This window comes from Lytechinus pictus, chromosome 3 (assembly GCF_037042905.1).
Source record: "Lytechinus pictus isolate F3 Inbred chromosome 3, Lp3.0, whole genome shotgun sequence".
NCBI classification, from domain to species: domain Eukaryota; kingdom Metazoa; phylum Echinodermata; class Echinoidea; order Temnopleuroida; family Toxopneustidae; genus Lytechinus; species Lytechinus pictus.
The window spans coordinates 63,105,032-63,249,210 of record NC_087247.1 but is presented as its reverse complement, the minus strand read 5'-3'; the positions used below and the strand labels follow the sequence as shown (position 1 = coordinate 63,249,210).

At 34.9% G+C, this 144,179-nt stretch overlaps 5 protein-coding genes across 9 annotated transcripts; 1 reads left to right on the top strand and 4 right to left on the bottom strand.

Annotated features, from left to right (window-relative positions):
• Window positions 1–79: 79 nt before the first annotated feature.
• LOC135153657 (putative nuclease HARBI1) lies at window positions 80–8,093 on the bottom strand. Of its 3 annotated transcripts, XM_064097547.1 has the most exons (6): window positions 7,995–8,093; window positions 4,926–5,003; window positions 4,442–4,658; window positions 2,151–2,437; window positions 1,414–1,568; window positions 80–936 (listed from the first exon to the last, which is right to left on the bottom strand). In XM_064097547.1, the coding sequence occupies exons 2-5, from the start codon at window positions 4,968–4,970 to the stop codon at window positions 1,461–1,463; spliced, it is 657 nt and encodes a 218-aa protein (XP_063953617.1). In that variant the 5' UTR covers window positions 4,971–5,003; window positions 7,995–8,093; the 3' UTR covers window positions 80–936; window positions 1,414–1,460. The 3 variants fall into 3 exon arrangements, with proteins under 3 accessions (XP_063953617.1, XP_063953615.1, XP_063953616.1); XM_064097545.1 differs by having other exon boundaries at window positions 80–1,568; window positions 7,995–8,092; XM_064097546.1 differs by lacking the exon at window positions 7,995–8,093 and adding an exon at window positions 5,895–6,048 and having other exon boundaries at window positions 80–1,568.
• Window positions 8,094–9,177: 1,084 nt separating this feature from the next.
• On the top strand, window positions 9,178–12,907 carry LOC135153453 (C-type mannose receptor 2-like). The gene is made up of 5 exons (XM_064096046.1): window positions 9,178–9,237; window positions 9,619–9,733; window positions 10,083–10,265; window positions 10,693–10,728; window positions 11,198–12,907. Exons 1-5 carry the CDS (start codon window positions 9,178–9,180, stop codon window positions 11,428–11,430), a joined length of 627 nt encoding a protein of 208 aa, XP_063952116.1. The 3' UTR covers window positions 11,431–12,907.
• Window positions 12,107–47,353, bottom strand: LOC129255421 (histidine decarboxylase-like). Its single transcript, XM_064096045.1, has 13 exons — window positions 47,189–47,353; window positions 45,072–45,185; window positions 43,417–43,468; window positions 26,490–26,560; window positions 21,300–21,440; window positions 20,243–20,386; window positions 19,523–19,589; window positions 19,174–19,336; window positions 18,920–19,010; window positions 18,442–18,540; window positions 16,749–16,850; window positions 15,796–16,207; window positions 12,107–14,890 (listed from the first exon to the last, which is right to left on the bottom strand). Exons 1-13 carry the CDS (start codon window positions 47,351–47,353, stop codon window positions 14,244–14,246), a joined length of 2,268 nt encoding a protein of 755 aa, XP_063952115.1. The 3' UTR covers window positions 12,107–14,243.
• Window positions 47,354–80,213: 32,860 nt separating this feature from the next.
• On the bottom strand, window positions 80,214–108,013 carry LOC129256833 (protein mono-ADP-ribosyltransferase PARP4-like). Of its 3 annotated transcripts, XM_054895024.2 has the most exons (27): window positions 107,933–108,013; window positions 106,697–106,855; window positions 105,917–106,078; window positions 105,471–105,608; window positions 104,979–105,161; window positions 104,187–104,350; window positions 101,674–101,811; window positions 101,188–101,286; window positions 100,258–100,441; window positions 99,601–99,784; window positions 99,156–99,286; window positions 98,335–98,553; window positions 95,736–95,947; window positions 94,633–94,714; window positions 94,174–94,314; window positions 93,785–93,971; window positions 93,001–93,268; window positions 92,460–92,559; window positions 91,450–91,638; window positions 90,938–91,018; window positions 90,149–90,331; window positions 88,791–88,913; window positions 88,346–88,495; window positions 87,065–87,207; window positions 84,412–86,320; window positions 82,261–82,393; window positions 80,214–81,713 (listed from the first exon to the last, which is right to left on the bottom strand). In XM_054895024.2, exons 1-27 carry the CDS (start codon window positions 108,005–108,007, stop codon window positions 81,406–81,408), a joined length of 6,045 nt encoding a protein of 2,014 aa, XP_054750999.2. In that variant the 5' UTR covers window positions 108,008–108,013; the 3' UTR covers window positions 80,214–81,405. The 3 variants fall into 3 exon arrangements, with proteins under 3 accessions (XP_054750999.2, XP_063953614.1, XP_063953613.1); XM_064097544.1 differs by lacking the exon at window positions 94,174–94,314; XM_064097543.1 differs by lacking the exon at window positions 101,674–101,811.
• A 20,036-nt stretch (window positions 108,014–128,049) lies between these two features.
• LOC129256834 (COMM domain-containing protein 4-like) lies at window positions 128,050–142,674 on the bottom strand. The gene is made up of 7 exons (XM_054895025.2): window positions 142,524–142,674; window positions 141,582–141,647; window positions 140,817–140,856; window positions 135,247–135,366; window positions 133,178–133,258; window positions 132,481–132,657; window positions 128,050–132,010 (listed from the first exon to the last, which is right to left on the bottom strand). The coding sequence occupies exons 2-7, from the start codon at window positions 141,633–141,635 to the stop codon at window positions 131,970–131,972; spliced, it is 513 nt and encodes a 170-aa protein (XP_054751000.1). The 5' UTR covers window positions 141,636–141,647; window positions 142,524–142,674; the 3' UTR covers window positions 128,050–131,969.
• Window positions 142,675–144,179: the final 1,505 nt, after the last annotated feature.

Sequence of the window (144,179 nt, the reverse complement as noted above, 5' to 3'; positions counted from 1 at the left end):
TATACAAAGAGAAATTAATAAACACATTTACATATTAAATTCTGAATTACATTACTTTGGGAAAAAACGATAATCTAATATGCTGCAATAATACATATTTTGGCAATTTTTATGACTTCAATTCAAATATTAAGTTTACGACTAGATATCAGTGAATAATTGCTCATATGAAAGAAAAATATTTTGATTAACAAAGTAAAATGAAATGAAATGAAACTTGAGTTCGCCAACATAAAGAGAACTCAACATTAGAATTAGTATGTAATCTGCATTTTATAAAAAACAATCTCTTAATGATATCACATTTTAAGAGTCCAATGAATGATGAGTTCTTTAATTCTCAGCCATTCGTAGTTTGATATTGTTATACATGTAACGATAGGGGAAGATATATAAAAAAAAAACTACTCCTTGTAATCAATTCTTTTAGAGTTAAAGGTAAATGCTAGTTTTGGTAACGATATCAAAATGAGTTCGTACAGAATCCAATGAAATGACCACCAAAGTGTCTGTTTGTATAAATAAAACATATGTGCCAAAGGATTCTGGAAGAAATTGTGTAATTGCTGAGAAATCAGCAAATAAGCACAGGATTCGGGTAGAGCGTCGGGCCCGATATTCGAAGCAATAATTATACACTGTCCCACGTGTGCTTATCTGTGTTGGGGATCTTCAGCCTGAACATTTTTCAGCGTAGATTTCAAGATTTCACAAAGTTCAGTTTATGTAACTGTACCAGATCTAGATCCTCGATGATATACTGACAATTAAGCCTTGTTTTACAGACTTTCTCATGAAATCAGTGTTTACTGCAACTACTGGAATTTCTCTTTAAGGTGCCGAATCAACGAGGGCAAGGGGCTATTTCTATATCGTGAAGTTCGACATCGCATCTCTACTGTTCCGGCCAAGCTTCTAGTCTGATATTGACAAGTCCTATTTTGAGGTAGAAGGTGATACAGTTTAGACGTGGGGATTTGCATAGACTTCGCAAACGCAAGACAAAGAGTTTGATCCATCTTTCTTCAAGAGACATCAGTTCTGACTGGAGTAAAGCATGCTCATATGAAGAATATGCTGCTCCAAAAATGATTCTAAGGGCACGTTTCTGAATACGTTCGATGACTTGTACTTGTTGTTTTGTTAGTGCTCCTGACCATACAGGTACAGCATATTCAACAACTGGTCTCACGAAACTAGTATATACAACTATAAGGTCCTGAAATTACAGACTATGATATTTCAAAGTGCGAAGAACATATAAACAACTATTTGCGCTCTTGACCATATATTCAACATGTGTAGACCATTTCAAATCCGACTGGATTGCTACGATGCAGTGACACATCATGGAGTGAGAGCACCGTCGGGTTTGGTACATTTCTACAAAAACTTTGAACACTTTGACCTTACCATGTGACCTCCGACTGCAGCATAATATGCAGGTCGCCTAAGTACATCTACCATCCAAGTTTGGTTGAAAAGTGACTTACGGTTGCGGAGTTAGGTGTGCTGCCAGGCCATCTGGCAACGATGCTTGTTATTTTCCCAGCCTGATCACAAACAACCTAGCAGAAGACAAAAGAGGAATATCAAATCTTACATTCATAACTGTCTCTATATTGTTCTGGGCACTTAATTTTCAATTTTCTTTGGGACATCCAATGGGAGCACACAACAATTGAGTTTTGCAAGTTTATCACATATTTGGAATGCAATTTTAACATGCATGCACATAAAAATTATTGGTGTGCTTTCCATGTTAGGTTGATTTATCCAACAATCACCCCACCCTTCCACTGCTTCAATTGCTCAGTACTTGCACAAAAAAAATATATATATGCTACAGAATTAACTACTCATTTTAAAAATTGCCCAATCAAATACGAATCGAATAATTACTATAAATGAAACTGAAGTGATAGGAAATCCTAGGAAAGAAAATTAATGTCACATTCTTTTTTTTTGCCAAACTTTATACAAAATAGTACATTGTTCTAGTTATAGTAATTTAAGTGGCTTTCACATTTGCTTGTATTAGCAATTGCAATCATTTGATCACAATATATGTCGCACACAATCACAAAGGTTGCAAGCAGTCTCAGCACTAATTGTGAAAAGGGCCTAAGAAAGGGTATAATTAATCTAACCTGAACATTGATCGAGTATCTATTCTTCCTGTTGAGGAAGTATATTGCCTGATCCCCACCAGGGCTCCTGATGTAGACATGTGTCCCATCAATTGCACCTATCACTCCTGGAAATCTGCAGTACTGGAAGAACTGTCGCTGAGTTGCTTCAACTTCTTCTCTTGTCGAAGGAAACTTCATGTATTGCCTTTTCCTTCTTGCTATAGCTTCTGACACATCTTTGATGATTCGACACATTGATGACTGTGATATTGCTGCCTCATCACCATGCATCTTTTGAAATGATCCTGTAAAATCAAACAAACCATATGGTTGATAGGTCATTGTTTCGAGGTAATTTTAAAACATTTCATTACACATACAGATGATACTTCTGATGATAAAAAAAATTAAGCACATATTTCATAAGAATATTCATCTTTTACAAATATCAGACAATTTTCTGCAATTCATTTTAACAAGTGGAAGGCCTCTTGCAGTGTCTCCATCATACGCGATTCGATATAGCAGCAGTACTGACTTCAAAAACAGCTATTGAATAATGTTTATTTTCTGCCCCGTGCTTTTGACTTTTTACCTTGATGTTTTTGCAGATCTATTGATAAAAGTTCAAAAAAATTGGTCAGTACCCCCAAAGTGTACCACTATATAACATGGCGCGCAACATACATGGTATTTCCCATACATAGTAGATGTCTATGTGTGATCATTCACATGATTATAATTCAAATAAAAAAACATTTCTAAATATTCATTTGGAACTTATGATAATCATGTGGAAACCAACTCGCATATCTAATGAGCTGTGACCTTTGACCTGCGGACTCCGAATTCGAACTGAGCCTGTATTTTGGTGTCCTATACCTACACACCAAATTTTTTTTATCCATTACATATTTTTTTACTTATTGCGCGGAAACCAAGTGGGGGGGGGGGGGCGGACGGACAGGGGCAATGCATGACCATCCAGGCGCCATTTTGTAAATTTCTAGTCCATTTGCATACTATTCCTAATCCCATCCTTACTCTCTTATCCTGCATGCTACACACTTCTAACAAATTGCTGTAGATTGTTTAAGAGTTGCTCTTCATATGAAAATATGACTTGCCCTTGAAAATGCCGTCTTCATGCCCTTAATTCAAATCCGAAATAGTCTACATTAAAAAAATTAATATTTATTGAAATGTAAAGTAGGAAAATCATAAAATGGCCGTAACTTCCTTGTTTTTATTCATTTTGGTCTGATTTGGGAACATGCTTCCTTATTCATCTGTTTTTACGCATCAGTGACCATTACCTTTAGAAATAGCGCCCTCTATTGCAAAGTGGAAAAATAGTAAAATGGCCATCACTTACTTGTTTTCATTTATTTCAGTTTCATATTTTCAGGGTTGACTTATGATAGTCCAAATTCAATTGTTTTTTTTTTCATTTCACACATCAATGACCATTATCTTCAAAAATAAAGAAATATTATAATGGCCATGACGATAAGTTCCTAGTTTTCATTTATTTCGGTCTCATATTTTCAGGGTATGCTTATGGCATCATCCCTCATAATCCATGTTTTTTTACGCACATCAGTGACCATTACCTTTAAGAAATAGCGCTCTCTATTAAAAAGTTGGAAAACAGTAAAATGGCCATCACTTCCTTGTTTCCATTTATCTTGGTATCACTTTTTTAGGGTTTGCTAATGGCATCATCCCTCATATGCAAAATGTTTTTTTTACGCATCAGTGACCATTGCCTATAAAAATAGCGCCCTCTTAATATTTTGAAAATGTATATCCTCAGGAGTTTTCTCTTTATCTCCTTCTGTTTCTTGCCCTCCATAAAATCACAGGCGTCAATGCATGCACATTGTTCTGATACGATTGCAGCTCTAGTTTTTTGTGTGTATGTTCATCTCGAGTTGTTATCTATGTGCCAAATTTCATAGCTTTTCATCGCAACACAGCCAAGTTTCGGGGGGGGGGGGTGGGGGTGATCTGCCAATTTAGGGTTAATGACGAATTTATAACTCTAACCTGACATAACAGTTCTAACAGCAGAAACAGCAGAGCTTCACTCCTGCTGTGGTAGTTTTGGAATTTTTAAGCATGCAATTCATAGGTACTTGACTGTTTGCTTAAATGATACTCTTACTTATGTGATCCCTCTCTGATTTCTAGATATTGTCATCATCATCAACTTTGTCTGGAGTCCTAAAATTAATAGAAACAACCTCAGTCAAATAGATTTAACAGTGCCCAGAAACATTCAATAATCATTTAATTCAATTACTCACCCACTGCATGAAAACGGAGAGCCGTCAACACCTGCAAATAAACGGGAAGTGGATCATTCCTCTGTGTGTCCCTCTTCAATTCGGCTTCCAGCATGTTGATGATGTAAATGACGGTTTCTTTTGACAGTCGATACCGATCTTGAAATGGCCCATCCTCGTACGATTCCGATGGATTTCTAGCATCCCGTAGCCCACGACGTGGTCTTGGCAAAGGTAGCTGTACATGTATGCAGAAGAGTTGAATATTATTTTTAATTCTTTTATTTTGTGATCTTTATAAACGTTCCAAACAGTGAACATGTGCATGTAGATTTGATTACACATCTACCAACATAATAACTGCAATCTTAATTGTCTTCCCAAGATTAACAAAAATTACATTCAAAATGTTATTTCAAGTTTTCATTTTTGTTATCTCATCAAATCATTTCAATAATACTTTTAAACAAATTAAAACAATGTAAACCAAATTTATCAATCATACCTCTCTTAGCAATTCAAGGTTGTGAAGGTGATGGAGATAATCCATGGGTATAGGTAGATGTCAACCGACGACGTAATTCTGTGAAACAATTGTCAAATAACAACACAAACATTATTTTTTAATAAATACCGGTAGGCAAATAATTGGAAACATATACATATAAAAATAATTCATTGGTTTATCACTTTATACAGATCTCATAGTGAATGATAAATAAAACAAAAACATTGTAATCATTTGTGCGAGATGCCTTTAAAAATTAAAGTTTTTTTTTGGGGGGGCGCTATATTTTCTCTATTTGCAAGTGATATGAAAAAGATTTTAGAACGAAATTTAAGTAATCAACTCTTTAATATTTCAGCCTCTAAAAATTGGCCTGTGCCGAAAGCAAAAGAAAGGTATATTTTTAAATGCAATTTAGGCAAATTGAAAAAAAAAAGCATTTCTTTCTCCTCTTTAAATGCACCAAATAGTACAAAATTATATGGGGTCTTCGGAAATTTTATTTGATCTATGAGAAGCAAGTTCCCATAGAAGAATAATTACAGCTGAGAACAAATTTTGCTTTCTACTATATGGTCAACATATAGTCAATAGACCAGCATGTTTCCACTTATATTGCACTTTCATTTGACCGGCATGTTTCCATTTTCATTACAGTGGACATTGTATAATAATTTAATGAAACACAAGTGAAGACTCTCTTTAATTGATATGTAATGGGAGAAATAGACTGAGGACAAAATAAAAGACCTGTTCTAAAACAAACAATTTAATCAAATAATTGGAATGTAGCAATCATCATTATAAAAATTTAAGCTTGAAAAGAGAATCATTTAATTATAGATAAACCCACAGAGCTGTAAGAAACTTCAACCCGGGCTTCAACCCTTCACAATCACATGCACACTGTCACTAAACCCATGCCCACACGTCCAGAGGACACATGTACAGCACGCTTCGCATTACCTAAAGCGATGTTCGTGCAGGCTCCACTCCACTTCACTACCGCTACACTGTACGCTCCAACAAGGTCGTCTACATCGCTTGAGCTGAGGTAGCTTCGCATCACACATACACACATGGAACACACTGTCTTAACTGAATTATCAGTGAATGGCTGAGAATGGAAACCTGTCGGTCGCTAGCCAGCACTAAGTCATTACTAGATCTACCTCGAGCGAAGTTCGTGCAGGCTCCACTCCACTTCACTACCGCTAGTGACAAAGGTGGGATGGAAATGTTATTTATTGTAAAAAATATAGAAAAAAATAAAATGAGGAAAAAAAACATTTTCCTATACTCGTAGAATATTTTTGGTATTTTCTGAACCATCCAATAATAATATAAATATTTATGCTGTTTGACCTGCGACCGATCGCATGCGATGTTTTTAAATCGGCCATGAATAGTGACGTGTGAGGAAATAGATACTGGCTCAAAATCAACAATTTAGAGGATAACCAGAGGATGGACACGGAGTGAAATACGGGTGAAGAGTAAGAAATTAAGCCATTTTTCTTTCTCTTTATATTTTTTGTTATGATTTTTACAATAAATAACATTTCCATCGGCCACCCCACCTTTGTCACTCGGAATATCCGATCGAGATCACCGTCCCGAAGTTTGGGTAGGTGGAGTGTAGTGTAGCGGTAGTGAAGTGAAGTGGAGCCTGCACGAACTTCGCTCGAGGTATACTAGATCTAACTAACTGTAGTTGACATTGGGTGATTTCAAGTTCGGTGTTGGTGTTGAGAGCGTAAAAAGGCCGCTGAACCGAGCTCCAACACCGAGCTGGGACTGGGTTCAGAGGAATGATACCAATTGCGTTATCGATAGCACATGACATCACGCCTCTGCGCTGCGCTGCTAAATCATCTCAACTTCACGCGAGAAGTCTCGACGACGAAAATGAAATCGGAAAGAAATGCATTAAATTCTCATCGTACAGAATACATGTATACCCAGTGGTTGTGTGTCCGGACGGGTTGGGTGTCCGGACACATGACTTTTACTCTCAATTTTGAAAAGTTTACAAGCAATGTCTTTAATTCTTTTTAGCACAGAATATAAGAAAATATTATAAAGAACAAATATTGATGGTGAAAAAAAACTATTCAACCTATATTTTTGGTTTATTCCTGAGATAAAAACAAGGCTTCATTTCTATTACGTGTCCGGACACCCAACCCCCCCATTCTACCAATGTTTTAATTAATTCAAGAATTCGAAAGAGTGAACATTATTCTTTATCAAAATATATAGCCAGGCCCCTACAGCTCAAATGATTTGTTCTACTACTAGTACTAGCTCATCTTAACTGTAAAAGCTAATTTTACGGGGATGTTTCATCGTGTTTGCCGCCTGTTCACGAGCTTGAGATTGCCAACACCAACACCGAACTTGAAACCATGATTTTCCCAATCCCTGGGGGTTGGTGTTGGTGAATGGGGAAATTGCACGTAGATCGTCAACACCAGCCGCAGTGCTGGGTTCAGCAGACGACATTCAACACGAACTGCCGGAAATACGTCGTATTTTCCGAGGTCAATCCCAACACCAGCCTGATTTCAAGTACGGTGTTGTCACAACACCAACACCAGATTTCAACACCGTACTTGAAATCACCCATTGACATTGTCATTGATTTGATTTAGATCTAATCTAATCCACCCCTTTAAATAAGTTTAATTGCACAAATTTAATATTTTGAGGTTTATATTTTCATCTTGACATTTACAAATGAAGATACAAATGAATATATAAATGGCATCATAATATAAATATCCTTGTGAAGCTCATAAAACAAGCTTGGCCCACGGCTTCGCACCTTCGATTCAATTCGTTCAACCACAGTGTCAAAATATCCAACACTCAAATGCACCAATGGGACTGTAGCAGCGCGTACGCGACGATACATTGCATCGTCTGGACTTGTCAATGCCAAAACCTTGTTCGTAATCATGAAAACCAACACTATTAATTTCATATAACTGTATAAAACGTATCAATATATTCCAGAGAAGCACAGCAGAAATTTCTTTTACGAATTCAAAGCAAAATACTTACGAATTTCTGATCAAGAAGATCACTTGACACATCCAAGACATCAAGGAAAATTCTCTTTGCTTCGCGGGCTTTTCACAAACTTCTCAAGTGCGCATGCTCGAAAAAGAAAACTTATCATTAACTTGATTTTTCTGTAAATTTTACAAAGTTTCCGTAGAAATTGCGCACTTTGCACATATTACGAATTAATCTGTTAAATCGTGTCTGTAAACTTACATCTACTTTACAGTAAATTTACAAAGATGTATCGTAAACGTCTCCTTACGTCAGTAAATTTACCATTATAACCTGATTTTTCTGTAAATTTTACAAATTTTCCGAAGAAATTGCACTTTACACATATTACAAATTAATCTGTTAAATCTTGTCCATAAACTTACATCTACTTTACAGTAAATTTACAAGATGTATCGTAAACGTCTCCTTTCAATAATGATCTTCACTACAATTACGGACAACGTCAGTAAATTTATCATTAACCTGATTTTTCTGTAAATTCTACAAAGTTTCCGTAGAAATTGCACTTTATCTGTTAAATCTTGTCCGTAAATTTACAGCTACTTTCTAGTAAATTTACAAAGATTTGTACAGTAAACCACTAAATATCTCCTTTCAAGTTTACGGATAAGATAAACAGATTTATTTGTAATATGTGTAAAGTGGAATTTCTACGGAAATTTGTAAAATTTACAGAAAAATCAGGTTTATGATAAATTTTCTGACGTTGTCCGTAAACTTACATCTACTTTACAGTAAATTTACAAGATGTACTGTAAACGTTTCCTTTCAATAATGATCTTCTGTACAATTATACGGATCAAAACGTTTGTAAAATTGATCATTTACCTGATTTTTATGTAATTTTTACAAATTTTCCGTAGAAATTGCACTTTACACGTATTACAAATTAATCTGTTCAATCTTGTCCGTAAACTTACAGCTACTTTCTAGTAAATTTACAAAGATTTGTACCGTAAACCACTAAACGTCTCCTTTCAAGAATGATCTTCACTACAATTACGGACAACGTCAGAAAATGTATCATTAACCTGATTTTTCAGTAAATTTTACAAATTTTTCCGTAGAAATTGCACTTTACACGTAATACAAATTAATCTGTTAAATCTTATCCGTAAACTTACATCTACTTTACAGTAAATTTACAAGATGTATCGTAAATATAATGATCTTCTGTACAATTACAGAAAACGTCTGTAAATTTGATCATTTACCTGATTATTATGTAATTTTTACGGATTTTCTGTAGAAATCCGTAAATTTACAATTTTATTCCGTATTTTATCGTTTACGGACGATTTCTGTTAAATTTTGTCCGTAAAATTACGGCAATTTTTAACAGTGAAGCGTTTGTATCAACATCGCAGACCAGGCGCATCGGGATACAATTCTGCCGTATACTCCCACCTGAACACGTCTAAACACAACTTCAAAGATAAAGACGTGCTCATCCTAGACAAAGAACCTAGGTGGTTTGAGAGGGGGGTCCGTGAGGCGGTCTACGTCAACGCAGAGAACCCATCTCTCAACAAAGGAGGAGGATTACGACATAACCTCTCTCGGATTTACAGTCCTGTAATCCGAACAATTCCTCGACGTCTCCAAGACAATAACATCGACGGTGCTTCGGCGCCAATCGGCAACGACGATTTCCCGCCAATTCAGAAGAGCTGAAGAAGCGTCCCGGATCGGACGTGAAACTGTCCTCTGTTTCAATCAAAGTTGTTTTTCCATCGTAAAACTTATAATATCAAATTTTAAATATTTTTATAACACAATTCTTTTTCTTCCCAGTAAAGATACCTGATTCACACATAGTGCATTTAAAGAAAGACGATTTATGTATAATGATAGCCAGTTATTTCATACATATCCCCTTAAACTTGTTAAACAAATTTTCACAAACTCTACTCTAATTGTGCACCATAGCATTAATTAAAAAAAACAAAAAACCTTGGGTTATTGGATTAGGTTGTTTCTCTTCCCTTACGTATGAAAGCAATTGTAATGAAAAACTAATTTGATATAAATGTAATTACGTTTGTGATCTTATTTCTTGGTGATGCACAGGTGGATTTACACAGTGGAATGACGGTAGCCCTGTTGATTATGTTCAATGGGATAACGGAGAGCCTACTAATGATTGGAGAGGAACACAGGAGAATTGTGTGGAAATTTATACCAATGAATATGGAACATGGAAGGATGAAGTCTGCAACACTGGATCATCCTTCATTTGCAAATTCCCTAAATGTATGTTTTCTTATCAAGGGTTTTAAAAGTGCGATAAAATTTATAATTATTATTTGAAAAATTTTCACATCATTCATTCGTTTTTCTCGCTTAGCTTATGGAATACTAATGCAAAGTTGATAAGATTCATTTTTGTCAAAATTATTAGGTATTATCATGGTTGAATTGAATTAAGTGGTTGATTGCGTACCTATGTCATTCATGCATACACTGATATGTCATTCATGCATACACATATATTGGTATGTGCACATCGAAAATCGAAAATCACTGAATATATTAGAAATACCTTACAAATTAGTAAATAACGATGTTGTGTGCACTTGTTTGTGGTCCAAATTATTGATACATTATAAATTATACTGAATATCAATTCTTTTTGTGCAATATTTACACTTTTCCTCATGTTATCATTGATCTTTTACAGATGACAACAGCACAAGTCAAGAGCCTGTGGGCCAAGGTAATTATCCCGACAACTTCAATTAGTTTTATAAAGTAAATACTATAAATCCATGCCATTTAAAGAATATTACATTCATTGCCACCTCCTGAATTGAAAAGGTAAACAAAAATCATTTGAAAATAAAAAAAATCAAGGTAAATAAAATATTGTTGTCAAATTATGGACAATAGTCCTCCTAAAAAGTTGTTTTTATTGTCCAATTACTCAGGTCAATCAATCTCACATGACAAGGCTGTCACCCTCTCCAGTTAAAAACAAGTTTCCTAATGATGGACAGCAGCATGAATGATAAGATTCCGGTTACGCTTTCATGACTAAAGATACCTAAATGATAATAGCTGGTGTAATATGATCATATAGCAGGGTGTTTGACATCTAAGTTTTAACTTGATATTCTGAAATTCATGAATAAGTCTTACAGACTGTGATGATTAAATACACTTATCGATTGGTATATGTCTCCAAGGTCTTTCTGGTGGAGCGATAGCTGGTATCGTCATCTCTTGTGTGCTAGTTGTCACTGTCATCCTCCTCGTTGTCGGCTACATGATGGGCATGCGCAGTGTCCCAAAACTTGGGACCTCATCAACATCGGCAACGTCGTCAGGGAAAAAAGACACGATCCCGACACCAGCGTCTGGTTTTGATAATGTAGTGTATTCTCCTGATTCGAATCAGAAGACAATCCAATTGGATTAACACGGAAGTATCGCCTAATCACTTCTGTATTCATGTAGTTAACATAATATCCTTTTGGAAATGCTGATGATTGTAATCTAAGTATTTTGTGTAATGTGCTGCTTAGTGGTGTGCACTGTTAGAAAAAAAGATTTTACAGAAAAAATACAGTATCATTCTGTTAATTGTTATCACAGGAAAGTTTCCCAATTTAACATAACTAGTCTATTTAAAAAGAAAGTTTTATTACATGAAATTTGTAAGGTTTCATACTCCATTTACTAATTTTCTGTATTTGTTTTTAAACACTGTATGATTACAGGTATTCTTGAGACTCTGCTGCAGTAACTTTTCTATTTTAAAGGGGAAATTTTCTAACAGCGGTAGGCTTGACATGACTCCTACTTAATTGAGGGATGGGGGGGGGGGTAATAGAATAATGGAACTTCCTTACTCATAGCATCTATTTTACATGAAATATTCTTTTTCATTGTCAATACAGTTATTATTGCACTTAACATTTTTCTCCACCTACAAGCAAGCAGTTTCCGTACATGAGTGTAACAAGAAATGGTTGCGTTACTACCTTGTAATTGTGGCTGTTTCCAATTGCACAATTCATCATGTTTAATTATCAAAACTAATTGATGACTCATTAATTAATACATAATAAAATCCATCTGAGACTGATTCTTTTGGGATTTGAATTATATTTTAATTGCATTTACTAAATACCTATAGAATTAAAGTGTATATATAGAGAGATTTAAATGAAATCATGACAGAACATCCTTAACTGAAATATCATTAACCACTTTTCATTTGGTATATACTGTGCTTATAACGGACTGTACCATTTTTTTAAAAGTCATTATACCTTTAATACACGCTTATGTTGCCCAACTATTAAGTAGTAGCGAGCAAGCTATATGTAGGCCTATGTATCATCAATCTGTTTGGATCTTTCGTTTGTAAATGTAAATCAGAAACATTCTTGAACCATACATGCAAAAATTAAGTGCACATGTAATTTTACATTGTATATTATCATCAAAATGACGTCAGCCGTAAACGCGTTGAATTGCGGCTTCTTATCTCAAGTATTCCATCATGCTTACATTTTATTTTTGTCATATATATTAACTAGCAAAACAGATTTTTAAATACGATATGTGAATAAAGAATCATACATATATGATTGGCCTTAATTCTGCTTTGTATGTGTTGTTTATCATTGATTGATATACCAACTATGAAGGTCACAATACGATAAATGAAATATAGAGAATAATCAATTACTCATAACACTGGGAATATTAAAATACGATGTGAAAAAAGAAAGTAATACAATTTAAAATTTAGCTTGAAAGCAGTTACATGCACGGCATGGGTGACGATAGACTAAATGATGTCATGAGAAAGCATGGCGCATCCTCCTGTTTTGATGTTTACCATTGACATTTTTGTCTAGAAATAAATAAATTCAATGAGTAATCAACGTCTGAAGTAAATATGTTTTTTATTATATGTTCCATACGTTTCTTAGAGACGAAATATAATCTACATTTAGACACTAAAATTTCGGCTAAAGAACAACCTCCTTTAATTGAATATGATCTACACACAATGCTTTAATTCACAATTCAAACATTATTAAATTAAATTCAAATCTTTACATCTTCCTCGTACATGTACAGCTTGAGTAGGGTGTAAGACAAATAAATACTAAGTAAAAACTATATAAATTACTCTTATATTGGAGGGGAAAATATTTTTTTTACACTTAATTTCATTATTGGTTACAATGAAGATTCAAAACGAACTCATAAGTCCTCGATCGATACAAATATCAACTTGTCAATTACATTTTCAATTACTGTCATGATTTAGTGATCTCTCATCTAAAGCAATCAAATATTATTTATACAAACTCAATGCGATATTCATGTTATACTATTTCTTGATAATGACAAGATGTCGATTTTTTTTTGGACAAACTTTGTTGAAATACAAACGCGAATAACAGTAGACTTATAAATAAATGGGCTTTATCTCACATATCCATTTTAGCGTTGCACAATGCGATGGATCCATACTTACTTCCCCCTCAGGGTATTCACTATTATAATATCCGATTGGACTTGCTTCAATATTATGGGTTACAAAACTATATATACAGCAGTTCAATGGTTTTAAATGAACAAATCTATCAATGATTGTAATGTATATGTACTTGACTTTATGAACGAAGAGGTTCATTGGTTTATGGAAGGAAGAGTATTGTTCGTTTATCCTAAATAAAAATTCCCATTATCATGACTAATACTAATGTGGGATAACGTTGTACTTGATTTAGAATGGTGTCGTTCCTTTTATTTTGTTTTGTCATAAGTAACGAAATAATACAAACATTTTATCATTGCTGTATATACACCAGAGGACCTATGTCATGAACCAATTATAGAGCATGCTACAGGGACAAAACACATCCACATTACTAGCAGAAAATTATTCGCTATGATAAAGGACGTCTGGAAGGCCTACAATGATATGAATCGTAAATATCTTTCTAAAAGACGGTTTTCTATTTGATTCAAAAATTGATTTCATAATCTGGAAGTGTGAATGATCGTGATGGGCACAGAGGGAATAAAAATAAATGCCCTCTTAGCAACGATCCCTTGCATTTACAATCAGAACGCCTACATTTATTCATGATATAGACAGAAAAGTTAATATACATTTTAATTTCTTGTTCAAACAGTAATTACGATAGTTATTGAACACACATGACACTTGATTCTAGTACTATATGAATTTATATCGGCAAGGAATTATTCTTGGTCGCACAACTCGGTATTCTGCTCCTCCTCGTTTCTTTCGGTGGAGCCGTTTGAGGAGCCTTTGGTGGAGCGATAGTGGCAAATATTCACCACTCCATTGTAGGTGCTTTCTTTAGTCTGGCTGAGAGCACCAAACCTACCCTTGCTGGCGACCCCAACATCAGCAGGTTTCTCTGTGCCCATGATGATTGGTTGTGCTTGCCCATTGGCCGTGAAATCCAGTTTGGTGATGTTGGTACTTGGTGTGGTATTGAGTTGAGTAATGCCATCGTCAGATGCGACCTCGTGCTTCGGTGTCGGCGGGAAGCTCGCGTTATCATCGTCTGCCTTGGGACTGTCCATAGGTGTGGCTGTTTCGTTGTCATCATCATCATCATCGCCACCTAGCTGCTCAAGCACGTCAGCGTTGGAGTGCCCATTCTCGATATGACCATTGCTCCCAAACACTTCATCCTCTCCAACAAACTCCTGGTCATCAAGGTCTTCGCATGGCGAGGGTAGACCGCTGGAAGTATCCTCGAAGCTGTAGAATGCATTGAAAGGATAGCCGTAGCCCTCAGCTTCTTCTGACATCGCACGACGACCCATCTTTTTACGGTAGTTCATCAGCTTTTTAAGACATGTCTTTCTTTCTCGTCCTGTATACGTTGATTAAAAAGAATCAACAAAATAATGAATTACCTATTATGATAACTTAAAAAAATGTTTCCCAAGATCTGTATTTTGCCAGTGCATACTTATTTAAGCATTTTTGATGTAATTATGATTTAGAAGTGATTGAATGGTGGAGGATTAAATCAACTTTACACGGTGTCTTCAAACAATGTTGAAAGCCAAATATATTTCGAAGGACGTTTAGGGTACAATGTGGTAGATGAGGGCTCTTAAAGACAAAGAGACTCTGAATTAGAAATGAACATTTGGATTACTATTCAAATGTTTGTGATTATAGTAGTATATGTAATGTACCTTGGTGCCGTAAGTATTAAAATAAAAAGAAAGGTGTCATAATAATAAACACAACAGCAATAACAGTATCAAAGTAAACGCAATTTAATTAAGAATTAATTGTTAGCATAAAAGCTATACTCCCTTAAATATCCAACATTTGTTTTTATGTATAAATCATAAGTGAAATCTATACAAATACTTTAACTTAAAACATACCATAATAAGACTAATGTCCAAAAATGGCAAGTCATATGTAAGCAAATGGCAATTTGGGAGAGGAATACATTCATGATTAGGATATTTTTTTCATTATTACTATAGGCTAATACAGCACGCTAAAGTATGACTATAATCAGATGGAAATACGCAGAGATAAAGCGAGGGGAAACTAAAGGGTAGAAAGTAAGAGTATTAGCTATTCTTTACCACGGTACATTAATTTTGAGATGGTAAAACTTGACTGAACATAAATTATAAGCTAGAATATAAAAAAAAATTGAACGGTTCTATGGCAAACTAAATAAGGAAAATGCCATGCGGGCGGGATCTCACGTGTACAGCAACTATCATGCAAGCACAGCTCCAAGCTTGCCTGGTTTGTAGATGAGTGGCACATTCTCCCTTTCTTCCCCATTCATTTCTTCTATTTTCTTTGCAAGGCTTTCATTCTCATCTTCTCTCTTATCTTCGTTGTTGTTTTCACCATAGTTTTCTTTCCGGTTCTTAAGGACGTGGATGGCACTTGGTGCACCGGTAAGATTGAGGGCACCAGGCCATGATGCCATCCTTGTGGGGACGTTGGCCACGATGTCTGTCGAGACGAAAATTTCACGTGCAAGTGACTGGATGAGACGCCAATCCTCCAAAATGTCATCTTCAGTGGTCTCTGTTGACGTCACAGTGAATCGGATGACGTAAAGACCCTTAATGGAGGCAGGTACAACATAGATCTTGCCGGAGTAATTGAGGCGTCTCAAAAGCTCTTGAGTGAGTTCATTTGGTCCCTGTTTAAGAGTCATAAGGATCAAATAATTTAATGAACACTTATAATTTTTTCACTAGCAGGTTTGTATTGTGGTCTAAGTATGAAAGAAGAATTCATTCTTGGGATAATTAATTATTCAATTTGAACTAAACGTTGGGTGTATATTGTTATGCATATTACATCAACTTCCATGCAGTCCTTCAAACTTGTAAATTTCTGGACTCATGTTGCAGCAATATTATTTAGTGCCAGTTGTTTATAACTGGCCTGTATTTTTTTCTTATTATTACATGGCACTGGGAAGTGGGGTGCTGAAGAGTCCCAAATATTTACCCTGGTGGTGCTGCCTGTGTTGTTCTCCATGGTCAGCATTCCCCTGAAATCTGGCAGGTATGATTTATAGCCAAAATGTAACCAAAATGATCTTCATTTTGTAGTAAAAACACTTTATTTTTATATTTCATTTTCATGTTTTTGCTTGTCAAATTTAAACCAAGCCCCCCCCCCCCCCATTAAAAAATCATTCCCAGGGCCCTGTATTAGCATATAAACAAAGTTACCTTCAGTCTAAAGACAATCAAACCAAGTTTTCTCTCGGCTGGAATTTCGAATGCAGCATCGTTTGAAACTAGTTCCTCAAAGTAGCGACCTAGTCGAACACCCTGTATAATTATGACAAAATATAGTCGTAGAAATATTAACACTGCAGACATGGATTCCTTCCAAACATGAGTGTTCCCATGATATTCTCTTTACGAATTGAATGTTCATTATAACTATATGTATCTTTTAAAAATGCGGATTGTAATGTAATTTTTATGTAGTTACCTTCTTGATTAGAACCAATCAGGCTCACATCAATTATTGTTTAACACGGTAATCATTGTGTTCATGGTAAATAAAATGGTTTGAATGTCCAGTTTTCAGGTTGGAATATCACAAATTTTTGGCTCGCGTTTTGCGCTCGCATCTATTATTTTTTAGTAAAGTACTCATTCTGTTCTTGGTTACAAAAATACTTAGGATGTCCAGTTTTCACATTAGAATATCACAAAGTTTTGGCTCGCATTTTGCGCTCGTATCAATTATTGTTCAGTAAGGTATCCTGTTGTTGGTTACAAAAAATAAATAGAATGTTCAGTTTTCAGGTTGGAATATCAAAAACTTTCATCTCGCGCTTCGCGCTGGCATTATGCGATTAGTGCGTTATGTATCCTATTCATGAGTCACTAACTGCACTCCTTAAAAGGTTCCTTTTCTGGTCAGTATATTAAAAAATTCAGTTCACACTTCGCACTCGCATGAATGTTAGATACACATCTCCTTCATGATAACAAAAACTGCTCGGAATGTTTAATTTTCATGTCGTATTGCATGAAATGTCAAAAGTATGAGCTCACGATTCGCGCTCGCAACATCTCGCAACTCGCAAGGATACCTTTTTAACAGTAAACAGCGCCATAATTGACCAAAATCGAGTTTCACAACTTTAGATTTGCAATAAAGCCTGAATATTATCTTACAATCAGAAATTACTTCAAAAAGGCCCCGCTCAACTTAATCACTAAAAACAAACAACTACTTCTGATGATAATCTCATGGTGAGAATATCAATCAGTTTGCACCAGAATGCTAATTTTGACATTAAGTGCCCTTTTGGGCTTTGCCCCCCAACGAAAATACGTTCCGCCGCCTCTAATTGGGGTGAAGATAATCTAAGTAGTTTACAGGTATTAAGGTCGAAGGTCCTATATTAAAGACCACAGGGGTCATTTTATAAAATATTGGAAGAGTTATTTTCACGGTATTACACCGTTTGAGGAAACGACTTTAAAACTAGTTTTGTCCATAAAGTATTTGCATATTGCTGGAAAGACAGTGATATGAATAGATTTTGAGATCACAAGGTCATATGCCATCACATACCTGTACATATCTCATTCTAAAGAACTGTTTAATGACCCGAATTCAAACTTGGTTCATGTATACATACGGGAATGTCAATGATCTGATTATAGGGAACACGAAGTCAAGGCTTACAGGTGACACGGGGAATCATTTGAAAATTTTTAAAGTAGGCTGTATACGCTTGTATATTTCTGATCTGTCAATGGCAGAGGCATGCATTTCGAATGCAAGCAGTCGAGAATCCATTTAGTTTGAGCTGATCAAACTGCCATTACCTTACTCAATAACCTTACTTTTATTTTTAATGAATTTATAAGAAAAAGTCGATGTATATGATTTACTTACCCTACGGACATGCTCCTGAAGTTTCTTTACACCAAACGAGCGTAGAACAAACCAGAGCTTCAGGGAGCGGAAGCGTCGACTCAGTGGGATTTGCCAATGCTGCACATTGCGAATATGGACAAAGATACAGTTATCTAAACTTAAAGTTTATTTCCTACCTACAAATCGATAACGTTTTATTGTCTTTCATATTAAAAAAAAGTCATGACGCGTCATTTTTTCGGGTATTATTTCCTCAAAAGGCAAGCAATAGAATGCAAAGATTAAAAGACAACACTCTCATTGCTGATACTGATATGTAAGTTAAGAATCAATTGAAAGAATGCTTATAATCGTCCATGTGGAAATTAAAAGTATTTCGTATAAAGTTAATTGCATAACTACTGTATCACTTAATAAACATTGTAACATATAAGAAATAGTGCAAATTTATAATTATAGAACGTCAAACTACAAGCCTACACTACACATTAATTACCATAAAATCGACGGCCGATCCCTGCTTATCATGGCGGAGGTATAGTGGCTTTACGCAGAATGCCTTCTCCAGTGTTTTACTGTCTCGTATCCTGCAGTAAAAAAAAAAAATAATGTACACATTACGATACGTTACGCTTGCAACTTGTGGAAAGAGCGAATGACAATCATGGTACATGATAATTATACAGGAATGCGTGCATGAACAATGAAGAGGATTAAGAATGAAAGGGAGATATGGTGTCAGAAACTCACCACATAGCAGTGCAGTCAAAATGAACCATCAGCCATTTACTCGGGTTGAAAGCAAATGACTGAACCTTTTCTACCCCGTGGAGATGGCCCCGGAATTCCGGACACAAGAATGCTGTACCGGCGTAGGCCGCGTCTACATGCAACCATAAGTTGTCCCTTTCACCTGGTAAGGTTTCATGTGGGGAAAAGGAGATGGTGATGTGAGAAAGTGAAATTTTCACATATATGGTTTACATCTTTGAACATAAATTATATTGGTATTGTACATCTATTTTTTTATTTTTATGCTATAAATGTTATAAAAAATAGAAACAGAAGTAGTTTATAATAATAATAATCGTATACTCACATATTTCACCCAATTCAGCAAGATTGTCGAATGCACAAGCCCCAGTAGTTCCTAAGGTGGCGCATACCTATGAAGGAAACAATTCATGTACAGTTATATGGAAACATGTGAATTTTCCCCCCTCTTTTCTTAATAAAATTTATTTTTAATCTTCGTCTTCTTCCTTTTCTCCTCCTTTTTCTTCTTCTACTACTTATTCTTCTTTTTTTCTGTTTCTATTCTCTTTCTTCTGCTTCCCAAATCTGCCCCTTTCAATCCTCGAATATTCTTACAGGTGAAAGAGGGGAGCCAGAAAGAATATTAGGACTGAGTGTTCAAAGTATAATCACTTTAATTGTACTTTTGTTCATAGGACTCCATGTAATAGCATAAACTTGGGATTCAATTAACAATTCATTAAAAAACTTTGACGGGGAATTTAAAAATTCCCCGTCAGTTCAATGGGGAATCCCATTTGTTTAAAGAGTGATAAACGTTCAAAAATATATCTTAATTGTGATTTACGAGGAATATACCTTTATTGAATAAATTTCAAATATTTACCATTTGCATGTATAACTACATCAATACACATCGCACACACACCCTCACATACACATGCTTACACACATCCACACCCACAGACAAATACCTTTGCTCATATGGGTCGATGGGTACGTGCGTATATTACTGTTAAGAGATCCTTGATTTTTGACCAATCTAGAGTAGATGTGAACTTACATAGAAAGGGACCAGTCCTCTATTTCTGTCTTGTTCAATGGCAGCACGAAGCGCTTCTCCTCGTAGGCTAAGCTTCTTATCTGAGGGCACATGTCTGAGTTTCACCATGGCTATCACTGCATTCTTTTCTAAGGAAGAGTGAGCCTGAGAATCCAAGGCCATAAATGTATTTATATATACATATATATTATCTTAATTGAGTCTTTAAAGTACTGACAATCATCGGCGGCAGAGCAGAGGATTATCATTTGTTCATGGGGGCATGCATTTTTGCGTCCCCACCCCCATACAAAAGTAAATCCTCTGCTCCGCCGTCCATGCTGACAATTTTAAATATCTCCTTATAATATGATATTATTCATCTCATGGTTATTAAAAAGTGTTCATACTTTCATAATCCTGATTCAAAGCTACGCAGTTTCAAGATCTCTTGATTTCTATTCCACGGTACATTGACAATCCAAACAAACTTAGTATTAAAATCCGAGTGATCATGTCAAAGATCAAGCTGAGTGTGATGAACAAGGTAAATAAAAATATTAAAAAATCAGTTTTCTCCAATGCTTGTGACATGTTTTAATTCTGAATAATTCTGAATAAATCTATAGATTTGCAAAACTTATTACTATCATAACACTCAAATTTCATTTGTCTCACTTACTTAGGCTTACTTTCAAAGACTCAAGATGTTGAATGTAGTCGCTACAAATCATCAATGATATGATAACCTATACATACCATAAGCTTTAAAGTTTTCAATTCTTTTAATATAACGATATTAATCTTCAAAAATTCCTTGAGCTACATGATATATATCTCACTGCCCGCAAGCGTTGCAAAAATTCATCTCGTTTGGCTGTATATATATATACGCTGTTGGTGCCCACTTCTTGTGTGTTTGTTTTGAACATGTTCCATGAATGGTAAACTAGCAAACAATCGGACTATAGCAAGAGAGATAACAACTCAAATTTCCAAAGATATATCTTACATGCTTGCATGTGCCTACTGTAGTCTTTGAGCCAGGTAAAATGCTTTAAATTCTGGGTAATAATACCTGATCTGAACAGTAAGCAACTAGCTTGGAACATATCGTCGCTTCCTCCATGCCTTGGTATTCTGGTTTCTCCTGAAGTCGGATTATAGCATCTCGTCGAGCAGCGAACATGGATACTAAAGTGGCCTCACTCATGGTGCCCTGAAAGATAATGAAACAGACTTGACAAGGAACTTAAAAGATACCTCATGATATGCTTTAGTAAAGCAAAGAGAAATAACGTTGAATTTCAAAAGTATGTTAAACAGTGTTAAACATTTGTCTATAACATGAATTTAGATGATCTTTGAAGGTTTCCATGGTGGAGAGAATAATGGAAGTTTTTACGGCAAATATCATGTATGTAGTCCTGAAAAGGACTATTTGTTATTTCTTCTTGATTGTATGTTAGCTTTCTTTTCAGAGCTAAAATACAATAAAGAAAAAAATAACAAACAGTCCTTTTCAGGACTACATACATGGTGTTTACCGTAAAATCTTCCATTAACATGAATTTAAGCAGTCAATTTAAGAATGTAAGATAGTCAATTAAATTATCAAAAGTGATTTCTACACATGCGGCATACTACTTGATGATGAAAGAATACCGAATGGCCAAAAAAAAATCTGGAGTGGAAATGTTCTTTTCGATCTCTCAAGAAAATCAAGGGAATAAAACGAGGAACGGTTAAGAGATAGGATTAGGTCTACGGAACATATTTTTAGGAAGTCGGTATGGTCCAATTAACATCTTATCACAAACATTTTTTTTATTACCAATGTCTCTAATCGAGGATCTTAAGGAAATTATTTTTGTGGCTGATTGCTTCGAGTTTCTATTTCAGGTCAGGGTTTCGTCATCACTAAACCAATGAGCATTCCTTTTTAAGAGCAACCTTTTCAGTACCGACATTCTATGATATATATGTACATGAAGACGGTGGTGAGACAGAAATAGATTCCTGGTGCTAAATCGAACGTGCATCATTAAAGGCGTCATCCACGCCAGCCCGAGGCAAATCGACCTTTGGGCGTTCTGTACCAATCACCTGGGTTGATTTACACGACCGAGTGGTCTTCTAGAAACGTATTGGCTTCAGATATTCCCTAGCAATATCTCTGGAGGACTCCAAGGCTTCAGATGGTATCCTCGCGGAAGACGACGAGTTAATGAGTTGTGCCGGAGACGTCGTAGAAAGCTCACCTGCGTCCTCTATAGGCGGGCTTAATTTCCGCTGGATGAGGCGGGAAAGAGAATGGAAGGAATACATTCCTGTTTTGTTGCCAGCCCTTTTTTTGACTGGGTTTATTGAATGGGTTGTGAGGAAAGCAGCTGATTTCGACCATGTGGCTGCACACCGATTTGCATAATGACGTCCACAGATATGATAGCACGTACATACACGTTGAGGAAGACACATACTGACGGAAATAGCATGTTTCTCCATACTCTATTTTGATCCTTTATCACCAACCATGTACCAAACTATTTCACTTATTCATTTTGTAAGAGACGGGTAAACACCAGTGGCGGCCGCACAGAAGCGTTGTTAGCCACCTTTCGCAATCCTCACGGACGCTAATATTAGGGTCCCCTAACACAAAAGTTAACGCTTAATCATACACTTGATTTTTAAAATTGATTGTACATTATAGTCAATAGAATCAAACGTAGAAAACTGCTCTACAAACAATGCTAAGCTTTGTGTTACAGGGGGGTTACAGGCCCTACAGATCTGCTTTTCGTGTGCAAAATTTTTTTCCCGCGACATCCGCACCCTACATGCATGTACATTACGACTGATGGCTGGAGATATTCGAAATGCAGGACCTACAATAGATTATGACATGGATAACAAAGTGTTTTTTCAAACAAAGTTACTGAATTAAGGCTTAGATATAGATCATTACAGTCCATCTAATCGATATTGCATTTAATGTGGATTATTGGTGGATCTCTGGCAATTGATTCCATGGGTGAAATCACCTCTCCAGCCGAAACCATTTCGCATGCGTTGATTATGTACACAGCATGTATACGTACGTGTGAACACGTACCAGCCGGATTTTTTTCTTTTGTTTACTACTTCACAAACAATATGCCTCTAGCACAATGTAATGGGCATTATGTTTTACTTTCCCCAGAAATGGGGATTAGATTCGAATTCCCGGGGGGACCACTTCCATTGATGAGTGGATACCAGGCCTGACCATGCGGTTTCGAAAAGCACCCTAAACAAGGAAAGCAAGGCTTTTCCAGATTATGAAAATGCATCTCTTAACAAGTATTTAGCTTGTGAAACCCTACAAGTATTTAAAACATATCCTCCTTTTCAGTATTTTAAACATCGTTTTTGACACCCTTATAACGTTACATAGGCCTATACGTAACGTACTTGCCCACTCTTTCCCTTTTTACGCGTGGTCGCGCCTGGTATCTACTCTTCAATGGAAGTGGGCCCCCCGGGCGGCCTCTCGAGTTCTGGGAGGAACCAAATGTGGCTTTGGAAAGTCGTCCTAAATCGGATATATCGTTGTTACCATAGTAGCAACCAGAATTTTGCACACGAAACGCAGATTGAATGTTTCCGTTCTAGATGCGAAACGAAAAAAAATCTTATGTCACACAATTTGCATTGCAGGACAGAGTTTACGACCATGACGACGGGCCCAAAAGTCTCTTCAAAAATCAACTACCGTCGCAAATAAGCGTTCGCGTTCTCCAACGAAAGGTCGGGGTTAGCGTAACAGAACGCTAACAGTAGGGCCCGTCACACCTTTCACGGGCGACCACCGCCTACATGCATAGTTTTCACTAACAGAGCACTAACAGGAGGACTATCGGTATCGATAAACCCACAGAAGCTTAGCCGAATTCCTAATAATCTAACAATAAAAAGCCCAGCAGAATCTAACAGTGGCGCTAATGTTAATACAAATCGCTAACAGTGCCAAGGGCACCAAAAGTGACGATGTTAGTGAATAATATATCCCTTTATAACTTGTCTCCCTTTCATATACCAAGTAATTTATAATAGACCTCGACCGAATTAAAGGGGTATTCCGGGCCCACACAAAAATATATGAATAAATGGAGTAAAATTAGATGAGCAAATTGCTGAAAATTTCTTCAAAATCTGATAAAAATAACAAAATTCTTGAATATTAAAAATTTTAACACTGTATTTTGCAAATTATATTACTGAGCAGCATGTGGCCATGAATATGCAATAAATGGAACGATGATGCCATATCCCCTAGCTCTTTCCCCTTTTCTGATTTTATTGAAATGAACTCGTAATTGTCTCTAATGTGTGTATGTCACCCGAGTAACAAAGTGATGATCTTTGAAGCAATATTCTGGGTGGGCAAAATTTAAATAAATCTAATTTTGTATGATACAACAGACCCTCATTGCATATTCCTAAAGACATGAATATAAATTTCACCGAATAGTGCCTAATGCAAAATTTTAAGATAGCATGTTTTTTTGTATTCATTTTCAATTTTTATAAATTTGTCAGTGTCTTGTTTGTCTCACTTTACTGTTAATACCGTATTATTTTCTTCAGCCTGGAGTACCCCTTTAAGAATCGGTATATAGCGGGGATGTTGATTAATGCCAAGATATGATCCTTTTCATCAAGATTTTTTCTTCTTCCAAGATATATCGTATTTTAAGTGTTTGAATACATTTTTAAGAATAGACCCTACATTGGAAAGAAGAACAATAGCTGATGAAATTTATCGCATGATAATCATCATTGACAAATACTCTATCATGAGCATGGTGAGTGAAGTCTGTGAAGAGCATTTAAAAAAAATTAAATTAGTAAATGTATATTTACTACTTGCTTTCATTTTATGTTTAAAATGTAATAATAAGGAAATGTTTTTAGGCCTATGTAATAATAAATTACATTCATTTACCCTTTCCTAGACAAGATTTCAAACTTGTAGGATGTGCAAATAATCATAACTAAATCTTAAGTTAAATGTAGATCACTATGCACAAATTAGGCTATAGATATTCAAATCCCCTAACAACACTCGCGCCTAACGGCGCGCTAACTGTGCCTTCTGTGCGATCATTCTACCCATGTTGTTAGTAGCTGATTTGTTTATGAATAATGATATACAGATTGTGATGTCAAGCGTTGATCCCATATGTAAATAATGCACTTTGACATTAGCCATCGCGACGAGATTAACGATTGTAACCGGGCCCTTTGTTAGCGCAGTGTTAGCAAAATGTTACGCTAACAGCGTTTCTGTACGGTCGATACTGATCGTTTAGTATACATAGGCGGCGGAAGCGGGGGGGGGGGGACGCCCCCCCCCCTAAATTTTAAGTTGAGAACCTTTTTTTTTTTTGCTTGTCAATTTTATTTACTGCGTCCCCTCTAATTTCAGGTGGACCCCCCTTAAAAAAATGTTGGTCCCCCCCTAAAATTTTGGTTGATAACTTTTTTTTTTTTTTTGCTTGTCAAATTTTTGTCCATCCCAAAATTTCAGGTGGACCCCCCCTAAATTTTTTACATTCCGCCGCCAATGTTAGTATATGCTTTTATCGTTCATACAATGACTTTTTGTGCTAATATTTTGGATAGTACTTGGAACAATGGTGACGAATGTTTTTTTTTTCTTTTAAATAATCTTTCGTATATAATTATTTCATTCCTGCCAACGGTGAATTTGCCCCTATCTTGCTAAATACAAAAGTTCCAATCGGAAACATAAAATATTTAATTTCCTTCAAGGGTCAAGGGCTGAAGGTATATAGTTATTGATATCATTCCTTAAAGGATACAAAATACGTTAATAAACCGGATACAGTATCTCACCAAAGCCAGGGTTGCAGATTTTATAGACACCTGCTTTTAGTCACAGTTATCATGGTTATGTGTTGCACATTTAATATTTCCTAGTCTGAATGTCGAAACTTTAGATAATCAGTTAGGTGTTTTAGAAATATGTTTCTAAGTTACGAATGACTTAACCTTCGACTAGTTTCTTGTGCTAAATGGTATATCCCTATATGTTACTGACTAGCAAATGAGAACATGTTCCAGTCGTGCCGAAAGTCGTGCCGAAAGTCGTGCCGAAAGTCGTGCCGAAAGTCGTGCCTAACTTTATGAACAGCTTTACGAAACACCATCCTGGTATTGCAAACATTTACAATCCTAGTTATTGAAATCGTGTTTGTCCTACCTGGAGCACGCCACCTCCAGTGCTTGTTGTGTCACGGTGGGTGAAAATACTTGGAAGACCAATCAAATCAGCTGCATAATGAAACAGTACAATGATAAAGATATTAAAACAAATACACAAAAAAACTGCATGTTTTTAACCACATGATGCAAACTTTATGAATTTTACTAAATAAGATATATTAATGGCAATATGTCGCAATCAGACTACAAAAAGTACACCACCAGTTCGAGCCCTTACAAACTACTCAGTTCCTGCTTCCTTACACAGAATGTAATGTTTGAATCAAGGTACTCTCAGATAATTCATTTTCTGATTTTTAAACAGAAAAAGCAAAAACAAAATATTGTGTGAAAACTGATTATGATTTTGAGACTTTACACAGAAAAAACAACGATCATTATGTAACCATTTGAAGAAAAAAACCAAAAAGTTTTTTATTTTTCGTTTTACTGTTCTCTAAAAATGTGTTTTTATTATTTTAATCTGCATAACAGAAACCTAATAATCTTTTAGACTTCTTCAGTTTGTTTTTGTTGTTAATTTTTGTTATTACACAATAGACAAAAAAGTGTAACTTTGTGCGTGCTTGACCTTTGGACCTTGTGGAGTACTTTTTTTGGGGGGAGGGCTGGAAAGAGCGAGTTGTAGCTCTATCCACCTTATGGAAAACGATGCTATAATCACGCCCGGCGAGAGAAATAAGTGAAGAAGAAGAAGAAAACAGGGTAGAACAGGAACGTGAGGAGAAAAAAATGAGAGAAATATGCCTGTTTATAATTTTGGGAAATGCGGTGAGTTGACTGCATTGACGGAAATCTCTCCTCAAAGGTGGGGGAGACACAATTGAATTTTCCAATATATATATATATATATATATATAATGTGTGTGTTTTGTAAATCAGGAAAAGGATGAGTAATTGGGTATCTTCCTACATTGATAATGTGAACGCGAAGCGCGAGCAGAAAATTGTTGATATTTCGATCTGAAACTGGATAATTAAAGAACGTTTTAAATGAAGAACAAACTGCGTATGTCAATAAAGATACATTTTTTTAGAAAAGCACCCCTGCAATTCTATTAGGTGTGAGAACGTGATAAATGTAACACGAAATGCCCCCTGCATTTTTTTTTTTTTTTTGCTTGTCAAATTTACATCAGCACCCCCAGTTAAAATATCGTTCCTAGGGCCCTAGCCAACCTCCATGTATTTTTCCCCCTGATCCAGCAGGGGCCTGTTGCAGAAAGAGTTGCAGAATAAAGACGTGATTGGACTGCGTATTCTATTCAATGCAATAAAGAAATAAAGAAGGCTCAAAGCTCCGTATTTAATGAAACATATCGCATGAAATGCAAGCCAGTTGTATAAAAAAAAGCAATTTACGAATACAAAAAATATGTACAATATGATTTATTCATTTTCACATTACATGTATACTCGACTAAAGTGCGAGTGATATTTTTTGCGGGACACGATTAGTGTACAATGATTGGTGTGATTGCCCTCTTTAAACACCGGCGGTGTATTTTTAACATTACAGTTTTTTTTAAAGAGCACACAAACAAATATTTCTTGTTGTGGCCGTATGCTCATTTTTGTCAACACTCCAAATCTAAAGAACAGAAAGTGGTTGTAAACAAAGTCCTAGATCATTGTGAAACCAATTCAATTAAATTCACTTTTTATAAATATCAACAGCGCAATGCATCAAAAATTCAAACGTTCATAGCGAAATATTATAACATTATTGGTGTCTGAGTTTACAATCAAAGAAAAGAATCATTGTACTGTTCAGTTTTCCCTTGATTGAGAACTGCGATTAAGTTATTGCAGTAGACATGGTAGAGCAAGGCATAGATGATATTCCAACAAGTAAAGTCGAAGAAGCAATTCGGTATATAGTGTGCCTGTGACAAGAGATGAGCTAATCTCTTGTCACAGGCACGCTTGTGTCATTGATAAAAAGTTGTTTTTTTCCATGAAAAATTAAAGATGGCCGTCATTATTGCAAATTTAGAATGGTCATCTGCAATGATAACTTACAAATTCATTCACTTGACCATTGTATAATATATTTTTGTAAAGATTAATTTTTTTCTGCAATAATACACCGGAAACCCATTTCCGACTCAACTATTTCGGAACCGTCTGTAAAAAAAAAAAAAAAAAAAAAAAAAAAAAAATGGAGCGCCTCTAGCAGTCTCACCTGCATTTTGCGATTCAATATAGCAGCAGTGCTGACCGTGAAAAGTACTATAAAGTAATTATTCCCAAAAACACCATTCATATAATGATACAATTCTACGTTCATTGAAAATACATGACATATGGCCTTGATCATGCGACCTCAGACTTGTCAGTGATACTTGATTACCCCTAAATCCACATTTTATAAACTATATTATATCTATAAACTTTGAAAGTTATGACAGCAATCTAATAATTACCTCCAAATTGGCCAAAGTTCAATTACCTTAAATGACCTTTGACTTTAGTCATGTGATCTGAAACTCGCATGAGATGTTTAATGATACTTGATTACTTTTATGTTCAAGTATTATTAACTAGATCAATGCATTTTTAGAGTTATGATGGTTATTCAACAAATACCCCCAACAAGGCCAAAGTCTACTGACCTTGGTCATGTGACCTGCAACTTGCACAGGATGTTCAGTGATACTTGATTACTCTTATGACCAAGTTTCATGAATCAGACCCATAAACTTTCAAATTTATGATGGCAATTCAACATATACCCCCAACATGGCCAAAGTTAACTGACCTTTGATCTTGATTATGTGACCTGAAATTCGCACAGGATGTTCAGTGATACTTGATTACTCTTATATCCAAGTTTTATGAACTAGACAAATAAACTTTCAAAGTTATGATGGTAATTCAACAAATACCCCCAACATGGCCAAAGTTCATTGACCTTAAATGACCTTTTACCTTAATCATGTGACCTGCAACTTGCACAGGATGTTCAGTGATACTTGATTACTCTTATGACCAAGTTTCATGAATCAGACCCATAAACTTTCAAATTTATGATGGCAATTCAACATATACCCCCAACATGGCCAAAGTTAACTGACCTTTGATCTTGATTATGTGACCTGAAATTCGCACAGGATGTTCAGTGATACTTGATTACTCTTATATCCAAGTTTTATGAACTAGACAAATAAACTTTCAAAGTTGTGATAGTAATTCAACAGATACCCCTAACATGGCCAAAGTTCATTGACCCTAAATGACCTTTGAACTTGGTCATGTTGAAAATATCAAAAAAGTACTGTTCTTGATATGATACCTGCAATATTTTTAAAAGATGGGGCAAGAAATATGTACAAACCTGACTTGACTTATATAGTTAAATTACCTCTTATGTCTTCTACCTTTCCTGATGATATGACATTTTCAAAAGTTACCCCGCTACATAAAAAGAAAGATAAAACTGACGTTGGTAATTATAGGCCTATAAGTGTATTAAGTGTAGTGTCGAAAATTTTGGAAATATCTGTTTATGCTCAATTGGAGAAAAACTTTCAAGAAAGTAAGCTAATATACAAATTCCAGTCCGGCTTTCGTAACGGATTTTCCATTAAAACTTGTTTAATACATTTAACAGATTTTATCAGGAATGAAATTTCACATGGGCGCATGGTTGGAATGGTTCCCATAGACTTACATAAAGCCTTTGTTAATGTAAATCATAACGTACTTTTAAAGAAATTAGAAGTGATGGGTTTAGACTCTTTATGTGTCACATGGTGTGGATCATATTTATCTAATCTTCATCAAGTTGTTACCATGGAGATGGTTCTTTCTGATTCACTGCTTATTAAATGCGGAGTCCCTCAAGGAAGCATTTTAGGCCCCATTCTTTTTATGTCTTACATCAATGATATGTATACTTGTATTAATGAATCTAAATTAATTTTATACGCTGATGCTAGTGTCTTGCTATATTCAGATACAAATCCAAAGATAATTGATAAAATACTTAGTGCAGATTTGGCATATTGCATCGAATGGATGTCTGACAACAAGCTTAGTTTACATGTTGGGGAAAACGGAAAGCATTTTATTTTGTTTGAAACGAAACTTAAGATATACACACGATTTCAAGGTTTCATATAATAATCAGGTAATTGACAGAAAATATTCAGTAAAATATTTGGGAATTAATTAAATAAGTGACATATCATTGACGGGGTTGGTAGACTCAATCGCCAAAGAGGCACACTCACGCTTAAAACTTTTGTATAGATATCAAACCTGTTTGAACATGAAGTCTAGACGTATTTTATGCTTTGCTTTAATACAATGTCTATTCAACTATGCTAATGCGGCTTGGTACGGTATAGTCTGGGTGTGACGGATAAGAAAAAGCTAAGAATAATTCAAAATGAGATTGTAAGATTCATTAATGTTTTAGGCCCAGGAGCACTTGTCGGATACAATTAACTTGAAATGGCTGGATTGCTCCATGTAGATCAAAGATCTGAACAACTAGTATTACACCACGTGCATAAGATATTCTATTCGGATACGTTAGATCATTACATAGCAAATAATTTCACCCGTGTATCAAATATCTATAGGTACGATTTTAGAAATAGTAATTTTAATTTTGTATTACCAAAACGTGAAGGTCGTATAGGGAACACTATTTATTTTAATGGCATCTAATTTTGGAATGATCTTCCTAATCAAGTAAAGGCTGTTTTAAGAGTGCATTAAAGAAGCACCTAAGACTGGAATCTACTCGAGAACAGTATTACCAGTAAAAATCACACATTCTATAAGTTGGTTTCTATAGTATTGTAGATAATGTAGGGTATAATATAATCTTGTTTCATATATTAGGTAGATTATTGTTTGCTTCAGGTTTTTGCAAATTATTTGATTGGTGGGTATGTCTTTTTTGCCATGTTCCAGTACTTGTAGTAGTTTATACATTTTGTCGTTACAATATATTAATGTTTTATACAATCAATAGGACACCATTGGAAATTAGCCTTTCGACTTTCATGTGATATATTGACAAGGTATTCTTCAAATTCATTGTATCTCATATTACCTGTGATAGTTTTGACGAATGAAATCAATCAATCAATCATGACGGCGTATGTATAATTGTTTTAATAATGCTGTATTAAAATGTTCAATAACTTTGTTATTATCAGATTATGCCATTTGTCATGACACTTCATTTTGCTCAGTGCAATCTTATTTTTTACTTTATTTATATTTATACAAATATTTTTTTACTATTTTCAGCCCGGAGTACCCCTTTAATAATGATCGTTGTCAAGTGTTTACAGCATTAGTGGGGGGGGGGGGGCTTGTCAAATTATCATCAGCACCCCCAGTCAAAAAATCGTTCCCAGGGCCCTACAATAATGCGAGCGCGAAGCCCGAGCTAAAAGTATTTGATATTCCGATCTGAAAAAAGGTGATCTCATGCACTATTTCAAGCACTGTGTAGGAAAATTCTGAAGTGGATATGGATCGCACTTAATAAATGATGCCACACCATAAAACTGACATTTTGCAGAACACTTTTAAAAAAGTTCTAGCCCCCTAAATGAGATCTGCGTGCCTCTTTCATTACAAAAAAAAGAAAATTCAAACTCCGCCTATGGGCGGATCCACAGCCCCTTCTTTTTCTTTTTTCTTTTTCTCCTTCTTCTTCTTTTCTTTTTTCTTTTTCTCCTTCTTCTTCTTTTCTTTCTCTTTTTTGTCTTCTTCTTCTTTCATAGGCTAAGCCAAACATAAAGGATACATCCGCACCACTAACTACCAAGTTTCGATAAATTTTATTGACATCAATTCACAGATAAGCCATCATACCCGATACCCGTACATTCAATTCAATTAAAAATTCAATTAAACCATGCAACGCTGTTTTTCTGTTCCATCAACTTGTTACGGATCAAACCACATTCGAGGGACAATATGAAGAGAAAAAAAATCAAAATCAAAATTTTAAATCTACTGAAAAAGATTTTGTTTTATCTTGGTTCATAGACAAGTCAATATATCAACAGCATCAACAAGTTACTGTCGTTTTTAATAGTCTGCTATTGGAAGGACAATGAATATTCACTGTAGATGAAAATAACAATTTCAAATCGACAGAAAAATCAGTTTCACCAGCTTCACTGTACTAGCACTGTGATATTTTAAACGATTTACATTTAAACATTGTCCTAATTACTTTTTCTCTTATGTTTCTGCTTTTTTGCCTACCCGGATTACAGCTGCCCTCAGCTCGCTTTAAAAAATAGACGTAGAGGGTAGTCTTCAGTTTTCTGTTTTGTCAAAGCGAAAAATGAAAAAAAAAAAAACATAAAAAACAAATAGGAATAGGCTTGTCAAAGCAAAAACTACAAAAATTAATTGCAAATGCGTGTTTAATTTTCAACAACAAATACAAATAGAAGAAGTATAAACGCTTGTTAAATTCCCATTATGCAGAGAAAATATAGGAAAATAATATCTCAGTAGAAAAAAACGAAAAACGGTTCGTTTTTTATATATTTCATTTTAGATATTTCATAACTGATACAAATTATTAACAAACATTTTCCTGTTTACAATGACAATATCTATTTTCAACAAGTGGAACGCCTCTGGCAGTCTCGCCTGCATTACACGATTTAATATAGCAGCAGTGCTAACTTTGAAAACTACTATAAAATAATCATTCACAAAAACACCATTCATATAATGACATAATACCATATTCATTGACCATAAATGACATTTGAACGGTGACTTAAGACTTGTCAACTACACCCATGTCCATATTTCATTCACTCTATCCATAAACTTTCAAAGTTATGATGGCAATTCAACAATTACCCCAACATGGCCTAAGTTTATTGACCTTAATTGACCTTTGACCTTTGTTTTGTGACCTGAAACTCACAGGGGATGTTCAGTGATACTTGATTACTCTTATATATCAAGTTTTATGAACAAGATCCATAAACTTTCAGAGTTAGGATGGTAATTCTACAAATACCCCCAACACGGCCAAAGTTCATTGACCTTTAATGACCTTTGACCATGGTCATGTGACCTTAAACTCGTACAGGATGTTCAGTGATACTTGATTACTCTTATGTCCAAGTTTTATAAACTAGATCCATATACTTTCTAAGTTATGATGTCATTTCAAAAACTTTGATGTTGACGCCGCCGCCGTCGGAAAAGCGGCGCCTATAGTCTCGCTCTGATATGCAGGCGAGACAAAAACTAATATGATCAAGACTATACTACATGTGTCTATATATATGTGCCCCCCCCCCCAAAAAAAAAAAAAAAAAAAAAACCTCCTTGGAAAATAGTCTCCTTACAGGAAAAATCTCAAGGATGAAATGATGGGTGCAGATTTCTTACTTAGTTAGACTTACACATGTTTATACTGTACAGCGCGATCTCTTCTAAAAAGAACCTCAGTCTTTCGGTCAATTTTTAACCACCATCCTGCCTCTCTATACCCATCTCTATATCAAGAGTACTGTCAGTCGCCTGTTACACTTCACTGATGACGAAGATTTTGTGAAATTTGAACACTGTAGGTCCTTACATCCGCAACAAGCATGACAAGGGGGGTAATAACGAACCTCACATGTGATATTTGAATAATTATGTACCCTTAAATGTTATTTCTCTCCTTAACATTTCGGTAGTAGTGAGTTACCGTCATCTGACCATGTCATGGAGTAAGGAAACAGTTTTAGACCAGCAGTTTCCTACTTGTTTTCTTCTGATAAAGAATCACTAAGTGCAATGTAAGCAAGTAATTAGTATTTTTTTAGTATTAAAAATGTAACGGAAAGGGTGATGATACCAAACATAATCGCATTTTTACGAGACAATTCCAAGTTATCGATTTAGTTTTAATCTTTTTGAAAGCCGTTATGATCATAGAGAATACACATGTTAAGTGGAGTAGCCTTGGTGTAGTGGTTCAGACTCTCGCCTTGTAAACAGAGGGTCGTGTGTTCGAATCCCACCGCGGTCTGGCGTCCTTTGGCAAGACGTTAATCCACATTTTGCCACTCTCGACCTAGGTGCTAAATGGGTACCCGGTAGGATGTGAAAGTCATTGTAGCTTGTCCAGTACTGTGTGCGCCTCATCGGCGACTGACTGGAATACTCCCCAGGGAGTGGAGGATGTGCACATATTGCGTGCGGGAATGACTGATTGAATCCGAGGACCGGGGTAATAATATATCTGTAAAGCGCTTAGACACGTCGTTTCGATGTATTAAGTGCTATTTAAAAGCGGATTATTATTATTATTACATGTTATAAAATTCCAAATGTCTGTGACCGTATATTAAAGTACATTTTTGTATAAAAAAAAAGAAACAAAAAAAGAAATAAATACACTAGTATATAATTCTCAAGAGGGTCATTTTATTAATTTCCATACAATTATCATAGTTCCATCTGCCACTGAGGGAAAATACTATGGATTATCTCCCAATGAGCCTTTTTCAGAATGATGTCATTTTCCTAATAATTTATGAATGAATGAGATATAACTCATAGATTTGTTTCATTAAAATATTATTTAATAGGATTTTGACGTACTAGCTAATACATTCTGTACTGCGAAGGTCAGTACTATTTTAATTATTTTAATTGCGTTTGGCTGTGTATTATTATTTAATTGCGTTTGGCTGTGTATTATGTGAGAGAGGGTTGATGTATGTTTGTCTGTATGTATGTATAATGAAATTATTTTTTTCTAAAGGTATCATTGTTATGTCACAATTTTTTGTATATCAAAGTTCACTTTACAATAGTTTACAACACTAAGTGAACAAATATTTCGAACAACTATTCAATTTTCTTTAGCACCGTTTAGTCATAATCCCCAGATGATATGAATTATGAATCACAAATTTCCCAGCTAGTTCACATTTCTAAAGTATATGGATGAAATACTTAGATATATCATATCGACTTTTTGTTACGTTCATCTTTTCTCAGTTTAGACGTTTCAATTAAGGTCCAGACCTCCATACAATAATTGAAAGCAAACAAGTCTACGCATAATACGATAGGTCTCCATGTGGATGCAATTTAGTTCTTGATCCTAATATATGTAGCTTTCAATGAAATTGTCAGTGTTCGATTTTTTTTCTGTCCGTTTTGTCATCTTTGCTTTTTCATTTCTATCATTATTTTCTGTTCATCATTTCTCTTCTCCGTACCCATGGTGTGTGTTTGTCCTCTATACACCTAAAATGTTTGGCAACATACTGTCCACTGTGTTGGATAATACATGTTGGTATAAAAATATAAATATATTCTGGGCAATTATTATCCAAATCAGCGAATTAATTACCCAATTATTAGTTTTTATTACCCAACTTGGGCAGATTTTAACCAATAGTTGTGTGGACAGTATGTTGTCAAGGGTTGGTTAAAAGTTGGGTATTTTTGGCCAACTATTTAAGAGTATATTTATGTTTCTGTCCGAGACTCCCTCTCCATCTCTGCTCGCCAACCCCTCGATCCCCCTTCTCTCTCTCTCTCTCTCTCTCTTCTATCTATCTTTCTGACTCTCTTGTCCCCTCATTCCTCTCCCCTTTTCAATCTGTCCTGAATGTATCTTCCAATATAGGAAAGAATCATTATTAGTGGGAAATGAGCTATAAGTGGAATCCACTGCTCTATGCCTCTCCCTTTTAACGGTGCAAAGTAAATTTAATGTTTTACGTCACAGTGATGATTTTCAAGTCCTTTTCGAAACATGGTACATTATCTTCTGATAAAACATTAATACGTAACATAAAAAATGAAGGTTGTAATATTAACGTGATTGGAACGTGGGTAGATAAGGACTGATTGGGTAGAACTATACACAATAATGTGGTTTGGAATTGGAAGCCGACAATTCGTGCCAATGCCTATCTTTTTTGCTATTATCTCATCGACCACGCATCTCACCTTTTTATTCTCTTCGTTGATTTATATTCTTGGAAAATTTTTATCAGTTACTGCTATTTTTTTACAAGGTTAAACCCAGCTTTGCGTCCATACTTTCCTCCTGTTTTTCTTATTCTCCTCTTGCTGTTGGTCTTCTTTTCAATTTTTTCCTTTCATCTTCCCCTCCTTTATCTTTTCTTTCCTTTCTATCTCTTTCCTCCCACTCTCTTGCGTTTTTCTACTCTTCCTCATTCATCTCATGCTCTCTCTCTTTCTTTCTCTTCCTTTCTCATTTGCTTTTTTTATACATATATTTACTGTTTCCCGTAATCTTGGTTTCCTCTCTCTCTCTATCACTCCCTCTCTTCTTTTTCTTTTCTTTATTTATGTTGAATTTTCCCGTATTTCATGGTTATACATGTAATATAGCATTTAATGCCCGAGTTGTGTTCTGTTCGAATTACACATTCACACTTCTTGACGTTTGTACATGCTTCATCGATCAACATGTTACTTTTTAAATTATTTTTTTTCCTGGTATATCTTTTTATGATTGTGTAATATCATAATCGATTGGTTGTAATTTTCTGCATATATTTCATCTTTATGATATTGTACTTTGCCTTTGTTTATACTGTACACTGAATTTTCAGTCTTTGGACTGTTTTGCCAGTTTCTTGATTGAATAACTACCATACTACTACTAATACAACGCAATTAACAGAAAATTATAATCTCGTTCCCCTAATCACATTTAATACGAAATTTCCGCGCAAAAAAGATTTACGAATCAACAGAGATTCGACTTGACAACCGCAATCGGTAAGGTTGTAAATAATATCTTACTTTGCCTGCAACCATTGAAATTTCATAACCTTTGCAGAATTACTCCTATTGTAGCAGTTCGCCATTCATTACGATCAGTTATGACGGGTGATTAATTTGATCAATAAAAAGTGTCGTTTTAGCAGGCATATCCTAGGTCGATGAATTGATAATCTCATAGGTGTATACTGAAATTACCCGCAGAAAGCCGACGGGAAAGCCCTTTAAAGGAAATAATTGAATTGCGAATGTATGCACGGAATTTTCCAACGATACATATTTGTTATAATCATTGAAATGTCATAAATTTATGATTCATCGTCAAACATTACAAAATTAAAAACCTTTTTACATTCTACAAAGGTTGTGTATTTATTTGATCCTTGGAATAAAAATGTGTAATTAGCATGCTTCCGGGAAAGATTGCAGAAAATGTTAAATTCTATTTGATATCATCGAGTTTTACCCAATCCATATTACCTAATACTGAGTAACCTACTCATGAGTGAGGCGTTCATAAGATACTCAGCAAAATTTTATATCATTCTTTTCGTTCATTTTTGTTTATTACTTATAAGATTAAAGGGGAGGGGGGAATCTCCGATTGTCTGAATCATTCAGGATTGTCAGTTCGCCTCTTCCAATCTAAGGGAAATATTTACAAATTTTAAACAACTTTTAACTTAACTAAAATCTAAATTCAAATAAGAAAAAAAGTATATACTTATTATGATATTTTATTTGAGAAAATGTACACATGTGTCAGTGTGTTATTTCACCAAACTATTTTAAATCAAAGATAAGTAGTGATAAAAAAATAAATGAATAATGCTTTTGAACATGTCATAGATGTTAGATGTTATACAGTATAGAGCCGCCATTTCTATAATTTAAAATACTTCTTTAACCCTATTCAGGCTGGGTCTTTTTGGCTATGCTATACCGGCGGGTACCCACCCTCTGAAATCTCGGCCGCCGATCACGCGAGCGCCACGGAAATATGCACAGTGCTAGTGTACGATGTTATTTTTCCGAAATAATATTTAATATTTTATTATGCGTAAAATAAAGAAATGTCTAATTATATAGATATGTGCCACGAACTGATTATTTTCTATTCACAGACTGTAACATTTTGATCAAATATAATGCACTTCAAAAAATATATATTTGTAGCACATTTTCTACTCATTTTTTTTTTTCTTCTGTATTTCCTTGTTTTCGACTTTTCTGGGTTTTTTTTCATGGATATTGTCAGTGACTTTATTTTGATCATGAACAAAACAAAATTAATGGCCCGAATTCACAAAGGTAGTTTTGAAAACCGTCGGTTGAACCAATGGTTTATGCAGATTTCCTGTTTACCGCGTATAAAGAAATGTCCAACGCTGATGCGCGCTTTTGTCACAGTGCGCCAAAATGACGCCCGTTGCCATGGTTAAGTACGCTATTTCATTCATGAGTCCACTGTTTTGAAGAGCGGTAAATAAGCGTAATTTAACAGGAAATCTGCATAAACCGTGGATTCAGAGGACAGTTTTCAAAACCACCGGGCCAATAAGTTTATAGTAAAAATAATGATACTTTTAGAAATTTTAGAAACACAGTTTGGATTTGTACATGGAATCACATTTTTTGTGCAATTTCTGGTCTGACATAGACTTACTATAGATGTTGGGTAACGTCAGAACGCGAGGGTCGCAAATTCGGTCTCAAAATTTGCGCGAGACTTGAAAGAAAAAAGCAAGTCAAGGAACGACGCGCGGCACCAGCTTTCCGTGTTTATTACGAAAAAAAATTCGAGGGGTGGAATCCCCAGCCTTTTTAAGGGTTAGTGCCTCGATTTCTATAAACTTTTTAAATAAAAATTCAAATGTTTGAATACGGATGGTTTATTCATTGTAAAGTCTTTGGAAATAAATTAATATAGACCTTCATGTCATTGATAATATTTGATTCCATTCAGAAGTGAAATAAGAAGAGAGGAGAACCATTGAGAGCAATGTTTATATTTAAGAACAGCCGAATCCTTCTTTCTCATTTAATGGCCACGTTTCACCCATTATCTTGCCGACCCTATTCCTAGCGGGACCTGCCCAGTTTCAGCTGCGCTCTCTCCAAAAATAGGAGTATGCTTTATTTATTGACGGAAATTGTTCCTCAGCCGTAAATCGATATCAAATTAACGACTACAAAGGAAAGAGTACCTCCCGGACAAATTCGCCAAGGGTCTGTATCTTCAAAAGTATTCTTCCTCACAAGATTCATAAGAAAACATTAAATATTATGAATTTGAAAAATTGCATTCCTCGTATAGTGAAAACAATGCCGTGTGATATTGAGCAACGCCGGGTCAATGATATTATCAAACATATCTAGTTTTCTGAATTGTGTCAAAGTGTATATATTCGTAAGCTGTCTTCACAACCACGTCGTTTGATCTATATTATCTTTCCGCATGGAGCCTCACTTAAACGATCTCAGCGGAACGAGTAGAAAGGGCAAATTTGTTAATTTGTTTGCGGGTAAAAATGATTCAACCTCCCTAGGAGTTATATTTGGGCATCTAAATGGAAATATGAGAATCATTTGATCTTTACTGAACGGTGATGAAAGACTTCTTTTCGAAATATAAAATTAAAATCAAGAGATAAGTGTGGTAATGAAAGTTGCTAAATTTTCTCCCTGAGGCAGCATATCGAGCCGACTATCATATTTTTATTTCACAAGTGCTTGATTTATGCATATCAAGAATTCTCCTCATTATCCAAACCACTCATACAAATACAAACCCACATACGCGCACACACACACCCATACTCAGGAATAAAGAAAATGGGATTCTCTTTGTTGTGTGTGCTTCATTGTGTTTTTTTTTAGATATCTTATCGAATATTAACATATTCACTGAGTTACACACAAATAAAACTTGTCACCAAAATAGATGAAATGCATTCTGTAATATACCATTTCGTCGTTACTTCACGGGCATATTTGGTCAAATTACCTTTCATTTTTATCATGATGATAGGCAGACTTAAAGCAAGATATTATGTAAGCATGTCTTACATAGCAGGATGAAGAAATCGAATAGCACACCAATAAACTCTCTATGAAGGTATTTATTGCATTTCTACTTTGAATGCATAAGCATGTTGTTATAACAATATACTTGGCCAAATACCAGTCGCTAGTGGAACTATTGTTGTTGTTTTTTGTGGATCTAATGAAAAACACAATTCAAAAGAATAAATTAATAATCAAGACATCAAAGGTGGTGCTTATCTCAATAAACATTAAACCACCATGCCACTTTAGTACCAAATGACCTTCTTCTGATCATGCGCAGAATATTCTTATCATGCGCAGATGGAACTATACGAAATGGCTATACAAATAAAACATATTATTATTATTATAACTACGAAATGGTTTATAGAGGTACATGGGAAGAAAGGACGCAAGAAAGGGGTGTTAGACCGTGAGGCGGTTTGTTTGAATTAATTGAGAATAAACAGAATATTTAAATCAAAATCCGATAAAAGAATATGTTATACATTAAGGAATCTTGCTTTGTTTTATTGTATGCAAATAAGTGAGACTACGTGATCTGATGGTGCATTTTATTCACGAAATGTGAAATACTCCATTGTCGATAGATAAACATAAAAATCTCCCCGCACCTCTCTCGCTCTCTCTCTAGCTAACTTGCATAAAAATAAATTACTGTGACGCTGATTTTACCCTATCCTTGAGACAAAAAAAATCAGTGCTTCAAGTATAAAATGTAAACGCAGTAAGGAAATGAACATTTAAAAAAATAGTTATTATCATCATCGCATTCATTTGGAAACTTTGTCATTTTTCTATTTTGTTTAGGATTTGGATGTCATTTTCAATAGTTTAAACCTACTTTATTATTCAAAATCAGATTCGACGGTAAAGTATCTGTTTTGGGGTCTTTGACAGGATTGCTGGACACATTTTGACCGTGACCCTCGTCAGCTTATACAATTAAAATCTATATAATTTTGAAGAAAAAAACACACACACAATTATAACAAATATCATTTTGAGCTACTAAAAAAATAGACCAAGACCCCCCTCCCCCATTTCCCTGAAGAACAGTCCATGATTGTTTTGTAGACATAAAACTTTTTATAATGGGCAGAGATAGTACATGAAAAGACATTCCGTTATCTTTTTCCGAAGCTTCTGTCATGCTGAAGCAAATAACCATGTGATACATTATGTGTAATTTGGCATAATGATTATGTATATTGTATGCATCGTGAAATGAAGGAATGACTGAGATGTCTCATTTACTTCAGAGGAGCAGGTGGGTATGAAATCAAGCAGAAAGTGTGTGAATACAGTCTCCCAAGATTAATATTTGTTTTTTGTTGACAAAATATGGTTCTAGGCCTGTCTATGCTTTTTTTATCTGTCCTTCCCTGAATTGAAATTCCTACAAGTATTGCTTGCGAGATATTCAACAATATTGATCAGTCTAGATACAATAGCAGAATGAAACTTGTGGTAAGAAGTTCTGTTCTCTTCCACATCTAAGTGCAACTTAGTGTTGCAATATTATTTCCAATTTTTGGAAGATATATTAATAAATAAGGTATGTTTATTGATTTTGATGTTCAGAACACAGGACGAAGTTTGCTGACAATGGATTCTCTGCAATAAAATCATGGCATCAGTAGAAAAATTTAGTAAAATGCGGAAAACAATTATTCTACGAAATATGCAATCGTGTACCTTCAGACTATCTTGATACATTTGATTTCTTATCAATCACATAGACGTGTTCATTACGAATCACTTAACATTCTCGATCTTTATTTTCTTCCTTTTGAACAGTAATGGCCAGCTAATTACATTCTTGTTTTCACATGTCACGTGATTCCCGTAGACCGTCCATCATTCCACAAACACATCCTTCATCTTCACCCATGATGCATTGCGATCCCCACAAGTTATTTCATACTTGACTGGTGATAGAATCAAATTCGGCTCAAAACCGCCATTTTTTCAATCAAGGCCCTCGAGGGATGGAGGCAGTTGAAGCGAAGCGAAAGGGTCATAAAGAGACACGCATACCCACCCCCATATACACACCCACACCCTCACAAACGCTTTTAATCCTGAATACGCGCGCATACACATCCAAATTGTTTTATATTGGCAGTATTCAGGTTTATGCCTGCTCTACTTCATGACATAGATATATCCGAGATATAAGTAGTAAACATTGCTTGAATTTGTGGCATTTCATTTGCATCTTATCACTCTAAAATCAATTTCTCGAAAAATTTGCTTATTTGACAATTTAGAATTAGTTAGGCGCATGAATGTTGTTAAATGAACATTTCTTAACATGTCAGATTCATTGTCATCAACACAAATATTTTTTTAGACTCGTGGTGTTTCAATTATACAAATTTAAGTACATTTTTCTATAAGAAATGTATCGTTAATTTGTAAATTTCACTCAGTTACAAGCTACATGACAAATTAAAGACGCATAGATGAAAATTGAAATGAAATGTTAAGGAATGTTCAGTGAACAATAAAACGCATGTTCAGCATCATCGTTTGAAGCGCTCTTAAATTAATGCGTATGACTGATTTTAATTTGTCTTATATGACCATTTCGAAGGTACTTTTAGAGGTCAATGATTATCACCCCCATTATGTTGCAAGTCAGTAGACTACCAATTTTCCTGTATGGAATGAAGGTAAAATTGGAGAAAATTTATTTTATAAAACATTACTTGACCCCATCCACTAATGGATGTCTGCTCCGAATAAATAAGGAAAAACAAAATACCTTTAACCATCGCCATACATGAAAGTGCAAACTGAAGGGGATCGTTGTATTCTATTCTTCATATTCCTTTCCTTCATATGGCCAATAAAACAGCCCTGGGTGCTGTTTCATAAAATTTTGATGATTCCACGCAATCCATGGTTCTTTATATATTATTTTAAAACATCCAAAATCTTTTGTTCATATCAATTTCTCTGTAGGCAATAAAACCATAACAGAAGTGATCGAGATTTATTGATGTCATCTATTTATCTAAAGAATCTCGGGTTCTGAAACTGATCTACAAATCTAAACTTACCCAGCCAGTCCATCACGATTTTTTCCAGCTCGGTACACGCGGGACTAGATGCCTACAAGTACAGGGAAAGAAAACAGTGAAACTCAAAACTCATGTACTGCAAACAAAATTGAAGGCTAGTTGAACAAATAAAAGTAATAGCATTAGCTTTTTATTCTGTGGTGTTTTTTTTTGTATTGCCCGCTGTATAAACGTAACACATATTTTACCTTCAAAACTTGACATGCTATCATACACAAACATAATCTCTGATGATGACACAACGCCTCCCATAAGTGTTCTCTATATTATGCTTGCTTCATTCGGAGTAATTCAAATTCTTCAAATACAATTTAAACGTTGATGGGATATTGAAGGAATGTGAAGAAAAATGCTTCTTAAATGCTGTTAAATGCACCCATTCAAGCTTTGGACGTGAACGAAACATTTGTATAGACCGGGACTTACAAATGGTCCCAATCATTACTGCATTCGGCATGTTCGGATTATTCAAAATTTGATTATGCAGGATATTCCTAAAACCCCTATTTTGGCTGCATTACTACTCATTCCATTTCTCAGTGTATTCAGGATAAAGATGTCTGATAAAAGTCAGTTGTATTTTTTTGTTCGTGAAATGAAATGTACTTCCTCAAATTTTTTGTCGCAAAATAAGTTATTCATATCAGGAACTTTTAACCTGCTTCATTACATTTAAAGGCTAAAGATTTAAGCTTAATATAGTAACTAAGAACTTGTGTTTAAGAATTTGATAGGAAAGGTGTTTATGAGTGAGTGACACGTATAATTATCAAGGGCACTATCAGTGCTGCTAAATATCGCAACAGGCGATTTATTACACTACGATTCATTAGTTATTCATCAAGTTTATCCTATCAGTAAGTCCCATCCATCCATCTTGACGTCGGAAACTCATTGAACTGTAATTGGCATTGAAAACAAGGTGATAGACAACCCTGGCCCCACACAGATCATCTCAGTTTATAGTGAATCTAACAGGAGATCTGATCGTAAAACACCTGCATCTTTATTCTCAGAATTTATGATGGGGTGTCGTGGTGCCATCTTATTTCAGATTTAAGTAATATTGTATAATTAGGCCTACCACGTAACGCGGAAATATGAGGGTAATGGTGTCCGAGTGTGATAATTTAATACACCTCTAAACATGATCTAGTTTTTGTATTGGTAAGATATGCCTTGTAGTAATTACTCTTTGTAGGTTTTTGTTAGAATAATACCCCTAGGAATGACATTGGGAATGAAACGGTAGACAGGTTCAAAGTGTCTGTGCAGTAATGTTGTATATATAGCCTTGAATCGAAAATTGCGTTGTAAGTAGAATGGAAGGGAATCTCAATTTCACGATTTTGGTAATTAATCTAATTTTATCTGACTATACATTTCATACACATATCGCCTAAAACAACTTATATTATTGATATACATACAGTATCATCTTACTTTATAAGCTGGACGTTATAAAACCATACTTGAATGAAATTCCATAAGTTACTGAATCTAGTGCAGTAAAAATAAGTCGTATAGTTCCAAGTGATGGGAGAAATGGAATTAGAAATATGTCTACTGTTAAATAAGACAGAGCAAAGTTAAGTGACAAAGGGGTTTAAAAAGTATTAGCAAAGATATCTTACCCATGTAAACCCTAAGCAGCTGATACCATCAGCCAACATGTCTCCAAGCATTGACGGATATGATGTGAGTGCAGGGAAGTATGCATGCATATGAGGGCTCTGCCAGTGAGTAATCTGCATGAAAATATCATTTGGGATGAAATCAAAAGAACTTAGTATGCATTGACCTGTGAAAAGAAATGATTGAGGTTAAACTGTTATCAATTAACTCTATTATGAACACACCTGTATTCAATCAGCGAAGGTATCATAATAATCATAATTATTTAAAATTTTGAATATGTACAATAATTGATATACTAGTGAGAGGCCTTCGGAATTATTGTTAGTTTGACCCTACGGCGTCGTTTACTATGAATGCCACCATTAATGTGCATTACAGAATTTATATTGAGTATATAGAAGCCTTTGCAGAAAATTTGAAATGTATTTCGAAAATGAAACCATATGATTTCACATCCTCCACACAGCAATAACAACCCATTATATTTCCTAACAATGTGTATCATTATTGTTTTAACAAATCATCTTCACATTTCGTTTGCGTGTATGAATAAAGTGAAATAAATGAAGTTGCATGATTTATCTAGTGCAATATACAACATCGCCATGATTAAGTACCGCAGACATGATAAAAATGGGGGTATTTTCGGAAATGGAGATCATAATGAACAAAATCAAGAGAGCGGAAATCTTTAAAGCATTATTTTTAGAGCCCATGGAAATCATAATTATTCTCATTTAGGAAACGTCGAGGGAGCATTTGAGTCTAATGAATAACCGTTTACTGCTGAGAATAAACCTATTATAGCTTAAATAGAAATTTATATAGATTTTATCATAATGACGTCATCCCCGAATGTATTGACTGGATTGAAGAGGAATATATTCATGTTCCTCTCAAAATTGAAATATGATTTAGAGCGATGAAGCATCATGACGTTGAACTTTAAAACAGGATGAATACTTTTTGGAGATTCAATGTTGAGTATGAGAAAGGGAAAGTTATTTGAAGGAAAGCAGTATCGGATTTAGTTCCAATTTATAATGGCTGGGAAAATGCCAGACATTGATGGTTTACTATGACATCATTGAGGAGATGGATATGATTGATTTCACAAATGCACAACTATACCAAGATGATAAGGTCACCTTTTGCAGTTTTGCTGAGGAATACAATATTTGGAACTAACTCTCGAAAAGTATTTTTAGGCTTCATAGAAAATGTGGTGAAAACTCAATGCGTTTTAAAACGCTATACGAAGCTTCTGAAATACGGCCGTGTAGAAAATGTTTTTCTTACTTTAAATTATATGCTATCCACTTAATCAAAGAAAATCGCGCGTACTTTTAAAATTCTCTTTCACTTTGATATAATTCTATATTGCAACGAGACACATTCCACGATATACAATGTATGTTGTGTAAAAAAATGACGTCATATCGTATTCCAATTTTGCTTAGATACGGAAGTATAGAGACTCCATAATCCCAGTGAATAGGGTATTTCACTTAAATGAAATTTGATGACATCGAGAGAAGTCATCTTGCTCCCGAAAGCGTGCAATATGAGGAGGGTAATTGGCAGGAGCACTCAGCAATAGCTTGTCATTTAAGGCGATGGCTTCACCATTTCCTTTCCAATGACAACTGAAAGAAATATTGCAATGTTCAGTCTTTCTTCTTTTTCCCTTTTAAATCAATATGCACACTTACATCTTTTTGGTTGTAATTTCTTAATTAACGTTAGCCTTTTTCATGAGTTTCATTAGTAGTTCAGATGCACTGACTTTTTTATTCGATTATAACAGAACATATCTACAAAAAATTACCGAACTTTAATGACATCACGTAGATAACAAACAGATATCATTACTGAATAATGATTTAAACGCCACGTCTTTAGTTATCATTAGTCCAAATATGTTTTTTTCTTAATACAGCGTTCTTCATTGCTACTACGGAAGTATTTACAATTTAGCAAAACTCGCAAAAGATCAATTTAACGATGATAAATATAATTCAATTCGATACCTCAGTATTCCTTCCAATCTTCAAATTAAATTTTATAAACACATCTCGTCAACAAAATCAGGCTTAACCGGTAATGGACTTACCCCTGGCATGATGGCCCTTTCAATATCAGCCATGATATCTTCCCACTTATCCCCATGTATAGGGGCATGGTCTGGTATGAGGTGTTTAAGGTATCCAGGTTGGACGTCTGGTAATGTTCGGCGGGAACGAATTGTTGATAAGTAATCAGCCACATAATCCACCATCTCTTTTCCTTAAAACAATGATAGGAATGGTTTATCAAACATTTCGATATCAATTTACAAGAATATTTTAACATTTAATATTTTACCAAATCTTCTTAAACCAACCCTTTTCATTATAGATATTGGAATGTTTGGATATTAGTAGTTTTAAAATACTGCAAATTTATAGTTTGTACGTAATTTCTTTCAGAAAGCCAAATAACTTTATCGAAGTGGCTACCCTGGGTAAAATATTACGTTATTATTATCATTAATATCATTATTGTTCTTGTTTCTATTGCTATTATTATAAATCCAAATTAAGGATTTTTCATGTTATTATATATATATATATATATATATATATATATATATATATATATTTGCAGTATGTAATCGTACTACCGAAATCATTGGTTTATTAAATTCAGATTTTCTTCTTCAACCCAAAATTAAACTTGCAAAACATTGTATTTGCCATCAATGTCTTTATATCTCGGCAAATTTTAAGTTTCCCCTTTAATCAGTTTTCAGATTTAATTTTTTTTTAGCATAACAGTATATTTCAACGAGCTTACCATGACTGGTATTACGTAATAAGGTTTAATACTACGACCATCATAGTCATAGCTTTTTCGCCTTGAAATATTAATGGTTCGTCACCCAACATTGCTTTCCATCTTTATAAAAAGGCACATAATAGATGAGTAAATATTGCAGGCGTCTGCAAGAACACAATATGGTGCCACAATTTCCATTATATTTCTCCATGGAATATCTAAATGAAGGCGCCGAACTGTTTTATGTTAGAACATAAATTGTCGAATGATGTGATGATAAAAATTACATAAAAACATTAAACATTGCAAAGATGGGTTGTCAATCCAGTTCATCCATTTACCTACCATTGACCTACGCCTATTTAGGTGGTCTTTAAAATGCTCAGTCCTCTTTTACAGCTATAGTCTAAATAATTCTGCCCTTGAAAAGGGGTTTCTTGATCATAAAATAAAATAATACAAAAAAGCTCATATTAAACCTATTCGTCTTTTCAATTCACTTGTCCCCTCATTTTAATTTTAATTCGAATTGTTATCACAGATCTTGTGTATATGACTAATGTTCACATTTGAACGATAACCTAAAAAGCTATAAATTTTTAAGAACGAGAATATATCGAGTATAGTTTAAAAAACTATGAATGAAGATACAACTTATATAAATATATGATTACTATTTTACCAATGGTATCACGCAAATCTTATCACAAATATGTTCGTTTTTATCTATTAATTTGAACCATAGTGGTTTGGCGGTGAATAATTATTAAATTCTGTATAAATCATGCTTTCTAAATCTCATTATTAAAAAAAAAAATATTATTGATTGCAGCATAATAGTCATTTAGTACTGAGCAAAAGTAAATTCATGAATAAAAGATTTAAATCGCGTTATAAATCTGAACTCCATACATTATGAGAAAATCCTGTTTGCAAAATTCAAAACGGGAATTCATGTTTTGAAAGCTTGTAATGTATGTCAAATTCATAATGTAAAATTTTAACTATTAAGGTCCATCGCGTTAATTTTGGATGTAAATACATAACTCAGGATTTGTATGACAGCGCTCTGATGTGATAATGGTTAGGCGACAGATACCAATGAATAATTCTCGTTGATCATTAACCTGAAGTGTTACACTTATTTCATAATCGAAACATCCTTTTTTACGACACTTCCAATATTATCATAATGAGATAATTACCTGCCCTCTAATACTTTCAAACCATCGGGTGGCTCAGAAAGCTTTTATAATCGCCCTTGAACGTAACCCATCACGTTTTGCATAAAAACCCTCACTCTGCAAAGAGCACAATAATGTCAGGTAACTGTAACCTTATGATGAACGGTAAATTATCTGTAATGATGTTACGATTACTTTTATTTTCCTGTTTGTAAAATATTGGTTTATGACCGAATTTTTCTTTCTTTCAAATTAATAAGGGCCTAGGGCCGACTATTCATTTTATTTTAGATTTTTTTTTTAAAGTTTCTGAGCGCTAGAAAGTAGTCGGTTTTATACGCATTCCTTCTCATTAAAGTTAAAGTCGTACATACTGAATCTTTATAAGGATGTAGACTTGCATCTATTTGACAGAAGAAATCCCACATTGAACCATTGTCATCAGATGATATTTCTATTTGAAATCGAATCCAAAGTTTATTTCTCATGTAAACACTTATCAAGTATCGGATATTTAAAGATAAATTGCACGTCTAAGTTGACTTTAAGTTGGTTTTAGTAATAAAGAAGGAAAAGGAATAAATCTATCAATGAAGGGTGGCAAAAATCCTTTCATGAATTTCTGAGATATGGATCTTAAGTTACATGATAAAGATTGTGTCCCTGCATGCGAACGGCTCCATTAAAATATCATGGAATAGTTAGTAATTGTGTAATATTTAATTATACTAGAAACTTGCGAATCTTTTTACCTGTTCATCAATAATCAGACCCATAATTATATTACAATGTATCCCATCATCATACAGTCGAAAATACATATATATAATACGGTATACATTGATTTAATTATATAATATAGGAGCTGGTCGCATGTAATTTCACCAAATTAACAACTGTGAAATCGATAACCCTGTTATTCTGTGATGGATTTGGTCAATGTTTTTATTAATACCAACTTGACGTCAGATATGTGGGGCTTCTTTTTGAGCATTTTCGGTATGGTATTACTCTCGGCTACCATAGACTTAATCTTCACTAATTCACCTAAATTGGTGGAAATGGCATCAAATCCCTTCCATAAAAATTATGCCTAAGATTTATTTCGGTGTCGCACCTTTTGCACAACACACCGATCAAGTACCATCTCATCCCGATGAGCAATGAACAATTAATTGGAAGTTGCAATTTTTAGAATATGCATGTGTGGCCAATTTATAGTCATTTGTATTTGTAATTAAGATGGCTCATTACTCCAACTTAATGCTTTCACAATAACGAATTGGGGATATACACTGGTTGTAACATGCGGCAATCAGATCGAAATGTAAATTATTTTCCACATATTGAAATAACTTGTTGTCAAACACCCTCTAAAAATTGAAAATAGATTCATGAAGGCATATACTCTGTGAGAGTGTATATGTGTGTGTCAGAGAGAGGGGGTGTGTTGGAGGTATACTCTATGTGGGTGTGTATGTATGTGTGTGTGTGAGAGAGAGAGAAGTGGGTGTGTTCAATGCAGTCAGTCAAGGTGAATTTAAACCATCAGTGATGTATAAGTTCTAATTTCATGCCTTGCAAATTTGATTTAATTCATGACCAGATGTGGCGTGTTCTTGCATGCTCATGGGAGCCTTTTCACCGTCGTAATTCCCCGAAACATTTTAAAAAGCGGGGCTGTATTAGACACATTCCATTTAGTTAAACAGATCATTACAGCCTGTAATTGAATTATAATGACTAATACATGTATTTTGTTCTCAGAGCATAATGAATATTTTCTACTTTTTGATCATGTTTGAAAATATAATTAAAACAATGTAGGATCATAATTATGTTTAACTTTCCTCTATTAGGCCTACATCATCATAGAAATCATTATAGCGGACGACTTTCTTTCACTTGAGTGAGTATTCTCCACTAAAAAAGGCCATACCTGATTGACATTAAGGTTTTGAATAAAATATAAACTTGATGAATGGGTCATCTTAAAACATTTTTTGAAGCTCGGTTAAAGACACGTTGGATGCAACGATGACTTACTAGTGCCATTGTGTTTGTTTAAAGATATTAGATTTCACAGTAAGGTCCCACGAGGGCTTTAACAAGATATAAGAAATCAACGCCACGTAATTAGAAAATATATTAGACATGGCTATAAATCAGACTACTATTAGCTCCGATTTCAATCCCTCATCGGTGACATGAATACTCTTACTTTTAGTTTTTTGTCGGTGATTTAACACTTAATAGTATCAAAATCATCAAATGAGTTAGTTTATTTGGAATGAAAAATCAGATAAAATAATATGTTAATGTTTAAGAAAAGACAGATCACCCGCAATCGCTGTCACAAATAGGAGTCAGGGGTAATAACTCCAACTGAAGGATGAAGGGGTGAAAGTAATGCCACTCGAGCATGACTTCAATCTCTGACACATATAACATTTCCTCTCAAGTGACGGTGTCATAGGTTTAATTATTGCGAAAGCTCCCATCTCAGAAACATATGTAATTACATATTACATAATGACAGATGTGAACACAGAACAAAATGGCAAATCCCAAATTACCTAGCGCCACTAAAAGATAATACCCGGTCAGGGTGTGGTAATAGTAATAGAGGAGGCAAGACCTGATATGTTTTGATGGTTTCATGTCAATTCAAGGGTGCCAATATGGCCTCTGAAATATGTGAATTGTCCATGAAAATCCGATTGCACACACATTGACTTTAAAATGCCCGCAGTTGTGACCCAATGGTGAAATAATGTCTGAAAACACTTTGCTTTTACAAAATAATTATTTCCTTGATATTCAAAGTGGCTGCCATAGAACCCTGAATAATAGGTCTACTCTATTATGTACAATATGAACGGACGAAAAATAGTTTTCACAATAGACATGATAGAGAGCACTAAAGTGCATGTAATCGTCATACACAAGTTAAGTAGGCCTACTGTCTGGAAACATGATTGCTAAAGAAATATGTGATAAATGGCTGTCATACGTCCCTAATTATAGTACAAACAATTTGAGCGGGGACAAATAATTTGTAATTGTATCCCATGATCTGATATTATGTTCAACTTCTAACTGAATTTGCGGTAATTTCGAGCATTTTACAAAAAAGGGTCTGTGAATATAAATGGTTCTTCACTTCTTAACATTCGCCAAAGTAATCAGTATAAAACCGTCCTAGTGTTGAGTTTCATTATAAATCTTTCTTTTTACTGTGGATGATAAAGTACGATCGCCTTCATATCCCAAGAGGAAGAAACTTGAGACATTAATTGGGTTATTGTTGCGGCAAATCATGACTCTAATTTGATTATCTCTGTCCATCTGATCTGTATGAAATGGACAAATTCGTCTCTATGGTTCTACCAACCTCCCATTCCTTAAAACTTAACGTCGACAGGGTATAGGAGCCAGAGTTTAGGATTGACGACATTTCTGTGTTGATTGATTAAACTGCCAAATGTTACAAAATGGCAATGTATAAAAGGCAAACCGCTCAATTTACGATTTAATCACAATCCGAGTTGTGCGAAAACTTTCCAATATCGTATAAAGTTAATATTAAAAAATCTTTACATCCTAATAGTCACTAATGATTTGCTTAATTACGATTGGCAACATTTTAATTTTTAAGAAATTCTAGATTCTTGGAAGGGTGATACTTAGCAAAGAAGATACAACAGACAGCTCGCGTAATATAGCTAATGGCAAGTATATTCCCGTTTCACTTCAGTTATGGAGGTGTCGTGGCCGAGTGGTCCAAGGCGCCTGAATATAAAAATTAAAGTCTGGGTTTGTATCACATTATTTATATGCCCCGAGCAATGTATTTAAGCTACAATGCTCTATTTATAGTACGGCAAATGAATTGAAAGTCTGTATGCCTATCACGTGTTTAAAAGAAATAAACTCTGAAACCACTTTTTCGTAAAAATTCAGAAGTTCAATGTTTTTCATGAATAGTAAGAATGTCTTAACATTGAGTGTACACTATTAAACTAGTTTTTCATTAATCTTAAATGTAATCATAGGATGATGGTAAAAGTGGGCGTCACATGATGATTTTAAACACCGTGGAATTGCAATTTTTTTTTTTTAATACTAATTTTCAAAGATATTTATTTTAATTCCGATAATTCAATGCCTTTCCCTTATGATGAAATCTTTCTCGTTAAGAATTCGATTATTTTATCAATGAAAATTGTATTGGGGAATTGCTAGAATAACAGGTTATAAACATACTAATGTATATTATTATGTTTATTATTACTATTATGTGCGAATAATAATAATAATAAGGATAATAATAGCAATAGTAGTAATTAGTATTATTATTACCATTATTGCTGTTATTATCATCATCATTATGATTATCATTATTAGTATTTTATTAACGTTTCATTTACCCAGGGTAGCCACTTAAGTTGGGAAAATGCTCTACCAGCGGGCCCTGCATAACATAGTATGTTATTATTAGCTTTCTCCAATCTAAATGCTGAGCGCCAAGCAATGTTCAATTTAATGAAGAATATTATTCGTTATGAGCCTACAAAAGTTGTATACATGTATATCTTAAAAATATCTTCTTACAAGTACATGTAGTTTGATAGCATTTAATGTGGTAGGTGGACATGCTTGAAAATCACGAGGTATTTAATATTTGATGTGTCGTAACATTCGATTCGTGTCAAATTAAGGCATGACTTATTATTAATCCAGATATCAATAAATTCATAATCCTACAAGAATTGAAGTAAATATCAATTTCAGAATAACTTTTCGACAATTAACATGATAAATATTTAGCATAAAACATAAATCTCAAAGAAGAAAGAAGTTAGGGAGCTAGGCAACTAAAATGCGACATTATGTTCTTGGTCAACTGAATGACAAGGTTGATATAGATTGCTCTCTCCCTTGTTCTAACCCTGATAAACAAGTTAAATGTCTCTTATAGTTTGATACAAAATTAATAATGAATTTTGTGGGGAGGGAGAATCGAAGATTTCACACCAGAGAAAACGGAAAAATACTAAGTAACATTTTAATTTCGTAATCGGAAACGCTGCCAAATGATTATTTTAAAGACAAGTAATTGACGGACGGCACTGACAAAATTGTGTTTGCCATGTCAATATGCAAAAGATACAATTACTTGCTGATGTTCTTACAACTTTCAATGTCTCATGTGTCGTCGGAACCATGACAACTTCGGTAAGAAATAAAATTTCCATTATCATTCGGTTTTGATATTTTGTTATCTGGAGATATTCCAATAGTTGGGATGGAAAACTTCCATTAATCAATCGATGAAATCAAAAGAATTTAATCGTGGACATTTTCATCTTAAGCAAGAATGTTGGCATCGTGCATTCTGCATACGCTATTGCATTCAGATAATCATTAATCCAGGTTAAGTTTTGAAAAGTAAGTAATCGTGTTTATTCGAAGAAACGCCACAATTTGACGAGAAAATCTTGAAACATGATGCTGTGTCTATTCCATAACTACCGAATATTTTGTCATTTCTATAATTCAGCATAAAACAAGTAAAGTAAACAAAAAAATAAAACGTTTACTTTTCATTGGCTTAAATCGTATGTTTAAATTCTGGTTATTGTCTATGGGCGATTCCAAGCAAAAGTGGACATTTTCAAAAAAATCATATTGGCTCTATTTTTAATCTGGATCAATATTTCATATTAAAACTCACATGGAAATTCATAAATGCAAAGGGGGATCATAATTAGCATCAATTTTTTTCATACGCATCTCCATATAGGAGAATCCGAACAATACAACAAATATATACATGGGACTACATAATTTACTTAATTTCAATTTAACAGAAACTGATTGTTTTTGTTGGATAATATGAAGGTCATCATTTTACATCATAATTATTAAAAGAAAATTTTCAAAAATAAGTTGCGGGAAAGGTAAAAAAATGTCATGGTGCCGGACAAAGAGTAATGCGACTGACCGTAGTTTGTCTATCGACAAGAGAAACTCAAAGTTGCTTTCCAAATTCAAATGTTTTATTTGACACTTCTATGTAAGTAATTTTTTGCAGGTATTGAAATTGGTACAAGTGTTTTGATTAAAAAAACTATTAAAAAGTAATCAGTCACGTATTTTCCATGTCCTTTTGTGTAATGCGACTGACCAATTTTGGGGTCGTCAAGGCGTCCACGATATACAGCCTATACACCCATTCTGTATTAAAGCCTCGATTGTCCCGATAAATTGACAGCATAAACCTGACAGAAAGACTCACCCCTGTAAATCTGACAGCACCAAGTATTAAAAAAGACATGTAAAAGTTTAATGCGGCTGACCGTGGAATGGCCCTTATTCATCATGTGTACTAGGAGATATTTTAAGAATTGAGTTTTATATTGGAATTCGATACTATTCATTTTGATGGCTCAAAACCATTTTTTGGCACAATCGACACAACAAATATGTTTTCTGAAGAAACATATGATATAAAGTGATTATATGATTATAATAGTGAATATTAAATATTAATATCAAATGAAGAACATTAATTTACCTGCAATTGCAAGGGGAATGCAATTTTTTCCCCTGAAAACATTGCATCCCTAATGTTTTTTTAATGACCGAATGTACGGATGTTGAAGACTACAGACTGTGCGAATCATTTTTCTGTCTTTTTTTTTTAATTTAAAATTTAAGAAATAGTTAGATGAATTGTTTCACTAATGTCTGAGCTGACTTATCCCGTTGCTCTTTTAATTAGCACTTTTGTAGACTTTGTCAATGAAAAAAATGTGACAAACGCTTTTCTGAAGTGTAAAACTGAGACGCCTCAGTTACCGATTTTTCAAAATAGTGCAAAAATTGTAACCGTGCATGTTGTATTTGGCATCAATTTATTCGGCCATGAACGACACCAGTAAAAAAAACCAATGAACATATGGGAGTTCTCTTTTCATGATCAGGTATATATAGAAGCATTGATGGCCAACTCTCTTCATCTGGACGCCTTGTTCCTGGAACGCCGTGTGCGGCGCTCTTCACATCTTAAGCTTTTTCGGAACATTTCATTAACTTTCGGTAACAGAATCTTTGTCGTCACTAAAAAACGCTCGTTTTTTATGTTGGCATTTTTCATTTTGGAGGGAAATACATGATTACAACACTTAATGGTTTAACTTACATATCACTGACTTGAAATTAAAAAAGTTGAAACTGATTACAAAGAAAATACGTTTTTTTATTATATATGTCACGTGATTGATGACGTTTATTTTTTACCCCTGTACCATAATACGTTCGGGGGGAGCCACTTCCTTTCAAAGATGCACAACATGATTGTCCAAGAAAACTCGTAAAGCCGGTTTAAGTTTCATCGTCGGGCGATAATACGTTCGGGGGGAGCCACTTCCTTTCAAAGATGCACAACATGATTGTCCAAGAAAACTCGTAAAGCCAGTTTAAGTTTCATCGTCGGGCGATATATGTGCGTACAAAAGAATGTGTATCAATAGCAACTAATTTATTATTCTTTATTTTCAATAAATACTCAGGCATTGTTGTTTTTAGTAGGTTTTCTCATAGTGTAAACAACGTCCCCCGGGTACAGAGGTTTTGTTGCTTTCGGGTACTTTCCGATTTGAGAATTATCTTGTTCGTTTTGATCATCGTACACGTTTTTTATTCGGAAATATTCGGAAAATAAAACGCAGCTATATTTAGTGCATCACATATGTGCACACTGCATATCGCATATGTGTGGGTCATCATTGACATTGTTTGCCGTATTATTCAGGATGATGGGTAAGTGAAAAGTATGGTCGTGTGACGTGTGTCGTGGACGGTCGTATATCTCAGAAAGTACTTAATATCGTGAAAATCTGATATCACTACCAGAAAAAGCGGTCAAAAATTATCCTGTAGGAAAAGTTTTTAGTTGATAAGATTGGAATTTGTTTAAGCTAGGGCTAGGCGATTGGGGCAGGCGCGCGCACCTGCCTCGGCCGATCCTCACCCATGCGCCCACCACTAACTTAGCACTTAGCAGGCAGGGTAGGACTTCGGACACATCCACACATAAACATCTCCAACTAAAGTGAGTACACTAAATGCCCCAACATTCACTTCCAATCTAAAAAAACACAAGGTGAGAGGATGTATTCCCTGTATGGGCAATGCATCCTCTCACCACCCAAGTTTTTTTTATCAACAACTGTCCTTTTTCCAGCCAAACGTTCTCTGCTCTTTAATTAATGATTAACATGGGCAGTGAAACCTGTGCGCCACAAATTCTACACCCTACACATAATAGCCCCCTTTCAGCTCACCAAACGCAACATATGTTATTCATATCTGGTTCCAAAATACACTGGATTATCTTTGAATACGCATGGCAGGAAAAGGCAAACGAGCTTCTCCAAAAGTTGCTATTTATCGAGATTACTAGTTAGTTTCATTTAGCAAATTATTTGATTCGTCGCGTGATCCATCCAAAGATTATGAAATTGTAAGATGTATTTATGATTCATTGTCCTTTCATTTAAAATCATTGTCAAAATTTTGACCTTTCTAGTTTATGATCAGGCCTGTACCTATGTTGAATTCCTTTACTTCCAGGGGTGGATCCAACTATCGTCAATAGGAGGTGACGGCGAAATATTTGTATCCATATACAAATAAATAATGCGAGCGCGAAGCGCGAGTAGAAATTTGGAAAAGACTGACCTGAAAAGTGACATGTTTAAGACCATGACAGGTTGGCAGTGGCTCATGAGGAAGATACATATCTCATTAACAAAATAGGCCTAATGCGAGCGAGAACCACGAGCTGGAAATTGTCGATAATTTGAAAACTTGACATTTTAACAGTATGTGAGCGAACAGAAATATTTTGATATTCCGATCTGAAGAAAGAAAGAAAAGATTTAGGACGTTTTTAATAAAGAACGAGATATGAATCCGTTAAACTAGTATTCCAGACGCAAAGCGTGTGTGATTTTTTACGGTATATTCCTGAAAATTCTACTCGACTTTTATTATCATGAAAAGAATAAATGATGTGAGCGGGAGGCGAGAGCTGATTTTTCTTAAATCTGAAAAGTGTATATTTCAAGCACGTTCTCAAATAAAGAACGATATACTCATTAAAATAAAAAAAATCAATGCGAGTTTGAAGGTCGAGTTGTTTTTTAAATACATATAGTCCCGAAAGGGAACATGTTAAGTACTGTTTATCATATAGGCACATTATGAAGAGGATATTGATGTTACAATAAATGATGACAGCGCGAAGCGCGAACTGATTTTTGGTGGCAATTTAGACCTACAAACGGGTCATCATGGACAGGAAGATTGTCTGTGCGAGCTTTATTCACTTCATAACTTCCCTACACAGTGCTTGAAATTGTGCTTAAATTGACTCTTTTTCAGATCGGAAATCAATTTTTTCAGCTCGCCCTTCGCGCTCGCATTATTGATTTTCATAATAAAAGAAATGTATTTAGAATGCCCAGATTCTAGGTCTAAATCTAAAACACGCAGCGCAGTAGCGTAACAGGCGGGGGGCAAGCTGGCGGATTTCACCGGGAAAATAAAAAACGGGAAAAGAGAAAAGGGAGAAAGAAAGAAAGAAAGAAAGAAAGAAAGAAAGAAAGAAAGAAAGAAAGAAAGAAAGAAAGAAAGAAAGAAAGAAAGAAAGAAAGAAAGAAAGAAAGAAAGAAAGAAAGAAAGAAAGAAAGAAAGAAAGAAAGAAAGAAAGAAAAAAGAAAGGAAAAGGAAAAGAAAAGGTAGAAAAAGAGGAAATGTAGATATAGGAAAGGGAAAAAGTAAAAAAGAAAACTAAGAAAAAATATAAAAAAGTGAAAGGGAGAAAAACGGATAGAGGAAGGAAAGAAGAACATATGAGAAAGAACAAATCATCCCGAAAAACTAATACATTAGCATGATTAGTATGAGAATGGGAAATAAATTAAAAGATGACAAAAAGGCACACAAAAGCGGGAAATTAAGGTAAAATGGAATGAGCTAAAAACTTGGAAAATGAAGACAATGGACAAGATAGCACTACAGGGCTGCCGAGGATTGAAAATAGAGAGCGGGAAGACATATGAGTGACATATAACATTGTATATGAAGTCTATCAAGCTTTCTAAATCTCCAAAGCTACCGCGGGGACTCTGCAGTGCGGGCTCTATATCTGTTACCTTCAAAGGGCTCCATTACAGGGCCACTGTATGGACCCTTCCTGCATTAAGATTCGCGTTGAAGCACTGGCGTACAAGGGGAGGGTGGTTCCAAGGCCAAGGGGAAATAAAAGGAAATAAACGAGGCAACCAAATGAAATGAATGGAAAACAATGAAATATTACATGTTATTTGCTACGATGTAAAAAGCTATCACATAATTAGAATTTCATTTCAAAAGGCTATTTTTCTTTCTGGGTCGCTTCGCTCGCAGGTGACTTTTTACAAATTGTCCCACACTTCATATGGTTTGCCCGCTTAAAGGACAAGTCAACCCCATCAAAAAGTTTATTTGAATAAGAAGAGAAAAATCCAACAAGCATAACACTGAAAATTTCATCAAAATCGGATGTAAAATAAGAAAGTTATGACATTTTAAAGCTTTGCTTAACTTCACAAAACAGTTATATTTACATCCTGGTCGGTATGCAAATGAGGAAACCGATAACGTCATCCACTCACTATTTATTTTGTATTCAATTATACGATATATGAAATATTCTAATTTTCTCCTCATTGTCAAGTGATACAACAAATAATTTATCCCTGAACATGTGGAATTAGCTTTGTTTTATACTATATGGTTCAGTCAAGTTGGTCCTCATTGTCAAATCTGTAAAAAATAAAATATTGTATAATTCAAACAATAAAAAACAAAAGAAATAGTGAGTGAGGGGCATCATCGACTGTCTCATTTGCATATCACTGAGTTGTGCATATCACTGTTTTGTGAAAAAATAAGCGAAAGTTTAGAATGGCATACCTTTCTTATTTTACATCCGATTTTGATGAAATTTTCAGCGTTATGCTAGTTTGATTTTCTCTATTTATTCAAATCAACATTTTTCTGAGGTGGACTTGACCTTTAAAATATTTGGATTATCACGCAACTGCGTTGAATTAGTGTGTTGTGTGAAAGCTATAAAGGCTTATATATGCGATTTGATTTAAAATAGCGGCCATCTGTAAGGTTTAAAATGGTTTAAATATCAAAGAGAATACCATCCGCATAGCAGTGTTCTGTGGAAGGGTTTGGACCATGGCCCCCCAAAGCAAAGCAAAAGTATACGAAATTTTTTCGGAATATCACTTCAAAGTCTATTTCAAATTTAGTTAGATTCTCATGAAGAGATGTATTTTTCTCGCTCGCTTCGCTCGCTCGGGACTTATATTAAGTAAATTTTTGCCACACGCGCCATACTGTGCACCCCATTTATTTTTAGGGCGAAGTATGAAGCTTCACCCTAATGCGCCCAATCATAAAAAAATCATGTTCACAGTGGCGTACAGGCCAAGAAAAAAATAGAAAAGGAAAGAGAGAAGGGTAAAATATGATATTATTTTCTGAATATTATGTCAAGATCTATCACAAAATTGGATTTTCGTAATAAAAAAATGTATAATTTTTTGCTCGCTCGCTGCGCTCCTTCGCAACTTTTTTTGTACTAATTTTTGCCCGATACGCCATATCTGGTCCCCTCAAAATTTTAGCCTCATCACGCCATTTCATGTGAAAACCATATGACAGGGAAATTTTTGGCTCTTGCCCCCCCCCCCCCCCACCGACCCCTGTTATGCCCCTGAAAACACGCGAATGCTTATTTATTGAGATACGCAGCTTCTTTATTTAAAACGTATACTTAAATTAACCAGTTTCAGATCAGAATATAAAAAATTTCTCACCCTTTTCATGATTTACAAAACATGATTAGAATGTCCCTATTTTAGGTCTAAATCTCAATTTTTTTCCGCTCGTGCTCCGCGCTTGCATCAATTGTTTACATGTAGTTATAAATCTATCATGATCATGCTCACAAAAGGTGCTTAGAATTTCCCGTTTTTAGGTCGGAATGTAAAAAATGTTTAGCTCGCGCTTCGCGCTCGCATTACTATTGTTGAAATATGTATCGTCTTCATGGGTAACTGCAAACAGTCCTTATAACAGGTCCATTTTCGATCAGTCCAGAACGTGTATTAAAAATTTCTGCTCGCGATCGGCACTCGCAGTAATTATTTAGTTACATATGCATCTTTTTCAGGATCACAAACATTGCTTAGAATGTTTAATTTTAAGGAAAAAATACATGAAATTTCCAAAAGAAATTGCTCGTGCTTCGCGCTCGCACTATTCAATTAGGGCTCATATGAGATTATTATGTATTTATGTTGTTTTATAACAATAAAGCTAAGAAGTGACTGTTAGGACTACCCCTTCAGAAAACTAAGAAAATTTACTTTAAAAGGCCGATCGGGGAAAATATGGGTAATCTTTTGACGCCCCCCCCCCTAATGGCGAAAGCAGGAATCGCCCCTATAATAGAGTCCTCAGTTTGTACAATCCATCCCATTCATCTGTAGCAGAACACGCCCTTAATACGAGTCGCTATAATGGATGGAATGACAACCGAATAATTGACTTTGAAAGTGCATGTAACTTCTAAAAAAGAAAGTGAAAGAATCACTTTGGATTAAATTGATTAACCCAGTACTTAATAGAGACTCTGTTACAATGATTAATATACACAGAGCTACAGACCACAGGCAGTATCGTGTGTGACTGATCACTCTGCATGAGTTAGTCATCAGGATTGGAAAAAAATATTGTTAAGGTTAGTTGAAGTTTTAACATTAAAAAAAAATTTATTCATTCCCAACCAATGAAAGTTGTCTGTATCATCAGTTTTATGTGATTTAAAACAAATTCTGTTTTGTTCATAATGTAATTAAATCACACATGTTTTTACCTTTTCTTGTTCTAAATGCAAGAAATTCATATTTGAGGGATTCGCTCCGATCGTGATAACTCGAAAAATTTCCTAGCCGATCGTGCTTTCTTATTTTCTGCCCGACCACTCTATGAAAATCGTGGATAAAGACGTTTATCATTGAACCTCTGTGATCATGCAAATTAAAACGGAATCAGCTGTAACTATTTAATGAAGGAAATAATAAATTTGAAAATGCATTATTGGTAATTGATGTTAACTTACCCCTTCTGCGGTATTCCTCAACATCCATTGTTGAGATAAATATGCACTGTGAATTACATGAGAATACTCTGCTATCACTGTCGCCTCATCTACTCTTGTGAAGAGTCCTCTTAAAAAAGTAAACTGTCAACAAACGTATATGTTCTTTTGATTTCGGTTTGATTTGTCGAATCAGAGCAGTGTTCTTTTTCAATGTCACATAGGTAATGTTCAAATATGATAGTCTAAACCCTGTAGATTACTGTACAGTGCTTCTCCCGTTCATCGTTGCAGTTCCTGTTTGCTCCGAGCAATCTGACAGGCTTTCAATTATCGTAATGGCTCGAGAAACAAAATATACAATTATTGAAGATGCTTCAATGCACGTCTCTTTCTTTGAAGAGTAAAGAAAGAAGAAGATGCAAGGAGATAGTGGTCGACCTTGTAATCAAATTTGATATGGAATGTTAGAGTCGGTGCAAAGATTTAGCGTTTCTAAATGGAAGACATAGATGCAATTTTCAATCACTTGATTACTATGCTACAACCGGCGTCGATGTCTGTCATAGATTTGCTCTGACGTTGAACTACTCCTATTTTTTACTAGTTCACCTTGCTCTATTAGTTGTAAATGTAGCAGAATAGTTGGCTCCATTCACTAGGAGAAAGATTTATACTGGGGGGTTTTTATAGCTCCGAGTACGGGAGTGTACGGAGTTCAGCCGAGGCGTTACTTCATCGACCAATCATGTCATTGGAAAGGCCACTTCCGAGTTTGCGCAGTTCAATTCAGTTTCCATCGCCCTGAACACGCAGCACCAGCGACTCGAGCGCAACACCAGACACCAAGATAAAAGGAGGGGCATTGATCTCCTCAAAATTGGTCAGCATTTGGCTATAACTGACATATATCCCCGGGGGGGGCACTCGACCAAAAAAGTGGTAGGGGTGTGCCGCGGGCGAGACAAAAAACGGGGGCCTTGGAGCGGGCTTATTGTAAAAAGGAGGGTCCTCGGAACGGGCTTCGGAACTACAATTTTGTGAAAACGGGGGTCCTTGGAACGGATCGCCAGCGTGCGAGTATGTGCGTATGTACCCCTATGGAACGGGCATGCGTGCATGCTGATGCAGCTATACGCGGCCTCCGCTGGGTGCGCTAGCGCAGAGACGATGGTCGGACAGCGCTCGGCGGCCGCTTTTCACCAAAATTGCAGCAGATCAATGCGACCGGAACGGCGTAACGAAAAATATGCGAAGCTTTGGAGCGGATTTCTTTCTTTTTTTCTCTCGATAAGAACAAAGTGCTATGCCTTGGAGCGGCTTTCTTTGTTTTTTGTCTCGATAAAACAAAAATGCTATGCCTCGGAACGAAAATTTGAGTGTGAAAATGGGGGTCCCCTCCGCGGCACATACCCACTATGCATTATATACTGAGTGCCCCCCCCCGGGCATATATCTATCCACATTGAGGACGCATGTCTATATTATTTCAAACATTGTGTGTGTGGGTGTGTTCGAGGGCGAGTGTGTGTTCGGAATCAACTAATGTAGGAAATAAATGTTTGTCTCCGAAGATAATGTATTAGTTTCGTCACTGAAAATGAAATGAAAATACCCATTTTGTCCCTTTATTAAACCCAAACAATTTGGTATTTTAATCATCACTTGACTGCTGAGGTTGAGCTTAGGTATTAGATTACAGTGCAAAGCGAAACATCATTTTCTTGTATTATCAGAACTTCAATAAGAAAGAACAATTTATGATCTTGTTATATTAGGCGTGATAATGATTTATTCATATTCTTATATTAATTTATTTTAATGTTCATTGATATTGATTTGTTTAATTACCAATCAATTTAATTCAATCAATTGCTATTTATTCGCTCATCAATATTTTTTTTTTAATTTTATTTTAAGTAGTTTATTCGTTGATATTGACTTTTGCTTCCATGAGCAAAACTAGTGTTTTTTATAAAAACAACTGTTTCGCTAAACGTACCAACATTTTAAGAATACTGTCATGCATTTTAATATAAAATAAACTGAGGTTATGATGGATAAGATACTGTAGGCAGATAGGTCGGAGAGAAAGATAGACTTCACAAAAGAGAAATGAGAGAGGAAGGCAACCGAAATGACAGAGATTATCATAATCGTTGATCTTTATCAAAATTAGAATATATATTTGTTTGTCTTCGGTAATTGATAAAAACAATATTTTATATGTTTGATAACTTGAAACACTTCGTTTTGTGACTTTCAACATTTTAAAGGGTTCTAATTTGATAATGTAGTCATAACCCCCATGAATGTAAATTTTCACCCCCCCCCCCCCCCCCCCACGGTACCCAACTCAATTTGCTTAGCAGTGTAATTCTTTGTATTAGCATTTGGTGAAGCGATCGATACGTGTAGGTGTATTAGCAGGTGGAAATCATCCAACGTGTTATGCAAAACCTAGTCATGCAGTATATGTTCATGCAGAGTCAGGAAGAAAAGGAAAGGTTTTGCAGGCACACAATCCTAATAAAATTACCAATATCATAACTCCATTCAGCAATATTTTTTTATAGCCAATGACAAGTATTTTCAAAAGTATCATTTATGCCTATTTGCGATGTTTATTTCAAAGCCTGGCTAATCGAGAGAGTGCAATTTGTCTGACATGAGACCATAGTACTATATATCCCACGACGGGAGACTTCACCGAAAGTAATTTTGATTACGTAATTGATTAATGGTTCCTCAAGAGTTATGATACGGTGAAATCCTTGCAGCAAATCATTCAAAGTAGGGGTATTTGAAAATGAAAAAAAAAAACCTTTTGGCGAAAATTGCTGACCGTGAAACAGTTTTGTATCGTTGAATAAAGATCAAGTAATAGAGGAGGAATGTATAGAGAACGAAGAAGTAATGGCAAAATTGCTAAGATTAGATCTTTATTGAGTGCCACTTCCCTGGCTGTAAATTGTATGACAATGTATGCAGTTTTTACGTAAATATTAGGTGGTGTAAAAATAATAAAACAAAAAACACACAAAAAAAAAAACACTGTCACTCGATGAGGTTAAATCATGGGAATAGAAATAACAAATAAGAACTCAAAAGTCACACAATTATTGATTCCTCACTCGTCTGTCCGTCAAACTTTATGTGATTCGCATAGGAATAAGAATCCATGACAACAGGCTAATTATCATAACAATTAGTAATATCATTAATAGCATAAACTATAAAAAATACTGACAATTTATATTTTTTTAAATAAATATATCTTCATCTTGTTTTACAACATTCGGTATGCGTGTGCGTGTACTTTAGTTTTTTACAGACGTTTATCAGTCAGCTGTGATTATTTACGTCTGGGACCGACCTTTAGAGAAAAATCACCATCCGAAATACATGACCAGGGCTCGAACCTCTACATCAATTTATACCTTCAGTTTGTTTGAAATGATGATTTTCTACTGATTGAGACTTGTATTGTTTTGCTGATTTAAAAAGATAAAGTACTCGATTATCATGTGCCAAAAATGATTAATACAATTATCATGGTTTTAAGATTTTAATCTTGCAATTATTTTCAAAGTAGAAGGATATAAAGTCGCGACCCGGCCCACCCACTTGGTAATGTTCAAACAATATTTCTTCGTATCTTTTTTATTATTATTCTCGAAGATCACCACCATTCGTCCTTCCATCATCATCACCACCACCAATACATCAATCTATGTTCCCTCTGTAAATAACTTTTTAAAATCACGCTATAAAAATGTATTCTTTAAATATTGAGGAAGTAGAAATACTAATTTGAACAAAAAAAGTAAGTTGCTTGAAACTTGTTTGATCGTTTATGATTTTTTTTAATGAATATGAATACTAAAACACTAGACGTCATTGACTTTTTGTCTCGCCCACCGGAGGTGAAGGCGAGACTTACATGACTTAGGGATCCAAATGTCGTCAGTCCGTCAGAAACCTTATGACACATAACTCCGCAACCGTAAGACACTTTTCACCCAAACTTGGATTGTAGATGTAGTAAGGAGACCTGCATGTCATGCTGCAATCGGAGGTCACATGGTAAGGTAAAAGGTCATTTCCAGGTCAACGTTAAAGTTTACATGCAAGACTTTCTTTTGACACCTAACTCCGCAACTGCAAGTCACTTTTCACCCAAACTTGGATTGTAGATGTAGTTAGGAGACCTGCATGTCATGCTGCAATCGGAGGTCACATGGTAAGGTCAAAGGTCATTTTCAGGTCAACGTTAAATTTTACATGCAAGACTCTCTTATGACACATAACTCTGCAACCGTAAATCACTTTTCGATTAAACTTGGATTGTAGGTGTGCTTAGGAGACCTGCATGTTATTGTGTTCGGATGTCACAATGGTCAAAGTTCATTTTGAGGTTAACATTAAAGTTTATGGGCAAGACTCTTATGACAAGTGTTATTCCATCCCAGTCATTTCACAATGAAGTTTTGATACAATTCTGCTGCGTGCCCTCGCAAATCACGATATTTCGGGTTATTTTCATAAGTGGGCGAGACACAAAATCGCTTATGCCTTGTTTAAAAATGCATTTCATAGAAATATCGAGCAAACTTCCTTTCCCTCGAGGTATATTGACGTTTATAGTAACGCGAACCTTTTGCCGGTATGTGTGACTCATGGCGTATTCCAAGAATGAAACCTTCAATTACACTATGGAAGATGGCAAGTGCAAATTAAAATTCAAAGAAGTAAATATCGATAGAAAATAATCTTTTCAATCGGCATTAGCATTTGACAATACCCACATTGGTTATTCATCTACATGCGAGGAATCTTGTTCAATTTTTTTTGTCCATAATATTGCTACTTAATTTTATGTCATTACGCAACATTTTGAAAACATTGCAGTTATCATTGAGGAAGTTAAGATTGTATAAAAATATTTCCATTTATACATTAATAAAACAAATCATCCAGAAATCATATGAATTAGACATTGATATATATATATATATATATATGTATATATATATATATATATATATGTATATGTATGTATTATGTTAAAGAGATATATATATATATATATAATGTACTAAAAGATGAGAAGATATCTTATCAAATTAATATACAGTCAATATAAATCGTAAAGCATGAATGACCTTTGGAATCCCCTCAACAATCGAGTTCAAAATTGATAATCTAGGTTTTTCAGGTAGGTGATTGAGGAAGTGATTAAGAAAAAATACCGCTTTAATGGTACGTTTCTTAAAATAAATATTTAATATGTATGTTTCAATTGCAACGAATTTCATACAAGATCCTTATAACATGGGTATCGTGATATATTGACTTTGAAATATACCTGCAAGAAGAAGTTTGGTTACATTAATAATCAATAAAGTTAACTTTGTTCTAATGCGGGCACACAAAATGAATATTTGAGTTAATACAATGTCATAAAACGTAAATCCTTCTGATATAGTAGTGGTTGGACGTTTTAAAAGCAAGTAAATGTGTTCTTCATTGTGATGAAAAATAATAAATTAGAAAAATAACAAGTGGAACGCCTCTGGCAGTCTCGCCTGCATTACGCAATTCGATATAGCAGCAGTACTGCCTTTGAAAACAGTTAATGAATAGTTATTTACAGACGAAAACACTAATATGATAACAAAATATGTCCATTGACCCAAAATAACCTTTGACTATGATTATGTGACCTACATCGTAAGACATGTGCAACCAATCATTCATACTTCATGTTTCATGAGCAAGATCCATGCCAATTCAACACATACTCCCAACATGGCCACAGTTCATTGACCTTTGATCTTGACCATGTGACCCGAAACTCAGGCAGAATGTTCAGTAATACTTTATTACCCCTATGTCCAAGTTTCATGAACTAGGTCCATATGCTCTCTAAGTTATGATGACATTTCAAAAACTTAAAAGACTTCAATGTTGACGACGCCACCGTCGACGTCGGAAAAGCGGCGCCTATAGTCTCGCTCTGCTATGCAGGCGAGACAAATATGAAAAATGTTAATGAGAATGATCATCATCTTCACCTTCGTCATAGTCTTCATAACAAACTTGCATGTAACTTCATTAAAGTGGGCAGTTTTTCGTCTCTTTTCACCTTTTCTATGGTGAAGCATTTTAACATACTTTATGCAACCGTTTCAATAAGTCTTATAAGGCAGACCGCAACTTATGACTCGTCGTCTCATTGTCAAATCTAACACCTAGTATCAGGGTTTTCTTCATGACGTCACAAAGCCAGTTGACACAGCTTGTTTTGTCGCCACTGTTCAAGATCTTGCACCCAATATCGTGGGTTTGGTGGACGAAAATTGAATGAGTTACTGAGGGAATAGAGCAAAATCAAGAAATATATAGGAGAAAAGAAAAGGACAAAATAAAGAGATAAGAAACTGATAGAATATTAACGAGTCGTAAAATTATGAAAGTGCATTATGAGAACACATGTAGGAAAGAAAGAGATAGAGAAAGAACGACGGAAGAGAAAGAGAGAGAGAGAGGGGGCATAAATGTAAAGTGCTCAGTGTATAGCTTCGTATTGAAATGTGAAGAAAGAAAATGAGAATTTACAAAACAATAATGTAGATCGTAAAGAAAGGAATGAATGGGGAGAAAAAAAAATCAGATGTTATTGACACTTTTGTCTACCCTTTAAATCTGGTAGAATATATGCACCCGTGGATTTTGAAACAATAGTACATATTATCTTCATTACTAATAGTAGTATTGTTGTTTTTCCTCTTATTTCATCAGCATCATCATAACATGCACCATCATTATCATGTCCCATAGTATTAGCATTATTGCATGATAAGTTCTTCCATTAAGCATGAATATAAACTATATTCATACATTTTTTTTTTCCTTGCTTTTTTAGCCTTTATTCAGATACTCTTACATTTTTCATGTACAAGGGTAATAAATCAAATACATGTATGCAAATTAAAGTGAAGTACACTTATACAGCAATATAACAAATGAAATAATATACATCTTGATACAAATTTTTCGAACAAATATTATCATAACCCATAATACCAATAACAAAAACCTCGTAATTTCACATGTATTTACTGTATAATAATACCGTATTGTATGATGAAAAATCAAAAGTACAGACTTTTTTAAGTGAAGAGGTTATCCCATAATAAAAAAAAAGTACTTATACATGTATATTCATTCCTCCAACTTTTGTAAGACAATACAGAAAAAAAAAGTCTCTATGTTTATTCTTAGAAAGTATACAATAATCTGAATAAAGATTTTATATATAAAGCACACACGAAAACAAAACAAAACACAACATCAACAAAATGAAACAAACAAAACCTTTTCCACACCCCAAACAAAATATTCTTTCTTTTTGGATCTACTCAAACATATATTTTGCTAACCATGGAGATAGGAAGACCCCCTCCCCCCCCCCCCCCCCCCCCATCCCTGGCAGCAAGCACTCACATTCACACGTAGTCTAGTTCTAGACGATCCCAAACGAATCCATTTGCACCGCGATACACACGCTCCACTCCGCGCGCACGCCCAGCCGAGTGCGCGCGCAAAACCGAGAACCTGTACTCCGAGGAAACAGGTTCTCGGTTCTGTGCGCACACCCGGCCGGTGTAGCGGCGGATTTGGTTCCACCGGCGGATACCGTATCCGCCGGCAGATATGGTTCTAAATGGCCGATATCGTTTTTAATCGGAACCATATCCGCCGGGTTTGACGCGGCTTGATGTTTGCAGATTTGGTTCCTCGGCGGATTTGGTTCTATTGACTATACGTTTAATGTTGATTTGGACAGACAACCTCGGCAGCGCGCGCATGCGCGGCTCTGCAGCTCGATCGCAATGGGGGGGGGGGGGTTCGTCCGCCTTTAGTGAATTCTTATTCAGGGGCGGATCCATACAGCTTTTGACAAAGGGCTCGATGGGGATGAGGATTAATAGGAGAAATGATGTATCGATATTTCATGTATTACATAGACCTGGCACATACGCCAAAACTATGCTATTTATTATAAGATTTTGATGAAATTTTCATCATTCTATTTTGTGAATTTTTATACTTTTTTCAGTCCGCAGTATGCATCGACCTCTTTAACTGTGCTTTTTCACACCATGTTTAGTGTCAGTTTGCCAGACTGTTTGGCGAAAATTTGCACCCCATATAGGCCTATAGGTTTTTTAAACTACAAATGTTTAGAAAAATTTCAACAAGTTAAAACTTCATATTTCAAAATAAATGATGCAAATTATGTATGAAAATAATTATGTTTTGCTGTTTGCTCATAATATTATTGCTTGTAGAATGCTAATTTTTGGTAAAAACATAAATTTGATATTTCTAACAAACATAAAAAAAGAATGTCAAAACGCGATCAACTTCTTATGTAGTTAATTGTAAGCCTATTTTTAATTTTTCATGTATTTAAAAAAAGAATTAAAAAAAACATTCTTTTTTTTTCAATGTTAAGGAATCTGAATTAATTAAAGGGGACCGGAAGTTCACCCGGACAAAAGTTAGATACGCCACGTACCGTTTGGTGCTCCCTAATTTACCTCTCAGTCATCTAATTTTAAGATCAATATGGGATCTTTAGTGAAATATAATTTCTCCTTTATATCTTTTGTTTCTCACTATACCCCTCCTGGTTTTCATTTCTTTATTTGTTTTGCCTTTCTTTCTATCCCTGCTCATTTCGCCCCTTTTGCATCTTTTCCAGTTTCGTAACCTTTCTGGCACATTATGAATAATATATCTGGGGCGTATACGCGTGGGTAATATAGCACCAAAAAGAAGAAACAGAAAGAGGAAGGGGAGGGAGAAAAAAAATATATATACGAGAAAATGTGGAGGAAATAATAGTAATACATTGGAATTTCGTAAATCAAGAATTTCATTTGCAGTGATCATTATTTATACTTCCCTTTAGAAAGCTTAAAGGGATGGTCCGGGCTGAAAGTATTTATAGCTTAACAAATAGAGTAGAATTCACTGAGCAAAATGCCGAAAATTTCATCAAAATCGGATAACAAATAACAAAGTTATTGAATTAATTTTAAAGTTTAGCAATATTTTGTAAAAAAAGTCGTCATGAATATTCATTAGGTGGGCTGATGATGTCACATCTCCACTTGTTCTTTTGTATTTTATCATATGAAATTAGGTTTATTCAAATTTTTTCCTCTAAGAACTAGAAAAATTGAATTGACAATTGATTTAGTGCATTAGATATTTATTGCTGCAACTTATTTCATTATAAAAGAGACATATTATTCACACAAGTATGAAATAATGAAAAAAATATGATTTTATGTAATAACATAAGAAAACGGAAAGTGGAGATGTGACATCATCAGCCCATCTAATGAATATTCATGACGACTGTTTTCACAAAATATTGCTAAACTTTAAACTTCAATAACTTTATTATTTGTTATCCGATTTTGATGAAATTTTCAGCATTTTGCTCAGTGAATTCTACTCTATGTATTAAGATATGAATATTTTCAGCCCGGACCATCCCTTTAATACAAAATACCGATTTTAATCATCGAAACTGCCATTGTTTGCCTTCATTTAATACTCTGTATTAATCGATGCATATTGTGCCCAATTTATCCCTAAAATTGTGATAAGAAGGATTTTTCATACTGCAATAAATTAATAGGTATGAAATAAATTAACAAATGCATGTTATTTGAATACAAGCATTATCTTGGGGGAAAATTCTTTGTATACTAGTAGTGCAGCAGACATTGACAGTTGAATGAAGACTAAGTGTGGACTATTTAAAGACCCAGACCAGACCCCAAAATTTAATTGACAAATCAGACAAATCCAAAGCTATTAATTTAAACTAAAAACAGAAATGCAAGTTTCATGCAGTCATCGCTTACAGCTGAATATATCGGGTTTCGAAAATGCTTTCACCGGCCTCGCAATGTTAGAAGTGGTGTAATTCCATAGAGTTGTAACAAGAAAATGCGTTATTTTCCCCTTACAGATTACGCATTTTATTTTTTCACTCATATCACATAGAGATAACATAAATATCTTTTTCTGCAAGCTTTAATTGATGAAATCTACCGCTTTTGACTAGTTTTCTCGTACCACGTGACGTATGTGAATGAAGGATATCGCGATAGCGCAAGAACGATATCTTCCGAAGAGAGTGGTACTGAATCCGCCAGAGTAGAACACGATCCGCCGGCGGATTTGGTGCCTAGAACAGTAACTGCCAGGCGCAGGATCCGCCGGTACACCGGGCGCACGCACGGAACAGAACGCATATATCGCGGTGCAAACAGATCCGCTCAAAATCGTCTAGAACTAGACTAATTCACACGCGGACATATACCATTGCACACTCGCATTCACACGCGGACATACCATTACATACTCACAGCACCAGCAGACGCTTCACACCTGTTTGCATTCACTGCCTCATTCACCTTCAGTTCTTCCCATTTCCTTACATGCAAACTCAATTTGCCCGATTTTATAGCTAAGCATTTTTCTTCCTCTCTACGTTCCGCAATATATTTTTGTATTTTATGGCAGGAAGGAACCTGACCATTAGTTCTGGATTGGAAAATGGCATATTTGATGAAAAAGATTATACAGTTTACACAATTATTTTTATTCGTACTTCCAGATAATCCCAAATGTATATCTCTCCATTCTAAATCTCTTAATTCAGACATACAGAAATATTTAATAAAAAATTCCCATAAAGGTTTTACCTTGGAACAATTTAGAAAAATATGAATGTATGATTCGGTTTCTCTGCCACAAAAAGAGCATAAACTGTCTTTAACATACCCAAATCTCAATAACTGTTCTTTGGTATAAATCGCCCCGTGTAAAAGTAAGAACTGGAATTCTCTTTGTTTCCTAATCAAAGTTATGCTCCTGGTTTGGGCAAGCCTATTACACATTTCAACATCTGTAAAATTCAAATTAATGTTTTTATCTTTCAATGTTAAATTATAAGTTTCCCGTAAATTTTCAACAAAACAACTATAAATCGTTTTTTATTTAATCACCTCAAAAGTAGTTTCCAGCTTACTGATATTCCAATTAACATTGAAGTTCTCATCGTCAATCTTTATAAATTTAATAGAGCTATAGGCATTTTTCCAAGTAGTTGGAATAGCATGTACTATATCAATAATGTGGAGCAGTTCATCTGCGGTTACCCCAAGATTTTGAAAATAAGCCACAGGTCTCACAACCCCGTTATCAAAAATATGATCTACAGTGTATATTCCCTTATTATAAAGATCAATATCAAAAATCATTTTACCTCTTACACATACATTCTTATTATTAAATATAATCGGGTTTACTTCCTCTTTTGTATATCTATATTTTCTCATATCTTGCCAAGCCTTCAGCATTTCAGAATAAAATTGTGGCATTGTCTGTGTTAATTTGTAATTATCAAAATCGCATAGAAATAACAGTCTCCCACCGAGTGATCTAAAACAGAAATCAAAATACAATTTCCACCCAGCATTGCGTTCCCCGTATAATAGACGTTTCAGCCACATTAGACGTTGGGCCTTTATGAACAACTTAAAATTCATCATTCTTAACCCACCGTGTGAGTAATCCTGATACATAATGTTTCTCTTTATACGGTCTTTACCTGACCATAAAAACTCAAAAGTGATCCGTTCCACCTCAACGAACAACCAGTTAGGAACAACTAAAAGTGACGAGACGTAATTTAATTTTGATAATGCATAACTTTTCAACAAATGTATTTTACCCATTAGGGTTAGATCCCTTTGTTTCCACCATCCCAAAAGTCTTTTTATTTTGCTAAGTATCTCTTTGAAGTTGAGATCTTCTTTTATTATTACATTTAGAGAGAAATAAACGCCTAAGATTTTAATTTGCTGAACCAAATTTCCAAATAGCGGAGTTTGAGGTCTGTCTTGATCTTTTCCCATCCAAAAAAAGTTAGTTTTCCCTTTGTTTATCTTCAGACCGCTCACTTTTTCGAATTCTTCCAAAAGATATTTAAGCCGTTTAACAGAATTGCTATTTTTAACAAACAGAGTGATATCATCGGCATACAATATTTGCTTAATTTCATGAGATCCAAACTGAATTCCTTCAACTAGAGCGTCTCTTCTTATTGCCAAAGCTAGTGTTTCTATACACAGCAAAAACATATAAGGAGAAAGGAGGTCCCCCTGTCTTACCCCTCGTTTTATATCAAAATAACCAGTGGAATAACCTCCATTCATAATACAACTAGTTATATCTGTATATAAAACACGAACCCAAGAACAGAAAGACTGGCCAAATCCAAATAATTTAAGAGTCTGAAAAAGAAAATCATGGGAAACAGAATCAAAAGCCTTTTTAAAGTCCACCGTGATCAAATATCCAATATTTCCAAAAGAGGACTGAAATAAAATATCATCGATTAATCTCACACCATCTCCAATGTTCCTATTTTCAACATACCCTATTTGATCAATATGAATTATCTCATTCAGAACCTTTTTCAATCTTTTTGCTAATACCTTTGATAAGATCTTGTAATCAACATTTAAAAGCGTGATTGGTCTATAGTTTTGAATGTATAAAGGGTTTTTGCCTTCCTTTTCTAATAGTGTAATCACTCCCTGCCTTTGTGATACATACACTCACACACACACGCACGCACACACACACCCTTATGTGTTTATATATATATATATATATATAAACTCCTCAAAAAAGTTTAGAAATCTGTCTTTGATCGATAATCCCTCCTCAGTTTTAGAGAATATTAATGTGTGATTGGTACCAATAATAGATCATCTAATTTTCTTTAAAATGGTTTCCTCCATGATATGGTTATGGTTCACATGGAGATGCAGTGCCTTGAAATGTGGGGCAAGGTCAAAATTCAAAAGTTGCAAAATTACACAATGTTGAAAGTCACTGTCCTTTTTTTCCATGGTGATGAGCGAGTTTCTCAGCGGTTTCTTTTGTTTCATGCACCTTAACATCAACATTAACATGGAATCAAACACAACTCTGCACAAGCAAACACATAACAAACAAACATGCATGGGCATTTGATTTTAAACCACGACTCAAACCATGTTATCTCACAGAACCATCACTACATAAACCACAACAAAACATCAACAAGTGGAGCGCCTCTGGCAGTCTCACCTGCATCGCGCGATTCAATATAGCAGCAGTGCTGACTTTGAAAACTACCATAAAATAATTATTCACAAAAAACACCATTCATATAATGATAAAATACTTCGTTCATTGACAATAAATGACATTTGACCTTGATCATGCGACCTAAGACTTGTCAGTGATACTTGATTACCTCTATATCCACATTTTATAAACTTTATTATAAACTTTGAAATTTATGACAGCAATCTAATAATTACCTCCAAAATGGCCACAGTTCGATGACCTTAAATGACATTTGACTTTGATCATGTGACAAGAAACTCGCATGAGATGTTCAGTTATACTTGATTACTCTTATGTCTAAGTTTCATGAACTAGATACATACACTTTTAGAGTTATGATGGTTATTCAACAAATAACCCCAACATGGCCAAAGTCCGTTGACTTTAGTCATGTGACCTGAAACTCGCACATGATGTTCGGTGTTACTTGATTACTCTTATGTCCAAGTTTTATGAACTAGACCAATACACTTACAGAGTTATAATGGTAATTCAACAAATAACCCCAACATAGTTAAAGTTTATTGACCATAAACGACCTTTGACCTTAGTCATGTGACCTAAAACTCGCACATGATGTTAAGTGATACTTGATTACTCTTATATCCAAATTTTATGAACTAGACCAATAAACTTTCAAAGTTATGATGGTAATTCAACAAATACCCCCAACGTGGCCAAAGTTAATTGACCTTAAATGACATTTGACCTTGATCATGTGAGCTGAAGGATGTTCAGTGATACTTGATTACAATCTTATGTCCAAGTTTCATGAATCACATCCATAAACATTCAAAGTTATGATGGTAATTCAACAGATGCCCCCAACATGGCGAAAGTTCATTGACCTTTGACCTTGGTCATGTGACCTGAAACTCGCACATGATGTTAAGAAATACTTGATTACTCTTATATCCAAATTTTATGAACTAGACCAATAAACTTTCAAAGTTATGATGGTAATTCAACAAATACCCCCAACGTGGCCAAAGTTAATTGACCTTAAATGACATTTGACCTTGATCATGTGAGCTGAAGGATGTTCAGTGATACTTGATTACTCTTATATCCAAATTTTATGAACTAGACCAATAAACTTTCAAAGTTATGATGGTAATTCAACAAATACCCCCAACGTGGCCAAAGTTCATTGACCTTAAATGGCATTTGACCTTGATCATGTAAGCTGAAGGATGTTCAGTGATACTTGATTGACCTTATGTCAAAGTTTCATGAACTAGGTTTATATGTTTTTTAAGTTATGATGACATTTCAAAAAACGTAACCTTAGGTTAAGATTTTGATGTTGATTCCAACAACATGATCTAAGTTCATTGACCCTAAATGACCTTTGACCTTGATCATGTGACCTGAAACTCAAGCAGGGTCTTTAGTAATACTTGATTAACCTTGTGGCCAAGTTTCATGAACTACAGTAGGTCCATATACTTTCTAAGTTATGCTATCATTTCAAAAACTTAACCTTCGGTTAAGATTTGGTGTTGACGCCGCCGTCGGAAAACCGGCGCACAGTGGGCCAGGAGAGAGCAAAAGTGCGCCAAAACTGGTTTTTGGTCATGAACCAAATTTTGTTTTTTTTTCATGTTCTAATCAAAGATAATAACCTGTATAATGCCTCCATACAATATTTCTCCATTACATTGATTATTAGTTGCTCATTTTTATTCAATATTACCGGAAAATGACTCTTTACGGCTACCGCATGTGTAAATGACACGTTTTAGATATTTCACTGTTTTAACAAAACGGATTGCTTAATTTATTTCTAATTCACTGTGCTCTTTGATAAATGATTGTTTTCAGTGATCAAAGATTTTCAAGATAAAATGATAATCCCTTCAGAGGCAATTTTGGACGAAACCATTTGACAATGGGGGTTTTTGGAAATTGGTTTTTTCATGAGCATTTCTTTTACAAATTGCTGCCGATTGCTGCTCTGTAAATACCATGACGGTCTTTGTTATAGTTCATGCTTTACACTGATACCAAATTTAGCTGCATATACGTGCATTTTCTGGAGATATAACCAATTTTCCAACCACATGTTCGCCGTATTTATCACAAAAATCGTTCCAAGTTAGTGTCCCATTATGCGCGTGCCGAACGTTGCGGGTGACATTAAACAAACTCCCCGTCGCGTGCTGGGAGAGAGAGAGAGAGAGAGAGAGAGAGGGGGGGGGGGGGGATGTCTGGCTCTTGTGACTGGTGTCTGCCTTTAAAATATTTTCGTTAAACATACGTAAAGGCAAGCTTTCATGTCCAATTCCACTAACTATATAATAATACATGTAACACAACTTCATTTTGATGCCAAACTGTTCCACCCCGTGTTCCATATCTGATATGCTGTCATCCTGAGAAGATTAATTCTTAAGGCAAGATTCCCGGGTAAGATTATATATTTGTTTTGTTGTTCATAAACCAAGTAGGGGCTACTGTATATCCATATAACACACATGACTAGGGATGTGATAGGTCTCACGCAGTTTTCTGACAAAATATGAAAATATGTATAGGGCAGAGATGGGATATACGTGGGCTCTATTACATGCATAAGTTGCCTTATCATTATCAGTATTTATCCGCCCCCCCCCCCAAAAAAAAAGGTTTGTAATTTCACATACACGTATGAATTCGTTTATCTCTTGGCTCACTCTAAATTTGCTATAATTGTTAGTATCGATCAAGAAGGTAGTGTATATTATCATTTCAAGGATTGTTTGGTTTATGACTCTCATTGACTTTATATGTATTCCACAGACTAATGGTAACAGGTGACATTGTGATTAGTAGCAAGTTTTTAAGAGTACAACAATCACACCCTCTTCCCTCTGATGTTCAAAGTATGCTAAAAGATCCACTCACCAAAGACATAATAGTTGGTGAGATAGAGAGACTCTGATTCGGAATAACTATGTATCCGCCGTTCTTGGTGAAATAGGTAGGCCTTGTAGGGCCTTGTACTGATTAACATGCAGAGGACCCGGCCTCTATTATTTATAACTGGAATCATTATTTTAAAGATTTCACTGTCCACTTCCGGTATCAATCCATTTTAATTCATGTAGGTGTGGTTAATCATTGTACCCAGGGAATGAAAATACTCCTTTCCATTTTTTTTTTCAATTTCACTTTGAATTTTACAATTCCGGATTCATGGTAGGGCGCCCTCTTTAAACGATACTCAAGTCACCAATTGAATTATTTGTACCCCGAGCACAGATTTTTCTTGTTTGTTTGCCTGTTTGTGTGTTTGCTGTTTGCTAATATGCCTAATTATTGCTGAAATTTCTCTAAAACTAGTTTCTGAAAATTTGAAACTTATTGTAGAATTAGAAATATGTAATTTCTTCTCATTTGTTAACAGCCAATCAGAAAACAGTATTTTAACGACGTCATCAATATTTGAAAATGCTTTTATTGAATTCTACGGGTGAAATTACCCCTAACTACCAAATTTAATCGTACAAATGTGTGAATTATGGGTTTTGGCGCACTTTGGGTTCATTCTGGCCCACTGTGCGGTGCCTACAGTCTCACTCTGCTTCGCAGGTGAGACAAAGAAGGGCCAGAGGCTTGATTTGAATGGATTTTCATCTTTTTTTACACAGACAAAATCATGTTCTTTATTGACCCTCCATGACAATTTCTGCTCGTTTTGCAGCTTTTCAATTCAGACCTCATCCAACACTTTTGAATCCTGCTCTTTTCGTGATGATGATCATAACAAGCATGGTATCATTTTAAATAGAATTGAATGATCTTTTGATTGATATCAAATTTGCATTGTGTAAAATTGGGAGTTGGGATAAATAAATGGCCAAACTCAGATATACAAACTTTTTTGAGGGGTTTATATATACATACATACATACACACATACATACATGTGTGTGTGCGTGAGGGTGTGTATGTATGCGTGTATACATGTAGATTAATTTTTGATCGTGAATCATTTCTTTTTTGTATACTTTTACCTTATATCAAATAATGAATTGAAATCTGAAATCTTAATATCAGCATCATTTAACACAATTCAAAACTACGGATTAAAAATCTACAAAATATTCATTTAATACTATCGTCTGGAAAAAGGTAAGTAACAAAATTTATAGATGTTCTTGGATACAGTCTATAGTTGTGATAAAATGTATATGATAATTGTTGGAATCATCATAACATTGTTTTGAATAATTTCAGTTTCTCTGATAATGCTTTATAATTTCGATATTTCAATCATTGCCTAGTAATGTAATAGAAAAGATTGTGATATCACAAAATTATTCAAAAATGTTAATATTGAATTTAATTATGTAAATGCCATCTTGTAAAGAGGACATTTTACGAAATTACATAAGAATATGATCGCATTCTTAATTCTGCGATTCTGTGGATTACTGGATGTTCTCATGACATTGTCATTGGTGTCCTCTTTCTTCATCTGTAATATGTGCAAACATTCAGGTTTGGGGATCAATATTCAATGACAATGATAGTGAACAGATTCTTATGTAACTGAAAAGGTTCTTACTACATTTTTTTAAAATCTATTATATACATTATATATATATATATGTATATATATTTATATTTTTATTTCACTTTCTGAAGATCAAAAGAAACTAGTAAAAGTGGAATATTCTTCGTTTATTTTGTTGATTATCTCTATCCTTGACGGTGAGCATATTTCATTTTTTCCTGCATATACTCTAAAAAACGAAGAGCTACGAAGAGCTAATTTAGCTCTTAAAGAGCGTGTATAGTGACTGCACTTCGGAGTGCTGATTTTTCTCGTTCAAATTTGAACTAGACAAATCAGCACTCCGAAGTGTAGTCACTATATACGCTCTTTAAGAGCTAAATTAGCTCTTGGTTTTTTGCTGTGTAACTGACATGGTTCCTCTTAACAAACAATATACCCTCATTTGCCAAAAATATATCGTACCATTTACACGAATCTTTTATTTTTGGGGTAAATTAACTTTCTTTATTGCTGCGGTGTTGTTGTTTTCTCTACAATCAAATACAGTGTGGCCGTAATTTCGGTATGAAAAAATCTTTCTTGACACGTTAATGAGTTGTACGTGATGAAAAGACATCACATCATGTACCACATAGCAGATAAAACTCACTTCTTTACATATGCAATAAAATGTGTAAAACGTTATTCATTATCTAAATGGGAAAATACATATGGCAAGTGAGGGTATATAAAATTTAGATATTAAAAAAACCTGTCAATATCTTTTTTACTTTACTTGGAGATAAGATATGTAACTCTTACAAATTTATATTTTTTAATTATATATAAACAAGATCCATCTCAATTACCTTTGTTTAACATTATGATTATAAACGTGTACATTATATCAATACTGGTAATATTTTACGAATAATGGCATGTCACATTCTGGATTGTAGATATTCATACATGAAATCATGAAGCTATGTTGCAGAATCATAAAATAAACACGTACAATCGAATCGAGTGAAATTTACAAACTAAGGTATTTTAGAGGGCACCGTGAGCTACTCACAAACAGGGGAAAAAAAACCTCTGACACAACCCTTTCCTCGGGCTCATGTATTCTCATGTACATAATATAGTTGGGGAATTGGTTGATCATTTTCATTTCACGATTAATTGGATTCAATGAAGGCACCATATTCACATAGAAAGATATATCTATAACGTCAAAATTTACCACTGTGTATCGAAAATGGCGAGAGGTAGTCGTATATTTCTTTAAAATAAAACCAACTTTTTTTTAACATTGAAGATGATGCCGGTTTTCCGTTTTAACGAGTATTGATCATGCAATTCCTGATAGGCCGTATAACATCCTCGATGACATCAGGTGGAAATCGCTCCAGGATTGAAGACCAGGTGGATGATTCGCCAAAGGCCATAGTGTGTAACTGAATGACATCAATGGGTAAGCAATGCTTAAACCACTCTTGTATTTGAGCAGGAATAAAGAGAATTTCAGGGTCATCTTTCATCAGTATAGAAACCATGAATTCTACCCGTGATACCCATGTATCAAAAATAGACAGCACTAGAGCCGATGCTACAATCGTCTTGATTTCATCCATCGATGACATCCCTGCAAGAAGGAGATACGATTGTATACCATTCTTTTTACGCTCAAAACAAATACCAATATCGATTATCGGCTATAATTTATAGCAACAGTTGAAAAGTATAATACTTTAGGCAAAGCGTTGATAAAAGGAAAGAAGATTTGAATCATGAACAATCTGCATTTAAATAATTTTTAACTCAAGAAATACATCATGACCGCTATCCATTATTAGTAAAGAATCCACATATCAACTCCGCACGTAATAATATTTGGCCATGGAGTATGGGTATTGCTAAGTATCTGGTTATGGTTTATCCAGTATTACTGATCGTTGGTGTAACGGGATAGAAGTTAAATGACTGGTCACATCGGTATCCCTAATAACTAAACCAGTTTTAGAATCGTATTCCATTTCCATCCCTTGATTGTTAATGAAAGCCATCTCAAATTTAGGTGCATCATCAATCTAATAGATGCAGGATGGTGTCGCGTAAAAATCTACTGTAATCACGTAAATGAGAAGAACATTCCCTTACGTGAAATCTATGTGATAATAACACATACTTACATTTGTCCACTAAACTGTCAACCAAGCAGAAGCTGTCTTTAGGGTTATGAAGAGCTGCAGTAATAGCTCTGCAATCAACTCCGAATTCTGTCTCCAAATCGTTGAGGTTCCATGTCCACCATCCGTCATTATCCTATATTTATTATAATTTGAAGTCATGAAACTAGGTGATGTACCATTGTCAAAGAGTTACCTCGCTAGTCAGGGGTGGATCCAGCTTTCGCTAATAGGGGGGCCGAAAATAAAAATTACTCATATTTTCCCCGATCGGCAGCTCAAAGTTGATTTGTATTTTTTTCTTTGAAGTGGTAGTCACTTCTTAGCTTTATTCTAACAAAACATAAATTAATAAATAATATTCTCATATAAGCCCTAATTGAATAGTAGAAGCGCGAAGCGCAAGCTTTTTTTTTTAGGAAATGTCTTCTTTTTTTGTCCTGAAAATTGAACATATTGAGCAATGATTGTGATCGTGAACAAGATGTGTATGTAACTAAATAACTACTGCAAGCGCGAATCGCGAGCAGGTATTTTTAATATACGATCTGGCCTGATGGAAAACAGAACTGTTTGCAGTTACCCATGAAAACGATACATATTTCAATGATCAAATAATGCGAGCGCGAAGCGCGAGCTGAAATTTTTTGATATTTTGACCTAAAAATTTGACATTCTAAGCACTTTTTATAATCATAGATAGGATAAGTATATAACTAAACATTTCATGCGAGCGCGAAGCGCGAGCGAACAAAAATGAGATATAGACCTAACAACGGGACACACTATTCATGTTTCGTAAATCCCGAAAAGGATGACAAATTGGGTATCTTCCTACAAAATGCAAGCGCGAAGCTCGAGATGAAAATTTGTGATATTCTGATATGAAACTGGATAATTCAAGCACCTTTTGAGAAAAAAACTGCGTATCTATTGTGTGCACGTGTTTTTGAGATTTAGACCTATAGGTCCGTATTCTGAAGTCAGGTTTAACTTAAACCTGACTTCAGAATACGGGCCATAGACTCTGGGCATTCTTAATACATTTCTTTTATCATCTAATATTAATGAGAGCTCGAAATCTGATATTAAGGCCTGGAAACGGGACATTGTAGGCATTTTTTAATGTTTTACGGCCTACTTGTGCGCATAAGGTAATCGTCCTATGCTGAGCTAATCGGCCTTTGATGGAGTGCAGGAAACCCAATGTGCAGGACAATGTCTTGATGCGCAGTTGCGGTAGCGTGGTTTCCCTGCATGTGAATCAATGCAGAGTGCGGTGCCACTGCGAGTAGGCCTCTGTGGGGATCGGGCCGGCAGTTACGAGGCCGTAAATTAAACATGGGTATAATACCCCCTTCGAACTTTTCTTTCTGTTTTTAGCGTTTCTCTCAAGTTTTTTTTGTTGGGGTTGCCAAAAAATAGGGGGGGGGCGGGCCGGCTCGCCCCCCCCCCCCCCTTGGATCAGCGCCTGCTAGTTGCGCTCTCTCGACACAATCACCCCTTGTTAATTTTTCTGAAGATGGGAGATTTAGGGTTGTGATAGGGTTTTTTAGTTCAGAATCAAGTGAGGATAAGGATTAAGGTAAGGTTTGAAGCCCAGGTCTATCTTTGGCTTAACGTGTACATTTTCATTAGGAGCAATTGTCACAGGGGCAAGTGTCCGGAAACTGTTGAGGAGGGACATCTTTCATCAAAATATAAGATTTATTATGGTTATAGGTATGATGAAACAGAGTGGCCGTGCAAAATAAACATGTAGATAAATTATTAAAAAGTATGAATGAATCGAATGAACCAGGTACACCAAATTATTAGTATATGGATTACTTTACAAAATTAAGTTGCATTGTGATATGGTGCATTTATTGTGACCTATTAGCTACTGAATTCCTATCTTTAGGCTGGTATCGTTACCATTATATTCATGTATTACTTAAGTTTAATACAAAAAAGTTCGATATCAAAATAAATATACTGAAACTTAACTGCACACGTCAGAAAGTAGATGTACTAAGCAGTTCACTTATGTGTTAAGTGTTTCAACAGGTAAAGGGAAGAATAAAAAAGTAAGAACATTTTGAGCAAATCGATGAATGACCAAAAGATGACGATCAATTGTTTATGTTTATAAGAGGTACATTTTAAACTCACCTCTTGTGATATCTTTAGCAAACGCCTCATTGTTTCAATTCCTGGTTTATCTTGATCATTCACAACCCCATCAACCTTCTTCTCGTCGTTCACACTCTCATCTTTTTTGTCTTTGGGAGAAGTCGCCAGATACGATTTGTAGGGAGCACAGGCATCAGGCATCCGTCGTAGCTTCTCAACATGATCTTGAACGTCATCATGTAACTTGGTCGATCGAACCGTCTCAAATATCTGATCAAGTAATGAAGCACGGACCTCAATCTCTTCTAACTCCTCATCTCTGCTTTCAACATGTAGTCGTTCAATGGGTTCCGCAACAGCACTTGCTAGTGACATTTTCACTTCTTGGACTGCTTCCAACATCACTGGTGACGGGGCTCTTCTTGCCTCCAACAACAACGGTGACACAGGTCGTACCGCATCCAAAATCATGGGTGATTCGGCTCGTAGTTCCAGTTCTTCTGACTCAATAGGCTCTAATTGGACTGTCTTAACAGGTTTTGCCATTTCATATGAAAGCTGTGCTGATTGAGCATCACGCATCATTAACACAGGAGATTCAGCACGCTGTAACATCACCGGTGACGGCGTTCGTATTTCGTCCAACATCACGGGTGATTTGGCTCGTAGTTCCAGCTCTAGTTGGACTGTCTCAACAGGTTCTGCCACGGCTGTTGCGTATGAGAGCTGGACTGATTGAACCTCACGCATCATGAGCACGGGAGATTCATCACGCTGTAACATCACTGGTGAAGGAGCTCGTCTTACCTCCATCATCACGGGTGAAGGAGCTCGTCTTACCTCCAACATCACTGGTGATGGCTCTCGTCTTGCCTCCAACATCACTGGTGATGGCTCTCGTCTTGCCTCCAACATCACTGGTGATGGCTCTCGTCTTACCTCCATCATCACGGGTGAAGGAGCTCGTCTTGCCTCCAACATCACGGGTGACTCAGCTCGTAACTCCATTTCTACTGGCTCAATACGCTGTAATTGGACTCTCTCGTCATGTTCTGCCAATGCGTATGAAAGTTTGGCTGATTCGCGCATCATGAGCACGGGAGATTCATCACGCTGTAACATCACTGGTGAAGGAGCTCGTCTTGCCTCCAACATCACCGGTGATGGCTCCCGTCTTGCCTCCAACATCACTGGTGATGGCTCTCGTCTTGCCTCCATCATCACCGGTGATAGCTCTCGTCTTGCCTCCAACATCACTGGTGAAGGAGCTCGTCTTGCCTCCAACATCACTGGTGAAGGAGCTCGTCTTGCCTCCAACATCACTGGTGATGGCTCTCGTCTTGCCTCCAACATCACTGGTGATAGCTCTCGTCTTGCCACCAACATCACTGGTGATAGCTCTTGTCTTGCCTCCAACATCACTGGTGAAGGAGCTCGTCTTGCCTCCAACATCACTGGTGAAGGAGCTCGTCTTGCCTCCAACATCACGGGTGACTCAGCTCGTAACTCCATTTTTTCTGATGGCTCGATACATTCGATTATCTCAGCATGTTCTGCAATGTAAGATTCTTTACTGACTGATTTAATTTCATGCATGATGGGTAACTCTTGGGCTGCCTGCTCTGGAGCTGCTTTCAATAATACTGGATGATAAACTGTTATTTCCTCCACCGTCTCGTAGACATCACATGAAGCTTCGTAGTATGTTTCTTCCTCGAGAAATAATGGCATAGATTTCACCTCCTCCACGGCTATGACTTCTAAACCTTGATCTATAGGAGGGGAACTCATGACAACAGTCTCTTCCTCAGGAACAATTATTTCTTCTTCGAGAACCAGAGACTCAGATTCTAATTCATCACATGTGCTGATAGAAGTTCCCATTTCCACCGCTTGCTTTTGGTCTTTCCACGTCTTAAGGTCTTCCTTGTTTAGTAGATTTTTGCATCTGCAGCATAAAGTATGAGCATGAAGATAGTTCATTGATGAAGAGATATCGATAGGACAGTAACACGGTTATCGATATATAGCCAGAATCGACACCGCACTTGCTTACCCAATTTCATAAATACAAAGGGATAAAATTCAGTTGTTGTTTTTTTGAGCAATTTAGTTGAACAAAACAAAATAACATGGACAGTGCTTTTATCATTTGCATCATGGTTTTACTTATCAATGGTCGAATCAAGTAGAGGGGACACTTTGTCATTAATTTTCGAGGAGTATCAATAGCGACTTTCGATTTCAATTTATTCTCAATTAAATTCGAAAGCTTTTTACTCTCTGCTGATTTTGGTCAAGAACAATTTTTCCTAAATCTGCGAATTTGTAATTTATGAAGCATTTAACGAAACAGATTGTCCCACAATTTTAACGAAATGTTTGTAATCAGATAAAGACAACCGTGATGTAAAAACGTTTACGTTATCATCATTTTACATGATATTATAGCATGTACAATACAAATCGTCATAAAAAAGGCATTTCAAGTCATATCAGCACCATGCCCTATTTACACTAGATTACATAAGATTACATAAAAGAATCACATGATGTAACATATCATTGCAATTTAAATCAATTAAATGAGTGAGAAAATGCCTTAATTCAAAATGCTTCATCAGAGTATTTTGATGTTTATTTGACAAAAGAGATTAAAATCATCAGGAAATGTATTGAAAGTCACTCTTACATCTTTGCCATGTTAGTTAGTTTCCGGTCGAGATCAGTATTGGGTAGTCCATCGCTCTCGTGCATACAATCAAATAACACCTTGTGTGCCTCTTGTACTTCGCCCTTTACTCGAAGATGAAATTGTGCTAAAGCAAGACACGCCTATAAAATTACCAATTCGGGAAATTTTATCAAAAACTTGCAACTACTGCAACTACTAATCAATTTTCAATAAAATAATTATGTTAATCAATTTATTGCAAACACAATAATATCAAGTTAGTTTTGCCTTGGAAATGAGAAAAAAAATTATCAAATTTATTTGACTGTTCGGTGATAAAGTGTTCATTTTATGATGTGTATGTTTGTAGGAAAATTGATGAAATACATTGCATTGAGAAAACAGGTATAAAAGATGATTAGAAAATTCTCAAGCATTTATCTGCTTGCAGTAAAGAAGCTAATATTAATATATGCATCTGATGAACTTGTACAATGTTTTAATTTATTTTCTGACAAATACGCATATTCATGTCGATCTTCATCAATTAACATTCTGATGTGTCCTATTTTTAATATACTAAATTCAATACAAATATTTCAAAAAAGAATAATAATGTATAGCAAAGAATAGAGATGATACTAGATCATTGTAAAAATAAATGGTAACAGTATGATTCAACAATGTAAAACAGGTTAAAGTTCAACAGCTTGGAAATATACAAAGTTTAAATTCCTAATTGACATAATACATAGCTCAAAGCATTAACAAAATATTGTCGACAGTTTTCTTATATGAAATGTAAATGTCTACCTAACAAATCAGAGTGCACTCTACAAAATGAGTGGTTTACAATTATCAGAAAAGAAATTGCGAAAAAAAATAGCATCATCACATTTCAGTATTTCCAGTATGGAAAATATCATTCAGACGATGCCAGAGGCATAATGAGCCAAAAATTTTGAGGGGTCTTGGTATGGGATATCGCGAAAAAAAAATATATATATTTGTGAGCGAGCGAAGTGAGGAAGCCAGCATTTCAACATTTTTATTACAAAAATCCAAATTTGTGATAGATTTTGACATAATGTTCAGAAAGAATTTGATTCATCCCCACTTTCCTTTTCTATCCTCTCCTTTCTTTTTCTTGGTCTTGAAAAAATCACTGGACTATGAACTAGCATGGCCTTGGTAAGGAGAATAAAAACACAAACTTCTTCTTCTTCCTAATGACGTACATGTGGAATGATGGACTCAACTTTCAAATGTAGATATTTTGAAAGATACAGTTATACTGACCTTCTGAACGGCTGGATGAAGTGGTTCAAAGGAATCAGTAGCAAGTTTCCAAGCTTGTTTGTATTGATGTTCAGCAGTAACAAAGGAGAATGAACTTTGCGCACTGCTCGCACGGGTCAATGTCTCATTCACTTGGGTCATACTGCAGCTCTATAAATACAACATACGAATTTAACTGTAACAAACTATATTTTAAAAAAGCTGCAACAGGTAATAAATAAGAAAGCTATTATTTTTAAAAATCATTATTATATACTTATATCATACTTTCGTGTTATTTAAAATCATTTAATTATATACCATCATGTTAAAACAAATATGTCTTCTATTAACAAAATATTATTTACATTATAATTTCGTATTATTATAATACATTTTTGTTACCACTACCAACACAATATAGTATGAGCATTAGAAAGAGCGGAAATCATGGTATTAAGCATACCGTTTCTATTCCTGTTGATGCATCCTGTATTATCCAAGGTGAGCTCGTGTTGTAAGACGTTGGCCACAATCCTTCTAAGATAGTAGTCAGCGACGGTCCGTCGGTATCCATATTCTCGTCCTCCTTTCAAATAGAGGAATAAGGAAAAGACTGTTGTTTACACTTTATAATCAGCGGTAGATATGAAGATACTTAGCGAGTACCCTTTATCTCTGTTTGCTGTTTATATTTCATTTAAAGTGGCAACATCACAGATGATCTAAAAATGTGTTAGTAACATGACTTTAGGAACAAATGGTACATGTTCTTGTGCTAACAGTACGGAGCCTTTAAAGTGCCATCGACTTGACGACTTGGCGAGATACTTTATGTCGACATGGCGAGATACGTTATCTCGCCAAGTCGACTTATAAAAAGTTATATACGTTATATGTCAACATAGCGAGATATTTGATCTTGTAAGTTGACTTATAAAACTTATGTCGACATGACAAGATATGAAGTGTCCAAGGCCCGGCGAGAGTCCAAATATCTCTCCAAGTTGACATATAACTTTTTATTAGTCGACTTGGCAAGATGAGATATCTCGCCATGTTGACATATAACTTTTTATAAGTCAACTTGGCAAGATAACGTATCTCGCCATGTCGATATATAACCTTTTATAAGTCGACTTGGCGAGATAACGTATCTCGCCATGTCGACATTTATTTTTTTGTAAGTCGACTTGGCGAAATAACGTATCTCGCCATGTCGACATAGTAAGTTTATTATATCGACATGGCAAGATAAAGTATCTCGCCAAGTCGTCAAGTCGATGGCACTTTAAAGGCTCCGTAGAAGAGTGATAGGCCTACCCAAATGATTCAAGGGCTTTTTTCAAAACAAAGTGAGACTTTATTCATGATCACATTTTGTAATAAAAGAAAAAAAAATGTGCAATTAAGATGCTTGTAAACGACAATATTTTAGGGGATTTTTACATGAAAGGACTAGTCTTGCGGTTTATTGAGTGACGTTTTATCCAACGGTTACCATATTAATAGCTCTCAGTAAAATAAAACCAAGATAAATTGTCAAGTCTAACAACTTGGTGGATAAAATGTTAATGCAACTTGATGAAACGCTCCCCTAATCTGCAACTTACAAAATGCCACCTGAATATAACAAAGCTGTATGGTCAAATGCCTTTTTTCAATGTGATATCCAAAACTTGGAAATAAATGTCATGATATATTAAACAAAGCAATAAAGATACATAATATCGCCACTAGATTTTTACTGCAAGTGAACTGATACTCCTCACCTTTCTAATTTTTAACTAGCATGATTTCGTTTTCAGACCTATCATAGCTTACCTCATCTCTCTTCTCTATGGCGATAAAGCTGGTGAGAGGAGATACGATGTTAAACTCAACTCCTAGTTTAACAAGATGTATTCTTACATCATCCATCATGGCATCATTCTCCAGTCTGTTTGCATGGACAGAACCAAGCTCCCAGTCTCTAACGATTCCTCGAGTGGCCAAACGATGTAGAGTCTAGATTAAACCAAATAAGAAAGGAATTCACATATAAGTTAGAATACCAGGTTTCTATGTATGTCTCGCTACGCGGAGATCGCGATATGAAATGTATCGTAAGTATAGAAATATCATAACAATAGTTTTGATCCTCATTGCCACCAATATTGACAGACAGTTAAAATTGATATAGGAGTTACAATAAAACATTATCTGGTCGATTTGTGTATAACACGCAGTTGTGTGAGATAAATACAAGATAACATTTCACCTAGTTAGTGGCGTAACTACGGGGGGCATGGGGGGCACGTGCCCCCCCCCCCCCCCCCCCATCGGCTGGAAAAAAAGGGGGAGGAGAAAAAGTGGGAGGGAGAAAGAAAGAGAAACGTAGTGGGAAAGAAGAAATCACTGTTCATTATAATGTTATATTATAATCGCAATGTTTGTTTAGCGAGACAGGTATGCATTATTTGATCAGTGAGATACATTTCCGTTTAAAGCACTGTCCTTAAAATGTTTCTATTAGGTCAGTATACCTGGCGATTGAGCGCGACTCACGGTACGCCACTGCACCTAGTACATGGTGTATACTTTGCCAATGGGGATTAGATTCATTATACTTACCAACCCTTTCGCTGAAGATGTTTCGTCGGCTGATACTTCAAAACATTCAGTTCTTCCTTCAATCTCTGCTTCTAGTTCCACCTTAATCATAAACATCAGAAATGTTTACAAGAAAAAACCCATCATAGTTTTCATTGATTGCAGGGTGAGCATGCATTTTTTTTTCTAAATAATTGATCACCTTAATTTATTTTAATATAACACGAAACAAAAGATATTTCTTGATTTCAACAGTAATATTTGCACCAAAAGTGGCAAATTAACAAGATATATCAAAACTTCATAGTGGTTAGCAATTACCTCATTATTTGGAGTTATGTTCAAAATTGACATAACGTAATGGTGTAAACTCAAAGCTGTGAACTAAGGTCTCCTATAATTTGTTCTGAAAATTTGAACGTTCGTTTCTGTTCATATCTAATGCTGATTACCTGAAATAATTGTGTTCATTACTCTTGTGAAAAGTATATTTGCGACATTGGCCTTTACATATACATAGAATGGAAACACACCTTGGAAACCTCTGGACCCATGGCATAAAGGACCAATCGCGTTCCTGTGAATAGTGATGCATTCTGGGAAGGGGCTTGAACTATCTCCTTCCTTGTCAAATGTATTGGTGCATCACCCTTTGTTGAGATCCAGTTGACTTTGATTGACGTGGCTGCAGGCTGACAAGAACGCCTCACTTGTGATTGAACCTTGTTTAATAAATGGTAGAATATTCAGTTATAGGGTTGAAATAGGTTGATGTGATAAAGCTACAGTAACACGCAGGAGGTTATGTTTTTAGAACAATTGACTTAATGATGGAAACACTGGATTAAACATTTTGTTGAAAAGTTTGAGGATGTGACTTTTTTTCCTTTTTTTTTTCTTCAAATAGATCAAATTGTATTAGCTATATTTTCTTAAGGAAGTCTCAAGTCGACAATGTGGAGGATGCAAATGTGACTATATTATTCATAACCATACACGTTGGGCCCACTGGACAATATGTTTGAGGTGGATATTGTGGGTGTGATTGTGTTGGTATACACTGTAAAAAAATGAAGTGCTAACTTAGCGCTTCCAGTGTTGTATAGTGACTGCACTACCAGTGCTGATTTTCTTGTTCAAATTTAAACTAGAAAATCAGCACTCGAAGTGCAGTCACTATACAAGCACTTTAAGTGCTAAATTAGCACTTCATTTTTTTACAGTGTATATGAATGTCTGGAGGGAGAATGGTGATACATTTAGTAATGGGGATATTTGAGATTGAGCAGGTGTGGGTGTGGTCCTCACATAAAGTCACTACTATAATGGTTGTAACCGAACACCGTCGAGGCACACGTACGTTTCAAGTAATTTATATTCTTGCCAGAAACCCATTGAATACACGATGGTTGAGTGCAGCACATTTTTGATCAATTTCTTGCATAATGAAATTTCTCAGATATATACGAACGCATGACCCTCTGCGAGAATAATTTGCCATGACCATTACGACGCTCCCACACAACTGCAACTAGAGTGTTACCTTTGCTTCCCAAGTAGATTTGCTCCTGGGATCGAATTGTTCATAAGCTCCACCTCCTGTATCAGCTAGAGTACGTAAAACGTGACGGTTTGATTCAGAACTGAAATAATACAAAATAAATTTCATGTTCAAAACCACTTAATTCAAAAGTTATCACTTCACACTTCACTTTCCGCATAACAATGGATGAACATCGATTTCGAATGTATCACAATTATTGCATCATGTAACATCTCAGCAACAATAAACACCTACGCCAAACCAAACCTAAAAAAAAAATCAGTGCAAATCACCTCACACTAAATATCACCATCAAAGACATCACATTACATCACATCAAACCACATCACTTAGCATAGAAACAAACCACACAACATCACATTACACAATATAACACTAAACCTGACAAACCAAACACTTAGCATGTGACGTCACTGACCAGCTAACACCAGTCACACAGACACATTACATTGCAAAACTATACAGCATCATATAATTCATAAGTACATAAAATCTAATCAAATTAAAGTTACGTAGTTACCTGACTCCGAATGTGAAGAGGCGATTGATTTGGCGATTACTCGCTACTTCTAAGAGCGTATCTTGTTCATTTGTCACGTGGCCATCAGAGATAAGAAATCCGTTGCTGGTAAGACGAACATCGCTAGATGAGAGAAGAGACATAGCTCTCAATGGCCTCCAAACCTCTGTAGCTCCACGCTCCCAAGTTACCGTCATCAAAAACGATTCAGTGTGTTTGATGTTCTCATCAGTTGCTAAGACGCTAGTTGGGTATAACTCATCGAAATCTAAGTGAAAATGATAACGATTAAATCTATAACGAAAATGAAAATCTGTAGGTGTTTAACTTAAATGGTTATACGCACGTCGCATGAGTTGGTTACAACTATTCCACGCTGAATTGCACAGAGACTGAACTACAGTTCTCGATTACCGTACCCTATGAATTCAATAAAACCAAGCCCAAATCCCCATCTGGTATGATATTAGCCACATTAAAATACTATTTCTGGAATGTCCTTGATTTAAAAAAGCCATCGCATGAATACCTGTTATTAAACACATTTCAAGTGGTAAAGTTATTAGAGAAGAATGGCTTATAGTATAGAGTATTCTGGGTGGATTCTTTGCATGGTAATATATTGATCGCACCTTTTATCTGATTCCAGCTCCATGTCTGATCGTTCTAGAATATTCTAATCTCATTTTTAGATACTGAAAAAGACTGCTGAACCATCAGTCTATTTTGAATGTTTGCTGAATTGACTTGTTATCACTCATTCAGTTTGCTTCCGAATACATACCATTTCCAAAAACGACAAGGTTATAACGGCTCTGTGGAGGAAGGCTTTCTAATACCATATGCACCAACTTCTTAGCATCATTCATTGGTTGTCCTTTCATGGATGTCGAACGATCTAACATGATGACTACTTCAGGGTTCTCTATAGTTGTCACAGGAAACTCCGGATAAAATACCACCATGCACGCCTAAAGTTTAATTTCAAAGACAACCGAGCAAACTTTGAACATTATTTTTCTGATGACAAAGAACGTAAATTACCCTTGATAATTAACAAGTTTGAATATTCCCATTTTGATGCAATTTTAAGTTTTATGTAAACTAACGGTAAATGTATTAGAAATATAAAATATTTCATCCAAAATTATTTCATGCTCTCCCACCACTCACCTGTCTGCTATGATCATCAGGAAGTGTTTCCCGCCAAATTCGTGGTTTATGTGCGTTATCCATCTCAACCAATAGCTGCAGACCATCCACCAGTTTATCACCATCACACATAGCTATCTCGAGAAGTTTCTCATCCTTTTTCTTTACGAAAAAATGAATAAAATGTAAGTCACTTGGTAGTAATTAATTGTACATGCATAATATATTTTTGCAAATCAATCTGACATCGTTGTGACTTGACTCGATGTGTAAGTAAGAAGTATTTGGCTTCTGACCAAAGATAAATACCATGGGCCCTTACCTGCGCAAAGTCGGTTAAAGGGATTCAATGTCTTCATAAACCATGATAGGTTATTAATTTAAACACTAACATTGTACCAAGAGCTTCTTTCAACTCTACCTGAGATTTCTCTCAGAAAATAGAGTATCTAAGTTTGTAACATCACTGAAAATGCTTACCTGAACCTTAATTGAGTGAGTAGGACAGTGGATGCTTCTAATCCTAGAGGGCATTTCAACCTTGGCCATGAAAGATTCACTCCTGAAGAATAATTCAATAACGTCATTGAACATTATTGAAGATAGCGAATAAAACTACCAGTCTTTCCAAAAAAAAAATCACCCCAAACAATTACAAATATACAGTGGTGCTCAAAAGTTAGTGAATTCCACCAGAAAATGAACATACATGTATATAAAGTGTTAAAGTTCTGCTATGTTTTATATATTTAATCATGTTAATTGTGAAGTCGAGTGATGTAATAATAAGTTTGTTTCTCTGGGCTCGCCAAACATTGTAGTGTTGTCTACATGCAACACTCAGCATGAAATAGTGCATTTTGTGGTGGGGTTCACTAACTTTTGAGCGTAACGGTATACATGGTATAGTATACAAATAATGCACGTAAGCTCATGCATGCGGGGCCAAAGAGCCAATGGATATACCGCACCGAGGTCCGCAGGACCGAGTGCTTTATATCCATTTGGCGACTCGAGCAGAGTTCATTATTTAGGTCCTCTATGCACAAGAATGCCTGCATTGTTTTGTACACGAAATCATGCTTCAGAGCAAATTTTGGTCCGAAATGCAGATACAAATGGTTGCGTACTTTCAAACCTGGTTCAAGAATTTCTAAGTGGACGTCACGACTTTGATCTAAAAAGATGCACGAGAAAAAAAATAATCGCCTAACACATATGCCCATTCAGGCAAAAGTATTGCACTAAAGGTCGAAAGGGAGGAGACCCCCCCCCCCCCTCCTATATCGGATTTACATTGAACTCCTCAAAAGCAAGGATCATGATTATCTTTTTAACCTTTTTCATATACATATCGCACCTCATATTGCTATCCACTGACTAGATGACTGCATAATACAAAATCATCCGCTTAGGGGGCTATACATGAAAATAATGTCCTACTGTCCATCCAGGGGATTAATTGGAAAAACGTAGGGAGAGACTACCCACTTCCCCTATGAATTTCCTAATAGTAATAAAGAGGAAAAGGTGAATATTTAAAAATAAATCAATTAAGAAAAAAAATCTCTTGTCGATCTAACCTATTTTGCTTGTTTTCGACGACGCCATCTACTGCGTCACCCTTTTCATCAACAGAGCCCATCAGAATTTCTTTCTTCTTCCATGGCGCTACACTTCCAAGTAGATTGAATGCAATACGGTCACCCTCGACTACCAGCTCAGTAACGTATCGAACCGAGATGACAACGCATGAGCCAGGAGGTAGATTCCCAACGGTGATTGCAAAGACATTCTTTAGAACAAAAGTAATCACAGTTCAAGCTTAGAATCATTTAATATAATACAAACCTTAAAGCAGGGCCGTAGCCAGAAGCATTTTGTTGGGGGGGTGTACCAGCTAAATTTGCCAACTAAATTTGGCGTGATCGCACCAACGTGAGCACAGGGGGAGTCTGATGGGGGATGTGCCCCCCCCCCTACAATAATCACATGCCAAAAGATTTTGAATTTTTAGAATTAAATTAGTGGCATTTTGGTGAATACTTTAAGGTAAATTATACAAAGATATACAAAGATATTTGCACTGTAAAAATAAACATTTTGGATCAAAATAGAAAGGCTAGTGTGCCGTAGTTGCTAACTTGCAGTATAATTATATACCCTATGCATTAATAATATCAAAATCAAAGACTTTTTTATTTTTAATTGACCTTCTGTGCAAGACACTCAACTAAAATTTCAAGAGTGCTACTGCTAACAGTGGCATACCGTGGGTCGCGGCATTGGGGGGGCAGCAAAAATTTTGAGTCATTAAGTGGGCGCGCGAAGCGCGCTCAATTGCCAGGTATACTGACCTAATAGAGACACTATAAGGACTATGCAATTAAACGGATATGTATCTTAGTGATCAAATAATGCGAGCGCGAAGCGCGAGCTGAAAATGTTTGATATTCAGTCCTAAAAAGGGACATTATAAGCAAAGTTTTGTAATCATGATATGTACCTGTCTCACAAAACAAACAATGCGAGCGCGAAGCGCGAGCGGAATTTTTTTGTATAACTTGACCCAAAAAAGGGACATTTTAAGGACTATCTTTTGGAATTCATGAAGTGCGTACGTATCTCATCATAGTCATCTAATGCGAGCGCCAAGCGCTTGCTGATTTTGTTATAATTACAACCATGACAACTAAGCACATGAAGCACTTTTTGTGGTAATCATGAACATGATACGTATTTCACTAATGAAATATTGCGGCCCAGAAGCGCGAGTTGACAATTTTTGAAATTTAGACCTGAAGAGGGGCATTCTATGGCTTGTTTGTAGGAATTTACTAGTTTCACTAATCAAGTGATGCGAGCGCGAAGCGCGAGCTGAAAATTTGTTATAATTAGATCAGAAAAAGGGACATTTTAAGGACTGTCTTTAGGAATTTGTGCACTGCAAAAAAAAACGCCGGTGTTGATTTAACACCAGCCCGGTACCTATATCGGTCCACACCAATGCAAACGTAAACACAGACTGGAAATGTTTTATATTAAGGCCTTAAAAGGGGGGCAGTCACTTCAAGTATATATTCATGAAAAAACATATATCACTACACAAAACAATAATAACTTGTGTTTTTTGCCAACTGCAAACTTGTAGACAAGTCTACAAGTTGTACACTTGTCTTCATGAATTTGCCAACTGCAGAGTTCTGTTCTTTTCAGTTCTGAAACGGGGCAGTACTTGTACATCACTTTGTCTTGCCTCTAATTTTACAAAACTAATGTGTTTGTTAAATCGTCAATAATTGTGGTATAATTTGCAAACTCACAAGCTTGTTTATATTAGGGGAGGACCGGGGGCTTACTTTGTGCGTTATTATAGCTCCATCTGTTTTGTCCTTTGTATTTTGCTGACTAGTAGGTCTCTAAGCCTGGCTACATGCATGGACTTGGATTTGCCAACTGGTTGTCTTTACTCCATAAGTCGTAACCTTCTTCGAAGTTGATACCTCTATTTTTCTTTCCTTTTTTTTTTCTTTCTTTCTTTCTTTCTTTCTTTCTTTCTTTCTTTCTTTCTTTCTTTCTTTCTTTCTTTCTTTCTTTCTTTCTTTCTTTCTTTCTTTCTTTCTTTCTTTCTTTCTTTCTTTCTTTCTTTCTTTCTTTCTTTCTTTCTCTCTCCCCTTCTCTCCTTTCTTTTTTTTCTTCCTTTCTTTTTCTCCCCTATCCTCCATTTTGCCAACTGGTACATGATTTTGCCGACTGCCATGAATGTTGGGGGGGTGTCACACCCCCCCCATACCCCCCCCCCCCCCTCTAGCTACGGCCCTGCCTTAAAGGTTATGAAATTCCTAATCTTTGTTGAAACTTATCTTTCAAGCCCTTTCTCAAGCACGTAAGCTTTTATCTTGCAAATTTGCAAGGCAACACCATGTCCATGGTGTTTTTATTCCGACTATGGAAGAACGAGAACAGATAAATCGAGATAATTATTTTGAAAACACCAGTCAAATAAAAAGAAAATGAAACTTATTAAATGCCTCCCTCTGCTTCTCTCACTATCTCTCTCTTTTCATATATCATGCACAGTATCTTTAATAATGTATATGTACACTTTTGAAAATACGTAAATAAGTAAATACTATTAGTGTTATTTTCTTTGATATCATGGGACTTTGTTTCATCACTAACCGCTGCCTCTTCTTCCATGAGGTAAGCCCCATGTCCTTGTTCTTTAGCTTTGTCATATGACTTCCGCGCTTGTTCTTTCTCCTCTACTATCCCGATGACGTGTTTGCCATTGATATAGGCATCGAATCCACAAACAGCTGCTCGCTCATCAAGAGGAAAGACGTAACGGGTTTCCGCAGTCTGCTCACCAATGTTTCGGTACTTCTGCAGAACAATTACCTTGGAAAAATGTAATTGATAAGTAAAAATATGTTCCATAGTTTCACTGGTAGCGAATGAACCCAAAGTCACTTCATTGTCACTGACATTGGTGATAGGATTATAGACAAAAAAAATAAATTTCACAGATCCTCGTCATCTATTTCATAGCTTCAATGCTTATCCGAATTATATACATGTAGCTCTCAATTTCTGCCATTCAACTCCGTAAAGACGTTTGCGGTTCAAACGTTTTAAAAGAATTTTATTCATGAGCCGAATTCACATAAAAAGAAATAAATTTTATTATTTAATCACACGTAGGCAATCATATGAAAACTGTGTTGTAGATTTACAGTTCACATACTGTCTTTATCATTATAACAAATATATCTCTTTTGAAAAAAAAATGTAAATAAACATAAAGTCAATATGTCATAGAAGACAACCAGTGTGAAAATGTGTAATACCAAAGAACGGTTGGATAACGCATAATGCAGTAGTTTACTTTCAATTTTGTATGTTTTCAATGATTTTGTGTCAATAACACCAGATATGAATAATAACACCATTGATATTAGATGAGAGTTGACATAAGTGCAGTATTATGGATTGAAAATTACCTCTGCTGCCAGGTCAATGATTGATGCCCTGACATGAACAGCTTCTAATTCAACTTGACCTTCACCTGTTGTATTAAGACCTGCCTTGACCTTGGCTTCAGGATACACCATTCCTTGCACATCAAGGATGTCTAATATTGAGAAACAGTTTGAAATAATTATCTTGAAATGAAAGATGTATGTTTCTGACAGCTGTCAAAAAAGATAACACTGGGACAAAGAAACATAGCAAAAGAGCAATCATTACTTTGTGTAATAACTGACTCTGTAGGTTTGGTTGAATATAACACAATATCTGAGTTTCTTGAGTATCAAGTACAATACTCTACGACGCACTTAAATTTGACTTTCGTAATTAAATCTAATATGAATAGACATAGAAAACTTAATGATAAAGTCATCCACACATGTTCAATAAGTGTGGAAGTGTATGTACTTAGTATACCTATTTCGTCATCATTGTTATCATCAGAGTCCGTATCATCACCGCTACTGTCATCACTGATTGAGACTTGGGATGCTGAAGCAGACTGATTGTCTGTATCATCTGAATTTCTTTCTATCAACTTGAACTCAACGAGGTAGCGAAGACAGTGTCGGTTGGCTTGGTAAACCACATACTCATCGTCCTAAAATCATTTACATAAACAAAATCCTAACTTTGGTTAAAATTTTGTGCAAGATAAAATTACTTACTGCATAATCTGCAACATATTTTGTGAAATATATACGATTTTATATTTTACAGAGAACGTAGAATAATTAAAATATTTTGGCTAAACTGTCTTGAAATACATGGATTTTCTCCAACGGAATTAAGCTTTTTCTAAACAGTCATAGTGTGTTAATTCGCTAATTTGTTGGAGTGCAAGAGCGAATGGGTGTATGTAAGTTAGAATGATAGTGGGTGATGAGGGTATGTGGGGTGTTAGTGTTTGGGTTGGTGGTTGGGTGTGGGGTATGTGTGAGATAGAGAGAGAGGTTTATAACTTATGGTGTGTAGAGGAGAGCGTATGTAGGTGGGAGTGAGTATGAATATGTGGTGCGTTAGGAGAGGGAGTGAGGGTGCGTTTGTAAAAATATGAATTTTAATCAATCATACCACAAAGAAGGATTCATTTTGCTCAGTCTTCCTAACACCATGAACGCTTTCAAATCCTTCAGGTGCACACTCAATATCTGTCCTCTTCTCATAGATATCCTTCATTTTCCCAAGGGCTACGTTGTTGATTGCTAAGAAGCGTGTTCCTGTAAACTTACCAGGTGTGGAGTACTTTGAACAAGTACTAAAAATAAAAAAGGTAAACATATTTTTAATTGAAAATGATTCCTATATACAATTTTGAATTAAACAAAAAGAATTCTTTATGTCAAACTTCTAAAATGTGTCATTATTTAAAGTATCAGTTGAACTATTTTCAATTCATAATTCAAAATCAGAATAATAACGATAATAAAAATAAACGTAGGGCCTAATAATTAAACCTTTTTATAATCCCATAGGACATAATTTGCCTTCTCTAAGCACGTTGAGAGAAAGACACCGCAAATGAGGGGAGTTGAGGTATAAGTTTGTGTATGATTCATGAAGGCGTCGTTACGTATAGCACAGAAGGTAATCTAGGATGAATCGAACATAGATATTTAAACGAACTATTATCATCATACAGGTTAGTCAATGTAGTTGGAGAATCATCCATAGTAACCAATATAATTATTTCATTTGAAAGCCCAAAAGGATAAACTCGTAAAATACGTTAACTGCTATAATAATTTTCGGAATGCCATATTAAGATTCCATCCATCGATATATAAGAATTTCGATAGATCTACTGTATATCAAAGACTTTGATGGAAATGTCATTCTTTTCACTCCGTTTCGTAAATATTCTGCCAATGTATCAATCGAAATTATGAACATGTCGCCGATTGTATTTCAGTTTCTGTAAAGGTTGCAGTACGTTTTTTAGAGTAGCTGTTCATGACTGTATTTTATAATATCATAATGGTGATATGGATATATCAGGATTACCTCATACAATCTCCGAAATAGATTCCACTCCCAAGCATCCCTGCATCCCAACGATCGATACCAAACATCTCGACCACGATCTTTGGTAGCAGAATACCACTGTGAAAGGATAATAAAAGACAGCATTGACCTTGTTGACGTGTTTAAAAATTAAGCTGGGAATATTTTAGCTCAGATTAGGAAAGTTTTTTATTGATGGACCATAAGCTGAGGGGCTGCCACGAAGAAATGTTTTAAAATTGTCAATAACTGTTGCATTTTTCACCACACTTAAAAATATAATGTATTTAAAGTCAATTTTACACCAAAACTGCAGCATATAATTATTTACGTACTTGGAGTTGTTTTTATTTTAATACTGATCACGTCGCTTACTGCAATCACAGGCATCATTTTAGCCAAATCTCTTGATTATAACGATTACATATGCATTTACATGAAAAAGATTTTTAAAAATCCAAGTAGGGAATCGTTAATATTATTTACCGTGAGAGGATTCCGAGGAAGTTGCAAGCTTTCGATGCATGGAAGAGCAGTCTTTCATTCCCAATCGTTCGATTGAATTTGAATTCATCGAGGGCTCGATTGATTGCAAAGATTCGTTGAATCGAAACCATGTGATCGCTAAGTGCAAAAAATATTGGTCATCGCAATGGTATGCTACTTGGAAAGGCTAAATATTATCGGCTTACTTCAAAACGTCAAAAGAGCTATTACTGCTAAATCCATTTTTCTTCAAATAAAAAGAGGGTATATAAACTTTTATCCATTGTCAATTGAAATAAAACAAAGAAGTTTCTTAGGTAGTGAGTATACAGTGCGTCTCAAAAAAACTATACACTATTGAAATGGCTACCAATAAAAAAATTATGTCACTTTGGGGAAAAATACCTATAAGCCAATAAAGTCAACTTTCAGATGACACCAAAAAGTTGGGAAATTGTTCATGCTTTAGTGAGCACTACCCACTTAAACAAAGGGTATGGAAATTAGGCTGGGCAGGAATTAGCCTTCCAATTTCTTTCAGTTTTTGAGATGCGAGTCCCTTGGAACTTGCAAACTTGATGGTGTTGTGATAAATCAATGATCAAGCATTATCAATTTAGGTTTTTAGAGCAAATTTCAAGAATTATTCAATTGAAATTTAATGCATGACTGAACATGAAATACAATTTTAACTTTTTCTAGTGGATCTCAGCAATGCGTTCATGGAAGTCAGAACAGGGGTGAGATTGGACTTAGGTGGGGGAAGTAGGTTGATGGGATAAGGGTCAACAAAACACTTAACCCCCCCCCCCTCTACCCCTTTCTCCCCTCCTGATAGACTAGCCTTTGCTAGGGTGAGCAGGAATTAGCCTTCTAGTTTTTTTTTAGGTGAGTCCTTTGGAACTTGCAAGGTTGAGGATGCTAAGTTACTGATGAATTGAGATCAGTTTTGGTTTCTTAAGCAAATTTTAGTTACTAAATTGAAATATAATGTATGAGTAAACAAGAATTATAATTTTGGCGTTGCATTTTTAGTTTATTATGTGGATTTTAGCAACTGTGCTTGTGAGAGTCAGAGAAATGTGATGGTACATGTACCTGTTACATGCAAGGGGGTGAGATAGGGTAAGACTGGGTTAAAGGGGCATTCTTCTTTGTGTTCTCTTACAAATTACAAATCATGTCCTCACCCCCGCCCTCCACCCCCTTTCTTTCTCCCGAATGGTATTAAAACTTAAATGCCAAGTGGCTAATGGTTGATGGGTCTTTCTTCTCGTTGAATGATTATTAAAAACTTGACTAATTATGGTGATTTATGAAATAATTTATTGAGAAAGCTGAATTTTTGATTAATAATTTATTGAAAAAGATTAATGTTTGATTGTTCACATTGATTGAGTTGATTTACTAACAAATTGCTGATTGAATGATTGATGGTAAAAGTTGATGACCTAATATTCAGAATTTATTATCTAATTGACAGTCCGCTAAGACTTCATGCGTACATGTAATAGCAATCAGTCTCGATCTAAACAGGAGGGGGGCGGACCTGTAGGAGGGAGGCTAAACGTTCTGTTGACCCTTTTCCCATCAGCTTACGTCACCCACTGAAGTCCTATCTTACCCCTATTCTCCTGACTCCAGTGAACACACTGCTGAGATCCACATTGTAAAGTTAAAATGCTGCACTAAAGATTGCAATTCACGCTCACTCACGCATGTAAGTTCAATTTGATAATTCATGAAGTTTGCTCTAACAATTTAAATTGATAATGAATGACCATTAATTTATCACAACACCCTCGAGTTTGCAAGTTCCAAGGGACTCGCCTCTCAAAAACTGAGAGAAATCAGAAGGCTAATTCCTGCCCTCCCTAATTTTCATACCCTTTGTTTTAGTGGGTAGTGCTCACTCAAGCATGAATAGTTTTCCAACTTCTTTATGTCATCTGAAAGTTGACTTTATTGGCTTTCCATATATATAGATATTTCCCCCCAAAGTGACATATTTTTTGTTTGGTAGCCCTTTCAAAAGTGTATAGTTTTTTTTAGACGCACTGTAGAACGTGTAATAGAAAAGAAGGTCATGTCATAAAGTTGAAACTCTAATAGATAAGATCATGGAAAGCAGACTCAAAAGGCGTTTTTCAAAACTCCTTGCAGAACGTATATAAAACGTATAACAGACCATTTTAATTCATTTTATGAATGAATAATTTTAAAAATGAATAAACATTTGTTATCGAATCGAAATATAGTTTCGAACATCTTGTGTATTCTTAGCCCTTAGAAAAACATTCCTGCGTAATTTATATAGATGTTCAAGCTTCACGTGACAGTGTGTGAATTATCAATCAAAACTACTGCATCGCAAAGATGAATGACAACATAAATTACATTCTTTATAAATACGTTTCACCGTGCAATTATGTATAAACCATCAAAGTATGTATTTCGTGTTTATATAAACTCTTTATACAAAGTTCAAACTTAAATAAAAAGAGGATGCTTACATTGGTTGTGAGCTGCTCATGACGAGTTCTTCAGCCTTCTTGTATTCAGGATGATCTGTATCTAAGCTCTCAATGTAACACCTCATTGCCCGGTACTTAGACTTAGATGAGGGTTGCTTCTTCCATCCCAGTGCTTCATTCACATTAATCACGTCTTGGATTAGCTAATACAAGATTAAATTATCACAAAATATAAATCATTAGATATATGGGTAGAAAATTATCGAAAATCTTTTCGATTTTAACCTACCTTTAAAATTAAACAGTTCCCGTACTTTTAAAAAGCTAATTACTGAATCATTTGTCTTTGAGTAATATAAACTACCAAGAGTTATCGATGAAAGGTACATTAATTCATTGTATTTTATTGAATCCCAGATGACTGTGAATAAAATGTCTATTTCATATAATAACATTGTTGAGTTTAATACATTCATTTTCTACTCATCAACGTTGAAAATGCAAAATGGTTTGAAAGTTTTAAAGACAACATTTCATTATCTTTAATTACATTTTAAAATGGAAATGATTGAACGAGGATGTACATTGGAAATCAACATATCAATGGCGTTTGTCGACTAGTGTGATAATCACAATAGTTTAAAAATGTATTTCCCAATTTCGTAGATGGCAAACATTTCAGATCCTTACCTATATTTCTCCTTTGCTATTTTGACATGGAATTTCTTTTGTTAGTAATCATTTAAAAATTTATCTGTACATTTTGTGGGGAAAGTAAAGAATAGAGTGTCCCCATAAAATTATTAAAACGTTATATGTAAGAGTTTCTACCTGGCAGAGGTCCTGTTTGATGGCAACCATTTTCATATTAGTAAGATCATTTCTGCACTCAGCCTTGTGTGGTATTAGTTCATGAAACTGCTCACTCAGTCCATGGATGACAGATTCATCCTTGCTTTCCTTGTCGAGGAGGGCGCGCTTGATCTGTAAAAGAACAGACTCGGCTTTCTCGACCTAAACAGTGAGATGAAATGAAAAAAAAAATATTCAGTAAGTTTGTTTCATTAGTTAAATTTTATTGAGTTGTTTATTCCAATTAAATGAATGTAAGCTGTTATATACATGTACTAATAAAAAAACACATGATGTTTCTGACCTGAATTCAAGTCAAAATGTTTTGTTTTTTGTGATAAGCTAGTTTTTGTGTAGTTTAAATATAAAATACAATTATACTTACTAGGAATTCAATTAACCGTATGATAAACTATAAAGATTTGATTGTTTTGGCACCACTCGCCTAAATTTTAGAAAGCGATATATTACCTTCCCTATAGGAATAGATTTCACAGGAACTGTAAGAACTTGAGAAAGTTCTCCCATCGATTCCTTCCATAGATTATCAGCAAGGTGGGCTACTTCAGAAGAAACTTCTCCTTTGGATGCTTGAGACTCAAGTAGGCGCTGATTAAAGAAAATATTCACACAATTAATATTTGAATTGAAATAAAGTTAAAGAAAAACGGAAGAGCTAATGTTAAAAGAGATCAGGGAATTGGTGATTGACATGAATGGAGAAGATAAAAAGAGGATATATTGAGAGAGCACACTATTTGTTGATGCTTCGGATGCTATTATACTACAATGTAGTATAATTTGCAGAGCAATTACAATGGGATGCAGATGAGACTCTTAAACCAATTACCTGTAGAATTATTCATAAATTTCTGTATGCATATTAGATTGTTTTTCTGAAGAAACAAAAGCTTTACCTTCGTGAGAACATTGGATCCCAGCCATCGCGAAAGCATTACTTTAGTTTTTGTCATGTTATGAGATTTAGATGTCCATATATCATGTTGCTCTTGGAAGATCTTCAAAGCCTCTGGACCAGTTTTTGCTAAATAACTCTTCTTGATTCCTGAATTCTCATCCTGGCAAACAGAAAGAGAGATGCATTATTTTACACAGTTGTAGAGAGGTGAAGAGAGAGCTTTATGTCATATTTTAAAAATTCGTTATATGTAGTTTTATCTTTCTATGCTAATGTCATCATCCATTCATTCAGTCAGCGTTTCACTCTCCTCCGTACTATCAATTAGGGTTGTGTAGTTTGTTTTGTCTCTGTCTTTTTTTTCTGTCTCTGCCTGCATCTTTTTCTCTCTCCCCCTTCCTCTTTCTCATGATAATAATGGCGATGGTGGTTTGAAATATTTCCCTGAGCGCTATGAAAAGAACATAGATTACAATTTTTTGGAATTATGCAAAAAGAAAATAATCTTTAAGACATGATCAAATAATCTGTAAACTTGTGCGAAAAAAATTAATAATTACAATAATGATAATAATATTATTATGTTTATTGTAATTTGCAATTGGTATGTTTTTTTCTATTGATTGGTTTTTATTTTATATTAACTTCAATTCTTGACATAAACAAAATGAAATACATATAGCAATTGAAATATCATCTCATGACGTTTTATTGTATAAGATACCGACCCAATAAATTGGCACCCTTCTGTACCACTCTATACTATGAATGTACATACCTTTGTATCAGACACGGTGCCTTGGTGAGTGTAGACTCTATACCTATAAGGACTGGCCTTTGACCTTGTGATTGATTGGCCCTGAAGAACCAATGGAATCCCAACTGTTGTATGCAACTCAATAGATGTAAATTGTATATCTCCATCTAGTTTTTCTTTCTGAAAGTATGCATACCAATATCATTAATATATTGAATGATCGGTAGAAATACATGAATATAATGTACCCGAGCTTCTATTTGTATTTACAGTTGTCTCGGATAGTGAAGCAGCACCAGTCCTTCACTATTTGCCGAAACAACTCACCTCCGATCACTGAATTACTTTAAAGTGCGAATATGATGGACAGATAGACAAATATATAGACCTATACTACAAATTTCTGCCTTAACTTACAAGTAGTTTTTTATTGATGTGTCCCAAAAAGTTCTTATAAGTCATTGAATGAACATTAAGTATGATAAGTTATGCCGTGTGAGTACAACAACAAATCTTGACACCTCACAAATCCTAACTTCAAGGTAAATATATGACGTGATCACATAATCATTAATTGTCAATAATTGTCATTATCTGTTTTTCAATAGATATATGACCGGAAAGATTATCTTCTCCCAAATAATTTGATACCATATATATGTGGTATATCTTCACACTTAGATACTTAGTAGGTATTCTTTATAGTGATTTAAATTTTGACTTGCATCAAAGTAAGGCATGACCCAAATTAATGAATGTCAATGATGTCATAATCTTACAAGGGTTTCATTAAAATCCATTGCAAAACACCTTTTCAATCATTAACATTAGATTTGTTTAATAAATACTTTTTAGTATCAATTCTCAGGTTAATTTCATTGAAAAGGGATTTGCAAATATTTTTACTAACTAATTATAAAGTATTATGAAATCATTAGTATCTGGATTAATTAATTGCAGCCTTGCCTATAATTGGCGCAAATCGAACTTTACATCCCAGTAAAAAATTGAATAACTCCTGATAATCCAAGCGTTAACACATAATAAAGTATTAGATTACTTGAGAGAGGATACTCTTTAAATTTTTATCAAATTGAGCAAATTTATTACCCAATTATTAGTTTTTATTACCCAATTTGGGCAGATTTTAACCAATAGTTGTGTGGACAGAATGTTGCCCATAGCATGATTGGTTAAAAGTTGGGCATTTTATGCCCAACTATTTTAAGAGATATGGATATTGTTGATAATACTCACTTGTAAAATTACATATTTTACTAATTCGCATTGGCTTTCATCGAATTGATCAATTTCACCATCTGTTTCGTTCATATTGAACCTATATGAAGAGATAAATGAAAGGGATGGAAGATATAATGAAGACAGAAAGAAAGTTAACACATTATAAAAAGATAGACGGACAGACATGCATAAAAAACGATTCGTAGAAAGATCATGACATTTAGAGAGAGAGAGATAGCGCAATGTGTGGATAGATGGGTTAAGTGAAATATCCATTCAATACACAGTCTTCTATCTAATCTATATATTTAATCTTTATCATGTTTCCTGTTCTTTAAAAATACGAGAAAATGTACACTATATCAAAATAACAGTAATATGTTATACACAATTCACAATATAAAAATATGCCTCGAATACAGTCATCTTGGAACTGGAAATTGTTTAATACAGCCCTAAAGCTACTCAACTCGCAGGTATACAAAACAAGTGACTGTGCTATCAAAGTAATGATATTTTGTGGATATTAGGGGGCACATCCCTCCCCATGCCATATCCTCGTTACAAGCCAACGACTTGACATGGTCGCGGTTGGGGAGGATACAAAGAAGAAGAAGATGAAGTAGTAGTATTAGTAGTAGCAGGGCCGTAGCTAGAGGGGGGGTATGGGGGGGTGTGACACCCCCCCAACATTCATGGCAGTCGGCAAAATCATGTACCAGTTGGCAAAATGGAGGATAGGGGAGAAAAAGAAAGGAAGAAAAAAAAGAAAGGAGAGAAGGGGAGAGAGAAAGAAAGAAAGAAAGAAAGAAAGAAAGAAAGAAAGAAAGAAAGAAAGAAAGAAAGAAAGAAAGAAAGAAAGAAAGAAAGAAAGAAAGAAAGAAAGAAAGAAAGAAAGAAAGAAAGAAAGAAAGAAAGAAAGAAAGAAAGAAAGAAAGAAAGAAAAAAAAAGGAAAGAAAAATAGAGGTATCAACTTCGAAGAAGGTTACGACTTATGGAGTAAAGACAACCAGTTGGCAAATCCAAGTCCATGCATGTAGCCAGGCTTAGAGACCTACTAGTCAGCAAAATACAAAGGACAAAACAGATGGAGCTATAATAACGCACAAAGTAAGCCCCCGGTCCTCCCCTAATATAAACAAGCTTGTGAGTTTGCAAATTATACCACAATTATTGACGATTTAACAAACACATTAGTTTTGTAAAATTAGAGGCAAGACAAAGTGATGTACAAGTACTGCCCCGTTTCAGAACTGAAAAGAACAGAACTCTGCAGTTGGCAAATTCATGAAGACAAGTGTACAACTTGTAGACTTGTCTACAAGTTTGCAGTTGGCAAAAAACACAAGTTATTATTGTTTTGTGTAGTGATATATGTTTTTTCATGAATATATACTTGAAGTGACTGCCCCCCTTTTAAGGCCTTAATATAAAACATTTCCAGTCTGTGTTTACGTTTGCATTGGTGTGGACCGATATAGGTACCGGGCTGGTGTTAAATCAACACCGGCGTTTTTTTTTGCAGTGCACAAATTCCTAAAGACAGTCCTTAAAATGTCCCTTTTTCTGATCTAATTATAACAAATTTTCAGCTCGCGCTTCGCGCTCGCATCACTTGATTAGTGAAACTAGTAAATTCCTACAAACAAGCCATAGAATGCCCCTCTTCAGGTCTAAATTTCAAAAATTGTCAACTCGCGCTTCTGGGCCGCAATATTTCATTAGTGAAATACGTATCATGTTCATGATTACCACAAAAAGTGCTTCATGTGCTTAGTTGTCATGGTTGTAATTATAACAAAATCAGCAAGCGCTTGGCGCTCGCATTAGATGACTATGATGAGATACGTACGCACTTCATGAATTCCAAAAGATAGTCCTTAAAATGTCCCTTTTTTGGGTCAAGTTATACAAAAAAATTCCGCTCGCGCTTCGCGCTCGCATTGTTTGTTTTGTGAGACAGGTACATATCATGATTACAAAACTTTGCTTATAATGTCCCTTTTTAGGACTGAATATCAAACATTTTCAGCTCGCGCTTCGCGCTCGCATTATTTGATCACTAAGATACATATCCGTTTAATTGCATAGTCCTTATAGTGTCTCTATTAGGTCAGTATACCTGGCAATTGAGCGCGCTTCGCGCGCCCACTTAATGACTCAAAATTTTTGCTGCCCCCCCAATGCCGCGACCCACGGTATGCCACTGTTAGCAGTAGCACTCTTGAAATTTTAGTTGAGTGTCTTGCACAGAAGGTCAATTAAAAATAAAAAAATCTTTGATTTTGATATTATTAATGCATAGGGTATATAATTATACTGCAAGTTAGCAACTACGGCACACTAGCCTTTCTATTTTGATCCAAAATGTTTATTTTTACAGTGCAAATATCTTTGTATATCTTTGTATAATTTACCTTAAAGTATTCACCAAAATGCCACTAATTTAATTCTAAAAATTCAAAATCTTTTGGCATGTGATTATTGTAGGGGGGGGCACATCCCCCATCAGACTCCCCCTGTGCTCACGTTGGTGCGATCACGCCAAATTTAGTTGGCAAATTTAGCTGGTACACCCCCCCAACAAAATGCTTCTGGCTACGGCCCTGAGTAGTAGTAGCAGTAGTAGTATTTATTTTCGTATTAAAAGCATGTATACAACAAAATAGGGTGGATTGCCCACATTCAGCTTCACTGGCACAGTCATGCTGGTCTCCCGTGGGGTCCAAAAAAAAAAACAATTGCATATACATGTCTAAGGTGAACACAATAAAACCACATGAAAATAACAGATCTAAAAAAAGGAGAAACAGAAAATAAACGGAAACAGTAACGAACATAAATGATTAAAAAATAGAAGTAATCAACAGAAAACATATTTAGATAAAAAACAGAAAATCAGAAAAACAAATATGAAGGATGTAAACCTAACAGGGAATGGGGGGGGGGGTACCGGAGTCCATAAGCTACATATCAACAATTTTATATTTGAAAACATTAATACTAGGGGATAATTTAATGTGAGGAGGAAGGAAATGGTAAGCCATGGCGCTTTTATAATTAAAGGATCAACATATTTCTTGGTCAGGCTTGATAATAGTTTAGTTAGGATATCACAGTTTACGTCACCTGCTATAACTATGTCACAATTCATTGTGTCAATAACGCCAAGAAATCTTTCATAAAGAAGATGGTGCTCTATATCAAATTGACATGATGAGAGGCTTTGAAAACTTGAGAAAAACTTAATAACAAGTACTTCTAAATCATCAAGGATTTCATGATTTTTTTTTTTTTTCAAAATTAAATGATTTGTTTACGATAAATGGCTACTTCACCAACCTGTCGAACTCTGTCTTTACGAATCAAATTTTAATCGTCAATCAAGACTTCTTTATCACAGATAGATTCATCTATTTTGGTTTCATTAACTGCGAAAACCTGAACCTTGTTTGACTTAACAAATGGTCTCACTTCTCCAATGTGTCTCAGTAGGCTGTTAACATTTAAATGGGCAATCTCAAAGGACAAATCCACCTCAACAAAAAGTTGATTTGAATAAAAAGAGAAAAATCTAACAAGCATAGCACTGAAAATTTCATCAAAATCGGATATAAAATAAGAAAGTTATGACATTTTTAAGTAACAGTTATATTCACATCCTGGTCAGTATGCAAATGAGGGGACTGATGACATCAATCAATCACTATTTCTTTTGTATTTTATTATATGAAATATTCAAATTTTCTCCCTGTTGTCCTGTGAAACAAAGTTTAATTCCTCCCTGAACATGTGGTATTACCATTGTTTTAACATTTTATGGTTCAGTCAAGTTGGTCCTTATTGCCAAATCTGTAAAAATTGAAATATTGTATGATTCAAACAATAAAAAACAAAAGAAATAGTGAGTGATGGACATCATTGACTCTCTCATTTGCATGTCACCGATTTGTGCATATAACTGTTTTGTGAAAATAAGCGAAACTTTAAAATGTCATAACTTTCTTATTTTACATCCGATTTTGATGAAATTTTCTGGGCTGGACTTGACCTTTAAGGCCATTACCACGTAATATGTTGGTAGTATAAACCATGTATACAAGCAGTGTTCCGATTTGTAGTATTTGTACCGAGATGTACATTAACTGAGTCTGGGATCGTGATATTTTCCGATTCATTATAGAAGGGCATGTCTCCCATGTCTTTATAAATATAAATGCTGCATTGCCAACCCCCCAAAAAATTATCTGACTTGTCATTGTAGATCTCTTCAGGAATACCAGCACAAATGATATTTTGCCATTGGTTGCATTTAGTGCACTTCAATCCCTTCTGATTGTTCTTAACTGGTTTACAGGCACATACTAAACTCCATCGAGGGAAGCTTATAGAATATTGGGGAGTAATTTTTTTTTTTTAATCAGTTCGAATATTCCAGGAAATTTACAGTCAGTGAGGTAAAGGGAAAAATACAGCCGACGGGCGTATGGCAAGCCGTTTTAACATTTAATCCTATTTCTTGATATCAAGAATTCGATTTTTTGATATCATTTATTCATCTCTTGATATCAAGAATACGAATTCTTGATATCAAGAATTGTTACGTGATTTATTTCGAGCACAAAATCATTGCAAGAATCAATTTGGATATCGAGCACATGCAAACGAGCTCAAAAGTTGTGCAGAATTAAAATTCATCGTTGATTTCCAGCGTACAATTAATGCAGAAATTGATTTCGAACTCAAAACTTGTACACGATTTATACTGTGATTCAATTTCGAACTCAAAACTTGTGCACGATTGTACTGTGAATCGATTTCGAACTCAAAATTTGTGCACAATCCCATTCAGCCCCTGGGTGTGCGCATGCAAACTACCTACGCCACGTGCTCAAGTTCAAGTTTATTTCAATTCTGCAAAAACATTATACATGTCATCAAAGAAGTAACAATAAATAATTAACAATAATTAAAATGCAGAACTGAGGTGATCTATTAAAAAGCACAGCTTGTAAGACATAGATCACCTGTAAAACATAATATACAGTGCTAAGATACTTCTCTCCTATTCTGTTCGCTGATGTATATTATACATCAGCGAACAGAATAGGAGAGAAGAAAGTGTAGAGGGCAGAAGATTAAGGAATAGAATTAAAAGAAGAAGGCAGAGCTAGGAGGTATATCGAAAAAATGAAAGTGGAGACAGGAGAGGAGCCTAGAGAAGAAAGAGAGAGGAAGATGAGAATGAAATAACTTACAAATGTACGGCAAGTACCTAAATTCACAAAAACACACGCGCACACGCGCATTCATGCACATGAGCTACTAAGAAAGGCAATAATAAAACATGAGAAATTAAAACATACATAAAAAATATATAGAATATTTTAGGCAAGACAGAGAGACATATAAACAAAACACACAAGAACACGTACAGTTTAATTAAAAGTTGTAGAAAAGTACATTTACAGTACATATCCTGCTAGCAAGGAGGACTTGTACTTTACCTTTAATATTGATAATTTACCAGTAGACATGGTAGATGCAATATGAGAATTTATGGCATTCCAAATACGGGAGCCACTGTGACGAATAGAATTCAAAATAAGTTGTTGTTTTTGCTTCAAAATAGTGGAATTCGAACTCAAAACTTTGTGTTGTACACAAATTGCTGTCGCGGTCCGACTGGCAGAATTTGTTCTGAGCATGCCAATATACATGTAGCTAGTTAGCTCTGCGCATCAGAAATAGTGCATGTTCATTATAAAATTTAAAAAAATATATATTTGTTTCTAGGTCAGTTAATTCTAATCAAATAATCATAATACAAATGTATCTTTAAAAAAATATAAAACGGCAACATATCACGAAATGATTTCTTGATATGTTGCCAATATAACAGTTGATAAACCAGTTGTAAAAATTGTCACTTGTGGAATAAATATGTCTTAGCGTTTTTCTGAATGGTTAAATGTAAAACATACTCGTATTTTATTTTGAATAATGACGTCAGATCTGATATTTTAAAAGCAAAATAATTTCAAGAATACTTACAAATTACGCATTGTAAATGCACAATTTGGCAACATAGCACACATTCATTGTTTCCACATGAGTTCGTGATATGAGGCCAAATTGTTATTTTTCCAATGGGTGCTTTGTAAGTTAATTTTGATTTTTTTTTTGCTAAAAATAATCAAATCTACCAATAACATTTCATTTGACGCAGCCATAATTTTCTAAAATGAATTGTACAGTAAAAACGTGGCTATGATATAAAACACGGGGTGATCTTTCATACAGGTGTGTGCATTGTCTTTTGGCAACATAATGAAATGAATTCTAGATATGTTGCCGTTTTACGTTTTTTTAACCACATCTTTTCATATCTTACAAGTAATTTTGATGGGACAAAATCAAGTTAAAATCGTTTTAGGAATAGTAATCTAGGGTTTATGTTTAAAAAGTATAAAATAAAAATATTATATAAGAAATATCACAAAGACAGTAAATGAACTGCAAGCTGGCAATATGATTTCGGACCAAACAAAAAATGCTTACGTAAACTTAGATGGCCGCTTGGTACGGGATGAATTCGTGCACAAGTTTGAGTTCGAAATCGAATCAAAATATAATCGTGCACAAGTTTTGAGTTCGAAATCAGAATAAATTTTCTGCATTACTTGTGCGCTGGAAATCAACTATGAATTTCAATTCTGCACAACTTTTGAGCTGGAAATGAATTAAACATTTGTGTAATACTTTTGTGCTCGATATCCAAATAATTTTTGCAATAGACTTACTTTCGAAATCAAGAGACATCAAGAATTTATTTCAAGATATCAATAATTCAAGTTTTTAATATCAACAATTTGATTTCTTGATATCAAGAAATCGAATTCTTGATATCAACAAATCAAATTCTTGATATCAAGAAATGAATTCTTGATATCAAGAAATAGGATTAAATGTTAAAACGGCTTGCCATACGGGCGACCGTGTCTGTAACCATTTTGCAATTCACGGTGGATGATAAACCATGTGAACATGATAGCAGTTATTGGTTTCAATATAGTTTAAGTGCTAATCCTGCTTATAAATAGAGAGCTGCGACAAAAGGTTGAAAAACGTAGTGCTTGCTTCATCGGCGAAAGGTCGAGCTTTCCCCCTTCATTGATGCATGCATCGGTAGTTGAGCTGTCAATAAAGGGATTACGTATTTACAGGGAGTGGCGATAAGTGTACTTCGAGCCAATTGAAATGCTTTCCTCGAACACAAGAGGAGGGGCAAGATACCACAATAGAACAGCTCTGTAAGTCTCGAATTAGGGTTAATATAAGAGACTGGGTCTTTCTTGTAAGATTGATCGATAATGAGGAATTCAATGGACAAGACTGGGTCTTTCTTATAAGATTTTAAAATAATCAAATCAATTGTGAAGAATTCAAGGTTATCTCTATTTCTGCAAATTGCTTTCCTTTGTGATGGCATGGACCTACTAGCATGGGCGGAAATCTGTCCCGAAACGTAGGGGGGACAACAGGGGCGGATCCAGCCTTCGCCAATGGGGGGGGGGGCGAATTTTTTTTTTTCAGCCGTATGTTAATCCCCGATCGGCCGCTCGAAGATGATTTTTGTTTGTTTCATTGAAGGAGTAGTCCTCATGGCCACTTTTTAGCTTTATTCTTATAATTCAACATAAATATATAATATCATAATCCTTATCTATAATGCGAGCGCGAAGCGCGAGCAAATTTTTTTTTTTGGGGGGGAAATTTTATGTATTTTTCCTGAAATTTGAACATTCTGGGCAATGTTTGTTATCCTGAAAAAGATGTATATGCAACTAAATAATTACTTCGAACGCGAAGTGCGAGCAGATGTTTACTGATGGAAAAGGTTAGCTATGAATACGTTACATATTTCAACAATCAAATAATGCTAGCGCGAAGCGCGAGCTTAAATTTTTGCCTAAAGAATGGAAATTCTAAGCACTTTTTGTAACTGAAACATGTGATAGGTATAAAACTAAACAATTGATGCGAACGCGAAGCGCGAGCGGAACTATTTTGAGATTTAGACCTAAGAACGACACACTCTATTCATGTTTTGTAAATCATGAAAAGATGAGTAATTGGGGGCCTTCCTTACACCCGGTCCTTACATTAATAATGCGAGTGCAAAGTGCAGCCATAAAATGTTTTTTTTAATTTGAACTGATCGAAAAGGTACTTGTTAAGGACTGCGTGCACTTAGCCATAAAGACGTTACATATTTCAACAATCAAATAATGCTAGCGCGAATCGCGAGCTGAAAATTGTTGACATTTCTACAAAAAGAATCGAAAATTTTAATCAATTTTCGTAATCGTGAACAGGGTAGCTATATAACTAACCAATTGATGCAAGCGAAGCGCGAGCAGAAAAATTCGAGATTTAGACCTAAAAACAGGACACTCTATTCATGTTTTGTAAATCATGAAAAGGATGAGTAATAGGGGATCTTTCTACATTAATAATGCGAGCACAAAGCGCGAGCAGACAATTTTTGATATTGTGATCTGAAACTGGATAATGATTTAAATATAGAACAAGTTGAATATCTGAATAAACATGCGCGTGTTTCAGATTTAGACCTAGAATCTAGGCATTCTACACCTCTTTTATCATGAAAAATCTGAAAAAGAGTCCATCTCAGCTATATATATTTCAAGCACTTTGTAGGAAAATTGTGAGGTTGATACGGATCGCACTAAAAGAGCTGATATTTTTCATTGTTATTTGAGTTTTGACATAGGACCGGGACATCCTTGGGACATGTCATATGAAAATGATGACTATCTCCCTATTCCTCTTGCTAGGTGCGAGATGAAACAAAAGGGACAATTTAATCGTTAAATTATTAATATCTTATCTATTAATGCCTAATGAGGGCGAGAAATCTGATGATATTATGGCCTGAAGGCTGGACATTTCAAGCAATTTTGTGATTATAAATAGAATGCATCGGTCAAAATATTTTTTAACCATTAATGCGAGCGCAAATCGCGAGCCAAAATCTTTGATAAACTGTCATGAAAATCAATATTGAGACATACATAAATCGCCGATTAAATGCGAGCGAGTAGCCAGCGCTATCTGATACGTTTTGACTATCAGACTTGATTTTTTCAAACTAAATGGAATACACAAAAATAATAGGTACTTAATAAATCGAAATTTGCGAGCGCTCAGTGCGAGCAGAAAATGTCAATATTCAGACCATGAAGCTCTCACTTTTACAGAGCACTTTTTAAAAATCAGTTTGTAAATCACACAAAATAATGAAAGTTCGATTTCCGAAATGTGTAATGTATATTGACTTCCAAACTTGATATTTAAACTCCATATTGAAAAATCACCTGACAGGCAATGCGAGCGCGAAGCGCGAGCGAAAATTTCATATAGTGACATGAAAGATTCTTTTTATTTTCCAAGTCTTCCCCTCATCTTATTTTAGTCACTCTGGAAAATTTGACAAGCCCCCCCCCCCCAAAAAAAAAAAACGAAGGTTTTCACCCAAAATGTAAGGTCATTTAGTCCAAAATACATGTATTATTTCGAATGTGAATGATGCATTTTTCTCCATCGTAAAATACCAAAAATAGTAGGGGGGACATTTGATATTGTGTCCCCCCTACTATTTTGGGTAGGGGGGACACGTCCCCCCTGTCCCCCCTGGGATTTCCGCCCATGCCTACTAGTGGTCCATGGTAATGGTGACTCGCTTTTTCGTGTGCTTGGATATGGCAAGGATGCGGCCATCTTTGATTCATATCGCCTCCGTACAATCCTTGTAATGGGTTTTAAGCTTCGAGAACAGATCAGTTCGTTTCCTTGTGAGACTCTCATGAATATAAGTTACCTCATCCTGTAGATTAAGCAATTTTCTCCTATTTTTGTTGAATTTGTCTCGTACATGGTAGTTCGTGAACTTCACAATTGTTCCCCTCTCTCTATTTTCTTTACTCTGACCCAATGGCTTCTATCTATTTCTCTTGATTCTAACTCGACATTAAGCTTATCTGCACAGAGTTTGCTGATGGTTTCATCAGTGTGTTTGTTCTATTTCTCCTTTATTTCTTTGAAAATCAGACAACTTCTGGGCGAGTACTGTTCAGACTCATCACGTTGGTCTAACAACGACTGAATCTTTGATTCTAAGGCATTGGTGTGAGTGTCTCTTGCCTCCATGTCAAATTCAATGTACTCATGTAGACTATCTGTAACTTTCTCAGTGATCAAAGATGTAATCTCATTAAAAAGCGCTGTTTTAAATTCATTCACCAATTTTCTCATGTATCACTGTATCACAAGTATCACTCCCAAGGGCTCTGCTCAGATCGATTCAAGAGGTCTTCCGCTTGTAGCTTCGAACTACGAGTCGTCATCGCTGGCTAGAGGTATTGTGTCCTTCCAATAGTCAATCACATAAGTGGTCAAAACCAAGTCGATGAGCATGAGTGTCAATTTGTGTTCATGGTGGGGGGGATATGACTGACACAAATATTGTTCTCTGTTAGGGATTTTTTCCATTTAGTTTGAAGGGGATGGGGTCAGTATTATTACGGTTCTAACATTTTTTAGGGTGCCAGACATGGCATATGAGGCAAAATGTATAATTTAAAAAAAGCTGCGAGCGATAAAAAAAAATATGACCAGTTTGGTACAAAATCTAATTTTGTGATAGATTTTGATATGATATTTTAAAATATATATCTTATTTCAATCTTTTCCCTTTCATTTCTTTTTCTTCTATGTTGGCCATGAAACTTTCTTGGGGTCAATGGCCTCCAAACCCCCACGTCTGTATGCCAATGGGGGAGGGGTATAATTATTATAAGACCGAAGTTTAAGTATGATGTATAACTTTATTGAAGGAGGCACACCACATGCGATTGGTTACGGGAAGGAGTAAATTTCAAAAAGATAATGTCAAGTATAAAAGCATAATCATGAACATGTAATTCTATTTTATCGTAGATTTTTTTTTCCTTTCTTCATGCATCTCTATACAGTTTCCGAAAGAAATTGTTTCATTCAACAGCAATAAACGTAAGAAACTTATGAACAAAACGATATCAATGGTCATTATGTGTAAATAAGATAACCATCACTAACACCATGATAATCATCATGATAATGATCATAATTATTACTGATTATATGATTATAATTATAATAAAATAATAATAATACACTCTAAAAAATATTGGGTAAAAATTCTCCATGAGGGTAATTATGTGTCCAACCAACATTGGGCATTACTTTTGGGCATTTTTATTCATCCAGTGTGATGAAAATGTTGCCCATTCTATTAGTAATTGCTGCTTATTTTTTAACCTTACTGGACAATATGCTTCCCGCATTGGGTAAACTACAGCGCGTCCCCCCAAAAATGTCCCTCTGATATGCGGCTAAATTACTTCAGAAAACCAAAATTATTCTCAATAAAATGTATGAATTTAGAAAGCTCATCTCTTGTTCTAACTTCTATTAAAATTTCATTGGTCTCGCTTCAGTGATTTTGAATACACACTCTACATGGGTGATTTTCATCCCATTCCAAGTTTGCATGCATGCAGCACTGATGTGTGGCATGCACTTTATAATAATAATAATAGCGGTATATTTACCCAGGGTAGCCACGTCAGTTCCGGAAACTGTTCTCCCAGTGGGCCCTGATATTATTATCCCGGCTTTAGCTGGGCTGCCTAGGCGCTAAAGCATTCAGGGAATTAATCCTGCCGGGTACCCATTCACCTCACCTGGGTTGAGTGCAGCACAGTGTGGATAAATTTCTTGCTGAAGGAAAACACGCCATGGCTAGGATTCGAACCTACGACCCTCTGTTTGAAAGGCAAGAGTCAGAACCACTAGACCACGACGCGCCCACTTTCTAGTATATCAACCCCCTTTGACCATTCTGACCGAGGAATTCCCTAATCTGACCATGGAAATCTCCTTGATCTATCCAGGCTCACAAAAGCACAACCTTGAGCATTTTCAGAGGGCAAAACAGTATTTGACGGATCATTTCATGTTGATAACGGAAGATGCTCAATGATTGAGACAACGGGACATGTCTGTTCCATGCATATAATTCCAAAAATACTGCTTTTTTGTTTTCATTATTTTTTTAGTTAATAAGCTACTGAGGTCAAATTAATTCAATGTAACTTTTTAAAAGAAAAAGAAAAAACATTTTTTCTCTGGTAAAGTTTCTTTTTTGCAAAGGGTGATTCCGTGTGGATTCCCCTTTATTTTTCAGCTTATTTTACTCATCCATCATTCACATTTTCTTTCAAGTTGGTGCACTGATTCCCCTTATCAATCATCAAACTTATTTTTGTATGTTTCTTGTCCTTTTGAACATGCCCAAGTTAATGATTTGATGAGCCTGGATATGATTTTTATTGAAATATATTTATTCAGGAAAAACACAAGATCAGTATAAAAACACTGTTTCACATCAAGGTCCTGAAAAAGTTAAAAAGTTACATAAAAAAAATCAAAAATCAAAACTGATATAAGAATACGACCAGCTGCATATAATAAGCTAAAAAATAAGAATGACAATGGCAGTTCGTATTTACGCAATTTATTGAAAATTAGTGATTAGAGAAATGACATCGAGATGACCCTATACTCAGATTACAGGGATTTAAAATTAGTCCACATGGACTGTAGTTAGGGACCAATCGAATTCCGGATTTAATTGAATCCTTCAGATTCCTTTTTTAAATCTCGAAAGATTTAAATTTAATTTAAATTTAAATCATTTGAGATTTAAATTTAAGTCTTTAGGATTAAAACAAAATCCAGAAATCGATTGGTCCCTAACTACAATCCATCTAGACTTATTTTAAATCCCTGTAATTTAGAGTGTAGATCGAAGAGGTAAAAGTAGGGACTTCGAAGCAGTTAATACACCAAACATGCACGTTATTTCGAACAAAGTTAACGATCTTATCGGCCTGTAAGAGCGCCTGAGTGAACAAGTCCGCTCATGACGAGATCATTGGAAGAAGCGAACGATACAAAGAAAATGCTCTTGGTAAAGCTAATATGTCCAGTTCGAGACTAATGTTCTGTAATACGCGCTTGAAAAAAAGTGCGAACGATACAAAGGTTTGTTATCGGACCTTAATGAAACCATCTTTTGAAGCTGTCGAAAGAGGTCATCCAATGAGAATAAAGCAAGACTTATTGGACAAGTCCAACCCAACAAAAAGTTTATTTTAATAACAAGAGAAAAATCCAACAAGCATAACACTGAAGATTTCATCAAAATCGGATGTAAAATAAGAAAGTTATGGGTTTTTAAAGTTTCGCTTAATTTCACAAAACAGTTATACGTATGCACATCATGGTCGGTATGCAAATGAGGGGACTGATGACGTCACCCACTCACTATTTCTTTTGTATTCTACTATATGAAATATGAAATATTATGATTTTCTCCCCCTTGCCATGTTAAATCGAGTTTTATTCCTCGTTGAATATATGGACTTAACATGATTGTTTAACATTATGTGGTTGAGTCAAGTTTTACATTGTCAATTCTAAAAAATAATGAAATATTTCATCACTAAAAAAAAAAAAAAAAAAAAATAGTGAGTGATGGACATCATCGACTCTCTAATTTGCATATCACTGAGTTGTGCACATAACTGTTTTGAAAAAAATAAGCGAAACTTTTAAATGTCACAACTTTCTTATACTACATCCGATTTTGATGAAATTTTCAGCATTATGCTTGTTCTCTATTGGTTCAAATCAACATTTTCTGGGGTGGACTTGACCTTTAACCCTAATTAGGCCGGGCTTTTTTGGCTTTTCTGTGGCCGGGGGGGGGGGGGTTGATTCACCCCCCCCCCCCTGAGATCTCGACCGCCGATCGCGCGAGCGCCGCAAAAAATTTGCACGCTGGTAGTGTGCGATGTAATCTACAAGGCTGTATGGTACAATTTTCCAAAATAATGAGATTTTATTTTATATGAATTAATTATGCTAATTCATGCATAAATCATACTTTTTGCTCTAATTCACTAAATAAAGCTCCTAGAATGCTAATTTGTGGTAAAAATATTCTTTGTAGCATTCTTAACAATGGCAATTAAAAAAACTTTAGTTTGGAAATCAATTTCTTATGTATTCTATTGTTTTATTAATTTCTTATGTATTTCTTTGTTTTTCAACCTTTTGTTTTTCTTTGTTTTTTTCACCAGATTTTTTGCACAACCTTTTTGAACCATAATTATGCTAAAATCAATTGCTTTCAGCTGTTTAAAGTAAAAATAATCATATCTTTATGAATAAGATGAGAAAACTCAATTTTGCATTGACTTTAAAATCCAACAAGCATAACACTGAAATTTTCATCAAAATCGAATGTAAAATAAGAAAGTTATGACATTTTAAAGTTTCTCTTGATTTCACAAAACAGTCATATGCACATCCTGTTCAATATGCAAATGAGGAGACTAATGACATCATCCACTCACTATTTCTTTTGTATTTTATTATATGAATTATGAAATATTCTAATTTTCTCCGCATTGTCAAGTGAAACAACTATTAATTCCTCCCTGAACATGTGGAATCGGTATTGTATGATACTATATGGTTCAGTCAAGTTGATCCTTATTGCAAAATCTGTAAAAAATGAAATATTGTATAATTCAAATAATAAAAAAAAAAGGAATAGTGAGTGAGGGACATCATCGACTGTCTCATTTGCATGTCACCGAGTTGTGCATATCACTGTTTTGTGAAAAATAAGCGAAACTTTAAAATGTCATAACTTTCTTATTTTACATCCAATTTTGATGAAATTTTCAGCGTTATGCTAGTTTGATTTTTCTCTATTTATTCAAATCAACATTTTTCTTGGGTGGACTTGACCTTTAAGTCAGTGATCCGGATATGAATTGTGACATTAGACCAAGGAATTTAACAAATGTCTAGAAAAGTAATTATGCCCTAGCTTTCATCATCTTGCTTTATTTTTTACAGTAGGGCCAACATTGAAATATCTTAAGTTATTATTCTTTTTTTTTTCAATATTTAATATTTTGCTTTGAAAACCCATATCCACACTATGTTCCACATTATTTTTTGTTCTCTTTCCTGCCTTCCTGTAATGTATAATACTACGTTATTATGTATAATTTTGTTACCATAACGGACGTACTGAATGCTTGCTGTACTTGACCTCTGCTCATGTAAGCGAGTTAATGTAAAGCCGATTCTTTTAATGTTAATGCAAATTTTACCTATTCAATCTTATTGTGTGATTGCTTTCTTTTGCTGTCAATATTTAATGTCTTTGTAACTTCACTTTTTATATACATTTCAACCTGCCTTGAACCAGTATAGGTTCATGGACCTAGTTTTGTTTGTTACTTTTCCATAGTTTTACTTTGTTCATTTTGTAAACTGCTTTTCTTTGAAATCAAGTTTATATTAATAAATAATGTTTTATACAAAAAGCGCACCATAATAGTAAACATTGCATTAAGTAGAAAGGCAATTTTGATTTGAGCATTGTCTACATGTAATCCATTTGATCCATTTTGTTCCATTTTACAATTCTTATTGGAAAATTAATCCACTGATGGTCAGCTGAACCCCCCCCCCCCCTCCTTCAAATAAATATCACGTGTGCTTATCCGCTATGAAATATTGATATCTGTGAACAAAATTTGATTAAAGCAAGACTTGCATGCTTGCATTCTCAACACTCTATGAATGTAAACAGTGGTTGAATTTGCGGATTAGAGATCGGTCGTGATTTTTTTCATCTTATGCATTGCTCAGGAAAACTGTGATGTTGTAACCTCGAGAGGGCCAAAACAAATTTGAACTTTGAATTAATAATGATGATAAATCAAGTGTATCTTTTGCACTACATTTGGCCGCCCATAGTTTAACCATACTGATTTAAGTTATACTGGAGTTCAATACGGTACATTGTGTTAAATCAATTAAAAGCTCGCACTCTGCCAACCAGATGCACATACAGCGTGTCTCACAAAAAAAATGTTAATGACATTTTAAATGAGTGTAATGTGAAAGTTACCAAATCATATTGTACATAATTTTATAATCGCAAACTAGCATTTGTTTTATATAAACTGGCATAAATTTCATGCGATATGGTCCATTGAACACAGAGATATGAGCGTTCTTACAGCACTCATCACCTATTAATCCAAGTTTTGTTATTACGTAGTCCAATTATGTCCTCATTCATTACTTTATTTCAGTTTTGAGAGTTTATGCTCACAACTTGCGGGCATGCTTACATTTAAGAATAAAGGCTTAAGAAAATTGGCATATCTTTAATCAAACATAAAAATTATACTTTTCTAATAACTACAAGGAAATGAATTACACGGTTTTTTTTTCATGATCTCACATTGAAAAGTTGCGTATTTTTGTTCTTTTAGTTTGCACATGTGTTTACATCTTTTTACATTCGTTTTTATAAGCATTTAAATGTTGAAATAAAAGATTCTTTTTCTGTACTTCATTACTGATTTGCCCGTCGATGCGCAGGCATGTCTGCAGTCCTCAGAGATACGATCTCACTATACGTCAGTCATGTGGAGGAAAGCTCGACGGACAATTTTGTCCTGACTATAATTATATACTGCTTTTAATACAAAAACTTGGATGGAGAGGTTTTGTAATGTGCAATGAAAAAATGCTCATATCCTTGTGATTAGTGGACTATAATACATAAATATTCATCCAGTTGTAGAAAACAAATTGTAGTTTACGGGCGTAAAGATATGAAGAATATTATATTGTAATTTCAATATTATACTCATCTAAAATACCATTACCATTTTTGTGGGGCACGCTGTATGGTTTGCATTGCATAGCAAAAGTCAATGTCAATGTTCACTGTATCATCATAATCTACAATGACATGATGTTATTTAGGCTAATCACAGCATGCATATGTTAAGCATTCCTGATATCACTGTACGTATATATGCTTTATCACTATAATCCAAACTACAAGTTTTTCGATTTTGATTGAATAAATCATAAACGTGAAAGGATCATGAAAATTATTTCCATTTATTTTCCCGACTATTTCCTCTCAGACTGTTTCATATATAGATTAAGAAAATTATTCAGAAAAGAGGTTAGGGCCTGATGGTTTGAATGTTACTATGGTTCATACATTCCATGTATTTGATGGACTGGCCATGATTTATATCATCTAGAAATAGAGACGTTGAACAAAATTAAGCAAGCTTAAAGTATGAAAGGGGATTCGAATTGTATTTCATATAGGCTTAAACAAATTAATGTGGTTGCTTAAAAATTGGCAACCAAAATTATAGTGTACAATATAATAACAATGCCAAAACATTTAATATTTTGAGTGATGACCGCAAGATAATAATATATCAGTCAAGTGGAAACCAATTATAGGTCTAACAGAATTTCAGAATTGTATTTGACACTCCATGAATGAACGAGAAAATCCACTTAACATCACGATGACTGAATTGGATTAGCTACAGCCGCATTGGCAAGAAAAATTGAATCATCACTGATACTTGCTCTTATCGATAATTCTTGGTAATTACACATTCATATATTCATTTACTGCATGTTTACGTCTATATTCCTCATTTTGATGGTATAACTGCAAACAACAATATCATATAACATGTCAAATAATATTAGATATCTTCCTTTAATTTACACTGTGATTTTTTTTTTATGGATAAACAAAAGAATGAAAACTTACCTTTCATAGGATCAACAGTACGACGGGTACAGATTCATCAAGTTTATATCACACGCAAGTTCCAAACTTGTATAATCCAACCGCCGAGTAGATTCTGATCTGATGCCACGACACAAACACTAACCCAGTTGAGAGTGACAAGTGCAAACGACAATCTGTCATGCTAATTTATTGTAGCCTTATAGCTCTCTCAATCTTCAGGAAGTCAGTTTACACAATGTGTATATCCGCACGTGATACCGGTGATCACTTAAGCATTAATCAGCACATACACCTGAATCCCGTTTTTCTACCGTATTAAAAATGCAACTTTTCAATCAATGATATTAAGCTTAATTGCCAATAAACAATGAATTTATGTCAATTAAATCATTGAAATATCTTATATTTCTGCCCATATATTTGGAGCTCATTATTTTCATGCAAAGAGTTCCAGTCACGTTGTAGACTAACTTGAATTTAATGTTAAAATATTTGTTCTGTGTGATTTTTTTTTTTTTTTTGGGGGGGGGGTTGGGGGTGTTGTTTTTGCACGAGAGTATTTTCCTTCGACTTCTACGTGCTATATTGATTCTGATCAACATCATAAATGCGTTTGCACTGATGCAATTCGTATGTAAATTGTATTAGCGTGAGCTTAATACCTACAATCGTGGACCCTAATCTGAAACACCACATTAAAATCGAGGACACCCTTGAACCGCGGACTGTCCATGGTGTGTGGGTGTGTACATGTTAATATGTTTTTGTTTTAAATTATTTTCACCATTCCCTCACCACACGAAAGTGATATAAATGCATAGAATTTTTGCCACCTGTCAAATAATTTCTTGATTTTATTCGAATGCATAAAAAAGGGACTCAAACTGTTGTTTGACAATGTGGGCAATTAATTTGGCCGGAAGTAGGAATATCCCGTCCTGATGGCTATAGAGATATCGAAAGTCATTGAAGCACAAAACACGTCACGCAGAATTGCAATATCTTTATAGGCCTACCAGCATATTGGCTTAATCATATCGATTTAACAATGCACGCAGAAAACAACCTTGACATACCTTACTTGGATTTCATGTGGTGTTTTTATCAACTTTTCCAGATATTACTTTGTATGGCGCTATGATACAGTTCAGTCGGGTTTGGGGTAATCGTGAACATATAGGTCCATGGGGTAATGGAGTTACTAGTAGTAGTATATAATATGCCTACATGTCATGGTTCAATTGCATGCTTTTGGCGCTGGTCGAAACAACAGCCTGTGGGGTAACTGTGTGTTTCTGTTTAATTTTCACGTTTGTTTTGATTTGCATTTTTTGTTATTGCTTGCATTGAAATGTTTTCAGGAAAATGACTATTCCTTTACCGACAACTTTTCCACCGTTCGATCGATCCGCCATCCCTTCCAAGAGTTTATCACATCTTCCACACAGATCTTGCCAAACTTGAGGTCATACTCCTCAGATTTGTGCGTTTCCCCATGGATAATTTCTCACATATTTCACATTGACAAAAATACAGAATAGTGGATTTTAGCTCAATGAATGTAATTTGATTTTCTATAATTCAATGTCAGCCCCTCGATCTCTTCTTAGGCCAACCCCAACCCCACACTTGATTGACAGGACTTGCTCAAAACATTCTCCTTCACTTTCACTTTAAAGGGATGGTCCAGGTTGGAAATATTTATATCTCAATAAATAGAGTAAAATTCACAAAGCAAATGCTGAAAATTTGATCAAATTCGGATAACAAATAAAGTTATTGAATTTTAAAGATTTGCATTAATCCGGTGAAACAGTTCTAGGCATGCCTTTATGAATATTCATTAGGTGGGCTGATGATGTCATATCCCCACTTGTTCTTTTGTATTTTATTATATGAAATTAGGTTTATTCAAAATTTATCTACCAAGAACAAAAACAATTGGATTGATAACTGATTAAGTGCATTAGTTATTTATTGCCGCAACTTATTTCATCATAATGGAGACACATCATTTACACATGTATGAAAAAATTAAACATTTATAATGTCATGTAATAATATAAGAAAAAAGAAAGTGGGGTGTGACATCATCAGCCTGCCTAATGAATATTCATTACGATGTGCATATAACTGTTTTCACAAAATATTTATAAACTTTAAATTTCAATAACTTTATTTGTTATCCGATTTTGATGACATTTTCAGCATTTTACTCTGTGAATATTACTTTATTTTTTTTCAGCCCAGACCATTCTTCTAACTCAGAAATACAGCCAACATTGGCTTATATTTAATGTAATCAAGCAATTATTCTCTCTAAAGTGATAAGAATTATAATCTAATCTATGTTTTATGTTTTATTCCATACAAATAGAGGTACATATACAATATTTCAAATGTTATACAGATCCTTTGTAAAGATCTTACAGTATTAATACAATAATATGCCATTATAAAAGCAAATAACGATACTTTTTACTCTTTGGAAATAACAGAGTATGAGATACCATTCTCACTATTCTGCAATATGTCAACACTAGTTTAAATATCAATATGCCTAAAGCCTACTGTAATGTCAATATCTATTTCAAAATGAATTTGAACTCGGCAAGCCATTGTCTGCAAACTGAACACTTTCAATTTTGAAGTAATATCCAAAGTGCAGCAATGTAAATTTATAGAAGTAGATATTTTGTGAGTGTATAGTATTTGTAAAATTCATGAAGAATAATCATAGTGACGATTCTGGCATAAGTCCATAACCAATTTGAAGAAAATTGGTATGTAACTGAGTAAATGTAGTCTCAAACTGCCAACATCTACTTATGGTTTCCAATTAGTTTCAGTGTATTGATGAAATGAGTGCAATATGCAAAGATAACATACTGACCTGCGTATTTGCACTATGTCATATACATTACTGTGGGGCAGAGAAATTTGTTCTTTGGCTGTGAGTCAAAAGAAATTAAACTGTACTTTTGCTCTCATTGGTATTAAGATGGTATTAAGTCTGTACTGCAGATTTCGAAGCATTCATATACATTGTAGATATAGATTCATCACATGATAAATGTTGTTTTTATCGGTTCTAGGTAAAAATTATGTAAGAATTATAACGACATACCATAATATTGTTTCCTAAACCCAGCTATCTACGTCAAAAAATTAAACTTAATTGTAACAAAACTGCAGTATTTCATCTCACTAGAGAATTTAGAAGCAGAAGACAGATGGAACAGAACTTGTTATCACCTTAATTAAATGTGTAGATACCGTAAGAAATGGTTGTATACAACTGGATAGAAAACTAAGTATGACAGCTATAAAAAAAATGTACTGGTGACTAGTTCATTTGCCCTGTATAACATTGGGAAAATTTGCTAATTTCTATCAGAACCCCCCCCAAAAAAAATATTTTTTTATTTTTTTATTTGACGTGTCCAAAGGACACAGATGCCCCGTTTAAAGCGATCAGAAATTCATTCAATATGATTGAACTTAATATCGTGCAGAAACCAATATGCATATATATATATATATATATATAATGAACAAATTTAGACCTATGACCTAAAGACTCACCCTTTCCATAATAATCTCTGACAGAAGATATGACAGTCAGGTCATTTTATGTGACCTGACTGTATTTTGGTGTCATCTACCTCCACACCAACAATTTTTTTAATCCGTAGAATATTTCATAAGTTATCATGCAGAAACCAACTTGCATATTTAATGAGCTGTGACCTTTGACCTGTGGACTCCGAATTCGAACTTAGCCTGTATTTTGGTGTCATCTACTACACACCAACAATTTTTAAAATCTGTAGAATATTTCATAAGTTATCATGCGGAAACCAACTCACATATTTAATGAGCTGTGACCTTTGAACTCTGAATTCGAACTAAGCCTGTATTTTGGTGTCATCTACCAACACACCAATTTTTTTTTTAATCTGTTGAATATTTCATAAATTATCATGCGGAAACCAACTTGCATATTTAATGAGCTGTGACCTATGACCTGCGGACTCCGAATTCGAACTAAGCCTGTATTTTGGTGTCATCTACCTACACACCAAAATTTGTTTTAATCTGTTGAATATTTCATAAATTATCATGCGGAAACCAACTTACATATTTAATGAGCTGTGACCTTTGACCTGTGGACTCCTGATTTGAACTTAGCCTGTATTTTGGTGTCATCTACCTACACACCAAATTTTTTTTAATCTGTTGAATATTTCATAAGTTATCATTCGGAAACCAACTCGCATATTTAATGAGCTGTGTCCTTTGACCTGCGGACTCTGAATTCGAACTTAGCCTGTATTTTGGTGTCATCTACCTACACACCAACAATTTTTAAAATCCATTAAATATTTTTCGAGTTATTACGCGGAAACCAAGTGGGGGGACGGACGGAACGATGGACAGAAGGATAGACGGACGGACAGGGGCAACACTTAATGCCCCCTCCAGACTTCGTCTGCGGGGGCATAAAAATGGTTCATGATTGATTTTCATCAAAGCCTAATGTATGGTCTCCATGATAATCAAATTCATAAAATTCAATGGATCAAAAACTCAACAGTGAGATTATAACACCCATACTACAAAAATTACACCAGTTTCCTATAAAATCTTGTATTGAATACTTCTTACATACCAATGCTTACAATGTTATTCACCATCTTATCTAAAACACAATGGCTATCATGAGGAAAACTGAAATACTGAAAGTGGATATTGTAATAGAGGGGTAAATGGTGGGACATGTCTACAGTTTTGTATATTTGGGCTAGCAAATAACTGGGGATGGCAATAGCAAACTAGAAATAAGCCAATTCGTAGTTCCTTTCTGCGCATGATCAAAAGATTCTGCGCATGATCAGAGAAAGGTCATTTGTACTAAAATGACATGGTGGTTTCAAATCTAATGAGATAAGCACCAACTTTGATGTCTTGATTATTCATATATTCTTTTGAATTGTGTTTTTCATTTACATCCAAAAACAACAACAACGACTGGTATTTACAGTTTGCCAAGTACATTGTGCAACATGCTATGATATGCATTCAAAGTAGGAATGCAACAAATACCTTTATAAAGTGTTCATTGGTGTGCTATTCTAGTCACCTGGTCTATTCAATTTCTTCATCCTGCGATGTAAGGCATGCTTACGTAATATCTTGCTTTGAAATCTGCCTATCATAATGAAAGAAATGAAAGGTCATGTGACCAAAATTGTCCATGAAGTAACTACGAACTGGTCTATTAGGAGAAAGATATGCCTAGCAAAGAACTCTTTCATAATACTCAACAGACTACATGTATCTCATTGATAGACTAGCTTAGCTGGGATAATAAAGGAGTGCTTTGAGCACCTAACAAGGTGGAAATGCGGGCTATACAAATACCCTTTACTATTTCCATTCTTACTACAGCAAAGGAGAGAAAGTGACCTATGCACCCAAGAGTAACTGATGTATCTTACCAAAAATTGTTGACTCCTAGGCCAATCATATGAATGATCAATCATCCTACTTATAGATATGTTAAGGTAATTCATTATATTTTATCAGCATCATTAAAAATGAGGAAATATCACCTTTGTTCCCTCTTGCTTCCTTTTACCAATTACATGAGTATGAAGATCTATAGCACTTTGATGCAAAACATACACTGGAATTAGGCAGCTTATACACATTAACATCTGATTTCTCTTATGCATATTATATACCTGGATATCACTAAAAATAAATGTAAAAATTATACAAGTAATGCACGGTCTACTAATGAAACAGTTCTACAACAATTCTAATATATCAGGACTATTTCAAAGGAAACAAAGGGTGAGTATTATACAAATGCCCAACAAGGTGACATATATACCTCTTCTAAAAACTTTTTAATGTAACTCTTTGTTCTTTATGCGCCTTGATCACTCTACAGAGTGGATTTGGCGCTTTATAAGTCACATTATTATTATTATTATTATATGTTTTACAGGATACTGATAAGGATCGTTGTTGTTTGACAAACCATCCTCATCTCAAAACAATAACCGTGATTAGACTTTCCTTCTGACCGCTCACCACCAGTCATAGGTAAATGTACTTGCTAGGCAAAACAATTACCTGGTCACACATGAGCACAACCAATCATTTGATTTGATTCCACTGTCATCTAGTAATTTATAATGCTTTATAATAAAATAGAGTGTAGCTGGTGAGTAACATCATCTCAGCTATGATAAGCCATCCATGAGTTTTAAAGTTTGCTGAAGTTCTGCAATTCAATAAAGAAAAAAAAACATTGAGCAGAGAAAAAATTAAGATATTCAATAAAGAAAAAGACACTACGAAGCAGGAATAATTCGTTACAAAAAGAATATAATTAAGCTGAATGATACATATTGCACTAAAATAATTACATTGACATGTTGAAAACATGAACAAACATATTTCAATGCCAGAGATGTGAGTGAAATTCATTCTGATCTTAATAAATAGTGAGGTAATAAAAAACTTATATAGTTAATGGTTCTTTAAGCATTGTAAGAATAAAGTAAAGATTCAACTTTTGGTAGATGACACTCTTCATAAATACAGTTACAGGTGAAAGTACGAAAGACTTCAGAAAAATTCATTTTCCATTAGGCTTGAGATTGTCTGAACCTTTTTAAACATAACTTTATACACCTTGAACACTGATATCAAGTATCACACTGAACACAACCAACTGCAAATAAAACTCACCACTTAGTAGGGTTCTAAATTTTTCAGAAGAAATGGAGAAAGAAGTGGCATTGATAGAATTTGTATCTGTATCTCTTAGATTAAGTCTGAGTTGTAGATTAGGCTCGTTGATTGTCTCAATCTCACTTGAACCGAGGATATAATCTACTCTCCAGTCTACGGAATCAAACTTGGATACTGAAAGAGAAAGAAAGACAAATAGGCATACATAGTTCATACGTACTAAACCTGCCACAATCTTACAAGAGCAGTGAGCTCTAAAGATTGTATGGCAATTTGAATAAACAATACTTTAAAATCTGAAAAGTCACTTAAATCAAATATTACATTATTTATTTTCAAAAGGTGATATCATGAATTAAGTTTGAGAAACAATCTTGGTTCTCTATTTCTTTAAATCTGCTTTGCTTTCATTTTATAATTTCTGAGCTCAAAATACATTCATGAGGTTTCAACCCAAGAAACATAAAATATGGATCCAAAGATCCACTTTCTTACCTACACATATCCTTAAGTTTCCTTACAAATATCTGTACTCATGACCTGTTATTTCAGTTACCCCTCCCTATATTTATTGTAAATACCCCCATTGAATTTATCAAAAAATATTCAACTGCATTGTTCAAGGGTAAATTTGAATTTTTCTTCCAAATTATTTTAGCTTCAGCTTCCTACACTATACAAATACTCAACTTACATCTCAAGCTTCTTGATCTAAAAGTCTCTTGCATCTTCTCTCTTTTATCTCCATATGACCTACTCAGAGCCGCTGAATGTTCTGCATGTAATCAAAAGAGAAATCAACTCACTGACATTCACATTAGTGCAAAGATGAGCACTATATGGTGTGAAGTACAGGCAAGTCGTGTAACATGCGCATGAATCTTGCAAGACAACTGGTTAAAAAGTTGCATGTTTTTTGCTATTATTTCTTTCAGTGGGAGGTAAATGATGGGGTACCTCAATTTTGTATAGTTTCTTAGTAGTCAAAAATAATCTTTGGAATTATAAACCAGCAAAATTCATTTAACTCAGTTTGTGGTAATAAATCTGAATCAACCTTCAGAAGTTAAAAATGTCTATTTTTATTTCCAAGTACTTGCATCTTTAGAAACACCAATAAATCTTTACAAAGAAAACATCTTTATCTGCTTGACAGTATGTTTCAAAAGTAGACAGAATAGACAGTCTACATATAATCAGTTATGCCCAACAAAAGTACAAACAAGTACTTGATGAAGTACCGTAATCTATTTGGCAGCTCACACAAGAACTTACAATGAATACTGGTAATTCAAAATGACATATGAAAGTATATTACCAAAAGCAGAGTAAAATAATACTTTTTTTATCAATTGATTTATTTTATGCATTTGAATGAAAGTTGTGCTTGGTCTATATGATAGTCTATTGTTCAAATATCTATAATCTTGTTCTCTTTTCCAAGTTCAGCAAAAGCTCAATATCAATAGCTACATGTATGTTGGTGTGTGTACAGTTCTTTACATCCTTTTCTCAACTGATCCTAGTTTTCTCCTAGTCCATTAGGCTTTATTAAATTACCAAATCATGTATTACAGGTTTTATCTCCTCAATTAAGGACATCCCACAGTTATGTTTGTGCGCATCATGATTTACACTGCGCATAATTTACACTCTGCATGCTGACATCACAATGATCTTCTGATTTTCCTCATTACCTGCACTCTAACTGCAGATCCGATGTGTTATTTTATGAAGGTAATAAACTGGAATTATTACATAGACCATTTTCTTAAATACCTCTACAACTTCCAAATACTTTAGTCTGCAGTGTTGCAAAGTATGACGAATTTGACCCGAGTTTGAATAAATGATTGAGTGGTTTGGAATGTTTTCTCACAAAGATACAAAGCATTTGGCGCGTTTTGGTGTTTTAATTTTAATAGCACACTTGCTAAAAAAAAAAGTGATGATAGTTTGAAAAAAAAGCACATGAACCCCTATTTTCTAATTTTTGCACCTCTTAGATATACTTTCCTCTACAACTTTGCAAAAATTGGTGAAAAGGACATAGATTTTAAATAAAGTGCAGCATTTATCGTACTTCTCAAGTTTGTTATTGAAATTCCCATTTTTTTAGATTGGGTTTTTGTTATCTTTCATACATTTTTTTCAGAACTGGCAGTGCTGTTAGACAAAAGAGCAAACAAATAGCAATATAGACAGATTCTCCATCGTTAGGACACAATTATTAACTATATTGCGAAATGTGATGAAATTTTCATGGATTTTGACTGAGTAATGAGGTTCAAACTCATTTTAGTGATATTGTCGGGTCTAAAAATGCCAAATTCTGTTGAATGCGCAATTTGGGTGAACTCTGGAGCTCTATAGCAAAGAATCAAGCACATGGATCCATATTTGGAATATTCAGGTGCTTAAGTATCTATGTGCAAAGTTTAGAGAAATGACATGGATTTCACTTAACTGTGGAACGTCCTTAAAACCATATCAAATAAAAAAAATATATTTTGATTCAGTCAATAAATTTTATTTATTTCCAATAATAATATTTGGCACTAAAAGCAATTTAGAACAAACTAATATCTCATTACAATAGGTTTGAGTAATGATGAAAATCTAAAATCTTAGTTTTGAGTTTTACCTTGGAGGTAGGTATAAAGTTATACACAACTTATTTGCCCCTCTTATTACCTTATTGGTATGATTCATTTTGTTCATTTGAATCAGTGATGTTAAATTGATACAAGTGAAAATTTATACCTTTTGGTAAGCCTAACTGTTGTAATTCATTTGAGAGGGATTCTCCATCAACATTGTATTTAGCAGCACTTGACAAGATGAATGATAGAGCAGCAATACTGGCTTTCACATCACTTGATTCTGTAGTAATGAAAGATGTGAAAGAAACCATTAACGAAACCCTAATCTTTAATCCATTTCATGTCCAAGGTACAGTATATTTAATCTTTCTCGGAATCAAAAGTGACCCAGAAATAAAAATCTTTTAAATGTTCAATTCTTTTAAATATGTGAATTCTCACAGAACAATATATTGCATTCAAAGGAGTCAATTTTTTTATAATAAAAAAAAAAAAAAATGCACATGGCAACCTAGAAATATTTACCTCTAGTTTATTGCTAAAGCAAGTGTAGGTGAATGCTAGACATCCTCCTTGTTCGTCCCTATTATGTAAGGGGCCAATTAGCAATTCTATAATTGTATAAAACCTAATTTAGCCCTTTCAAATAATTCAATTTGGAAAGCACAAATTCTGCTGGTCTTGCAGCCAATTTGAATAATTAAGCAACAATGGCCATCCCAAATAGGCAACTATTGATGATGCCACTAAATGAAAATACATGCAGTATGGAAAAATTTGTTTGTGCTGCACATCTGGTGCTTTAAAATCTCAAACAAGTGGAATGCCTCTGGCGGTCTCACCTGCATCACGCGATTCAATATAGCAGCAGTGCTGACTTTGAAAACTACTATATACATGTAGTCCAGTCAATATAGGGTTTGACCCACCACTAATTGCAACACGAGATATTCCACTGCAATGATTTCAAGGAAGGTCCCCTAAACAACGTACTAAAAGTCCCAAGAAATCCAAGTGGTGGAAATTTATGAAATTTGCATATTATGCAAATTAGCCATAAAAAGTTAGAAAAATAAGGAAAATAGCCCAGAGATTACAAATCAAGTGTCCAAAACAATTCAATTTGAGCGAAAATTCATGATAAATAACTGTATTCAATGTTTTTTGTCAAAAGTGCAAAAAAAATCTACCTCATTTGCATAATATGCAAATAAGCATCCTTATATTGAAAAATGTCAAGGTATTGTGATTTTTCCCTCATTATCTGCTTGAAAATTTCATTAATGTTGGAATTTACATGCTGCAATCACTAAGGACTTTGAATACATTTGTATTCAGCTAAATGTATTTAGCTTAGTGTCTATAGTGTAATTTGCATATTATGCAAATAAAAGTATCTAACATGTTATAAATATTCAAGAAAACACACTGGTGATACATCCCTCAAAAATTGCAAGTAGATTATCTATTGAAATTGGAATATGGCAATACCTTACAGGAAGGTTTCCCAAACACCATATTAAAAGTCCTTAAATATACAAGCATATGGAAAATCACAAAATTTGCATATTATGCAAATTAGCCATAATAAATTACAAATAAGGAAAATAATCCAAATATTGGAAATCAAGTGCAGAAATCAATACGAATTGAACTGAAGCCCATTATAAGTTTTACAAATTTATTTATTTTAAATAAAAAATCGTGAATAACTCTACCTCATTTGCATATTATGAGCATCTTTATATGGAAAAAATCTAGAAATTTTGATTTTTCTCACAAAAACAGTTATGAAAACATTTCAATCTAGATCAATATGATGTGAGCACTAAGAATGGCTAATACATTAATAATCAGCTTAATATCTGAAGTGTAATTTACATATTATGCAAATAAGCATCCGACATGTTATAAATATTCAAGGAAACACAAAAGTGATACTTTCCTCTAATATGAATATTTGGTCCTTGTAGCACACCAATTAGCTTATAAACTTGGGGTCCTTGTATTCAAAGCGCTTAACGATAAATCTCCACCCTACATCTCAGAGCTCTTATCTCAGCATAGACCAACACGCAGTCTCAGATCAGCAGCTCAAGCATTGCTGAGGGAATCTCAAACAACCTGGGGTGACAGAGCCTTCTACATCTCTGGACCAAAGCTGTGGAATAGCCTTCCCCAATTTATCAGGAGAGCAGAGACCCAATCAACTTTTGAGTCTTACCTGAAGGCCTTTCTGTTCCCCACTCCAACATTATCCCAAGACAAGAATAACTCAATTGTAGCATTACTAGGACAGTACTTGAACTGAATGATGATCCTAATCACTGTTTGAAGACATTGAAATTTGTGAGATATTTCCTATTTTTGAGCAAGCGCCATGAGCGCCCAGCTGAGGCGGATACCGGCGCTTTACAAGAACCCATCATCATCATCATCATCACCATCATCATCACTTGTCTTGGTGGTGAATAAGAGTACTTGCTTGGATCACAAGATCTCTGGGCATGCTTAATAAGAGTAACAATGGGCATTTGCCTATACGAGCGACATGAAAGCCATTCATAAATTCATGATGAAGGCTTAAAGTGCATTATAGGCATCTTTCTCAGATACAGGAATCGTGATTAGACGTTCTTGCTGATATTGCTGCTTCATGATGAAGCATCCATTTTCTGTTCTTTCCTCTTTGATAAATCTCCTATGGCAACCATCTCCAAATATTAAAGCTATAGTTTCTAAGTAAGTCGTATGCAAATAATAATATTAATTTCCTGATATTTATGGTAAACAGAAATTCCTCAGTGAGACAATGAACAAACCAGATGGAGGACTAAGCCAGATTATTGCCTTTCCAACAAGAGGACACAACATAATGGAACACCCTTAACATCACCATCAAATACCATCCAACATTGATTAGACAGTGTGTACCACTTCCAGGATTTATTTGCCACAATGTGCTACTCATGGGTATACTGTGAGGTTGTCCAGAGGAATAAACATTTTATGGTACAACTAAGGATGTTCTTCTGGAGGAATGCTGACTTTAATAGTGTCATGCAGATGTACTTTGGACAATCATACAACTCTCTGTACTGAAATCCGACAAGTCGACGTAGGAGACTGAATGCCAATCAAGAGGACTTTAACAGGAACACACCGTTAACCATGTCTTCTTCCGACACAAGTTGCCTCAATGAGACAATGAACATAAGTTGTGTCGGAAGATGTCAAGAGTTTCAGAGAAAGGCTAGGAAGGCTTGCACATTTTAATGCTCCAAAAGCATCAGTAAGGTAAAGCTTAGAATTGCTACAATGCACTAAAGAGGACCATAAGAGGGTTTATAGACAAGCCTATAATTTGTTGACCGGATTGACAATGATCCAGGCTGTAACAATTAGCATGTTGGAAGCCCTTAATATCAATACCTATGACTACATTGGAATATCATTATTAAAGGAAGGCAAATATTTTTAGTCTTAGTATTCACCACTGATCATGATGATGATGACGCTGAAGTCCTGGGACCCAGTCCTGACCCAGATATGGCCAGATAACATATTGTTTAGTCAAGCAGGTGTAGCCAGACTACTGAAGAAAATGTTAAAGAAAACAACCTGCATGAAGCTACTAGGCCAGACGGAATCTCTGCTGCACTTCTTAATGAGACTACTCATCAGATCTTACCTGCCATAAGTTTGCTTTTCCTGGCCTCACTTTATCATGTTTATGCGGTGAAATTTGAAGAAAGTCTAAGTCGTTCCCATCCACATAAGAAATGGTTGTCAACTCTAACAAACTTCACACCAATCAAATACTGTGCTTTGTTCTTGCCAATCCCATCATCTTGTCAGACTAACGCTTAGGAAGCGAAGAACATATTTCCAGTATTTTTCCTTGAATATAAATCATATTAGGATAGATTTGAATGCTTAGTGATAGCAGCATATTAATTTGAAAAACTGAAATGTTTTCACTGCAGTCAATGTGATAAAAAATCAAAATTTCTTTACATTTTCCATATAAGGATACTTATTTGCATAATATGCAAATGAGGCACATTTGCTAACTTTTTAAATAAAGACATTGAACTTTTTTATTCATCATGAAGTTTTAATTACTTGCTGTTGACATTTAATTTGTAATCTTTGGATTAATTTCCTCATTTTCTATTTTTTATGGCTAATTTGCATAATATGCAAATTAATTTTCAGGCATTGGGATGAATTCTCATGCTTAGTGATATGATTGGCATATTAATGTCAACATTAATGAAATTTTTTCAAGCAGTCTATATGAGAAAATTCACAATATCTTGACATTTTTTTCATATAAGGATGCATATTTGCATAATATGCAAATGAGGTAGAAATTTTTGCACTTTTGATTAAAAACATTGAATTCAGTTATTTATCATGAATTTCCATTCAAATTAAATTGTTTTGGACATTTAATTTGTAATCTTTGGATTATTTCCCTTCTTTTTCTAATTTTTCATGGCTAATTTGCATAATATGCAAATTTCATAAATTTCCACTGCTTGGATTTCTTGGGACTTTTAGTATGTTGTTTAGGGGACCTTCCTGGAAAGCATTTCAGTGGAATATCTTGTGTTGCAATTAGTTGTGGGTTACCCCCCTATTCTGGCTAGATTGACTGGACTAATAACTCGCACAAGATGTTCAGTGATACTTGGTTACTCTTATGTCCACGTTTTATGAACTAGACCAATACACAGAGATATGATGGTAATTCAACAAATACCCCCAACATGGCCAAAGTTCATTGATCTTACATGACCTTTGACCTTGAACATGTGACCTAAAACTCCAAACAGGATGTTCAGTGATACTTGATTACTCTTATGTCCAAGTTTCATGAGTCAGATCCATAAACTTTCAAAGTTATGATGGTAATTCAACAGATACCCCCATTCTGCCAAAGTTCATTGACCCTAAATGACCTTTGACCTTGATCATGTGACGTGAAACTCATGCAGGATGTTCAGTGATACTTGATTAATCTTATGTTCAAGTTTCATGAACTAGGTCCATATATTTTCTAAGTTATGATGACATTTCAAAAACTTAACCTTAGGTTAAGATTTTGATGTTGATTCCCCCAACATGGTCTAAGTTCATTGACCCTAAATAACCTTTGACCTCAGTCATGTGACATGAAACTCAGGCAGGATGTTCAGTAATACTTGATTAACCTTATGGCCAAGTTTCATGAACTAGGTCCATATACTTTCTAAGTTATGCTGTCATTCAAAAACTTCGGTTGAGATTTGGTGTTGACGCCGCCGCCGTCGGAAAAGCGGCGCCTATAGTCTCACTCTGCTATGCAGGTGAGACAAAAACCAGTCTCCAAAATCCTGTTGATTCTGGCGAAGGTGTCAGTGATTTGTTGTTCATTGTCACAAATGACAAATTTCTTTGATGGTAATTTGGGGTAGGTTGGGTCCATTCGACATGCGTTGGTGATGTGCAGCTGGCGCATCTGTGACAACTCTATTTATGCATATTTCCTATATCCTCTGACAGAGGACACTATGAGATTATGACATCATTTCCACTTGGTATATTGTTATTTTGTTCAGGATTTCTTATTGATGGCTATAATTGAAATAATGAAACATACTGAATTTGAACTTTGAAATATTTTTAAAATATGTACATTTAAATCGTGCTACATTCTAAATGATTTTTTCTTTCAGTACTTACCATACTTTGCGTCTGCTGTTAACTTGTAAACTTTTTCAAACTGCAATAACAATTTCAATGCAATTAAATGGGCAAGCATTATCAATATTTTTGTTTAAAACTAAAACATGAGAAAATCATAAGCAATGTTTTGATTACATAAATAGTCAACAATGAAAAATATGTTTGTACTTGGATACTTTCAAGAGGAATTTGAAAATTTATAGGGGAATTCCAAGGTCAGTCACATTACACTTTTATGTGTCCATTCTATTACTTAGTTTTGTCAATTTTATAAGAACGAGTCTTTCTGCCAAGTTTCTAATGGGAATTTAACTTGACAACCAAAGCTTTAAATTAATTCTTTGGGAAAGATTATACTTTGAACACCATGACAACATAAGAATTGGTCAGTTGCACTACAAAAAGTCATGAAAAAAAAAATCAGGCGTTTCAAAATAAGGTAACTTGTTAAAAAGTCAGAGCCATGTCTCTCATGCATGAATTCCCCAATGGGCGTTTGATTACAAATTCTCACACTTCATCCTAGACAAAACAATTGGGAATACAGGGAAGCAACAATGAAAAGATGCATTAAAGCTGAATTCCTGCTAAAAAAGATGCCACGCAGACCTTTGACAAGGTACCTTAATCTTACTGCTCCAACCATGCTGATGATCACAATATATGTCAAAGTGTTCTCTGGGACCAAATTATCAATGGAACGCAAATTACAATATCAAAATACATACATGAATGTCATTTTATAACATGAAAATTACTCACATCAATACTATCTCCAAGAAGATCTTTGATAACTTGGATGCATAGAAGCTTCATTTTAACAGACGTCTGTAGTAAAAATTAAAAATTATCACAAGATTCATTAAACAGCTTGAATATTTTACAATAGAAAATGACACAATTTCAAACTTTACCAATAGGTAAATACATAGAAAATTTTGAATTGATATTTTCTTAGCAGTTATTTCAATAGGCTTGATCAAATGAAAGGGATAGTAGATCAGTCAATCAAGAATTTCAACTGAATGCTATTCATTCTTTTCATTTTCCTTCTCACTCTCCATCTCATAGTCCAAATCCTTTTTATCCTCCTACTTCCACCTTTCTTCTTCATCCTCTCATCTCTTCTACTGCAACTACATATACTGCCATTATTCATACTCCTAATATGTGTACTACTAATTCATTACAATATTGCTCTTTATAACAATCACCATTAGAAGTCATAGTTGTACTCATTCAAGCATGCTAGTAGTATTACTATCTCTATCATTTATAATACAATGTCATTATCAAATGACCTGAGGTACCTTACAAGGGTCATACAAGTTAGTAAATAATTCCTTGACACTGCACTTAATTGATCTACCAGTAAATTACATTTTTATGGCAAGTCAATGCTACAGGCATTGTTGATAAATATGATTATAACAGCAAAAGAAATTATGTCATCATCAACATTCACTGCGACACAACATTATCCTTACCTTAATTGAATATTATTATTACCATTATCATCATCATCATCATTGGTATTAATATCATTATGATTATCATTACTAAGAATAGCAATTATGAAAATAATAACAAAAGTAATTAACATCTTCAAGGATTAAGCCATTAATCATTAACAAAGTAGCCTATTGCTGATAGGCCAGAACCATAATAACACAAAAAGAATAACTATTTTCAAGCAAAACTCACTATTTTACTCAGAATGCTGATCTCTGCAAGCACCCAATCGGGGCAGTCCAAATCTCCACAAAATCTGAATCTCTGTTATCATGCCATGGTAATGAAAGAGACATAATTAGATAGTTGAACAAAAACAAAACAAAAAGCTCAATCAATAACCAAATTTGAAAATTTTCTCTTTTTAAGTTTCTTCCCAACTACATGTATGGCGAATAAAATTTCTTGTCTTAATCATAATTTACATACTGTGCCATTTTTATGATCCGAGTTCGAAGAGTTTGACTGAGAGTTAGATGCCACGAAATCACAAATGAAAAATGTCAGGTAAATGTGTATTTTGTGTAAATTTCTGTGATTTCCTTTGCCCCAATGGTGAGTACTTGAAAGAGTACTCATCATTAAGGGGGGGTGGGGTGGCTTTGGCATTTTTTCAAATTTTGACAAAAAACAAACTTGGCTAGAGCCTGGCCCTATATCTAAATATTCATTTGGTCTGGCAGATTAATGAGTGAAAATTGAACATATTAACAAATTTGGTCAGTTATATTTTGAGTGAATGTGCTACAATCGACGCACAAGCACAAAAGTCTAACATTATTTACATGTTAAGTACCGTAGTCTATTGGATTGCCCGGAGAGTGGAAAGCATCCGTGACAAAGAAAACACCCAAAATGAGAAAAAAAAACCCCTAAATGTTCATTCTATAGTTATGCCATGTACATGCATGGACTCTCTTCTTTCCTTCCTGAATTTTCTCTCGACTGGCTCGTCTTCTTTCTTGTGATGACATGGCTTATTCCTTGATTCTCAATGTTTACACTTTACATGCACTTCTATAATTGTGTGTATACTCTTAATGTAGACCTATTATTCACATGGATTTTCTGATATGCTCACGTAATATTTCAGCATAATATGAATCTAGGCTATATTTGTTACATTGCCTTGAATGGAAATTGTATTGCTCATTCTATAGTTATACCATGTGCATGTACCTCCTCTTCTTTTCCTTTCTCTTAGTTTATTGCTCCCTTGGCTTTCCTTCTAAATTCTTATGTTATTACCGTTAATATTACTTTTGTATACAATATGTACATGTATTCTGGAGTACCACTTCAGAATGTTATTAAATAAATACATGCTAATAGATGTTTATGTACCGGTATTACATGTTATTTGTATACTCTCGTTTACATACCTCATTGTTTATGTATACCAGCCAGTATACTGTGAAATGCCTGTAGGGAAAAATGTATTTTATTGAATGGAAATGTTATTTTTCTCCTCCTTCTTTCTTGCTGCTTTGGCTTTCCTCCTTTCATTTTATTTCTCACTGTTTCATTACTGTGAATAAGTATGTCATTACACCAATTACACCAATTCAGCTTAATGTATATCGTATTGAACAATCTTCTCCTAGTGTTCCGATTGTTGCATCTTATTGTCTGTTGCCAAACCCTTTGTATATTGGATAACCACATATACCCTGCATATATTCTTTTTATTGTAAATACATGTAAATGTTGTATTTAAGTTTTGATTACTCCTGTAATTTTTTTTTTTTTTAACATTTTGCTCCTTGGTGATTGTTGTTTATATTTTCCAGCTTCTTTTTTGTATTTGTTTGTTTTTCATGAAATGGCTCGCCAAAATCGTGTTTTGAA

Bases quoted from the DNA above. Each gene is read 5' to 3' on its own strand.
- LOC135153657 (XM_064097547.1), bottom strand. From the start codon at position 4,970: ATGGATTATCTCCATCACCTTCACAACCTTGAATTGCTAAGAGAG. The intron at 4,659-4,925 runs GTATGATTGATA...ATACATGTACAG, and splicing joins ACCTTGAATTGCTAAGAGAG to CTACCTTTGCCAAGACCACG. The intron at 1,569-2,150 runs GTTAGATTAATT...GTCTTCTGCTAG, and splicing joins GATACTCGATCAATGTTCAG to GTTGTTTGTGATCAGGCTGG.
- LOC135153453 (XM_064096046.1), top strand. From the start codon at position 9,178: ATGATCTTCTGTACAATTACAGAAAACGTCTGTAAATTTGATCATTTA. The intron at 9,238-9,618 runs GTAATTTTTACG...GACGTCTCCAAG, and splicing joins ATCATTTACCTGATTATTAT to ACAATAACATCGACGGTGCT. The intron at 10,729-11,197 runs GTAATTATCCCG...TATGTCTCCAAG, and splicing joins TCAAGAGCCTGTGGGCCAAG to GTCTTTCTGGTGGAGCGATA.
- LOC129255421 (XM_064096045.1), bottom strand. From the start codon at position 47,353: ATGGTGGATTATGTGGCTGATTACTTATCAACAATTCGTTCCCGCCGA. The intron at 45,186-47,188 runs GTAAGTCCATTA...ATTTTCATGCAG, and splicing joins AAAGGGCCATCATGCCAGGG to ATTACTCACTGGCAGAGCCC. The intron at 18,541-18,919 runs GTAATTAATGTG...CGCAATGTGCAG, and splicing joins GATCGGCCGTCGATTTTATG to CATTGGCAAATCCCACTGAG.
- LOC129256833 (XM_054895024.2), bottom strand. From the start codon at position 108,007: ATGAACGAAACAGATGGTGAAATTGATCAATTCGATGAAAGCCAATGC. The intron at 101,812-104,186 runs GTAAGCATCCTC...TTTTGCACTTAG, and splicing joins ATGAGCAGCTCACAACCAAT to CGATCACATGGTTTCGATTC. The intron at 93,972-94,173 runs GTGAGTGGTGGG...ATTAAACTTTAG, and splicing joins CTGATGATCATAGCAGACAG to GCGTGCATGGTGGTATTTTA.
- LOC129256834 (XM_054895025.2), bottom strand. From the start codon at position 141,635: ATGAAGCTTCTATGCATCCAAGTTATCAAAGATCTTCTTGGAGATAGT. The intron at 140,857-141,581 runs GTGAGTAATTTT...TTGTTATTGCAG, and splicing joins TTCTTGGAGATAGTATTGAT to TTTGAAAAAGTTTACAAGTT. The intron at 132,011-132,480 runs GTGAGTTTTATT...ATTGAATTGCAG, and splicing joins ATTTAGAACCCTACTAAGTG to AACTTCAGCAAACTTTAAAA.